Source organism: Euleptes europaea, chromosome 14 (assembly GCF_029931775.1).
Source record: "Euleptes europaea isolate rEulEur1 chromosome 14, rEulEur1.hap1, whole genome shotgun sequence".
Lineage (NCBI taxonomy): Eukaryota > Metazoa > Chordata > Lepidosauria > Squamata > Sphaerodactylidae > Euleptes > Euleptes europaea.
This window is the reverse complement of record NC_079325.1, coordinates 31373305-31517140: the sequence shown is the minus strand read 5'-3', so window position 1 is coordinate 31517140 and position 143836 is coordinate 31373305. Positions and strand designations below refer to the sequence as shown.

Below are 143836 nucleotides of genomic sequence, written 5' to 3'. Positions count from 1 at the left end.
TTCTATATATCTCATTGAGATTTAATCCCCCCCCCCCAAAAAAAATCCATACTGACAAAATCTTTGGGGATGTTTTCCCATATCCACTTCTAATCTTCTTGTATGTCCACTGATGGCGTTTTCCCAGCAAGTTTCCAAAGTTCATTAAACAGCCAGCAGCCTGTCTACTAATTAAGAACTTTTAGCTTAACCAGCTATCCATTTTTATTTTTAATTAATTGATCGGCTGTCAGAATACCACTAGCTGGCAAGTGCAAAGTTCACCCTCCTAAAAGAGCCATTGTGTTTCCACTGGGAGGTTCAGAAGGCATGAGAAAGCTACACCCTTTATAAACATGCCAGCATGGCTGGGTAGAGGTTACTTGTGGTTGTAGGCAGAGATGCAGGAATTTCAACATGAATGGGATGGGCAACTGAACATACATTGATCAAACTTTTAACTTACACATGAGATAAGCTGCCCCATCAGATTGCCTGTATGCTGCTTTCTGACTTCCAGCTTGAACACCACGCCAAGTGGCTTTGCAGCTGTGTAGCAGCTCCCTCTGCTATAGGGTAATGGCTCAGTTGTGCCTTGTTAGATAGGTTTCATTCACTCCTTTGTGGCTGGTAGCTGCTTTTGTGCCTGCACAGTTAGGTCTCTTATGCATAGCTGTTTCACTCGCCATCACCCCTCCGATGACTTTGAGTCTTTGTGTTGACTAAGCATGCCGTTTGCGACCATCAGAGGTCGCCTCGTTCTCCCCTTGCATTTCCCCACATTTTGTCCACATTTTCAGAAACCTGTTTTATCTCAAATTTGAAAATGCAGGCAAAACATGGGGAAAGGCGCAGGGAGAGCGAGGCAAACTCTGACAGTCGGGGAAAGCATGCATAATAAAAAAGAAGCCCCGAAGCAGTTGGTGAGGTGACTGTGGGGAAATAGCCCCGCATAAATGGCCCTAGTCAACTGGATTTTCTCAGTCACCAGAGGATGGCGTGTATTCCCCAAGATCATGATTGAGTAACTAAAATAACCTATTTTTCAAGCACTCACAGTTTGTCTCCTCTTTGAGAACATTTATCCTTGCTCAAGAAAGTTCAGCTGCCTTGCCTTGTAGCCATCAATGCAAGTGGTGTGTGCCAGGAATAAGGATGCAGTGAATTTTGCAGGGAAAATGTTCAACTGTGTCAGTCCCATGAGAGCCAATCACTGGATCTATTCAGCTCAGCAACAAACAACTCAAAAGCCTGTTGAATAGGTTTGCATCAGGTTTTTGCAAAACTGCACACGCGAGAAAATGCCACCAAACCAAACATGTCAGAAGCTATTAACGTCACTAAGGGCTACTTAGGCAAAGAACGAATGGTAGCATTTTTTAACAAAAACACACAGCTTATTTATGGCTGATTTATATGATTTGTGACTAGGGCTGTCAAAAAAAAATTCGGTACAGTTCGGATTCGGCCGAATTTGGCCCTTGTGGGTTCGGTACGTGCCGAAGTCCGAACTCCCCCACTTCGGATCCGTTCAATTCGGCGGGAATTCAAAGTTCGGAAACAAATTCGGCCGAATAAAGCCATTAAAAACACAACCGCGCCTTTCCGCGGCTCTGGGGGGGGCATTTTTGGGCTTAGAGGTCCCAAACTTTTGGCAGAGCTTCAAAGGACGTTTATTGAAAGACTCCCCAAGTTTTGTAAAGATTGGGTCAGGGGGGGCTGAGATATGGGCCCTGAAAGGGGTCCCCCCCACCCTTAATGTTGTGCATCTCTCAGCAGAGCTTGCCGCCCACGCACAAAGCTCCCAGCCCGACAACAGCAGAGAAATTAGCAAAACAACTGCAAACATAACCTTGTTAAACAACACCTTTGCAACACACAACTGAAACCTCCCCCCTCAAACCAGGGAGCGAGAGACTCGAGGGGGAACACACACCCCAGGCAGAACCGACGAAAGCCCCCTTTGGCTTCCCCCCCACCCACAGAAACTGCTCCCTCCCCACACACACACAGACTCTGCTTTCCCCCACACACACACACATACACAGGAGAAAAATTATAGATTAAAGCCCCCAAAGGGGTCTTACTGTGGCTGTCTTCTGTTCCATCAGGACGGGCTGTAATCCAAGATGATTCCAATTAGGCACGGAACGTTTTGCTCTGGAGAGGAGATGCACACAGGATCGGATCGGCTGCCCCATTCATCCCAATAGGGGAAAGGGGAAAGCCCATATCTCGGGACCCCCTGACCCAATGTTCACAAAACTTGGGGGGTTCCTTAAGAAGCTTAATCTAAAGTTCCAGTGAAAGTTTTGTGTCTGCACCCCCAAAAATGCGCCCCCTGCAGCCATGGAAAGAGAAAAGGGGGGAGGCGATATTTCTGCCCCCACTGAACCATCTTTACAAAACTTGGGTAGTATCTTAAGAATAATTCACTGAAGCTATGCTAAAAGATTGGGGGCTATATCCCCAAAAAAGCGCCCCCTGCAGCCACATAAATGGAAAGGGGGGGAGGGAAAAGGGGGAGAGCCCATATCTTGAGACCCCCTGACCCAATGTTTACAAAACTTGGGGGGTATCTTAAGAACACTGGTCTGAAACTCCGCTCAAAGTTTGGGATTTGTACCCCAAAAAATGTGCCCCCTGCAGCCATGGAAAGAAAAAGGGGGGAGCCCATATCTCGGGACCCCCTGACCCAATGTTCACAAAACTTGGGGGGTATCTTAAGAACACTGGTCTGAAACTCTGCTCAAAGTTTGGGATCTGCACCCCCAAAAATGCGCCCCCTGCAGCCATGGAAAGAGAAAAGGGGGGGAGGCGATATTTCTGCCCCCACTGAACCCCATCTTTACAAAACTTGGGTAGTATCTTAAGAATAATTCACTGAAGCTATGCTAAAAGTTTGGGGGCTATATCCCCAAAAAAGCGCCCCCTGCAGCCACATAAATGGAAAAAGGGGGGAGGGAAAAGGGGGAGAGCCCATATCTCGAGACCCCCTGACCCAATGTTTACAAAACTTGGGGGGTATCTTAAGAACACTGGTCTGAAACTCCGCTCAAAGTTTGGGATCTGTACCCCCAAAAATGCGCCCCTGCAGCCATGGAAAGAAAAAGGGGGGAGCCCATATCTCGGTACCCCCTGACCCAATGTTTACAAAACTTGGGGGGTACCTTAAGAAGCTTCATCTGAAGTTCCAGTGAAAGTTTTGTGTGTGCACCCCAAAAAATGCGCCCCCTGCAGCCACAGAAAGGAGCGAATGTGCACAAGCACCCCCCCCACACACACGAGGATTTCGCTCTCTCTCTCTCTCTCTCCCTGGCCGGGCCGCACATCAGCTGATTCCTCCAGTACTCAATCCTGACTGATTAGCCAGAAGAAGACCCAGCTTGCCCACCGATTGGCCGGGGGAGGAGAATGCTGCTTACTGACGGTTATGCTGCTTACTGACGGCCGAATTGGCCGAATTTATTTGCGAACTCCCGAACTCGCTGAATTCGGGCCCCCCGGTTGCCCGCCAGTTTTGAGTTCGGTTCCTCCCGAACTAAAAACCACCGAATCAGGGGAAATTCGGCTGATTTTCAGTTCGGGCCGAACCGAATTGACAGCCCTATTTGTGACTGATTTAACTTCTATTTAAAAAACTGCTTGCTGAGCGGTGTAGCAGTATAGCAAAGCGGAGAGAAGTCAAATATCACTGGGCTGCATCAGAATGTCATTTGCAAAAAGGCTATTGTGTTGTACTGTACTGTTAGGAAAGAATAGTTGAGGCAACCTGTCAGCCACAAATGGGATGATGAATGGTCCAATAAAAATACTGCTCCCCGTTCATAATTGGTGTGCAGAACATAAGCCAAACTAGCCGGTGTTTGAGCATCCCTAGCCAGAAACAATATGTTGCAACAAATCCCAAGTAGTTTTTTAAGTTTCTTTAAATTGTATTTTTTAATTAATTCAGTGGGAAGAGGAAATAAACTACAACTCCCATGAGGCAATGTAAGAGCATGCAAGATGGTTTGGCTGTCATTAACAGACAGCTAGGTGTGCTGTCACAATAAGGCACACTGAGACATCAGAGGAGTAAGTCTCAACACAAAAATATGTCTTTTAAATTGGGATCAGTAGCAATGCGAAACACAGTGGCAGGCAGGGGCAGCTGCAAGAAAGCAGCATGTTATTGTGCATGCACAGTTGTCTTTCTCCTTCTCAGAACATGTTTGAATGCAGACAAACTGTCTATTGAATGTTCAACTGTCATGATTGCTACCTGCAAGCATAGGATTGCCAACCTCCAAGTGGTGGCTGGAGATCCCCTGCTATTACAACTGATCTCCAGCTGATAGAGGTCAGTTCACCTGGAGAAAATGGCCGCTTTGGCAATTGGACTCTATGGCACTGAAGTCCCTCCCCTCCCCAAACCCCACCCTCCTCAGGCTCCGCCCCAAATACCTCCCACCAGTGGCGAAGAGGGACCTGGCAATCCTACTGCAAGCAGGATGCAAGCCAAACCGGTGGATAATAGAGCACCTCAGTAGGACATATCCGTGGATAACAGGGGGCTTGCTACAACTACCTAAGTCTTAATAAGAGCCAGTGCAGCGTAGTGGTAGTAAAGTCAGGTTGGATTATGGCTGGAGAAACACAGGTTAAAATCCCTACCCCACCATGCAGTTCGTGGGATAACTTTGGACCTGTCACCATCTTTCAGTGTAATCTATTTCACAGTATTGTTATTAGGGTAAAATGGGGGAATGGATGTATGCTACTGTAAGTTCCTTGGAAAAAGGATGGGATAAAATGTTAATTGGCTATGGTTCCCCATTACTTTAATAGAATATACATGTTAGCTGTCATCTTTTGGTTCATATCAAGCTGGCAACAGAAAAAAATCTCTTATTTGATTTAAGAGAGCAAAAGTATTATCAACTTGTTGCCTCTTGAAATCAATATACGAGTCACACTTCCAGTATGATTCCATGACCTTTGCTGTTCATTGTTACATGTTCTTTTTTTTTTTAATCTCCCTGGCCCTTCCCTTTAACCTAACAATAGGAATCAGTAGGATCTATGTTTTGTAGTGATTACCGGAAACAGTAATAACTATGTAGACTGTTGGCAAGATAAGCCAGTTCCGGGCTGAGACCTTTTTAGCTGCAGAGAGAAGAAATCAAAATGGCAGGCCTCCTACTAAGTCAGGCTGACCAGGAAGTTCTGTGCTCCTATTTGCTTCAATGGCCTTTGACTAGGGAAAGTACTTGTACAAGTGGAGAGAACCCTAAAGGTCAGTTCTGTTGGGCCTGCAATCCTGAGGACATTTTCCAAGAAGTAAGTCCCATTGAATAAAATTAGACTAATTTATGAGTACACATGCTTAAGATTGTTACCTTGGTCTCCCATTCTGGCCTTTTTAATACCACCCCAAATCTGTTATCTGGGGATAATACCACATTTTGCCTCCTAGTGTAAAAAACAAATAAAATGAGATTTTTGCACCTCCAAAATATGATTGCATTCTTTCAAAACTGCATTTAAGATACTAATCTTAACTGGATGAAGTAAAACCCTACCTCTACAATTACTTCATTGAGAAGCACACACCCAAAAAAGTCATTCTGAGTACAAGAACACTTCATCCACCTGTCTCAAGCCAAACCAAACTGGAGCATGATAATGTCTCTAACAGATTACGATGAACACTCTTTGTAAAGATTCCCAGGCCAAAGCTACTCTATAGCTAGGGTTGCCAGCTCCCTCTTTGCCACCTGCGGGAGGTTTTTGGGGTGGTGCCTGAGGAGGATGGGGTTAGGGGAGGGAAGGGACTTCAATACCATAGACTCCAATTGCCAAATGGCCATTTTCTCCAGGTGAACTGATCTCTATCAGCTGGAGATCAGTTGTAATAACAGAATATCTCCAGCTAGTACCTGGAGGTTGGCAACCCTATCTGTAGCACTGCCTTGAAAACAGAGAACATAGAAAAGAGCAAGAGTCCAGTAGCAGACTGGACTAAAAGACTAAAACATTTCTGCCAGGGTATGAGCTTTCGTGAGTCACAGCTCATTTCTTTCGTGAGTCACAGCTCACTTCTTCAGATATCTATAACTTTACTTTAGACAGCTATAATTTTACAAGGATGACAAGCGGAAGGCCCAGGACAGGAATGGATCTGGGTCCTTCAGCAGCTTCAGTGTACATCCAAATACACATCTGTGTGCTTCAGGAGTGTAAGGGAGTGCTTCTTACTTAGAATCATAAAATCATAGAGTTGAAAGGGACCACCAGGGTCATCTAGTCCAACCCCCTGCACAATGCAGGAATTTCACAACTACCTCCCCCCCACACACCCAGTGACCCCGTCCCCTACTCCATGCCCAGAAGATGGCCAAGATGCCCTCCCAGAAGATGCCCTCCCAGAAGATGGCCAAGATGAGTCAAATGAAATCCTGTCTGCAGTGCTTCTCTCTAGCCTGGAATATAGAAGATGGTGCTGGGGGCAAAATGGGTTTCAAACTGCACTGAGGGGAGGGCCACAGGGACAGAGAAACAAAAATAACAACTAGGACAGGAAAGACGATGAGCGTAGCTTATCTGCAGATTGTCTGTGTACTGGTTGCTCATGGATTTCACTGGCCAGTGGCGAAATACTCTCCAACAAAATGACCACTAGGTGGCAAGTGATTACAACAGGAAAAGAACTGAAAAGTACTACTTCGTGACTTTGGGCAGACCTTTATGAAACGTTGGAGAGGCTCAGGGGCTGAATGCTCATTGGAGGCTCCCCTTCTTTCTCGCTGCATCCTGTGTCAGCGTCATGTTATTCGTGGTTGGATAAAGGACACACACATGATTTTCTTTGAAACTCTACAGCTGCTTCCTTACAGGGGAGATCCCTGCCTTGCTGTTTCTGCCACTGGTGATGCTTTTGCAATGGAGCTTTGCAATGGAGCTTCTATGCAGGGGTTTGCCCATGCTTTGCCCTTGCACACACCCACACACCCCTGCCCACATCAAGTGGGATTTTTGCCTTTAAAAACAGCCGTAGGCTAGGCTTGCCAGCCTCCAGGTGTGGGGTGGAAATATCCTAGAAAACTGGCTCACCTTCAGACAGGAAGAGTCAGCGAGTCTTTCTCTCTCGACACTTCCAGAGCCTTCTGTATCATGACAGCACCAATACTCTCGAACTCCCTCCCAGGGGAGAACCACCCTGAATCCCTTTCTGACTGTCTTTTGGGAGATGGGTGACAAGTTTAAAACTAGCCTTTGAGCTATAAGCAAAATGCCCACCACTTCTCTGAGCTTTGCTATATGGTCTCATTCAAATAAACGCATTGCACATCAAATTGTAAGAGGAAAAACACATTTACAATAATTAATAAAAAGCAAATGGAAACGCGCGATCTCTTATCATTCCAAAACAAAATGAAAACTAGCTAGCAGTCATTAAATTTATCTGAACATTGGAAGTTATTTCTTTGAGTTCTGTGGTAATATGTTAAAATATGGTAATATGTTAAAATCAATGTGTTTTACTATATTTTAACTATGGTTATTTCCATTGTATATCACCATGGTGATATATAATGCAAGGTGACAATTTGTTGTAATTAAAAAATCAAATCAGTATATTAGTGTTCATAACAAAAGCACCAGGGGATACAGGTGCAGCTTTATCCCGTGCAAACGCTGGGGTTTGTCACGTTTTCCTGAGGAATGCTTCGAGGTGTTTGACAGGAACACATCAATGTGATGTCCCTGGGGCATTACAGTGAGAGCTAAGCCAGGCACTCTGCCACCAGCTGGAGATAAGTCCATCCCTTTGACACCAGGGGCCGCGGGGAGGAGGGGAGGCTGTGCCGTGTACTCGACGAGATAAACTGCCTTCCACACCTCATAGAGCACTTGTAACTGCCAAGCGGGTTTGAGAAAAAAGGGTCGAAGCGAGCAGGCAGGAGGAAGCCCCCTGCTCCCTCATCCACTTTGTAGTCAAACTGGGTACTCTGCAAACAGGTAGTACCAACATTCTTAGGGTTGCCACCCTCCAGGTACTGGGGGAGAAAATAGACACCACTGTACTAGCATCGGGAGATTAGGAAATCAGTACAGGAGCGAAAAACACATATAGGTGCAAAGACTGTTTATATGCTACTGTGTCTAATATAATATGCACTCATAAATACACAAAGTGAACCACACATACAAATATATCACGCACAAACATACAGAACCATCTCAAGGATGGTGGTAACCAGGAACACTTCGATTCAAAAGTGCAATGACTCTCAAAGTATACACATCAATCTTCTGTATTCGTCTCATGCAGGTAAGTGAGCGAGTGAGCAAATATGCTGGATACAGGTTGGTTCCCACGAAGGCTACATTTGTGAATGTTACCCTTCGTGGGAACCAACCTGTATCCAGCACTTTGAAATTTATTATTAAGATGTGCAATATAAGAGGAACATGCTTGAAAAACTGATGAAGAATTCAATTGCAAAGAATTTGAAATGGCCATATCCTCCATGAAGTTATTCCTCCTTGAATTAATATCTGTTATATTTGCTCACTTACCTGCATGAGACGAATACAGAAGATTGATGTGTATACTTTGAGAGACATTGCACTTTTGAATTGAACTGTTCCTGGTTACCACCATCCTTGAGATGGTTCTGTATGTCTGTGCATGATATATTTGTATGTGTGGTTCACTTTGTGTATTTATGAGTGTGTATTATATTAGACACAGTAGCATATAAACAGTCTTTGCACCTATATGTGTTTTTCGCTCCTGTACTGATACCCTCCAGGTACTAGCTGGAGATCTCCTGCTGTTACAACTGATCTCCAGCCGATAGAGATCAGTTCACCTGGAGAAAATGGCCGCTTTGGCAATTGAACTCTATGGCCTTGAAGTCCCTCCCCAAACCCTGCCCTCCTCAGGCTCTGCCCCAAAAAAACTCCCACCGGTGGTGAAGAGGGACCTGGCAACCCTAACTCTGTGGTATTGAAGTCACTCCCCTCGCCAAACCCCGCCCTCCTCAGGCTCTGCCCCAAAAACCTCCTGCCAGTGGCGAAGTGGGACCTGGCAACCCTAAACATTCTGCCCCCAGAATCATGCAGGGGGGCATTTGTACAAATGCGCTCAGGTTGGAAGCCACATTGTTTTCAGATAGGAATCTCGTCGCCCCTTTGGGTTCTACTTTTCTGGCTTTATTGGATACACATCGAACTTGTTTGATGAGATGATGCGTTTGTAATCAATGCTGGCAGCCTTGGCCAGGGATGACTTTAACTGGCTGTGGTGGTTTGCCAGCTGCATTGGAAATGAACAGAAGAGACTTGAGCCATTTATGCTTGGTAATTAGCAGCGCATTCCAGGCTGAAGTGCCCCACATATTTTTTTTAGTTTTTCACGCTGAACCATCATTCAGGAAGTGACTATGAAGCCGGCGCATACCTGCTTCGCATTTCTTAAGAACCCCTTTAACACGACCTTTTGTGTTTGCTCCGCCCCTGCCTTGAAGAATCCCCTCAAGGAAGCATGCAAAATTACAGCCACGTGTTAGCTATGCAAACGCGGTTGCTAATGGAAGAAACGAAGGAGCAGGCATTTTAAAGGTTGCATTTTTAAAAAGCGCTTTGAGCGAGCATCAAAATTGACCCTGCATAAATGGCCATAGCCAGAGTTGCTCAGGTCTGAGTGACATCTAGACTAGACTACTATAACATGCTGACATGAGACTGCCTTTCAAGAGTGTTCAGAAACTGCAGCTAGATTGCTGATAGAGTCAAGGTACTGAGAGCACATTACTCCCATTCTTTCATCTACATTGGCTGCCGGTTAGTTCCCAAGCACAATTCAGAGTGCTGGTTGTTACCTTGAACATCTGACACTGCAGTATTCCAAACCTCTGGCAGGTGTCACATTCAGAACAGCAAGCGAGACAGATCTCCAGGACATCTGTGAATAATAGGAACCATAGAGGGAAATGGAGAGGTGTGTCAGATATCAAGATATCTTCATAGGTAAAGAACATACACCAGCAAACAGCAGCAGCAATTTCATGTCTCAGCTGCTTGGCCTGGGCTGCTCCTTTAAAGGTAGATCTACTGGCAGTGAGGGTTCCGGTCTTTAGTGTGTGTCTATACTTCCTCTGTGTCTATATAATGGTGTGTCTATATAATGTGTCTATATTATGTGTCTATATAATGTGTCTATATAATGTGTCTATATTATGTGTCTATATAATGGTGTCTATACTTCCTCTGTGCATGCATGCAAGAGGAAGAGAGAGATCTGTTTCACACAGCTGCAAACTCTCTTTCTTCTGCTAGAAACTGAGCTTTCCATCCCCCTCTAGTAGGTTTTGCGAGGACTGAAGATCTGCCCTTTAGGGAGATGGCTAGAGCCCTCCCAGCCAGGAAATCACATGTTCCATACAATGCCTGTTAGGATAGTATGCAAAATGTCACAGAGGAAGTTTACATCTTTAAGAAGAACGAGCCCACCAACCTGGAGCATCAATCAGCAATTCTAGCAAAGAACACGAGTTGTTGCAGGGATGTAAACAGGCTAGTACCACAGGGCATACTAGTCAGAGAATTCTACATATTGTTCTGAAAACTCTTTCCCCCCCTTGATATTTTTTAGCTATGGCAATTATCATGTTCAGCACAATTTCTCCAGCCTGACTTTTCGTTGCTTGTCAGAATGCTACCAAGAAACATTGACAACTGGAGTCAGCACAATTAAAATATACACCAAAATTCCCCCTCTGCCAAACCAATAACACCCAACAAGTTAACTGTGGAAACAAATCTCCAGCAGAGACAGACTACAAAAAAAAAGATATGCCTTGTTATGAAGACAGAGAAAAATTGCTCCTGGGAATTTTGATGCTGAAGGGTTCATGGAGTTTTGGACGGGAATTCTCATTAAGGGTAAGAATGTGGGTCTTGAAATAGCACCAGAGTAAAGAGAGGCAAGCAATAAGTTGGAAATTTGTTAAAAGAGTTTGCGCTGTTGTCTTGCTTTTGTCAATGTCATGGGAGATGCTCTCTTTGGCTTATCTGACACCCAAATGAATACCAAAGTTACAATGAAATAATGGCTTCACAACGGGAGAATTCCAAAAATGTCCAATGAGAACTTCTTTCCCTTCTAGAGAAAAGAGTTTCTTTGTTGTAGAATCTTCCATTGACCAGATGAGCTTCAAGTAATCTCAAAGAAAAAATAAAACACAGTTCTGTTCCCTCCACAGTAAGGGAGAGATTGGAATGTTAAAAAGGCCCAGCCACAAGCTTAGGGACCTCTGGCCAGCAGCAGAAACAACAATAGATGTAAGTTTGTCCTTGGCCTCCTCTTGCACCAGCACCAATCAGGTCCAAGCTAAGTGGCCTGGCCAGCTGAATCCCATTCAAGTGTTATGATGCATTGGTAGGGTTGCCAACTGCCAGATGGTTATGGCAAATAAGTAATCAGCCTGCTGTAATGTTAGTTGCAAACTTATAAACACAGCAGCATAAGACAACAAAACACATAAATCATACTGTGCAAAGAGTGCTACATTCTATGTGCAGTAGTCAAATACAGTGAATAAATATATACAGTGATGTTAGCTAAACAAATAGAACTATATACAAAAGTTAAACGTTCTTTTTTTAGAACCAGGGTCTTTGGAGTCATTGTCCATAAGTAATCCATTCAAGGTTGCCACATTTGGGTGCCTTGTTGTTGAAGTGCATCACGGAGTTGTATCCGGTTGATTGCACTGATACTACTCCATGATGCACTTTAACAACAAGGCACCCAATGACTCCAAAGACACTGGTTCTAAAAAAGAACATTTAACTTTTGTGTATAGTTCTATTTGTTTAGCTAACATCACTGTATATTGGTTCTTGTAGCTTATCCGGGCTGTGTAACCGTGGTCTTGGTATTTTCTTTCCTGACGTTTCGCCAGCAGCTGTGGCAGGCATCTTCAGAGGAGTAACACTGAAGGACTGTCCTTCAGTGTTACTCCTCTGAAGATGCCTGCCACAGCTGCTGGCGAAATGTCAGGAAAGAAAATACCAAGACCACGGTTACACAGCCTGGATAACCTACAAGAACCAATGAACTCTGACTGTGAAAGCCTTCGACAATATCACTGTATATATTTATTCACTGTATTTGACTACTGCACATAGAATATAGCACTCTTTGCATAGTATGATTTATGTGTTTTGTTGTCTTATGCTGCTGTGTTTATAAGTTTGTAACTGCCAGATGGTGGCTGGAGATCTCTTGCTATTACAACTGATCTCCAGCTGATAGAGATCAGTTCACCTGGAGAAAATGGCTGCTTTGGCAATTGGACTCTATGGCATTGAAGTCCCTCCTCTCCCCAAACTCTGCCCTCCTCAGGCTCCACCCCAAAAACCTCCTGCAGGGTGGCGAAGAGGGATCTGGCAACCCTATGCATTGGGCAAGACCCTGCTGGTGGTGGCTTGGCAGAAGGCAACACTTACCCCTGGCCAGGTCTAAGCTACGCAGCCCCTAAACTAGTATTAGTTCCCTGGGGCTTAGCTCAGCTTGCTGTTGGCTAGCTGCAGCAGGACAGTGGCCCACTAGGAACTTTCCCAGTAAATTAAAGGACAAGTTCGCCTTTTTGGCCATTAATCTTTATGCTGGCTGTGCTTCTTTAGTTGATTCATTATGTAACCATATGTCCTAGGATTCTTCCCGTTTCTCTCATCTCCCTTTCCTCCCCCTGTTGTCTCTTGTGCTGTCAAAATTTAAGACTCGTACAGATGACTATGACAGACTTGGGGAGAATCAATGCATGAAGGAGGGAAATCATGCCTCCTGGTTGTGTGTTCTCACTTCACACGTGGATACATTCTGCGCAGACCCTACATATGTGAATGCTCTCTGCAGAATACCTGACCAATGCATGGAGGTTGGGGGTATGGTCAACAGGTATGATCCCATCCTCCCTCCCCTCCACACATCATTATTTGTCAGTGCAGGGCTATTGTAAATGAAGAGAGAAGACTGAGAGGTGCTATGATAACCATCTTCAAGAACTTGAAGGGCTGTCATATAGAGGAGGGTGCCGAGTTGTTTTCTGTTGCCCCAGAAGGTCGGACCAGAACCAACGGGTTGAAATTAAATCAAAAGGGTTTCCATCTAGACATTAGGAAGAATTTTCTAACAGTGAGAGCGGTTCCTCAGTGGAACAGGAATCTAGATTCCTTGGGAGGTGGTAAGCTCTCCTTCTCTGGGGGTTTTTAAGTAGAGGCTTGATCGCCATTCTGTCAGCAATGCTGATTCTATGACCTTAAGCAGATCATGAGAGAGAGAGGGCATCTTGGCCATCTTCTGGGCATGGAGTAGAGGTCACTGGGGCTGTGGGGGGTAGTTGTGAATTTCTGCATTGTGCAGGGGGTTGGACTTGATGACTCTGGTGGTCCCTTCCAACTCTATGATTCTATGAAATGATTTGGGCCTTTTTGCTTTTCTTATTCTGTAAATCGCCCATGAGCATTAATGCTGCTATCAAAAAGACCTGGATCTTCTTTGCATGTTTTTGTTTGACTAGGGCCATCTTCAACTTTAAGAATTACCTTTATAAAAAGTTAGGAATGGCCCATTTATGGAGACAACAGAGTCTAGCAATGAGGTGCAATATATGGGAAGTCGGTTTTTGAGAGATGCAGAAACGGATACTAATTTTAGTTAGCCGGCCACATGCTCATCACACTGTCTGTGTCATATCCTCTTTTATCTCCCATATCACATCCAGCGGTTACCTCATACATCAGCCAGCTTCTGCTAACATGCAATGGGAGGAATTTCTCCAGTTTCAAGCACATCTTTTGGAAACCTTTGTACCACCTATAGTTCAAGGAACTCAGCATTGCAATGATGGGTCATCTTCAAGAGATTATCCAGAGCAGCACATATATAGAGACAAATAGCATTGCCAACCGAGAGACATATGAATGTTGCACCTTGCCAGCCAATTTGAGAAGGTCAGAATTTGCGTCCCAAACTCGTGATAACTGAGGCCCATTTTTTACAATGGGAGGCACATTTCTCTCTTACACCCCAAACAGGATTACTTTAGAGTGTATAAGAGAAGAGGAGGAGTCCACCTTTGCACTTCCAGCGTGGTGTAGTGGTTAAGAGCGGTGGACTCTATTCTAGAGAACCGAGTTTGATTCCCCATTCCTCCACATGAGCGAAGGACTCTAATCTGATGAACTGGGTTGGTTTCCCCACTCCTACACATGAAGCCAACTGGGTGACCTTGGGTTAGTCACAGTTCTCTGAACTCTCTCAGCCCCACCTACCTCACAAGGTGTCTGTTGTGGGGAGAGGAAAAGAAAGGAAGAGGAAGCCGGTTTGATTCTCCTTAAATGGTAGAGAAAGTTGGCATATAAAAAAACAACTCTTCTTCTTCTTCCACATGAGTCACTATTCTGGGACACTTCCTGGTTGAAAGAAGGCAAGCTCAGAGCCAAAACTAATATGCAGACAGAACAAACAACTTGCTCTGAGAGCAGATGTTTTCTCTGTACCCCTGCACTTGAATTCATTGAGTTATTTGATCACACACCTGATACAAAGATGAGCAGAACTGTTGTTTGAAAAGCAGGTTGGCGCAGTAGCTAAGAGCGCCTTCTATCAGCTGCATCTGGATCACCAACCCTCTCTATTCTTAGACTCAGCCAATCTGGCCACACTGTTCCTGTAACCTCATGGTTGGATTACTATAATGCGCTCTACTTTGCACTGCCCTTGAAGACAACTCGGAAACTACAACTGGTCCAAAATGCAGCAGCTGGACTATTGTCAGGTGCTAGCTGATGAGAACATATGTTGCTCATTTTGAGGAGAAAACAAAAGGCCACACCAGTCACTAACAGAAAATTAAGGCCAAGGCTGATGGTTAGGGTTTCCAACCTCCAGGCGGTGGCTGGACATCTCCTGGGATTACAACTGGTCTCCAAGTGACAGAGATCTGTTTATTTGGAGAAAATGGCTGCTTTGGAAGGTGAACTCTATGGCATTATATATTGTTGAGGTCTCTACCCTCCCAAAACCCTGCCCTCCTCAGGCTCCACCCCCCCAAATTTCCAGGTATTTCCCATCCCGGACCTGGCAACCCTTCTGATGGTGCAAGTAAATTAAAAATTATATTTTATTGCTCAGCTAAAAATTCTCTACATGCTTTACAAATAGGCTTCTTCAGGGGAATCTGTTAGTCCTTCAGTGTTTCTTTGACAAGAGTACAAGATCAGAAGCAATTGCCAATGGAAGACCCATTTGGGTGGCAGCTTGTTTCTGAGTTCAGCTCAAGATGCTGGTTATGACCTTTAAGCCCTCTGTGGACTTGGGCCCATAAAGCTAAAGGACCTCTCCTCCCATATGTCCCTGTGCACCAACTGTGGTCTTTTGGCTGTTCCCCCTCGTAGGATGGCCTCAAGTATTGACCAGAGCCCAGGCCTTTTCCATCATAGTTCCTACCCTGTGGAAAGAGCTCCCTGAAGAGGTGAGGGGAGCTTCTTCACTAGAGATCTTCAGGACGCACCACAAGTCTTGTTTGCTTTATTTGCCAGGGCTTTTGATGGGATATAAACAGCAGGCATCTTTTTTTGGGGGGGGGAGGGAGGTATTTTGGGTTTGCTGTTTTATTTTGGTTTTAACTTGTAATGTTTTAATCATTACTGTAAGCTGCCTTGAGCAAGGCAGGGTATAAATATTTTAATAAATAAATTAATATTTCTGGTCTCCACCATATGACTGAGGCAAGGGCAGAACAGTGAATCATACAGAGAAACAGTAAGCAGCCTCCCCTGGGTTTGCTGCTTTGGGCCATACAGGAGCCCTATAATTACTTGATTAGTTTATTTTTGTGGTTCATTAGCAGGTTTCTTATGGCACACTAGTACCTTGACAGAAAGTTTGGGAATTACTGTTTTCATTCATGTACAGTGTAAAGCTATACTCTGGAACCTCTGATGAATAGGGTTGCCAGGTTCCTCTTTGCTACCAGTGGGAGGTTTTTGGGGTGGAGCCTGAGGAGGGCGGGGTTTGGGGAGGGGAGGGACATAGAGTCCAATGGCCAAAGCGGCCATTTTCTCCAGGGGAACTGATCTCTATCGGCTGGTGATCAGTTGTAATAGCAGGAGATCTCTAGCTAGTACCTGGAGGTTGGCAACCCTACTGATGAACCTACCTCAAATGGATTATGAAAATGGTGAACAATGGATTTTTATCTTGAAAGTCCTGAAAGTGCAAGACACAAAAATCCTGAGCAGAGAGGATGAACAAGGTGATTTTCAGATTTGGGACAGATGGATGAAAGGTTTGTAGAGATCTATGCAATATGAGATGCTTCCCAGGAAGGGTTCCAAGGTTGTTTGCAGAACAGAAACACCACTGAGAATCTGTTCCTGGAAGAGACTATACCTATGGAAATGAAGAACATTCATAGTGGATCTACTATGCAAATCAAGGACACCAAAAGCTGGCAGAAGAATATCCATCTATTATACTACCCAAGTGATTCAAATCCCCACATAGAGAATCTCACCTGATTTATTGTATTATTCTTTTCTCTGCTCAGCTCCTTCCTCTTCCCTTTCCCTTTACGTAATTTTCCATAAAAATGAAGAAAAGTAGTTTCTTCTTCCCAATGTATGTGAGGAAGTGAGCTCTGACTCATGGAAGCTCATACTGAAATAAATTTTGCTAACCTTTAAGGTGCCATTGGATTTTTATTTTGTTTTGCAACAATAGACTAACACATATACCCACAAAGAAGAGTATTCAAACAGCCATGCAATTCCATTGAGGAAAGTAGAAATCAACCCAGAGGAGCAGCTGAATTACCATGCCTGCCATTTAAATACCAAGCCAATCAGCCCCCTAACACTTGGTGGGCAGTTTGGGCACTATTAAGAGTGAAGCATCTGGGAAACGATCCACCACTGAATATAGGGGAGGGGTTGTGGCTCAGTTTGTAGAGCCTCTGCTTGGCATGCAGACAGTCCCAGGTTCAATCCCCGGCATTTCCAGTTAAAGGGGCTAGGCAAGTAGGTGATGTGAAAGACCTCTGCCTGAGACCCTGGAGAGCTGCTGCCAGTCTGAGCAGACAATACTGACTCTGATGGACCAAGGGACTGATTCAGTATAAGGCAGCTTCATGTGTTCAAATACACTGACCACTATGAAAAGCTCCAGTGAGGACAGAACCATGACCTTTGAAATTAAGAATATGTGCATGCAGAGTTGTCTCTTCCCACCACTGTTGAAATTTAGCCAGCTCTTGTGTATCTGGAGTGAGGAAAGGGCTTCTTTCTCAGACTTCCCACTCTCTCCTCAGCAGGAGGTGAGAGAGTGAGACTGCCAAGGCTCCCAGATGAGGACAAGGTGGTTGTCGAAATAGGAGAGTAAAATCACTACCAAACTCATTTGCTCCTTTCCTGGGTGGCTGCTGTGGTGGTGGTAGTTTTACTCTCTCTTGAACACATGAAGCTGCCTTATACTGAATCAGACCCTTGGTCCATCAAAGTCAGTATTGTCTACTCAGGCTGGCAGCAGCTCTCCAGGGTCTCAGGCAGAGGTCTTTCACATCACCTACTTGCCTCATCCCTTTAACTGGGTTTGAACCTGGGACCTTCTGCATGCCAAGCAGATGCTCTACCACTGAGCCACAGCCCCTCCCCTCTTCTCTGCAACCAGTTTGGCTTTCCTTTTAGATGAGAGCACACAGCCTGCAGAGAAAGGCAGGTGATTGTTGGAGTTCTTCTTCCATCCCTGGCACAAGACCAGCAGCTCAGGGAGGCTCACAGCTTACCCACCCTTCATTTTCTTCAGCAGCAGCTGTTTCAAGGGGGGAACCACCTGCAAAGCCACAAGCATTACTGGGCAGTGGCATACCAGACAATTTCCTGGAGCATGGAGTGGGTGCTGCGCTGGAGGAAGTACACAGAAGTACTATGTATGGTTCTCAAACCACAGAGCATTTGATAAATAAAATGGCCACCAGTGGCTGTAATTCATCCTAAACAGGGAATGTTTATTTTGAATGTAGAACTCTTTCCTTTCCAATGTCTCATTTCCATTTTCTGAACATCTTCCACTTATACTTATTTTTTGATGACCTCCCCTTGGAGAAGATGGGCGAACCTGAGCCAAAATGTTTCAAAGGTCTACCAGCTTCCGTTAAATACGTGTTGTTTTTATTTTGCTATCAGAAACTTGTTAACAACATGGAGCATGGAGGTGGTGTTGTACACATATGTAGTTGAAACTGCAACAAAGATTAATGGTTCAAAAATGGTCAGCCAGGCCAAACAAAGCAAGCGGGAAGGGAGGGAGGGGAGAGTCAGGTCTTCTGCAGAAGAAGAAATTTTGCTTTATTTCATACTAGCATCCAAATGTGGAATGTTTACAAAATCCTCATTAAAAGAAAGGATTGTGAGATAGCAACAGAAAGCTGGTGACCAGCTTACCCTAGAGGAGATAAGGGAGAGCTACCATAGAAGACAGAGCAGGCCATATCCAATTACTAAGACCTCGATGAAAGGGGGGGATGACAGAGGGAGGGAGACTGATCACAAGTTTCGAGCAAACAGTTTCCAAACTTGTCAGCTCTCTGTGACACAAGCCGTATATATCCATCGCTGGGGATACAACAGCCACTTAGGCGGCACCAGAGCTAAAACTTGTTGAGTACTGTGGCCAGCTAGAACAAAGGAATGGATTCTGTAGCATTTCAGATCTGGGCAACCCTCTCTTTTCTGGTCCACCTTGCAAGCTCTAGTCCCATCATGAGCCTAGATGTACCTCTTTTGGAGGAAGACATGCCATTTTTTGATGAACAGGACGCGCTGCTTCAAAATTTGCAAAATGCATTGCTGAAGGCACTTAACCTCTCCGACATTCCCACACAAGAAGCAGCCAAGGTGGACCCTCCAGAATATATGTTAGAGCTCTATAACAGGTTTGCCACCGATAAGACATCTATGCCATCTGCCAACATTGTTAGAAGCTTCAAAAATGAAGGTAAGTTCTGAGATCCTCAGAGGATCGAGCGTGTTTTTCAACTATTTTAATCCCCGTTTTTTCCAATAATTACACTATGACTAGATTGATGAAAGAGAACTGTTACCTTAATGAGATCAAGAGGAATGTTTGAGACACAATACCAAAGTGATCCAGCTAATGTAAATTAGTGGGTGTACTTGCTATGTGATGAAATGTGTCTCTGATCTGCCCAGCTTTTTGTCTTTCATACCACAAAGTATTTGAAGCAGGAACTATTTTCTAGATCCTTCGTTGCATGGCCCACTTATGGTTATAACTAATTTTTTAAAAAAGGTTGGATGCTATGATGCTTAGATTTTGGGATCTAAAAAGGGGAAAGTGATCTTACCACATTTGTACCACATTTAAGATGCCTGTACCACATTTAAGATGTCTGCACTACAGAAGTAATTTTTCATCTTTTTCAGCAGGAATAACAGTGGCCAAAACCCACACTGAAGTTCTCCTGCATGAGACCCATAGAAATCATTGGGAGTTCTTTGCAAGACCATTTTTGTCATCTTGCACATCTTCCATTGATTTCAATAGATCTTGGGTGATAAGAACGTCCAAGTGGATTGTGTCCATTGACTGGATATTGCCTTGTGGTCAAACTTGCATCCAATAACTGCATTTGTTTTGCAGGAATTGTATATAGAACAATGTATTAACGGTACCTGTCAATGGTCTTTACATAAATAGGATGATGTCTGACAAAAAAAGTTTTAAAAAAGAGAAAAACCTGTTAGTTAAAAGTCTAGGTAAAAAGAAAGGAAGGTTTCGGAAAGTTTTGTTTAAGGTTTTGTTGCATGGAAACAGAAAAATAAAGAATTCAACATGTAAACAGTTATCAGGATTTCACTTACAAAAATATTTTTAATGCAAGAATGGCATATTTTATATACATTTTTTTGTTTTCATACCTAACAATCATTTTCTATTGAGGTTCTGGAAATAAACACACACCAGTGTCTCAGTTCCGTTAATAGAGGGAAATCTATGCATGCATGTTAGGTGGTGGTGATGCTGTGATAATCTACATGGAAGAATGAATGATGAATAGAATATTTCTGTTTAAATCACCGAAGTCAAGGGAAGTGAACTGGCTTGACATCTAGCATTGTGTTCTAATTGGTTTGTAATGTAGGCTGTTATTTGCAAATGCCAGTCTTTAAGAAAAAAATAAATAACTGTGCATGATGTTAAATGGGCATTGGGGCTCTCTAATATGACTTAACTGCTCGTTTATGCCTAAGCCATAGTCAAAAACAAGATCAATGTATCCCTCTTTAGGTATGTGCTTCTGGTGGAGGGCAATACAAGTTTTTTTAAACAAGGCCAAACCAGACATGATGTTCACAGATCTGTGAACAGAACCCTTTTTTAAAAGTGGAAATAGCACCTGGGGGTATGTCTGAGGAAAGGGCAAAGGAGGCTTTAACTCTGTGCCATTTTCTCAGCTTTAGTCGATCCCTATCAATGGCTCTTTGCCCTGTGAGAGCCAGCATGGTGTAGTGGTTAAGAGCGGTGGAGTCTGATCTGGAGAACCGGGTTCGATTCCCCACTCCTCCACATGAGCAGCAGAGGCCAGCTGGGTGACCTTGGGCTAGTCACAGCTCTCTTAGAGCTCTCTCAGCCCCACCTACCTCACAGGGTGTCTGTTGTGGGGAGGGGAAGGCGATTGTAAGCCGGTTTGAGTCTTCCTTAAGCGGTAGAGAAAGTCGGCATATAAAAACCAACTCTTCATCTTCTTCTGTGGGTATCTCTAAAGCCACCCCTTGTGGGGCAAACAGAAGTTCCAGGGAACCAACCGCAGGACAGTTAAACCCCTTCCCCTGTGCCATATTCCCTGTCTGATTCCCATACCAGGGACTGCTCTTTCCACTTAAATAAAATGGAAAGTCCATTAGCAGCTTTCTCGACATCACATCTAAGTTGGTGCTTACTGAGATCTTTATAACTGTCCAGTCCATCCACCAACTAAAACTTACTCAATGTGTCACCATGAATTTGCTTATATCAAAATATTCCACCTTAAGTGTCTTGTAGATCAGATTGTTAATTGCCCATTTCTGCAAAACACACATGCATATTACAAAATTATAATGGAATATATTATGACATAATTATTGAAGAAAGCAGATCACTCATAATGCACTACTGCACCTAGATTTCTCCCCTGCAGTTTTTTAAATACACCCTTCTCAACAAACCAGCCCTGTCAAATAGCTTTCACTTTATTAGGTAATTTCTACAGTGATTATATCAAATGCTGGTTCTCCACTCATCATATTATATATATTTCCCATTTGTGACTTCATTTATTTTTCCTAGAAAAACTTTTTTTAACCAATTGTACATTGTTCCAACTCTCTTGTAGAGATTTCCATTGTAAGTTATCAATGCAATTTTGATATACAGTTAGTGGAAATTGCTTAAAAAGCTCCCTTTCCTTTTGCATTAACTTTATCCCCCTTTTCCTATGGCCACCAAGAGAATCATATAAAACAAAATTTCAGAGTACAGAAAAGCAGAATAAAAATAATAGGTCTAAGAATTGATCCTCGGCTCTCTTGCTAAACTACTATGCCCAAGATTCTTGAATGATAATCAAGCGGGATTCAATTTAGTTTAAATTTGTAGTGTAGACACACCCTAAGCACACAGCCTCCTTATTGGGTGTGCTCATGCATTCACAAGGCAGAAGTGTAACAAATATTTATTTTTAATCCCCAGAGCAGATTTTGTATCCTGCCCACTTTAATGGAATACGGAGATACCCTCTTCTTTTTAACATCTCTGTCCCTCACCATGAGAAGATAACCATGGCTGAACTGAGGCTCTACACCTTGGTGGAAAACGAGAGAGTGCTTTACGGTGGTATGAACAGGAAGGTCACCATTTTTGAAGTGCTGGAGAATGAACATGGAGAAGGGAAAAAGAAAGGAGAGAATAAAAGGAAAGTGCTGGCATCCAGACACATCCACAGCACTGACAATGAATGGAAAACATTTGAGGTCACAGAGGCCATCAGGAAATGGCATCACTCAGACTCAACCACTCATCGGCTAGAGGTGCAGATTGAGAACAGAGGGAGAGAGGAGCCTAACGGACAAGGGAAAGTAGATATAGATATCAATGCAGGGGCCAAACACGAGCCTTTGCTCATTGTATTTTCAGACGACCAAGGCCACGCCAAGAAAGAGGAGAGGCTTGAATTGAATGAGATGATAGAGCATGAGCAGATGCAAGATTTGCAGGACCTGGACGTGAATGATTTCTATACCAGACCTAGCGAAGAGAAGCTTCTTCAGATAAGGTCCAACATTATCTACGACTCAACCTCCCGCATCAGAAGGAATGCCGGGAGCAGCTGCAAAAGGACTTCGCTCCTTGTAGACTTCAAGGAGATTGGCTGGGATTCCTGGATCATTGCTCCACAATCCTATGAAGCATACCAGTGCAAGGGAGCATGCTCTTACCCTTTGGATGATCAACTCACAACCACCTATGCCATGGCCCGGACTTTGGTTCACTTGAATGATCCCCAGAAAGCTTCTCCAGCCTGTTGTGTACCCACCAAGCTAGCTCCCATCTCTTTGCTTTACTTAGATAAAGGTGTGGTTACCTACAAGCTAAACTATGATGACATGTCAGTATTGGAATGTGGCTGCCGATAGTAGCAGGGCACCCCCTTGCATGGCGCCTTTGAGTATTTAATTGTCCCATCTGTAAATTTGTACATTTTTTATTTGTACATATTTAAATGAGCCTATTTAAATGAGGCATGTGTAGATAACTTGAAGCAGAGGGAACAGGCAGCAGATGAGAGGGGGTGTATATTTGGGCTAATTCACACGATACTAAGTTTAGGACGCAAAGGACTTTGTATCGAGTGAATTGACCCTTTGCTACCTTCTTGGCTTGGGTGATCAGAGTTGTGCTTTATGCTATTTTATACAATACCAGTGACAAATGTGTTATTTTAAAAAGTGTTCAACGTAAGACAGTAAATGGGGATACTGTCTGCATGTCCCCCTACAAAATAAAACTTCCCCAGAATGTAGAAAATGGGCTCAGTGAAGTCTAATCCCGCCCCACTCTGGCCAGGAAGCATTCTAATATGCTACGCCTCCTGTATAGAGCGGCATAGTCGGGAAAAGGGGTTACCATTGGATTCTGCTAATTGTATAAACTAAACCCCAAAGTTTGAGATGCTGAGAGTTATTTCCCACTTTTTGCTCATTTTAACACATGCATCAAAAGAATGATTAGCAGGTTCTCATGAACCTGAAGGATGTCATAAGTATTGTCTCAATGGAACAACAGTGAATTTGGGGGAGGACATCATGATTTTTTAAGCAGGCATGCAGATGAGATGTCTGTGTTATTTCACTTTGTGTTTGTGTGCAAAATGTTGATAAAGCTCCTATGCATTTCTTTCCTATTTATTGGTCAACCTCAGGGCCAAACTAGTATTTTAACTGGTGAACAGCAGCTATGATGTGTGTGATTTTAACAGAAAATGTGCGTGGGGGGGGGGTGCAGAGGTAGAGGTTTAAACCACACATGAAGCTGCTTGATGTTAAATCAGACCATTGGTCTGCCCAGGTCACTATTGTTTCTTTTGAGTGGCAACAGCTGTCCAGGATCACAGGCAGAAATCTTTCACATCACCTATTACCTGATCCTATTATGTGGAGATGATGTGGATTGAACCTGGAACCTTTTGCATTCAAAGGAGATAAGCCACAACCCTACCCCTTCCTTCCATTTTCAAAATCTCAGTTCCTTCTTCCCTCAAAGCTCTTATTTGCCCCACTATATAAAGCATGCAAGCACCCTGCACAACAAAATTAAATATTTGGGAGGGATGTTAGTTTGTAAACTGCTCGTGGTTCATACTGCCTTACAAACAAGTATCCACTACTGTTTAAGTCAGAGGCTGCAGGAACAAACCCTTTAGCTGAGATTGCCCCTTCATAGGTCCAGGTTCCACTGAACTGCAATCTCCTCTTTCAGGCATGCCTCACATCTCTATGATGTTCAGAGACAGAATACCACTGAATACCACCTGCTAGAAGTCAAACAACAAGAGGAGATTACCTTGATGCCTAATTTATGAGATTTGCAAAGGTGTCTGGCTACCCACTGTTGAAAACAGAATTCTGCAATAAATGATCCTTTGGTCACATTCAGGACCATTCTTGGGTCACAGCTCATGTTCTCAATACAGTTTTTACCAGGGGTATATACATTAGGCTAACGAGTAGCAGCAACTAGGAATGTGTGGCTCTCAAATAACTAATCTTTGCGTCTTATGTTTCGAAAAGGGAAGAATCATACAGAGCATAGTCATCTATTGGCTAAATCTGAATGAAACCCCTCTAGAGACAATGAAGGGGACTTTTCTTTATGAGGACGTTAAAGCTAGAAATTCACAAGGCCATTCTTTCCCCCTTGCTCCACTTCAACCATATACAGTAGAGTCACATGTCATGTTTCCGCCACTCTTCTCCAACAAATCACTGCGATAAGAAGGTGTTGGAGCTGAGAAGCAATAGACCTGATGCTTTATTTATACTAAGCTGGAAATTTGTCAGATTCCTTGCAAAGTGTAATTGATGCTGACTCTCTGCCCTTTACTACAGCCAACTGTACTGTCCCCTGCCTCCATTTTACACTTTTAAGGCAAAGCTATCTTCTCAGAATGAGATAAGGGACTTGTCTTTGAGAGAACGGACTATGACTCTTCATGGGAATCAACACCAACGATGCCACCAAGGACTAACTCAAACCAGTTTAACCTACATCCGCACAGCCATTATTTATTGATCTATTTATTGACTGCTGTCCTTGTAATATACTGTAGAATACAAAATGTTTTATTTTTGTGCTTGTATGAAGAAAAAAAACACTTGGAAAATCTTATGTATCGAACCATAAGGGAGCTGGATGCTAATTGCTGCAATGAATGCATAGGTTTTCTTGGTTGTTTTCTTTGTAAATATATCATTGTCATTTTTTTCTAATTTCTTCATGTAATACAAACTATAGTGACATCCAGTATATAGTAGCTTTTTTTTCTGGCTAGCATTAGGCACTTGGGTACCTCAGGCAGGGAACTTAATCCATGTACATTCCCCGTCCCATATCCCACATATTTATGAAGACTGGTAAACTGATGCCACCCGCAGACTCTAAACCTGCCTGAAAATTTTGTCAAATTGTTGTAAGCCAGGTCCATCCAAACACTTTCAACTTGACCTGGAAGTGGTTGGTGGATACATGTTTTAGTTGCTAAGCAATCACAATGCCTTTCACCTAGCAAAAAGAACTAGTCAGTAATTAATGGTGGAAGGAGGAGGAGAAACATGCTAAATAATCACAAGCAACCTGAACTGACTTATTTCTCCTAAGCACAACCAATTGAATGCAATGTTCAGGTTTACTAATGAAGGAGTATACTGCATCATAGTCTAGTCTCAATTGGGAAAGGTGAGGAGGAACAAGATCCTTCTATCTAATGTGTCACTGAACAGCAATTCAGCAGAGCAGAGAGAACTGGGTGGAAGTCTGAAGGCAAGTGACTTATTGTACAGCAGGGGTGGGGAATGTCAGGCCCGGGGGCCGTATAAGGCCCACGAAATCATTTGGTCTGGCCCTTCATGGGTCCTGGCAAATCTCTAGCTCAGAAGGATGCTGCCCTGCCTGAATCTCTTGGGCCCAGCTGGGGCAGCAGAGCTCAAAAGCGAGTCGCTCTATGTGGCAGACACTCGGAGCTGTCTCCGGTCATGCCTCTTGGCGAAATGTTTGACCAAATATAGCAGGCTAATTTTTAAGCTGATAATTTTGTATGGCCCGTGAATGATGTTATAAATATCCAAATGGCCCTTGGCAGAAAAAAGGTTACCCACCCCTGTTGTACAGGAACTGCTACATCATATACCTTGTCTTAGAGAATCTCATATTAGTCTCCATAATTGTCCCAGTACAAACCCTATGGATGAATGCCCTGTCACCTTAGATATAAAATATTCAGTTAAGCAAGTCAATTACAGCTTTTTATCAGTTAAGCATGCAATACAGTCTTGGGATACATGATCAACACGTGTTGGTGGCTGGACATTTTAATTTTTAAAATTATTTTGACTTTTAAATTGTTCAAAACATGTTTGCTATCAGTTATAGGGCTAAATAGATCAAGGCTTCTTAACCATTATGATAGGTGAAGCTCCAAAAAACGTGACAAACAACAATTGGCCATCCTTAATTTATGTTGACTTTTTGCCCATGGTTAAGGATGGTTGTTTGCGATTTCACCAATGGGGAACTAATGGTATGGAGACAGATAGCCTATTCTAGACAAAAATGTTAGCAGAATCAAGAGTTCTACATTGGGGCAGGGGGAGGTAGCAGCTTTTCCATCAGAATTTATAGCACTGAGATTTGGGCAACTGGCTTGAAAGTAGACCTATGATAAGCACCATTTGCTTTACAGACTATCAATGCAATCCTAAAAAGAGTTACTCCAGTCTAAGCCCCTTGAAATGAATGAGCTTAGACTGGAGTAACTCACTTACAATTGCATTGTAAGGCTGTCTGCCTAGGGTACTATCTTTGTGATATCTGCTTATAAATATATACACTGAGCTCCTTTATATTCAATGTGTATACCAAGGTCCCATAAATCTGCAGCATTTTTGCTCATCACACTAATTGTGCAAAGAAGATCTGTTTAAATCACCCCTAGAACATCTGAGCCCCGTGGCGGAAAGTAGTAAGCTGCAGTAATGCAGTCCAAGCTCTGCTCACGACCTGAGTTCGATCCCAGCGGAAGTTGGTTTCAGGTAGTCGGCTCAAGGTTGACTCAGCCTTCCATCCTTCCAAGGTCGGTAAAATGAGTACCCAGCTTGCTGGGGGTAAAGGGAAGATGACTGGGGAAGGCACTGGCAAACCACCCCGTAAACAAAGTTTGCCTAGAAAATGTCGGGATGTGACATCACCCCATGGGTCAAGAATGACCCAGTGCTTGCACAGGGGACCTTTACCTTTAGAACTTCTGAAGCTTGCCAAGCAAACCTTTTAATAGGAAAAAAATAATAGGGAAAAAATACAATTTCTAACAAAGCAGACATTTGGACACATTATTTCTGATCCTATATGCTGTGTATATTTGTAACTTTAGTGATCAGTCACTGGGTTAAAAACTACACCACACGATGACATCACAGAGAACAGCTTGATGCAACCATTTGGCAAAATAGGTTCTACTCCACTAAAGCTTTATGCTGCAGCAAATGTATTGGGTGCTATGAGGCCCTTTGCTACAGCAACATGTGGTTTCCATGAAATACTGAAGAGTTCAAAAATATCTCAGAGAAGTTCCACAGATTAAACATCTTCTTGGCTTGAAATACTGCAGTTGTGGGCTAATAACAATTTCCTTATAAGAACACAAAAACATAAGAAAGGCCCTGCTGGATCAGACCAAGGCCCATCAAGTCCAGCAGTCTGTTCACACAGTGGCCAACCAGGTGCCTTTAGGAAGCCACTAACAAGACGAGTGCAGCAGCACCATCCTGCCTGTGTTCGACCGCACCCAAAATAATAGGCATGCTCCTCTGATACTAGAGAGAATAGGTATGCAGCATGACTAGTATCCATTCTAACTAACAGCCATGAATACCCCTCTCTTCCATGAATATGTCCACTCCCCTCTTAAAGCCCTCCAAGCTGGCAGCCATCACCACATCCTGGGGCAGGGAGTTCCACAATTTAACTATGCGTTGTGTGAAAAAATACTTCCTTTTATCTGTTTTGAGTCTTTCACCCTCCAGCTTTAGCAGATGACCCCGTGTTCTAGTATTATGGGAGAGGGAGAAAAACTTCTCCCTGTCCACTCTCTCCAAACCATGCATAATTTTATAGACCTCTATCATGTCTCCCCTCAGCCGCCTTCTTTCCAAGCTAAACAGCCCTAAGCATCTTAACCGCTCTCCATAGGACAGTTGCTCTAGTCCCCTAATCATTTTGGTTGCTCTTTTCTGCACCTTCTCAATCTCTGTAATATCTTTTAGGTGTGGTGACCAGAACTGTACACAGTATTCCAAGTGTGGTCTCACCATAGATTTATACAAGGGCAGTATGATATCAGCAGTTTTATTCTCTATTCCTCGTCTAATTATGGCCAGCATGGAATTTGCCTTTTTTACAGCAGCCGCACACTGGGTTGACATCTTCATTGAGCTATCCACTACCACCCCAAGATCCCTTTCTTGGTCTGTTGCTGCCAGCACAGATCCCATCAGTGTATATGTGAAGTTGGGATTTTTTGTCCCAATATGCATCACTTTACACTTACTCACATTGAATCTCATTTGCCATTTTAATGCCCATTCTTATAGGACTCAGTTTAACACTTTGTGGTCCTGACCTGTATGGCCCAGGCTAGCCTGATCTTGACAGGTCTCAGAAGCTAACCAGGGTCAGCCCTGGTTAGTACAGAGATGAGAGACCACCAAGGAATACCAGGGTTGCTATGCAAAGGAACCATCTATGCTAATAACCATCATTATGTCCTCTGGTGGTAAATTCCACAATTTAATTACTCATTGAATGAAGAAATATTTCCTTTCTTCTGTCTTGAATCTATTGCCCAGCTGCGACTGAGTGCCCCTGAGTTCTAATATGGGAGAGGAAGAAAATGTGACCACTTCCCACTTTCTCCAAGTCAAACATACTCCTCACTCAGCCTGCTGAGAATTTTACTTAATGACAGAAGACTCTTAGGCTGGAAGGAAAGGTTTGTTTCCCAGTGCATAATTTTTTCAACTCACATGATTCCTCCAGCACTGAAATTTACCCTACCAGGAAAAACAAAGACACTATACAGTAGGGTTGCCAGGTCCCTCTTCGCCACCAGTGGGAGGTTTTTGGGGTGGAGCCTGAAGAGGGCGGGGTTTGGGGAGGGGAGGGACTTCAATGCCATAGAGTCCAATTGCCAAAGTGGCCATTTTCTCCAGGTGAACTCATCTCTATCAGCTGGAGATCAGTTGAAATAGCAGGAGATCTCCTGCTACTACCTGGCAATTGGCAACCCTACTATACAGGCAAGAAGTTATAATCCAAGCAGGAGTAGAGTTGTGGTTCTCCAGGTGAGACCTGGAGTCCTTCTCAAATTACAACTGATCTTTAACATTTCAGGAGACAGCATTTGCATTTTAGCTCTTTATGAAGTCACTATGCATAAAGCTCAGTGATCTTGACCAGCCTTTATGCACTGAAATGGGGATCGTACGTGAAAATTTCCTAGTGGGTTTTATCCTGGATCAATAGAAGGGAGTGCCATTGGGATTTTCCTTCTCTGGCAACAAAATGTCTCAGAGACACCCTGGCCAAAATGTATGCAGCCTTTAATATACCCGAAATCTCATGGCAGCTTGCGCTACAAATGTCACTGGTGCTTGTGCCAATGAGGTTAAGCAGGGCATGAGCTGAAGATTCTGTTGAAAAGTTCTGTGTCGAGTTAAATTAGGAGGTTTAAGTGCAGGGTGGTCTCCGCAAGCACCAGCCGCGGTAGCTAATGAACATTCCCAGCATCCACTGCTTTCAAGTTTATGTTGTCTTTTGCTGTAGCAACTCCTTATCTTTGCAGAGATTAGAGTATTTCAGATCACTTGTTGCAAAGATTTATTGTGGGATCCATTTCCTAAACTGTCACCACTAGCTAAAACAAAGTCAAAACCTGAAGCGAGATAAACTACACTAGTATAATTACAATTGCACTGTTACAGCCAGTTTTCTGGACTAAATTACAGACAGAACACATATCTTCCTCCCCTGCCAACATGACAGGAGGTATAACCATTATTTGCCAAAACTCACTGTAGCTTGTTTACTGGGAAGTAAAGGCCCTATTGAACTCAGGGGGCCTTACTTCCCAGGAAACATGCACAGGATCCGGCTGCATGTCTGTTTTCTAAAAAGAGCAGTTCCAGGGACAGTTGTAGGAGCACAAAAGGAAAAAGATGCAAGGATTTTGTAGAATTTCTTTCATCAAATTTTCCTTCATGTGGATAAGGCTTTCCCCAACAGAATATTTCCCTCCAGACTGAAATTAAGTTTATCAAAATAAGTTTTCATCAACTTAAAATGCATAAAGATGACCAGGGAAAGCCTTACGACAGGTCAGGAGCTAAAAGAAATGTCACAAGCCCTCTTCCTATGACATTAGGGCATATCTGATTTTCCACAGCAAAAAGCCCCATCCTACATATGCTCACTAGACTGTACGCCCAGAGCCTATATACATTCTATGTGTGCATAGTGTTTGTCCAAGGGATCAATAAAGCTGGAGAATCAGTCACCCCAATTATAGACAAGCCTGTAGATATGAACAAGTGTCTCTTCTAAATATGCAATTTTGGCACTCCAACAGCACAAAATGAGAGCAAGAACTATGCACATATATAATTTTGTGTGAATAAGGTAATGCATGTAGTACATCTTCAGCATGCACAAATGAGTTGCCTCAAAACTCCAGGGTGCTGTTTGCATGTACCAGAGTTATATGCACATTCACACAAAATGGTTACTGTATGTATTGGGAAGTCTGCGCATACCAAACAATCCTATTATGCATGGTTTGAGTGCCAAAATCAAACACTCAGGCTAAGAAAGGAACGAGGACCAGGCTGGGATTTGCCACCACAATCTAGGGTTGCCAGCTCTGGGCTGGGAAAGGCCTGGAGATTTTAGGGTGGAGCCTCAGGAGGCCAGGGTTTAGGGAGGGGAGGGACTTCAATGGTGTATAATGCCATAGAGTCCACCTTCCGAAGCTGCCATTTTCTCCAGGAAAAATTATCTCTGTCACCTGAAGACCAGTTGTAATAGCAGGAGTCCAGGGCCAGATTTTGGGGGCGTTTGGTGGGGACAATTGCCCTGGGTGCAAGGAGAGGGAGGGTGCCAGCATGAGCATGGGGAGGAGTACAGCTGCCTGCCCGCCGCTTGTACCGGCCACTGCTCTCCCTCTCTTTTTTTCTGCCGGGGTGGCCACCACATGCCCTGCTCGGCACATTTCTCTCTGCCCCTGGGGCCACCAGTGCCTGGCTCCAGTGCGTGTGGCACACCCCATCTCTCCCTGCCCTAGGCGCTCCTTCCCCCAGCTCCGTGCCTACGGGAGATCTCCAGCCACCACCTGGAGGCTGGCAACCCTACCACAATCCCGTTTCCTTTCCTCCCCTGTGCATGTTCACTGAAAATGCTTAATTAGGGTTACCAACTTCCAGGTGCTAGCTAGAGATCTCCTGCTATTACAACTGATCTCTAGCCGATAGAGATTAGTTCACCTGGAGAAAATGGCCGCTTTGGCAATTGGACTGTATGGCATTGATGTCCTTCCCCTCCCCAAACCCCACCCTCCTCAGGCTCCACCTCAAAAACCTCCCACTGTTGGCGAAGAGGGACTTGGCAACCCTATGCTTAATGTCACCAGAATAGGACTAGAATCAGAGGCAAGCAGTGCCTAGGCACACTTATTAACATGAGAAAGGGGGGAAAGGATGCATAGTGCATGATCTTAATAACCATGGAGGGAAGAGTTTTGTATCAGAACGCAACCTGAAGCCATTATATGTAGAGACAATAAGGACGCGTAGCTTTCTTAAGATGACACTACACAGCTACTTGCTCATTGCTTCCTGCAAATTTAGCCTTTTGTAGAACTTCTTTTGGAGCCAGTTTGGAAAGTCAGCTGATCGACTTGCAGTTTTGGAGAGAGATATGAGATCTGTGATGTAGCAGAAGGCAGCAACAAGTGATCATTTGTGGCGTTGAGGAAGGAGCTCAGGGATAGGGACAGCACTCTTACGGTGACTGACTTTGGGGCATAAAGCTTGGTGGTTCCTTGGTCAATGTTAATGGCATAAATTGTATCTTTTTTTAGTGACTTGATTTCTACCTCGCCTTTTGATCCAGAAGGATCCCAAAGACATCTTAAAGAAAAATAAATATAATTTATTTGGGGATGCTATTCAGACATAGCAACTTCCCATGGTGGCATCCCAAATGAACCCCAATTTTTATTAAGCCCTTCTGGCTGTTCCCAACCCCTTTCATCCAGTCTCACTCCCCTGATTGCTGACAAGTGAATGTTCAGTTGCCAAACTCTTGACTCCTTCCCCAAGAACTGTTAATTTTTCTGCTGCCTCAACACAAAGTAGGAGAAGTGAGGAAGATCAGCCTTTCTTCAGCTGAGCTGCTAAGCAATGGCAATGGTCAGTTGCCAAGCTGTATGCTTTGTGCTCTCTTGTTAACAGCTGGGATTCAGGAACCAGAGTGCTTTGCGTTATTATTGCATAGGCTTTCCCCAGGATTTCTGTGGCCACCCTCAAGTTCCGCTTAGGTCACCTTACCTTGAACCTTTTGTGTAAACTAGGTTGTCACTGGCATAAAAAGGACTTGAAGTTGCAAGCTTTTATCTACCAGTCTTTGGAAAGCAGCAGAGCATTGAAGTGACATCTTCCACCTGCCTTCTAGAGTGGTACAGTCCATTCTACTGCCTCAGAACTTGACCACTTCACTTTGCTGCATGAGTAGCGCAAGCACAATATGCCTGACACGCAGCAGAGCGAGATGGTAAGGGTACATTATACCACTTTACACGGCACATGGTCAATACCATTGTTGAGTGTTCCCCTGTTGTGGTTTTTCTAAACACCTCCAAACAGAAATCTTGTCTAGCCAGAAGCATTCTGGGGCAGAATCTCTGTCCTTGATCTAGATTTATATTTGGTGGGATTTTAAAAAAATGTGCCCGAAGCAATTTAATCCCCATTATCAGCTCAGCAGTCCACTACCTGTGTGTATAGATTGCACCTGCCTTGATAAATGTTCTTTGGTCCTAAAGGTCAGCCCAAAAATTTAGGAGCTAGATACATAGTTGAGCCTTCAAGGTTTTGTATTTTTTTTATTACTACTGTTAAACCTAATCCTTACCTCTTTCTTCTGAAGACAACATGGATACAGGTCACCTCACCAGCCATATAATGTGAACAACACCTCCTTTTTGGCAGACAGGCAGCCAGCCAGAACTGGGGGCTCACTGAGGTTCTGATGGACACCATACTTGGTCAGTGGACTTTTCAAACGTAATTGACCACATTGTGCAGGATTATCTTTCTTCGCTTCCTTATCAAATTAGCACCTCCTTGTTTATTACATCAAGATCCTTGAAACGCCTGCGTTTTTTGGCCTCTCTCTGTGCCTCTCTTTTTAAAAGTAAAAACGTGAGCAACAGCAAAGGGATCACCTGATATTATTTCCCACCACCACCACATTGGTGCAGCATTCTTGACTTAGTGCCAAGGTCCCTGCAACCACTTCACTGGAAGCATCTTGTTTTGTCCCCCCCCCCCTCATGTTTCCAAACCTTTATATTTCCAGATGTACTGAAGGGTGTTGCTTACCTCAGTATAACGACAGCACTTGGTTCTAGTGGATGAGAAACAGCCTAATACTCAGCCTTATCTCATTTCCACTAGGCCTGCCATTCTCAAAGCATGAAGAAGGTCTCTCTAAGAAGGGGTTAGTAGTTGCTAAGAGACTTCCAAACGCCTCACTGATCCCTCCCAGGCCACCATGTATGGATACTTGAGACTGATTCACTCACTCACTTGTGGAGCATCACAATACTTAGGGAAACCTTACCCACAAGCTATAAACTAAAAATCTGGTACATGTCCTTGTTTGCTAGGTAAAGCAGAACATTTTTATGTCTCCTTTGGGACATGAACAGAGTTGCCAACCTCCAAGTGGCGGCTGGAGACCGCCTGCTATTACAGCTGACTTCCAGGCAATAGAAATCAGTTCCTCCGGAGAAAATGGCTGCTTTGCCAGTTGGACTCTATGGCATTGAAGTCCCTCCCCTCCCCAAACCCCACCCTCCTCAGGCTCCACCCCAAAAATCTCCAAGTATTTCCCAACCTGGAGCTGGCAACCCTAGACACGAAGCACATCTTCAAATGTTCAAATTAGGCAGCTGAAGCCTCACAATAACTGACTTCAGGAGTAGGCCAAATAGATTTCTTTTCCAAAGAGCAGCTCAACATCCTGGCCATTAAATGGAAAAGAGGGATCAGTAGGAATTTTGGAATTGAGGAAGAGTAAAAGAAAGAGTAAAAGAAAGACCCTAGAAGCTAAAATGACTAAACTGAGGCTATCGTATTTTGGTCATGTCATGAGACGACAAGGGTCACTGGAAAAGACAGTCATGCTAGGAAAAGTTGAGGGCAGCAGGAAAAGAGGAAGACCCAACAAGAGATGGATTGACTCAATAAAGGAAGCCACAGCCTTCAATTTGCAAGATCTGAACAAGGCTGCCAAACACAGGACATTTTGGAGGACTTTCATTCATAGGGTCGCCAAGAGTCGGAAGCGACTTGACGGCACTTAACACACACACACAAAAGAAAGGCTGGTGAAAGAAGAATGGGAAGGAGGAGAGGGGAGAACTAACAGTGGAGTAGAAATGGAAAGGGGGGGAAAACAATAGAGAAAAATGGACACATGGAAGAATTCCTTTCAAAAAACAACAAAGATATATAATAGTGTGCCTGAAGGAGAAAAATTAGCAGCTCACATGCTCAGCAAAGGAGACGCCAAATTTCCTCCCATATTCTTTTTAAAAATATAAGCAATATAAGCAACCCATCCCCCCTCACTCCTGCTCCAGCTGTTTTTACACACGGCCTTGAGAAATTCTCTTGTTCGAAAATAGCTCTTTGGCTGCAGCAACATCAAGCCAGCAGAAGTGATTAAGCCATGTTCCCTTGTCCCCAGCTCCCATTATCGGTACATTGTGTCAAGAGGGCCTAAATATCGCATCATGTTTTTACGCATGATAAGTCAAATTTGCACAAGCTCTGTCAGCTGCAGCAGATGATATTGCTGGGCACAAGACAGCAGCCTGGTGTTCCTAATGTGCAGAGAGACAGAGGGCCTATTTGTATGCTCATCCAAATAAAGTGGCCTTTTCTAGGAATGTACCACTTCAGGGTTCAAGGGAGTGGGGTTGCAAAATTTGAATGCCTCACCCTAGGGAGCTCCCTACACATAGAATTTTCTTTGCCCACCATGTTGGGCAGACACCTTCTCTTTTTTAAAAAATTCTGTACCATGTACATTGATGCAATGGTACAAAATAATAATCAAATGTGCTTCACAGCTTAAAATAAGCTGATGCTAACATATGAACATACAAACTAAAACCCAAGTCCAGCTAGAATCCAGCATTCTGCCTCAGGAGGAAAAGAACCATTTCCTGTGTTTATCGCTAACATCTAGTCAGGGGTAAAAGTAAGCACAGACAGACTGGTACCAAGTCCTAGTAAAAAATGTGGCATCTTGTGCTACAAACCCCTTCCCCAAGAGTGACAGTACCAATAAGAAATGTTAATGACTTTCACCTTGTATCTAGCTACCTAAAGCAGCTGCCCAATAATGGAAACTCTATTTTGGCTTAGCAGGTGAGATGGCTTAGAACGTCATTGCCCAGGGAACAAGTTTGCCATCCAATTTCAAAAGGATATTGGCAAATGAGCCATTCAAGGGGAGGGGCTGTGGCTCAGTGGTAGAGCATCTGCTTGGCATGCAGAAGGTCCCAGGTTCAATCCCTGTCATCTCCAGTTAAAGGGACTAGGCAGGAAGGTGACGTGAAAGACCTCGGCCTGAGACCCTGGAGAGCCGCTGCCGGTCTGAGTAGACAATACTGACTTTGATGGATCAAGGGTCTGATTCAGTATAAGGCAGCTTCATGTGTTCAATATAGGCATAATGCAAATAAAAATAGCAATTGCCAATCAATGAGGACTACACTGTTACACGAACACAGCTATCTTTGCACATACTTCTGGGTCTAAGACAGGACTGTCGAACACAGTTTCTACAAGGACAGTTATGACATAAATCACTTGGTCGGGCCAAGCCTCGTCAGCCAAGATCTAGAATGGGGGGGGGGGGTTGCCTCAGCTGGCTCTCAGGTTGAATAAGAGCTCTCAAGGGGCCAGATCTGACCCCTGGCCCTATGTTTGACACCCCAGGTCTAAGACCTTTTCAAGACAGTATGCAAAATGTCCAGGGTCCTTTTAACTGAATCTAGCCCCCCAAAATTAATTGCATACTTTTAAATTTCCAAAAATATATCAGCAAAGTTATTTGATGATGTAGGAAAGAAAGCTGGCCAAATAGGTTTGGAAGATATGCTACTAAAATATATACATTTGATCCATACCAAGAGTGGTTACAAGAAATCAGGCAAAATACATACACAATTCATAGTATTGGAGGGTATGTCTTCATCTGCCAGATGCTGTGGTGGATGTTTAAATAAGGCCAATGACCCCAAGCAATCGCCTCTCTATAAATATAACCATTAGCGGCTCAATCGGCAGATGGCCTGACCATCAGTCTCTAAAGCAAACTTTTTACATAGGATTTTTATAAACACTGTGAATTTTGAGAGGCACAGAAATAATTCAGAGAGGTTAACACTGTTCTTCACAAACAGATATGGTCTGACGCAGGCCTATCTGTAAAGGAAATGGTGGAATTTGTAGTTTATACTAAGTAGACACCAACTTGGCCTGATCTCAGAGACCTTTCTTGCCCAGCCAAGCGCTCTCACGTAATGAAGATGCATCATTGGACTATTAAGGAATGCATTTAAAAACATGAACAAAACCATTTGTTTCAGTCCACCAGAGATGGTGAGGGTTCTTCCAAAGCTTTAAGCGATGAAGCTGAGTCACTTGTATAAATACAGTGGAAGATTTGAGTAAGGTTCCAAGTGGACACATTGCATTACCTCCTGATCCCAAGATATGGCAGTGGCTACTGGTTGAGACGGCTTTAGAAAAGGACTAAGATTAAACAGATTGATAGAATTAGGCCCATCCTTCTAACAGCCAAGGGTTGGCTCTAGGGTTGCCAACTTCCAGGTGGTGGCTGGAGATCTCCCGCTATTACAACTGATCTCCAGCCAATAGAGATCATGGAGAAAATGACCACTTTGGCAATTGGACTCTATGGCACTGAAGTCCCTCCCTTCCCCAAACCCTGCCCTCCTCAGGTTCCGCCCCAAAAACCTCCCACCGGTGGCAGAGGGACCTGGCAACCCTAGTTCCCCGCCACACTGGGAAACAGTGCTCAGAAGAGCCACCCGTGGCCTGTCAAAGAGCTACTTGTGGCTCCCAAGCCACTGAGGGTCCATGATCTGTGTGTGTGTATATGTATAAAATGCCATCAAATCATAGCCAGTTTACGGTGACCCCACAGGGTTTTCAAGGCAAGAGGCTGACATGGTTTGCCATTGCCTTCCTAGTCTGCACAGCGACGCTGGAATTCCTTGATAGAGTTTGGTTATTAGCATACTAGACTGCAATCTAGTTGCAGTTCCATGCAATGCTCCGTAGGTGGCAGCATTTGTGAACTCTGGCAACTTAAATGGCTGTCACAAAACCTTGATAATTACGTACGGTGATTTTATGCCAATAAAAGACGATACGACTATGAACTATGATAACATGCCAGGTGCCCAGCAGCATAAATCTTCTTGAGTCTGTTCACTTCAGCAGATATGTTCGCTATTAAAGGGCCAATATCTCCTTCTGGGTATAAGAGGAACAGCATTAAAGTTTAATTAAGAGTCCTTCATCGAATATCTGTCAGGTTTACACAGAACTAGAACCATTTCTTTGAATCTAGAGACACAGACAGCTGGTCAGTATGAAAGTCATCTACACAATCTTTACAATAATATTTAGCAATTTAAAGGTTGTCCATTTGGATGTAGATCAAGTAGCAGATGCATCCTCTGGTCGTTTTTTTATGCATAACTTTGGCTTGGTATCCATGAGCACATGTTGACAGGATCCTGTAGTCTGGATTCCCTGCTGTCCTTGGTTGATAATATTTAGCAGAGGTAAGGTAAGAATCCCTTTAAGAAATATTTTTTCAGCCTCAATCAGCCTCTCCAAGTCAAACACCGAAGAGGTTGCTCCCCCACCCACATGAAGATAACTAAGATCCCTTTGCATGGATTCTTTTTCTGGTTGACACTGCTCTGATTTTAGGAGGACGCCCAACTTCTCCGCAGGGTATATATCACATGGCTAGACCAAAATGTAGCCATAGATGGCAGGCTCACAGTGTAATCCTAAACAGAAGTATACCATTCTAAGCTCGTTGACTCAGAAGGGTACAACTCTGCTTAGGATTGCAGAGCCAACCACTTAAGTTGCAATTTCCCCTAAGGAAGGAGGGTGGGAGATTGACTAGATCCAGCACAATGCCCTCCTAAGCCATGTCCCCCCATGCTTAACTACATTTAAACACCAATCAGGTCCCTCCTCTGATTTCCTTTAAAAGGTGTGATGTTTGGGCCTGGACAAAAAATAAAGAACAGCATTCACTGCCCTACTTGCTAAGACTATTGATTTGATAGGATGGAAGGTTTCTATATCACAGATTTCACACACACGCACCCCCCCCAAAAAAAAATACATACACATAGTTTAGAGTCACTGAAGGAAGTGTCCAACTGGGGAACTTTTGGGAGCTGAGCTGGAGCCTTGCCCCTCCAGCTCCGACTTTTCTCTTGGAATCTGTAGACCTTCCGGACCAGCCCTCTATTATTTTGCTCTACCCCCTTCCCTAGCTGATTGACTGGTCTCTGATCCCAAGAAAGGACCAAAGAGTCAAGTGAGTTTTAAAAGGAAGGTTGGGCAATGAACAGACAATATAAATACCATATAAATACCATACCATATGGCCCTGGAGGTCCCTTCCAACTCTATGCAGAGAAGAAGAATGCTTGGATATAGATTGTACTTCTGGGCACAATCCTACTTTTAATCATTGAGAGCCAGGAAGGAACTTACTCTGTAGCTGGGCAATTGCAAATCTGCTTTTTGTAGAGCTTGCAGTTCTCCAAGATCTTGTGTTCTGGTCACAATAATACCTTCCCAGTATCCTCCAGGCCTTCCATAAGACCTTGTCAGGCATCTCTTCGAAGAAGGAGCAGCCACTGTACACTTGTACTTGCCAATGTGTCCTTCCTCTGCACGGAGCGTGCATTTTTGCACACAAATAGAAATTCTTTTCTCTATTCACTTTCTGTTCCTTGCTGGTTCATGGATTTTATGGAGTCCAGGATCTCCTGTTCTAGAAGTTTGTTCTTGTTCTCAATATCATCTCGAGAACACTCGATAGCCTGAAGCTTACGCTCCAGATCTGCAGATTTATCCTTTTCTTTTTCAATCTCTCTGTTTAGCCGTACCACTTTGGCCCAAACCTCATAGTTTTCCTTCTCGAGGCTGCAAGAGAAAAAGGGTGAGACATGAGCTGATGTCTTCAAGGGATGTGTCCATCTATCAGTGAACAGAGGAAAATGATCTAAAACTTTCTCCCCTCACCCTTGTTAGGAGTTCTGCAATGGACCTACCATGAGGCAAGGGGAAATGACCATGGCAAATAGCAGATTTTGGACACCATTAAGAACAACTTAGTGGGGAGCCAATAGGCCTGACCCATAGGGTACAATTCTGCAGGGAAGTCTCCTGTGTAAGCCCCACTGACAAGACCTCTTGGTATGTGGTGTAACCTCTGGATTCGTCACACTACCTTCCTTCTATCTTTAAAGGGGCAGATTTCTGAACATAAGAAATTATAATGAATTACACTTTTGGTCAATGAAGGCCTAGTGGCATTTACTTAAACAGAGACAGTGGTTTTTAAAGATCTTTCTCCCAGCCTTAATGAGTGCTGTGGCATCTTAAAGACTGATTAATTTATTGTGGCAGGCACTTTTGTGAACCAGAGCCTATTTCATTACATGCAGTCCTATTATCCAAAGTCCTCTGTCAAAGTATTCAGGGAGCAGTGCTTCTATCTCTATTCTATCAACATCATGGCTTCCACTCATGTACCTGTATTCACAATGTGCCCACTGCCCCCCCGCCAAACCCGAGAACTCCATAATACACTACTACATGATCCTTGCAGTATATTCTGGAGACTGAAGAATAACTTTATGGGAAAGTAAGAAAAACTGATATACATTTAACTTATCTGCAAAACATTTTTTGAAGGGGGGCAGAATCTGGATTGTTTTTCACGCATGGGGTCAAATAGACCCGGCTGTAATAACCACAGAAAGGAATAAGATCAGCAGGTGTTTCCATTACCTGTTAATTCGCTCCTCATAATCTTTTTTCTGTACCTCCATCTCCCGTTTCAGCTCCACAATCATTTTCCTCAGGGGCTCGAGGGCCTCCTCAGGAAGGGAGTTCTCACCCTCAGCACTGGGTTTTGGAACTGTGTCCCCGTTTTGCCCAGGATCAGTTAGCAGACCCTTTTGTGAAGTATCAGCAGATACGGCCAAAGAGCTCTCTTGAGTCTGCTTTTCAGATGCCTCCAGGGAACCACAGGAGTTGTCAGAGTTCAAGATTTTTGGAAGAGTGAGGAGCTTAGAAAGCCCATCTGACAAGGTCCTTTTATGACCTCCTGTTGAAGAAACAGGACTGGACTGGACCTCTGAAGAAGGGGACCCAAAGTAACTACTAAAAAGTTCACTTTGCTTCCCTTTGTTGGAAAGAACATTCACAAAATACTTCCTATTTGGAAGGGTCTGAGTTCTTTTCCGAGACTGCGTCGCGCACATTCCCAGAAGCTGCAGCTCCCCATTATCTTCTGCTGATGGATCCGAACTACAATTTAATTCAGAGCTGGAAGCGTCTACGTCATCTTTCTGAAAAGCAAGAGCAAAGAAATTTAACATTAGCGAGTGAATAAATTTAATTAGGGTCAAAGTAGAGGTGTTTGCTGTTCATGTCCCCATGTAGAGTGTGGATGGAGGCTCCAGTTTACCACCAAAAGGTCAAACAAATTGAGGCCAGATGAACTCTCTGCCTTCCACCCGCACCATGCTGTGTCATTTGTACTCCTTTCCCCCCAGCTTGACTTTGACACTAGAAGCAAGCGAACCCCAGCTTATTTTAGCAACCTATCTGTCCCTTGTTACCGCAGAGCTTTTATGCTAGCTCATTTGAACACCGCTCCTACGGTGGTGTTAAATGGAAGATACCATAACTTTCCTTATTCAGATAAACTTTGTCCATCTGATCTGAAGAGAGTTGACACACTACTTCATATGATGTTGGGATGTCCCCAATGCAAATCTTATCGCAATCAATGGATTATCTTAATCAAATTACCTGCTACCGTAACAAAAGATAAAATAGTCCCCTTTTTGCTGGTGGATAGAGATCCAAGAACAACATTGGCAGTGGCCAAGTATCTCTCCACCATATTTTCCTTAAAGAAATAAAGGCTCCCCATTTATTGCTCAAGACCTTTGGGTCATGGGAGCTTGAAAAAGGAAAAGGAAAGGACTGGAAGCAAGCTGGGGGGTTAGAAAAAGTGTCTGAAGTGACAGAACTCAGGGAGTTAAGGTAGGGAGAGTTTAGCTCTGCTTGCCAGCACCCCCCTGTGAAGCTAAAATCAGGTCCCCAAGCTACTTTATACAGGAACAGGGAACACTCAGGAATAAATTGATGTGTCTGCCCCAGTTGTACCCAGTTCACCTCTAAGACCGATTGAGAGCAATACCTAGTCAATTCACAGTGCCACCTGAGGCCACTTACTAACACCTCGGCCTTGCTTCTCTGCCACATCCACCTAAGAGCCAGAGTAGCTAATCCTTGGTGCCCTCTCTCCCAGACCTCTTTTAAAATAACACAGACCTCCCTCCAGCAGGGAAATTGATCTCTGTAGTTAGGAGATAAGCTGTAATTCCAGGGGATCCCTAGTTCCCACCTGGAGGATGGAATCCCTAGATAGGGAGGAAGTAAGGAAGACTAGATACTCCAGCTCCCGTGCGGAAGGGCAAAGTAACATCATATGTACTATGCAAAGATCCACCAAGGATTGGTATGATATGACACTATAGTAATCCATAAACACATAAAATATGTCTCTCCGATACATACACTTCCAATTTGTATCTGATGAAGGGAGCTTTGACTATTGAAAGTTTATACCCCCCCACCCCAAATCTTGTTGATCTCTAAGATGCTGCTGGACTTGACTCTAGCAGGTTCACATATGCATATTTTGTTGTGTAAGTGGAACTATCAATAGAAGAAGTTACAGAGCCGACTGTAATCCACTCACTGCTTGCCACTGGGTTCTGTTCTCTCCTCTGGGTGACAGAGGCCTTTCTACAGCACCCCAGCCTACTGAACTGCGAGGCACTGGGGCCTTCTGGGAATCACTCTTCTGGAGGGGTGGAGAAGGAACCACATCTTTAGACACCGGAAATAGTGTCATGTGGTCACTGATCATCACAGTCATCACTTTCTGGATATGGTGAGTGCCTGCAGGGAAAGCAATAAGAAAGCACACAAGAGCCTTGGGATAATATAAATTATTTATAATGTACATAATATATTTGTAATTTTCTATTGAGTTGTTCTTTGTATCAGCACAACAACTTCGTGAAGCAGGGCAGGCTGGATATGGTAACTTTGCAAATGGGACGTGACTTTTTGCATAAATGGAGCACCTGTTTAAATACGTAAACACAAACTGTTTAAACAGCACCCCCCGTTGCACCTCTCATGATAGTTGCTGGATCCTCCATCTTTGGTCTGATGAGGTTCACGCCAAACACTGTTGCCAGATTCTCCACACTCATCTTGTTGGTACTGGCATTCTGCTGGATTTCATACAGGAATCTGCCAGGATCCAATGGCAAAACAAGGAAGTGATGGACAGCAGCCATGTTCAAACTTTCTACTCTAGTGCTGTGCAGATGTTCAATATGAACCTGGGGGAAGGGAGCTCCACAGCACAACTTTGCCCTAGCCTCCACCTGTATGAGGTCCTGTATTTATTTGTTTTCTTTATTGGTACCTCACCTTTCTCCCCAATGGTGACCCAAATTGGCTTGTGTTTCTCCTCCCTTTCATTTTATCCTCATGACGACCCTGTAAGGTAGGTTAGGCTGGAAGCGAGTGGCTGGTCCAAGGGCATCCAGCAAGCTTCCATGGTAGAACAGGGATTCAAATCTGGGTCTCCTTGATCCTAGTCCAATACTCTAACCACCACAGAAGGGACTGGTATGCATACGTCCACACTCATAGCTACACTAATCATGCAATCTGGACCTCCCTCCATTTCCACAGGCACCCACTCCTCATTAATGCAGTGGATTTGCATGTTGGGAGGCAGTGCTTTAAAAAATCCAGTTTTCAAACACAATAAATGAGCAGGTGTTACCCATCTTATGCAATTATTAAGGGTGCAGATACATCCCCCGAGGCATGCAGAAGTCTTCATCTTTCATTCACCCCAGATGCCAAGGAAGCCACACTGACAGAAGTAGACACCGCTTCATTCTCTGAACATGAAGACTACACTGTAATCAGTGAGAAGTGCGCCTTCTCTTTCTCTCTAACTACACTTGCATACGTTGCAACCACAGAAGATAGAAGAAGAGGAGTTGGGTTTTATATGCCGACTTTCTCTACCACTTAAGGAAGAATCAAACCGGCTTACAATGACCTTCCTTTCCCCTCCCCACAACAGACACTCTGTAAGGAAGGTGGGGCTGAGAGAGTGTGATTTGCCCAAGGTCACCCAGCTGGCTTCATGTGGAGGAGTGGGGAATCAAACCTGGTTCTCCAAATCAGAGTCCACCACTCCAAACCACCGCTCTGAACCACTACACCACACTGGCTCTCTGGTGTTTGTTTCAGTCTTTATAGATTTGTTTCTTTCATTCTTCATAGCATGCCATGCAATTACTTGCAAAGGGGCTCTCGGAAGCAGCTGAGAAGTCCTCATCTTTAACTCAACCTGACCCACGAGCTGATATGTGCAACAGAGAAAAATATCCAGGCATTAATGGTGCCTGATAAACCAGGCCTGGCACCTGAAGCAGGTTGTGTAGTTGCATGCATGACTTGCTGCCATCTCTTCTGCAACCAGCAGCCACTCGCTTGAAGAAGGGCTCCTAAGTCAGAGGCTGTGATTCTGTTCTTAGTGAAGCACAACCTGGAACAGAAGCGGAAGGAAGAAAGAGACAGGCTCTTTCCTCTTTCTGGCACACTAGGGTATCCTCTCTGCCTACTCAGATGGCTGGTTTCTAGATTGGTAGCCCTTGATGTATGCCTGCTCAGACCATTGAAAGTCCTGAGGAAATCTGGAAACCTGCTTAATCAACTCTTTTTGCTTATGGCTGCTTTGCAGAACCAGGAAGATTAGGATTTCTACCATTAGCCTGCAGAACCCAAATATAGGACCCCAGGATTGCAACTGAGCCTTACGCTATGTTGGTGATGTAAAACTGATTATCTGGCCAGATGTTCCTTTGCATATAGCTATTTCCACTTTCTCCAGTTTAAAATACTGAACTACAAAAGCATCAAGGAAGAAAAGAGAACCTACCGGCAAATATAACTGAGAAGGTTGTAATTGTCTCGTGGTAAGAGAGGCAACTGCTTCATTAGCTGCTGACGCCCCTGGAAGAATACAAAAGGGATTTTTCAGCAGACACAAGCATTTATAGTGAGCATTTAACACCAGCATTATTTGCACTGTGGCTACTGCTGCCATTTTGATCAAACAGACAATTAAAGAAAAAAAGAGGAAACCAAAAGTTTTGGAAGGGTTGAAAGAGCACGGCATGGTGTATTGCTGACTTCCCACTAAAGCTGTCAGACCCTGCCCAAGTCAATTCCCAAGGAAGCCTCCCCCACCCCCAAAGCTTTCCAAGGGGGCTGGGAAGGCTTTGGGTCATTGCAAAGTCAAGCACCACAAGAACAGAAACTAGCCGGTCACAAGTGGAACTTAGGGGTGCCTGAAGGGATAGGAGCAGAACCTGCTATGCACTGCTATGATTTTCAACTGTCATCTGCCAGAGTCTGCAAAATCTAGAGGTTACTTTTTATTGCAGACAATTTTAATATTTTCTGCAAAAATGTTTTTATGATATATTGGTTTTATTGCTGTTAGCTGCCTTGAGTCCAAGGTGTGTGTGTGTGTGTATGACAGCAAGAGACTGGAAGGTTTATAAATACTTTAAGAATATAAAACAATTCCTGACACCCTCCATGCAGTTTTGCAGCTAGGACCAGAGGTGTATTATTTACCGGTAATACCTTTGTCTCATCTGCAGTTGAAAGCTGGCCACACAAGAGGAAGTCCTCATACTGGGTCCATGGTATGACTGGCTCAGGAAGCTCCCTTAGGTAGAGCTTAAACAAGGACGCCACCGTGTGTACATCTGTATCGCTGTAAGACAAGAATGAGTTAGGCTCATACACCATCAAAATGAATTCTTAAAGTCATTACCTCTTGATCCAATTCATCATAATGTGTGATGTTTAATAGTTACGAATTGTATTTGTTTGTTTGTGCGAGATAAAAAATAAAAAACTACAAATTTAAAAAAAATGAATTAAGGGGTCAAAATGGTACCAGGAAGCAGAGCCATTTTCCTTATGATTAAATCAGTTTACAGCTGGGGAATGGTGACAAGTAGAATCCAGACAATGGTGGATTCTGTTTCAAGGAAATTCCAAAAATATGCTGAAATATATAAATAGGATTAAGTAAATATTAGCACAAATTTACATTATAACTCCTCTCGTAACCTTTCAGCTGATCAGTTCTAAATATGGCTGGGGGGGATCCTTGCAGTGATTATTTCAAATCTGATATTAAAAATCACAACACTCAGAAACCGGGGGGTGGGGGGGGGTCTTCCATTGCTGACATGAGCTGCACTTCTCTGACACAAACTTCAAAGGAAGATTACAACATGAGATTGCTGAACTAGAATTCATTAACAAATTCAGGTCAATGGACCCCCCCTCCCGCATGGCCTGAATAGGGATATAGGATTCTTATCCCATTATAAATGCTAATTTTTGGCATTTCCCACACTCATGCACGTCTCCTAGTTCCAATCAAGCTGATTACATTTTGTTCTGTCACTGCATCCTGCACTGCCGCCTTTTTCAACACCCTTCCCACTTTCTAACCTAAATATAAGGGCTGATGGATCTTTGTTTCCATTTGTATCTGATGAAGTGAGCATCAATTCAAGAAATCTTACACCCTGGATAATTTTTATTGGTCTTTAAGGTGTTACTGGACTCCCATTTTTCTACTACCACAGACTAACACAGCTACCACTTGAAACTACCTATCTTAGCTTTGTTTGCCTTCTTTGACATCAGCACATAGCATCATGACATCATCGTGTTCAAGACATAATTCCTGATTGGTTGGCAGAGAAGAAGGCAACCTAACCAAAGGAAAAAGGTGATAAAGAAGCTGCAGATCATAAAAAAGCCAACCTCTTATTAGTGTTAAGTGGTGGTTTGGAGAATTTTCATCCTAAAAAGCATAATGGCCAAAATTTGGCCTGGCCCTGATTTGAAGTCTTTTATGGTTTTGGATTAAATTGAGAGAACTCTTAGATCATTAAGCATTAACCATAATGGGCTGGTCTGACCACTTTTGAAATGGCTAAACCACATCATCTTATTTGTTTAAAAATGTATAGGAAGCTTTTCCATTAAAGTCTGTAAAACAGTGGACAATGAGATCAGGTTTTGACAAAACAGACCTAACAAGAAATAAAGTAAAACAGAAGCCCCAGAGGCAGCAAAATAAAAATGATCATACACAGACATCAGATCAAAACAGCAGACGCCATTCAGCCTTTAAAAGCTTTGAAAAATGAGAGGGTCTTAACTTGGCATGCAGATGAAAATTATGTCGGTGCGTCACTAATCTGTCCGGGGAGGGTATTCCATTGGTGGGGTGGGTTATATCAAGGTTAGGTCTAAGTGCCTGTTTAGTCTTCCTGGCTTCAGCGGCTCATCCAGCTTGATGGCAAAGTCTCTGGCTTCACTTAATTATAGAGCGTCTCAAAACAAAAGCCAATTAAAGTTCATGTTCTCTCTGGTACATGAGCTACAGAATTTCACCAAATATCTCCCCCAAAAAGAGAAGCCTTATAGCAAGCTAACCCCATAGTTCATCTGTCCCAGTATAGTGGCTAGTTGAACCTGCAACCTCAGGTACACTTGAGGAATACATACACCCCTACCGGTCAAACGATGGCCTCTCTCCAGCATCAAACGCATCCCTCAGTTGTTTCACTAGGTTGTCTTGGCCAGGAAGTCGGAAGATGCCCTCTTCATTGAGACCATGCTTCCTTATGAACTCAGCGCATTTCTCAACCAGAATGGGAACCTGATGCTGCCCAAACCTCTGTTCATACACCATGGTCTCCACCAGCTGTTGACCAAAAACCACTGCATGAAAAAAGAAGAAACATGATGAAGAGAAAGAAAAGGGGCTTCTCAGAGCACCCCAAGATGGGTAGAATCCAGAACCATCCTATAAACTTACATTCGATTGGTAAACAAAGACTAATTCTAGCAATAAAATACTTCCCCAATATACAGATCTTGAGAGTGTGCAAATTCCTGGGAGTCCTTGCAACACCCTGAAAGGTAGTTTAGTATTATCATCCCCATATTGCAGATGAATTGACTCAGACTTCCCTGATCCATTTCTTGGCCACTCGACTAAAATCTATGCCACTGTGTTTGAAAGACTTTTAAATGACTCTCTTTGCTTGGCAAGTAAAGTACTGTGGCTTGGTACAGCAAGAGCTTTTGATGGACTTGTTTGCACCCTTTGTCTATAGACAGCAGTTCCACATGTTAGGACTGTGCCTGGGAGGAACAGTTACACGAATATCAGACCAAATGAAACTCATGCTGAGCAACTTATGCCGTGCCTATAATCGGCAATATTTAAGCGGCAGCAGTACCTTTCCTTTGGAAAGCAGGCTTCCTCTTCCTGACCTCCCAGCAAAAAAGCATCTCCAGAACTGGACAGAAAGGAATTTAGCACCCAGCCCTTCATCCAATACCCAGTCAGTGAGATGACAGCAGAGAAAATCCTAGTTCTAACCAGCTCCAGAAACACTGAAGAAGGATCCTTGACCGTGCTGCAGTGTTTTTTTTGTTTTTTTTAGCAGCTTCTCCAGATCCTGGGGAAAATCTTGGAGTCTCTCTTCTTTCCAAGCCAGCATAATATTTGTGCTCCTTTCCTTCCAGGAGCCTTGGAGGGGCCAGTCAGTGACTGCCATTCAGAGGTCTGTTAAGGGTTTTTTTGTTTTTCTGTGGTGGTGGCGGGGAGGATTTTCAATGCATTTACAGAGAGCTCTTTGCCTTTCAAGGAATCATCATAAACCTGTCATTGTACATAGTAAATGGATTCTTTTTTTCCTGATTGCTTCAGTATACAACTTCTTTTAATACTATGAAAGTTGATGTGGGGGGAGCTTCTCTCTTCATGAGATTTCTGCCTTTCTCTTGGTGCCCGACAAATTACAGGTGAAGTCAAAATGTTACCACAAACCAGTATGGTTCAGCCTGGGATCACACCACACCTTCTGCCATGAAAAACAATGCACAGATTTAGAAAAAGGACTATTTTAACCTATCTCACACAGCTGCAGAAAGCACTTGGCAACATTAACGTGCCGTGCGGAGAACAAGCCAGGCACCCAGAGCCTCTGTAAAAGGACACAGCGTTGCCCATCATTACTCTCTGCTTATTTTAAAACCAGGAGTCTGAGGCCTGCCAATTTATCAAGGGCCACAACAGTGGGTAGCTGGAAGATCCTCTCTGAATGGACTTTTCATAAAGTGGTCCAGGCCGGCACACACAGCCATCTGCCTGTGGTAACCACGAGCGTCGTCATATCAAAGCCCTCTTGTATTCGCCACTCAGATGGTCCCTTTGTCGCCAAGACCATGTTCGTCTACAATCAGTCTTGACGTTTGCTTTTTATACTGCTCTGGAGTCAACGTGTTGGAAAGGTGGCATACAAACAGCACGCACCAATAAAGAGCGGCAAGGTAGGAACAGGCAGCAGAGGAGCTGAATCCAGCCCCGTGGAGGCCTATTGCAATCATTCAATCTTCACCACACTTTGGGGTTCATGCAAGGAGAGTCCCTTGAAGCTACCTTGAAAATTTGGGAACTTGACCTCCAAAAATGCCTCCCCCAGAGCTCATTTAAAAAATTCCCATAGGGAAAAGCCTGGGGAAAACCGAAGCAAAAACAAACAAACAACCCAAATACCTTGGTTCTTGTGGGTTATCCGGGCTGTGTAACCGTGGTCTTGGTATTTTCTTTCCTGACGTTTCACCAGCAGCTGTGGCAGGCATCCTCTGAAGATGCCTGCCACAGCTGCTGGGGAAAGTCAGGAAAGAAAATACCAAGACCACGTTTATACAGCCCGGATAACCCACAAGAACCAATGAACTCTGACCGTGAAAGCCTTCGACAACCCAAATACCTTTTCAGCTGATTCAGCAATCAGCTATCAGGCTTTGGCTTTATTTCCAGGTTTTGGTATTCGGTAAAATCAAAACGCGAATATTGCAGAAACTGCTAATTTCGGGTTTATTTTCGGTTTGGGTTTATCAATATGCACAACCCTACACAGGACCAGCCCTGACCTGGATGGCCCAGGCTAGCCTGATCTCGTCAGATCTCAGAAGCTAAGCAGGGTCAGCCCTGGTTAGTATTTGGATGGGAGACCACCAAGGAAGTCCAGGGTTGCTGTGCAGAGGAAGGCACTGGCAAACCAACTCTGTTAGTCTCTTGCCATGAAAACCCCAAAAAAGGGGTCGCCATAAGTCGGCTGGACTTGACGGCACTTTACATACACACACAGGACCACCTCTCCAGCTATTCCTCCCACCAGATACCAGCAACAGGCTCTACCCCTCCACAGACACAGCAATAGAGACGGCCACAGCTTCTCCTTTATACACCTCAGAGTCGATTTTCATGAGGAGCTGAGTTCACAGGGTGAGGACCATGAACCCAACCTGTGAACAGTTTCAGGGTCATATGGGGTCTTCTGCAACGAGCCAAATAATTCCTTCCCTGAATTGTTTCAGTTCTGGGCGGGGGTGGGGGAGAAAGGTTAAAGCTCCTGCTGTATCCATGCCACCATCCATCTTGTGTACTTTGCCTCGCAGAAATCAGCCCTCAGCTCTGGCCCTCCGTGCTCACAGGTCAATGAGGACAAGCAGCATACGAGAATTCTTGTGTACCATCTATGCTATATTTCTGAGAATATGCCAATAAAGGTCATTTGATTTGATTTGATTTGACAAGCAGCATGCAAGCACATCTGAGAGAACCCTGACAGAAAGAGGGTAACAGGGATCTTCATTACCAGTACTGGAGGAGGAGAGGTACCTACAGGGGGACCCTTCTACTGCTGCTCACAGCTTCAACCTGAGCAGGAGGAAGTTGATTTTTATATGCTGACTTTCTCTACCACTTAAGGAAGAATCAAACCGGCTTACAATCACCTTCCCTTCCCCACAACAGACACCCTGTGAGGTTGGTGGGGCTTTGAGAGTGTGACTAGCCAAAGGTCACCCAGCTGGCTTCATGTGTAGGAGCTTGGAAACAAACCCGGTTCTCCAGATTAGCATCCACTGCTCATGTGGAGGAGTAGGGAATTGAACCCGGTTCTCCAGATCAGAGTCCACTGCTCCAAACCACCACTATTAACCACTACACCACGCTGGCTCTCGATTGTAGCCATTGATTGCTTCAGATGGGACTCCAGCCCTCCCTGGTTTTAGTGCCGGTGCCAGAAACTGGAAGAGCCAGTGTCCAGCTTAGCCCTCACAAACAAACACAGACCCATATATGGTTTCCCTTCTCTCTATCTGCTGATCTTAAAGTGTTGCCACTCTTTACCTCCCAGAGGGGACCCTGCCACTCTTCGGAGCAATTTCACCCAGTCTTCCATTTCTGACTGAGAACTGGCCATCAGTAGATAAGAGTCTTGCCCTGTTCGATTCTGGTCTCTAGAGATCCCTGCAGGAAAATAATAATAATAAATGCAAAATTACTCACGGGGAGAAGGGGAAAGTGTTATGTACTGCTTTTTCTGACTATTGAGTGATATATTTTCTCTGAATCCTCTCCATTTGTAGCAAAACACAGCAGTGTGTAGCAATGTCATACCTAGAGGAAACTAAGGCTGTTTATGCATGGGAGGTTTTGCCTTGGATTTGCTGCTCTCTAGATGTACATTTTTCCCATCCAAATTCTCAAAACTCTGCGTGGGGGCTTATTGTTGAGTTTGGAGAATTTGGATGGGGAAAATGTGCATCTAGAGAGTGGCAAATCCAAGGCAAAACCTCCCGTGCATAATTGACCATACTTTCACCTACTTGCCACTGTTTAATGAGAATGTATCCTTTTTCATTTTTAAAGGTTTTATCACCAATTTTCACAACCTCCCTGCAAGGTAAGCTGTTAAAAGGATTATACAGAGGATATGTTTTCAGAAACGAAAGCTCTTTCACTTTCCCCTCACTGTAACAACACAAACTTTTTTCCCCCTGTGGCCAATTGGTTTTTCAGGGGTTTGAAGCAACTCAGGAGGTATCTGCTATTGTCTGAACCCACCTGCATGGTGTAATGGGAATGGAAGAGAGGTGCATGGACAATTATTTTGTGATGCCATCGGTCTGCAGGAAGTACTGCCTGTGACATCACACAACAAAACCGACCACTACTTTTATCCCTAGTTTTAGATTTCTTTTTAATTGCTAAAGGTGAATATTTACCTGCTTTACTATGCAAGTCCTCAACTTAAGGGCCAATTAAAATAGCCCAGGACCAAGCAGTCTATGATGATATGTGTCACGGTTGCCTGCTCCCATGTTATGGCCAGTTGGAGCTGAGTCCCCCTCTCCCCCATATTGCTGCCAACGCCACTCAGGCTTAGGAGGCCACACTTCGCACATTACAAAACCCCTTTGATCGTTGGTGGACACATGAAGGCTTTGCATCACATTTCAGTTGGAGCATTATGCTTCCCAGATAGAGTTGCCAGGTCCCTCTTCACCATCGGCGGGAGGTTTTTGGGGCAGAAATGGAGGAGGGTGGGGTTTGGGGAGGGGAGGGACTTCAAAGCCATAGAGGCCAGTTGCCAAAGTGGCCATTTTCTCCAGGTGAACTGATCTCTATCAGCTGAAGATCAGTTGAAATAGCAGGAGATCTCCAGCTAGTACCTGGTGGTTGGCTAGGATTGCCAGGTCTCTCTTTGCCACCAGTGGGAGATTTTTGGGGTGGAGCCTGAGGAGGGCGGGGTTTTGGGAGGGGAGGGACTTCAATGTCTACAGTCCAATGGTTAAAGCGGCCATTTTCTCCAGGGGAACTGATTGCTATCAGCTGGAGATCAATTGTAATAGCAGGAGATCTCCAGCTAGTACCTGGATGTTGGCAACCCTACTGTTAGCAACCCTATTCCCAGACTCACATGTGCCCTTTTCTGCTTGTAACTGTAGCATGCAGTCAGAAGTGGCTTAAGCTCCCCCCGCCCCCCGCCCCCACACACACTCCATTTTCATATGCTCAAATTGTTACTGGTTCTGTTGCAAAACTTATGTGCAATCATATATGTAATGTAATTTTGCAAAAGGAGCCAATAGCAGCTCCATGGGGTAGTTTGAGGAATCAAAAAACGTACAGTGGAGGAAGACTGAAGCTGCTTCTGCCTGTACGCTGTAACTGGAAGCAGAAAAGCTTGCATGTTCATCTGGGAGACACAAAACTCCCACTGAATATCTAGTGCAAATGCCTTGTCATCCACCACCAAAAAGGTGGACTTGGTAACATTTGAAGTGGCTTGCGGCTTGGCTTGCTCCTGGCAGACAGCAGCCCACGAAGACAGTAACCCACCAGAACTTTTTCTGGTAGGTTCAAGTGCCAATCCACTCCTTAGCTCAAACAGTGCTTTCAAAATATTGTCGAAGGCTTTCACGGTCAGAGTTCATTGGTTCTTGTAGGTTATCCGGGCTGTGTAACCGTGGTCTTGGAATTTTCTTTCCTGACGTTTCGCCAGCAACTGTGGCAGGCATCTTCAGAGTAGTAACACTGAAGGACAGTGTCTCTCAGTGTCAAGGGTGTAGAAAGAGTAATATATAGTCAGAAAGGGGTTGGGTTTGAGCTGAGTATTGTCCTGCAAAAGTATTGTCCTGTAAGTATCAAGATAATGTGCTAATGAGGATATGGTATGTTAATATGGAACCATTGTATCCTGAAGTGATCTGTTAATGTGTGTAATCCAAAACTAATCTGTATGGCTATTGTTGAATGTTGTCTTTGTCTGGAGGCTTGGCTTCCTGCCCTGAAAAACCTCCAGACAAAGACAACATTCAACAATAGCCATACAGATTAGTTTTGGATTACACACATTAACAGATCACTTCAGGATACAATGGTTCCATATTAACATACCATATCCTCATTAGCACATTATCTTGATACTTACAGGACAATACTTTTGCAGGACAATACTCAGCTCAAACCCAACCCCTTTCTGACTATATATTACTCTTTCTACACCCTTGACACTGAGAGACACTGTCCTTCAGTGTTACTACTCTGAAGATGCCTGCCACAGTTGCTGGCGAAACGTCAGGAAAGAAAATTCCAAGACCACGGTTACACAGCCCGGATAACCTACAAGAACCAGTGCTTTCAAACTTTAAAAAAAGGAAGACTACCCATTCCCTACAGCCATCATTTGACTTTAAGATACTTTAAAAATCATTTGCCTCCTCCTGTAGTGGTAGCTATGTTATCAATAACCTTGTCTCACTGAGTTTGCAAGCTAACTGAGAGTTCAAGCATTTTTCAACTGTCAGTGAACTTTGTTTGCTTAGAGTTCCTTTCATCTTGGTCAGTTAACTGAAGCAGTTCCAACAAATTCATATTAATTGCTTTTTAATAGAGGTTAGGAGTTGAGATTGGCGTTCCTATCTTGTTGAATCAAATGCAACTCATACGTGCATGCTGATTAGTTTATTTGCACTTATGTTGATTATTTCTTATTTAGTTATGAACCAAACAGGCATCTAGATAGTAATCACATGATTTTGATAGAAAAGATTTAGAAAAACATAAAATTGGTATTTTTCTATAAATATGCACTATTATGACAAGCAAATCAGATTTGTCTGGATAGAAGTGTCAGAAGAAGACTAGGTGAGATTTAATGGTTACTTGGGCTTTTTGATAATCCCCAAAAGCAGTGGGACAAAAAGCTGAAATCTGGTTGGCTTTTTAAATGATTACTCGTTATAATATGATCAAGCAATGCGAGGAACTTTGATTATTTTTAGCATTCATCTTCACAGTAATTGTAGGGTTAATTTTCATTTGCTTGTATTTTCTTCTGTCTTGTTTAATAGAGAAAACAATTTCTTTTCTCAATAAAAAATAAAAGTCTGTACAGGTTTTCTGTCTGGTTTGCTGTACAAAGTTCAAAGAACCAAACTCACCCCCATTACTCTTTTGTATTATCAGAATTAAAGGTTGATAATCATACTTTAATAGATAGATCCCAGAGAACACCTCAACTAAACATTTTACAGAGGCAAAAAGCCTTTGGAAAATGTTCAGTTCAGAGCCTCTAACTGGATGCGGGAGGGAATCTCTTGTTACACCCCCCACAATAAGTATATTCACATGGGATATTTTAATCAGTTTCAAACCCAATGAAGAGTCATGATTTCATCCAGGGAATTTTTCTCAAAGACTACAAGAACTCAAGCACTTTTCAAGAGGGATAATTAAACTAGCACAGGTCTGGAGCATAGCCAAGCAAGCGCAATCAATGGTCAATTAATTGATGCTCACCTGGGATTATCTCAAAGATAAATCTCCCTCCCTCGTCAGAGGTGCCGGCAACCTCCTTGATTGTACTGCCATGAAGACGGATCACACCCTACAACCAAAGAGAGTAACCATCTTGAAATGGCCACTAAAACAGAAGCCCATCTAGATGCTCTCTTCTGAAAAAAGGACAATTGCCTCCCAATCAGGCCTTAGAATCAGCTTTGCCTACCTGGTTTAAGTTTCACTGAGGGCAGAGAAATAACCACATCCCCAGAGACTAAAAGTGCTGAAAGCAACACAATCCGAAGTGGGTCTGCTTCGGGGATGTTCCAGTTGCACAAGCAAACAAAGCAACCACCGGCTTTTAAACAGGGCCACGGCTTAGTGGTAGAGCATCTGTTTGTGTGCAGCAGGCCCCTGGTTCAATCCATGCTATCTCCAATTAAAAGGATCAGGTAGCAAGTGATGTGAAAGACCTTTAACCTGAGATCCTGGAGAGCCGCAGCCAGTCAGAGTGGATCACACTGACCTTGATAGATCAGTGATGGGACCCATCCAGGTTTAAATCTCTATTCTGCCATGGAGGCTTGCTGGGTGACCTTGGACCAGTTGTCCTCTCCCAGCCTAACTTTTCGGGGGTGGCAGGACTACCTCACACTCACCTGCTCCTAGGGTTGCCAGGTCTCCCCTGGCCACTGGCAGGGGAATGGAGGAGTTGGGTTGCCAGATCCAGGTTAGGAAACACCTGGAGTTTTCGGAATGGAGTCTGGGGAAGACAGGGACCACAGTAGGGTACAATGCCATAGAGTCTACCCTCCAAAGCATTCATTTTCTCCAGGTGAACTGATCTCTGAAGTCTAGAGATGAGCTGTAATTCCAGGGGATTCCCAGATCCCACCTGGAAGCTGGCATCCCTACCTGCTCCACAAGAGATGCTGGCAGGTGGTGGCCTTGCTCAGGCACAACTGGGGCAGGCAGCTCAGCTATAGGCTGTAGGTAAGGGAGCAATGGTGAGGCCACACTAGGGTTGCCAGCTCTAGGTTGGAAAATACCTGGAGATTTTTGGGGTGGCGCCTAAGGAGGACAGGAACTGGGGAGGGGAGGGACTTCAATGGCGGTATATTGCCATAGATTCCACCTTCTAAAGTAGCCATTTTATCCAGGTGAACTGATCTCTGTCGCTTGGAGATCAGTTCTATTAGCAGAAGATCTCCAGCCACCACATGGAGGTTGACAACCCTAGGCCACACCCAGAAAGGCCCTAACAACAGCATCAGGCCTGGTGGGCTCAGGCAGTAGGCAGCACTTGGGAACAGGCCAGAGTAGGATTGCCAACCTCCAGGTACTACTGGAGATCTCCTGCTATTACAACTGATCTCCAGCCGATAGAGATCAGTTCACCTGGAGAAAATGGCCGCTCTGGCAATTGGACTCTGTGGCATTGAAGTCCCTCCCCTCTATAAACCCCGTCGTCTTCAGGCTCTGCCCCAAAAACTTCCCGCCGGTGTTTTGAAGGAATTTAACAAACCGTAGTTAGTGAAGCGGACGGTGTTCTGATGACACTTGCCATAGTTGGTTTAATTAAACCACAGTTCCACATGATGTGTGAGCTGAGCCAGGAGTTTTAACCTTACTTCTCCTAATATGCTTCAAATTACTATACGAGAGAATCAAGGGCTCTATTCTAAATAAATAAGGCTCTGGAAGGGGAAAAGCAGCCATAAATTCCCATCACTTTAGGATGGCTGCAGGTTCTGATGGCATTAAGGTTGCCAACCTCCAGGTGGTGGTGGAGATCTACAGCTATTACAACCGATCTCCAGGAGACAGAGATCGGTTCACCTGGAGAAAATGGCCGCAATGGAAAGTAGACTCTATGGCATTATACCCCACTGAAGTCCCCTCCCCTCCCCAAACCCTCCCCTCCTCAGGCTCCATCCCCAAACTTGGAGCTGGAAACCCTAGATGGCATGCAAACAAAGTGGGTTTGTAGTCATAAAACGTACTTTGCTCAATTAAACAGTTGGTCTGCGCTGCAATCTTGAACTGGTCTAAACAGTCACTCCAAACCCTGCATTTGTCGGAAGGAGAGCTGTGGGTCTCCAGTGACTTCTTAAACAACTCTCAAGCTTTCTTGGAAGGAAGCCACAACTATTTTAAACAAGTGGTATCAAGCTGAGGTCAGTTTGTGGTGGAGTCAGATCACTACAGGCACCGATGCAGCCTGGCCGAAAGAGATGCTTGTGAGCAAAGCAGGCACAAGCTCTCCTTATGCCCACAGAGAAGCCAGCCTGGTCTCAACATGATGCCATGACTCAGGCCAGTCATGAGGACAGCTCACATGACTTGGCCCACAGGGGTAACAAGAGAACAGCCGCAAGTCTTTGATGGCTGTCTGGGGGCACTCTACTTTCCAAAGGCTCACTGGAACTGAGTATGATAAATTGCGGGCATAACAACGTAGGCATGGCAGAACTGGAGGGAAGGACTGTGTGTGTGGGGCGGGGAATGGTTTCTGCCACAGGAAATGGTGTGGCAAAAATCTTAAAGTCTCAAGGAGATAAAAGTGGGCATCGAGGGTGAGGAGCCTGTGAGAAAGTGAGAAGTCAAATTGGGAGACAGGAACTGTGGGAGTGGATGGGCTCATAAACCTTAAGGGCTAGGAACTTAAAACAGATTTGTAAAGCAACCGGGAGCAAGTGAACGTTTTCCGTCAGCAGGATCCTGCTCCTGTGCCTTTAAACAGCAACTTGATCTCCATACTATGTAAAGTTCCTCCCACCCCCATATGATGCAGACTGGGTCACTACACTTGATCTTAGCCGACAGGCCGAGAAGACTGGGCAATTTCCCCCCCCTTCCCCCCCCCCTTCAAGCGTACAGCATCTGGAACAGGGTGTGACTTGTTGCTATTTATTCATTTACTTCATTTAAATTATGCCTCAATGGGGGAACCCAAGAGCAGCTTACATCCTCTCCTCCGTTTTATCTTCACAATCCCCCTGAGGTAGGTTAGACTGAGAGAGTGTGACTGGCCCAGGGTCACCCGGTGAGCTTCCATGGCAGAGTTGGGATTCTAACCTGGGTCTCCCAGATTCTAGTTTCATAGAATCATAGAGTTGGAAGGGACCACCAGGGTCATCTAGTCCAACCCCCTGCACAATGCAGAAAATTTACAACTGCCTTTCCCCCACACCCCCAGTGACCCCTACTCCATGCCCAGAAGATGGCCAAGATGCCCTCCCTCTCATGAACTGCCTAAGGTCATAGAATCAGCATTGCTGACAGATGGCCATCTAGCCTCTGCTTAAAAACCTCCAGGGGAGGAGAGCTTACCACCTCCCGAGTTTGAAACTCTAACCAGGACGCCACACTGGCTTTCAAGGACATCTTCAATGCATGCTGGCATTTAGAGAGACTATTTGGAGATGGGGCCAAAAAATCCCCCAAAGCCTTGAAAACTAGGATCTTGGAATCAGGGTAAATTGTATAATAATATTCAAAATGCTGAGTTTATTTGATTGGAATACCAAGAATACCTCAGTGTACAATTTATTCTGTTTAGAGTTTCATTTATTTAGAAGAATGGTCCGAAGGTGCCTGGCAAGAACCTTGACTGGACACTGACTGAACAGCTGAGGCCAAAATCAGTTACAGATGACCCTCAGATCTTAGTGTCTACAAGGTATCCAATCCCCAACTCCTGCAGTTACCTGGAGTTTGCCATCGTCCTCATCCTTGTAGTAAGACAGGTGTTGCCCTTTCAACACGAAGTACCTCTGCTGCCAGTTCTTGACGATGGAGCGCTGTTTCTTCAACCAGCCCGTTTTCAGAGGCCGCTCCGGAGGGTTGAGAGAATAGGACCAGTTGCAGGAACCCTTCGGGTCGACAGCCATCATGCTCTGGGAGCGAACTGAAGAGAGGAGGGAAACAGAATGTGGGGCAAATGCAGAAGGTGAAGCTCCTGGAAAAAAGCAGCTGAAAATCCAAGACAGCTTCTGGTCAGAAACCGCATCTAGCTTTTAGAAGAGGAAAACGCACTGTGATTTTCACAGAGTCTATCCTAAATTGAGCAAAACAGTTGACAACTAAAGAGATGTCTGTCTGCTGGGCCCATGTCTTGTGGGGAGCAGCTTTTAAAAAGGAAACTACCACAGCTACTTGTCAGTGGACTTCCTTTTTCCTGTGTAGGCGATATTGTTCTTTACAAAAATGAGAAAAGAAACAAAAATAGCTTCCAAAGGGCACTGTGCTATTGTGTGCGGAGGAACTTAGGGGGTGTGGATTGCCCCTTGCCTTGCAAACAGCTGCTGTAGAAAATAGGAAGGACAGATTAGTGCAACCCACTGAAAGCGCCCAAGCTGTTTCAAAACTCCTTTGCAAGGTCCATGTCTTTTAGGGTGAGGGGCTGATTTCCACTCGTGAACATTAGCAAAATCAATCCACTAGCTAGAGCTTTGAAAAGAATGGGAGCTGAACAAGATGTACTGAACGTTTTACAATTTGCATTTCATTTAGTTTCAAGATGGGTATCTATTACATATTTATTCTGCACTTTCTCAACCCTGCAAGGTCAGTTAGGCTAAAAGAGTAATTGACCTACCTTCATTGGCTGAGGGCTCAATATTTCATCCTGTCTATGAAACACAAATGTCAGGCTTGTGTAACCTCAAGTTTGCCTTGGGGCTGTGCAGGGAAGGAAGAGGGGCGTAACTCTTTAACCTCCGTTTGGTTTCCGCTATTCAAAACCAGATATGCTATTAGCATTTGGAAGGAGAAACTACATGATATTGTCGAAGGCTTTCACGGTCAGAGTTCGTTGGTTCTTGTAGGTTATCCGGGCTGTGTAACCGTGGTCTTGGTATTTTCTTTCCTGACGTTTCACTAGCAGCTGTGGCAGGCATCTTCAGAGGAGTCTGAAGATGCCTTCAGAGGAGTCTGAAGATCTCCTCTGAAGATGCCTGCCACAGCTGCTGGCGAAACGTCAGGAAAGAAAATACCAAGACCATGGTTACACAGCCCAGATAACCTACAAGAACCAAGAAACTACATGGTTTTCTAAAGGATTCTTCTTTTTCTGTTAAAATGCTAACAGCAGCACAGGGGAACCTGTTTTGAATACTAACTAAGTGGAGGTTGAACGATTAAATCCTTTCCCAGCATGGAGTAGAGGCAAAATAAGGCTATATAAGCCTGCAGTTTTGCATTTTTATGGAGATGCTTGCCTGTTTGACCACTGAGTGGGGTGTTGAACCTGTCTTCCAAGTTCTAGTCTGACAGGTTAAGCACTACACCATACTGACTGTTCAGTGATGAAAAGCAGCATGAATGGCTGATGGGTTTCAGACTACATCACAGACACCACACTAAGGGGAAGTTCACCTGGGGGGTCTTGCCTTCCTCTGGACCAAAGGCTTTTCATTGAAATCTGATCCTAGGGTTGTTATGCAGACACTCCTGTATTTTTCCACAGAGAATTTTGACCAGTGGAGCCTGTCCTATGGAGTGGAGAAGATGCATATGCCAGAGTCCTTTTGTCTACACATCTGTCCTGCTTCAAATTAGGTCTACTTGACTTACTGTTCTGATCAGATTTTCCTGCAAAGAAGGATTCTGAGATGTGACCGTGAACTTGCTGCAGTCCAGCCCAAGGCAAACATGCGACTGGGTTTGTTTAGGCAGAAAAGACCCCAACAGCTGAACCAGAAACAGAGCAAAAGGGCCCTGATCAGATTCGTCGTAAAAGAGCAACATTGTTCATTAGCGTGCAGGGTTTCCTGGAATGGCTACCTTGTATAGGTAACCTCAGCTTAGTGCAAAACACTCTGAAGAGAAAAAAGAAAGAAAGGTTACCTCCTTCTCTTGCGTCTCACTTGTTAAAGAGCTGGAAGTCTCAGCAGAAACCGGGTGCTGGCCTGACACATCCTAGGCGTTCCCCAGCACACCAGAACTCTGCTGCACATGCCCAGAGGCCTCTGATGTTGTGAGAAGGTGGTGGTAACATTGCTAATCATCCTGAAGGCCTTTTTGTGCTAAGATGCCTAGCCGTGTTAGTCTGCCTGCTGCATGCCCAGAGAACACTGTGGAATCCAGTGTAGATTTCATAATCTGCTCTAGTGAGGCGTGGTAGAGCTAGGGTTGCAAACCTCCAAGGAGATCTGCTTTAACAACTGATCTCCAGACTGCAGAGATCTGTTCCCCTGGAGAAGAGGTCTGCTTTGGAGGGTGGATACTATGGCATTGTACCCTGATGAGGTCCCTTCCCTCCCCAACCCTGCCTTTTCCAGGCTCTACCCCCAAAATCTCCAGGTGTTTCCCAACCCAGAGCTGGCAACCCTAGTTAAAGCAGAATGCAGGCCTGGAAAATTTTTCTGGAACAGGATCAAGATGCCATACTCATTCCTAATATTTTTACAGCAACGTATCTAGTAACTAAGGATGGAAAAGCATTTTTAAGGCATGGTATTAGTGATTTTTCACCATGTGGGTTACTCTTACAGAACTATGGCATGCCACAAACACTAAAAATAATCTAGAGGTTACTCCTGCTTTAGAGAGCACTGGGAATTTCAGCCTTTGCTTATTTTCGACATCTAACCGATATACAACATCCATTTAATTGACTAGCAAAACAGTCAAGATCTTCCCCAGACTGTAACCTACAAACACTCAGCTCTATAGCGAAAGTACCTCCCCAGCCCTTCTACCCAAAATCTTTTAACAGAAAGTGCTGGGATCCAAAGCAGGGCTCAGTACTTTCTGTACTCATAAGTTGAAGCTCCACCCCTACATTTTCTACTGCTAATTCAAGCTGTTCAGCTCTTTGCTTTATAGGGGTTTTTTTGGGAAGGGAGGGGGGGACGGACACCACAGTGATGCAACAGGATGTAACAGTGGAAATGAAACTGATTGGAAGTGGCTGAGCTACAATTCAGGAAGTCCCCTGGTTTGCTTCTCCTGCCACTAACTCACTAGAGCAAGCAGCTTTCTCCAGGAGCCTGCGTAAGCAGTCACACTCATTGACATTTGGCCCTGGCAAGAAACATGTCCAAGGACTGCCCTGGGGGCAGGCAGAGAAAGCTGGAGGGGATTGTGGAGTTGCTTGGCCACCTTCTCCTCTGCCTACGGTTAACACTGGCGGGAGATTTTTGGGGGTGGAGTCTGAGGAGGGTGGGATTTGGGGAGGGGAGGGACTTCAATGCCATAGAATCCAATTGCCAAAGCGGCCATTTTCTCCAGGTGAACTGATCTCTATCGGCTGGAGATCCATTGTAATAGCAGGAGATCTCCAGCTACTACCTGGAGGTTGCAATCAAACAAAACAGTAGCAGGCTAAAGAAGTAAACAACAAGCAATAGAATGCACACAGTCAGAGACTGTAAATGTATTGTAACTTAGACAGAACTAAAGTCACAAACCAGGCTAAGCAACATGGGTTACAAAGCAACAAGTAAACAACTGAACGTTGTACAAAGACAAAAGAAACAAACAGCCAAAGTGCTAATTTTTAATGATAGAAAAGTTTGAGTAATAAGCTTGGCTTGTTTCAGGTCAATTTCATTTTCTTTTTCAGGCGGAGGAGATGGTAACGGGGCTCCGGACGTTCTCCAGCGTTTTCGCTACAAAAGTAGCTTCATCAGCCACAAAGGCTTATAATTCAATTCCTAGGACAAATGTGGAGCTCCCTGGTACGGGCTGCTACATTAAAGCTTCATGCGTTGCCAGCCTCCAGGAAGGGCCTGAACATCTTTGGGAATTACAACTGATCTTCAGACAACATACCTGTTTCCCTGGAGAAAATGGGTGCTTTGGAGAGTGGATTCTATGCCATTATACACCCGCTGAGGTCCTTCCGCAAACTCTGCCCTCCCAAGGCTCCTCCCCCAATTCTCCAGGAATTTCTCAACCTGGAGTTCGCAACCCTAGAACCCACCTCAAGCTGGGGCATAGACAGGCCTGCCAACCTCCAGGTACTAGCTGGAGATCGCCTGCTATTACAACTGATCTCCAGCTGATAGAGATCAGTTCGCCTGGAGAAAATGGTCACTTTGGCAATTGGACTCTATGCCATTGGAGTCCCTCCCCTCCCCAAACCCTGCCCTCCACAGGCTCCGCCCCAAAAGCCTCCCTCCGGTGGCAAAAAGGGACCTGGCAACCCTAGGCCTAGAGTTCTAGAATTAACAAATGATCTCCAGATAGCAAAGAGGAGTTTCTCCTGTGCCATCTCCTATTTCCCCTCCAGCCTGAGTCTTCTGATTTCCCGGCAGAGCATCTGCACCTCGCTGGAGTGGTCGGGCAAGGGCTTCACTGTGACTCCGCCATAATCAACAACTTGAGTTATTGGCCTGCTGAGTTTCCAGCAGCTGTATGCTTTAGCTAAGAGTCAATGTTTTGCACAGAAAGCCACCCAAGCTTCCTCTATGTACTTGCTCATTAGGACAATTGTGTATTACAAGTAGTTTGGAACAGAAGCCGGAGTATGTGGTGGTAAATATACACAGTCAATCCCCATAAACTGCAGACACGCTTTCCTACCCACGGAGCCGGCTGCATGTTTAGGAGAGGAAGAGCAAGGGACAGACTCATCGACCCCAGCCTAGACAAATAAAGCCAATGCAAACATTGGCCTTTTATGTACGGGTTGTTTCTGTGGCAATCACCACCCCCAGGCTACTTTGGGGCTTCGTTTTCATTATGCACATCTTTTCCGACCTTCAGAAGTCACTTCGCTCTCTCCCCACATTCTCCCTGCATTTTCTGGATGCTGCGGGGAAAATGCAGGGAGAGAGTGAAGTGACTTCTAAAGGTCGGAAAAGACGTGCATAATGAAAACGAAGCTCCGAAGTAGTGGGGTGTGTGTGTGTGATTGCCACGAAAACGACCCGTGCATAAAAGACCATTATTTATCCTACGTGGGGGTTCACTGGGAAAACCTCCACGCCTAATCAGCTGCCACCAGGAGAAGAAGAGTCGGGATCGGTTCCAGCCAAGCAAGCTGATCGACTCGCATCAAACCCAACACAAAGACTTCCCGAAGGACAGAGCGTTAAGCACCGAGAAATGTTATCCGCTCCGCTGCCTCAAGTAGGCTCAGTATTACTTGCAATAGCTCTCACAATGTGCTGAAACTGGGAGTATTTGAGCATTTTCAAGTACGAGAGAGAAATGTTGCATAACAAGAAAACTTGCGTTCAGCAGCAGAGCACTCACGCTTTACCCAGGCCCCAGATTCAAGCCCTGGGACCTTTAGAGTTAACACCGTCTCCAGTCTCAGAAAGATTTTGGTGTGCGGCTTTGATGTTGGTCCACATAGACAACACGCAGCAAGGTTGACCAATTACTCAATATAAAGCAGTTTCATATGTACATGTAGTTATTAATCATTGTATCTGGGTATGTAACTAGATCTTCTAAGCAGGCTAAAGGCTGGTTTAGAAATGGGTCTCACACACACTGTTGACTTCCCAAGCTCAGCATTGCGGCAGAAGGATGGGAGAGGAAGAAAACACAAAACTCTTTCCCTGACCTCAGGTGCCTGGCTTATGTGCTATCCAGAGCTCCATTGTGTATTATGCAGGAGGAGGAAGGAAAGGCAGTGAGCCTCTTTCCTTTGATATCTGACAAAGGAAGCTTTGACTCTCGAAAGCAATAAATCTAAAAATTTAAAAGATGGCGGCCTCAATATTCCTCAACAACGGAGAACAAGCAGGAGCAATAATCAATTTCAGTAACTCAACAGGGCACAGAGCAGAACCCAACCAACAGGGGAGCACAATTCCTGGAAGGGCCCAGCAGGGAGGCCAACGAATATGCAGTTGTCACTGACCTCAACCATAGGCCTGGTGGAACACCTGTCTTACAGGCCCTGCGGACCCGTCAAGTCCTGCAGGGCCCTGGGCAGGTCTCACTCGATAGCAAGTTCCACCAGGCTGGTGCCAGGGCTGAAAAAGCCCTGGCTCTGGTTGAGGATAGCTGGACATGTCCCTATTGCTTCAGGCCCCCTTTGAGGCATGCTTCTCTGCCTATTTTTCGGAATATGAAAGGAAAAGTAAGAGAAGTGGATGCCAATCAATACATTTGAAATACACTCAGATATAAATCTGAGATGTACAAAAGCTAAACCTTTTTCTCCAAGCGACGTGCAAAATGTTCACTTGGATATTTATATCCCACTTTTCTCCCTAATGTAGCCTCAAAGCAGTTTACAATGTTGTTCCCTCTGCCTCCATTTTACCTTGTGTGGTTGGTTGAGCTAAGAGAGTGACACAGTAGGGATTCGAAACTGGGTCTCCCAAATCCCAGTCAAGCACTCTAACCACTACACTAATGTTCATACTTAAGGGGCTAACTACACATTACATACAAAGATGTAACTGAACTTTAATGAGCCGACCTTTTAAAAAAAATGAAAACCCTAAAAGCAGCTTATAGTGTTCCAGTGGAAACAGCAAGTATTCGACATCTAAGAGAATAACAGTGTCTAATGGCCGATAGTTCAGTGGAACACCCATCTGAAAAGTCAATATACCCAAGTGAATCCCAAACGCTGCGGAAAAAGAACAGGATAAGGATGTTGCCTTTGTGACTTGCTAGTGAGCTTTCTGAGGCATCTTGGTTAATTGTGTCCTAGGTGTGAAAGCACACTAAATTGGCCAAAGAACCAATAAATCTTAAGAACTTTACCAACAGACACTAACGTGAACCCCATAGGCAGAAGCAGCAAGACAGAAAGGAGTCCTTATGACATCAGCTTGGCAGGATTATCTGGCTCACACTCCCGCTATGGCTCATTCAAGTGACAGACGATAGCAAGAGCTTGTGACAGATGCAATCTTTTGGCTTAACCCCATCGTGCCGCTATGTTCCGGCTGGTCAAAATATGGAACTTGAAAAGTTTCTGGCCGTATTACTTTGTGTATCTTGGCAGCCTTCTTCCCCCTCTTCCAGACCCATATCAACTAAAGTAATCCCATATGCATGAGAAACCAGGGGCTGAGCAGTCTCCATGAAGCTGCCGGTAACACTGGGGCTCAGCCTGCTCCCTGCAACCAGTGGGTCTCCAAGGCCACTGGTCCATTGGGAAATTTTCTGGTAAGGGCCAATCTGCCCCTGTAAGAAGTTATCCAGATCAACCTCTTACCAGGAAGCTCTGGATTTACCTGTTGTCTAGGCAGAAGTTCTCAAGAAACAAGAAACCCAGTAAAGAGCTTACAGCCCAGATATCTAATGGTTGTACTCCAAATTAAAGAGCTATACCAATAGATATTTTGCTCAGATACAATCTCCCATGCTTCAGTATGTAGCTAGTATTGGAAGACCTTTGTGAACAACAGTCACCCAGATCTGATGGAATCGGCCAGAAATATAGGTGCTCTTGGTGAGTAGATTAATGTAGTTGGACATAGGGTCATGGGGTATACATTTCTCTCCCCACCATGGGGAACCCAGAGGAGGAGATTAAGAGGTGTGGGGAGAGGGAATAAGATTAAGACCATAAACTGGGCAGAGCAGCCATTCACAGCACAGAAGTGACACCACCTGAATGTAGCTTGACTAAAAAAAGTGTCTCCTCACCCTTAAAAAAAAAAAAAAAGCTTAAACATCTAAAATTTTCGTGGAAGAAATTAAGGAGTCTTTATAAAAGAAAAAGAGAACACAAACTTTTTTTCCACATAGTACACCTCATCTGAACCTGGGCCTAAACTGGCTATGCAAAGTTTGTGTCGGCAATTCTAATTTGCCTACTGGTAGAAGGGAGTTTCACTTTTGAGGAGAAATTACTTCTACGTACTACAGTAAATCTGGATACCCACAGGAGGCCAAGGAGTATATGAGGGAAACGATAACAGTACCTATTTTGGACATATCCACTTTCAGGTTGAAATCCCAGTTCCGTGGCAGCTTGAGAGACATCCTGGCCGCACGAAGGCCTGTGTAGCTGGCCGGCTGGTCTTATTTGCCTCTACAGAACTTGTGCTTTAAAAAATAAAATAAAAAAATCTTCCTGCGTTTGCTTGAGAAAAAAAACACCCAGTCTCACTCTCAACTGAAGTTGGTTTGCCAACAACTTCCTCCTCCTCCTCCCAGTCTGATCCTCTGTGAGAAAACCCACAGAAGCATTTCCCTCCTACTTGCTTTTTATTTTTCAGATGCAATGCAAATCTCTGCTTGCAGCACTCCCACCCAAGAACTTTGGAGAGCCCCTCAGTTCTCAGGAGCTCTTCTAGCTGCATTGCGCTCCATTCCAGGATGCAACAATTTTTAAAAAAATCTTTCTGGCTGCCATAGCCTGTGGCTTTAGTTATTGAGCTGCACGGGCGCTGCTGTCTCTTCGTTCATTTGAGGAAGTGGGCCTCTTGGTTTTGCTGCTGATGCGCTCGGGGGGGAAAAACACCCTGTATTGTGTCTGTGGTTGGCACAGCGCAGCCCGGCGTTTGGGAAAATAACTAATACAGAGCATGGGCAAAACTTCGGCCACTTGTCTTCAGGTTTCGGACAAAGGAAGCAGATTGTAGGGTCTCTCTACCACCCGGAGGTGGGTAACAGAGCCCATAACGCAGTCTCCAGACCTGATTCTATGGTCTTCTATGAGGGAAAGAACCAGAAAGATCCAGGGTCCATTGATACCTTCTGGGTAGCCCACTGCTCTGTGTTCCAGTGCTGCAGGTGTGCTCGGGACCGGAATGCTTGAGGGGCACTGCTCAAAGTTTCTTTCCTTGTGCTGGGGGTGGCCACAAAGACTTCTTAGCCACTAAACACAGAACCTGATCGGCAATGCAGGAATATTTATTATTCCTGTGCAAGGATGTTTATTATCTTGTGCATCCAGTCTGCAACAAAACAATTCTTGAGAGGGGGGGAAAACAGGTCTCTGGAAGAAAAAAATGTTATGTGGAAAACCCTTGTGAAAAGCTCCCTGGGTAAAAATACAAATATTCAATGTTCGACCATGTAATATGAAAGCATCTTTTTTATATATATAAAAAGACAGAAATACAGAATGTTTTTTAACAGCAGCTTTCTGAATTTCCTTGTTCTCCACTTTAGCCGTTCAGCATTATCTCTATACTGCAGATTTACATTACAGTAATTACTCCCTCCCCCAGGGTACTGTTCTGGGCAGCTATACCAGTATAACACTCAGGCCATTATCTGGTTAAAGAATCTTAGTCAACATATGTGTTCTAATCAATTTTTCGCAGATGAATAAAAGCAGTTCTGAAGGGAAAAACGTTCTAGCTTTAGATTTTGTGGTGGGCATCGTAGAAGCAGCATTCCCCCTTATGCCAGAGAGATGGTATATTTATGAATTTATGATATGTTTGAATTTTGCTGTTAAAGGGAGAATTTTTAAATGGATAGGATGCTTAATAGATTACTCTAACATTGCTACTCTATAGAAAACCAACACAGGTTTGTAGGTTAGCCATACCCATGTAACAAAAAGTCTTACGGCACTTAAAAGACCACTCAGTCAGATGAGAAGAAGAAGAGTTGGTTTTTATATACCAACTTTCTCTACCACTTAAGGGGGAATCAAACTGGCTTACAATCACCTTCCCTTCCCTTCCCCACAACACACACCCTGTGAGGTAGGTGGGGCTGAGAGTGTGTGACTAGCCCAAGGTCACCCAGCTGGTTTCATGTGTAGGAGTGGGGAAACAAAACCAGTTCACCAGAATAGCATCCATGGCTCACGTGGAGGAGTGGGGAATCAAACTTGGTTCTCCAGATCAGACTCCACCACTCCAAACCACCGCTCTTAACCACTACACCATGCTGGTTCTATATATGAGCCCGTATATTCCATCTCCCAGCCACATCTGATGTTTTATGAACCTAAGTCATATCACAGAGAGAGTGTGAGAGAGAGAGAAATGAAAACATTTTGTGTTTGAATCCCAGAACCTTCCCAACTTTCAGTCAGTGGGGTTTCAACTATCCAAGCCATTTACGACTTCAGCTTCCAATGCTAAAGAAACAACACTCAAGCAATTAAGTTAGATACATTTTTATTTAACAGTAACATACAGTATATAAATAGGGGTAAAATACCTTTATACAATATTTCACATTCTGACAGTCAAAAAAAAAGCAAGTCTAAGTGTGTCTGCAAAATTGACATTAACCCTCCCCCCAATAGAAGACAGTGCACAGAGAAATAAGCAAGTAGTATGGATAGAATAAATACATCTGATCTAAAGAGCATAACCAAGGGGAAGGAGAGCCACAGAAGTACAGAGTGTAGCGCCCAAGAGGAGTACAGGCATCACGAGTTCCTATGGACACAGACACACTGACAAGTAACTAGTCAGCTTCAGATGTTGAGTCCACGTGGTTTCTACAAAGCTAAGTCACCCTCCAAATGTATCAAAAGATACGGCCTGGGTGGGGTGGGGGACTCTTGCCAACATGATATTTGGGGGCCCAAAAAATGGAACGTGGCTCGGAGACCGCTTTGAGTCACCAGAAGCCTATCATCATTCAGGGAATGTAGAAGTATTTCCAAACCAGTTTTTGGCCTTTGGGGTCAGGTTCAGTTTGGCAACAGCTGCTTCCATTACCATGAGGGGGCAAAGACTCACTCGGAAACAAAAAGGCTAGATTCCAAAGTACTAGATTTCAACCCCTGCCCTTCAGTAGTACATAAACCATCAAAATGCCAACATCTTAGGCCTCACACTTTCACACACTAAACAAGTAACACGAATCTGCAATCCACACTCCAAGCAGATGGGTGTGTGTGTTTGAAGAAACTTGAATCTGCAATCCACATTCCAGTTCCCAGGTTCTTCTAGGCCCCAACTTCATTCAGTGGACTCTGCAAATTCTACTAGAATGTCACTGCTGGTTCTCACATCTCCAATATATCCCAGTCCATTGCTCTCTTGCAGCTGTTTTAACCCTAACTGGGCTTAAAGAAATATGAAATACAGTTGCAGGCCTGGCTCCAAAAGGAATGTTACGTCTCTCCTCCCCAGACAACACTGGCAACACACAGTCTCTCTCTTAAGTGGTCTCCAGACTCCAGGTCCACCTCAATAAAGTGAGCCCTGAACACTGTGCAGATTCCCCTGTTACTGACCAAACTAGCAACGGGTAGATGCCTAAAAGCCACCCAGCTCAGGCTCCAAAGAGATGAGAGACTGGGAGAGCCTGCCCGGATCTTTCCAGCATCTTCTAAAGCTTAATTACAGCTGTGTTGTGCCCCAAAACTGTATTGGGGTTGAGCAGGAATGGGAGCTGGGGGTGGGGGGTTAAAACCTTTCAAACTCCGGGGGCCAGCCTGTCCAGGAAATTAGCCATGTCTGGTCTGGATGGGGCATTCCAGTCCTGAAACATGAATACCGGTGTTAGACTTCCAATATTTTGTTGGTGGGGGAATAATAATTCACTCATTTGCGATCTAGGCAAACTGAAGGAATTCACCAGCAAATACAGCTTGGGTGATGATCAGTTCCACTGCTTTCTGACAACTAACAGCCTTTTGCTACCTACCATTCTCTTGCCAGTTCATGGAACCAACTAAGTTTGCACACAAACGTCAATGAGAACCACACCTTTCCGTTTGGGTAGGAAAGACATCTTCTCTCGAGTGCTCTTCTGAGAAACCACCACTCCCCTCCAGTGGTTACAGTTAGCACTGCAGTACTAAACACCTTCCAAAGTTAAACTAAAACAGCCTAAAAATGTTGCCTGATCACTCAATCCTCTTAGAAGTGCCACAAATTAGGAACTAAAAAGCCTTTTTCTTTTTTTAAATTGCCACCTTTTATTTATTTTATTAAATTTCCAACCCGCCTCCCCATCAAACCTGACCACGTGAACAAGTAATACTGGCTGTGCATTCAGATGCAGTGACCTAGAAAGGATTCCAAGACTTTACTCTCTCCTGTGCCTCTGCTAACATTTTCTATGAACAATGCACATGACTGACTCTCTGCAAGATCCATGAACTTCAGGGTTCCAGAACCTAGGCAGCAGTTCCCAACTCTGCCCCATTATTCGTATCACATATGTGCACTCTTCATGCACACATATGCATGCATGTACAGACAGGGTAATATTCCAGGGTCTGAAAAGCAGCTGAAACAGCTGAAAAACTACACTGTAGTAAAATGGTACAGCTATTAGGCAGTGAAGTCCAAAAACTACCATTTTACCAACATGGTAACTTCATAGCTAGAGGATCAACAAGACTCTCCATCTGTTGGCTGACCACCAACTCAATGCAACCACGAGCAGGGCTACCAGTGCCCCCACAAGTGGTGTAAGTCACTACATAGACCTGAAACAGCCGCAAGTGTGGGGCTGTTTGTTACTACAGCTATTGTTACCTGTGAATTTCCTATGCTTTAAGAGCTGGCAAAAGAATGAACTGGTAGGTCTTCCCTTCCATGGGTGGCAGCACGTTGGCATGGCTAGGGCATGGGTGGGCAGAGCTTCTCCTCTCGTCTGCAGCTCTATGGAACCAATCCTGCTAGCTCGGCTGTGACTTTTCCCCAAAAGGCTGCATTCAATCAGAAACCGAAAAATGCCAATCAAATTTTACTCTCCTCCTTGAATTGGCCCCTCTGAGCTTTGCGCAATATGGTGTCCAGCGACTACCCTGAAGCCATCGCCAGCAGCAAGTGACTGGAGCCAAAAACACTCTGCTGGGCCAGGGTCACTGCTGTCACATGCCTCGTTGGAGGCAACTTGCTAGCTTCTAGGGGAGTACACAGCTCATTGGTGGTCCACACCTACCACATGCTCGTTTCTGGATTATAAAACAGCTCCTAGATGAGGGCCAGTTTAAAGAACCCAAACACTTCTTTGTACCGCAATTTTCCCTCAGTATTTGTGACTCTCATGACTTCACAAGGAGGATGCCTCCAACTGGAGCCATTCCAACCACAGATCATCTCCCATCGGCCTCAACATCTCCGGATCATTTGGTCTTTGATCAACAGTCCTTGATTACTCAGCCCCATTGGCTTGTTTTGCTTCTAGTGGCTCCAGTACCGGGAGTGGACGCTTAGGACAGTCCTTGCAAACTGTGGCATGTAGCAGTTGGCATGTGAAAGCAACCATGTCAAGAGACCACCACATACAGTGGACATCAATTTTTATTCAACTTCAGTGACAAAACCAGCTAGCATTGGGTAAAATGTCATGTGCATAGTCTGGATTGGATGGGAGGCTTTGGTTCCTTTTCTCCATTACTCAGTCCAGAGGGGAAATTCTCCACCACTAATGTGTTTGAGAGCCAGTTGAGGCAATCAGCAAAATCAAAAAGTAAAGCACTTCCTGGACTTTACCACTTATGACAGCAAGGACTTTTTTTTAACCCACATATATTTGGATGCTTCTCTATGAATTAACAGTAACACCAAAAAAGTAGGGCTTCAGGGAGAAGGTTAGGCTAGACCTAAAACACCCTGTTTTTGTGCAAAGTTTTTAGCTCATAAAGGAGCATTCAAGCATGCAAGATCCACCCAGCAATCTCAAATGGTACACATTCGGAAAAATGCTTCAGACTATGTGGACTGCATGAACTCGCTGTCAAACATATAAATGATGGTGCACAAAGAATAATTGTGCAAACTTGGCACTTTTGTGTACAGTCCTGACTGCTTCAGATCCAAAAGTTCTACAACGCAAAACAAACTCTCAGTTTAAACCACAGATTTTGTTTGAAATCTCAGAGGTTATTTTTTTTAATGGCATGTTCAAAGAGATTTGGCTATTCAAAACTAAGTATTCAAAAATGAATACTTATAAAACAAATCCAGGTGTTTCTAAAAGCCATTGCAATATACAGAAGGCAAAGCAGCATATGGAAGAAGAGGAGGAAAATCAGCACTCCCGCCAAGTTTAAAAGCAGCACGGTTTGAAGCTGAACGTTGCTTGCTAGGTTAAGTCACTCTTGAGAGTTACTCCCTGTCTGAAAATAGATAACATAATGCTCCACAGTTCACTGCTTTTGCACTGTAGCTAAATTCAAGTTGCAATACCACATTTGCTCAGATTTGCAGAAAGGGAGGGCGACGACTCAAATACTCCAGCACTCTTCAAGCCAAAAGCTGAGAAGCGACCCCGGTGCAAGTGCCTGACACCTGTCAAGATCACAATTGTAGTTGCAGACTGTACAAGAACACACAGGGAAAGAGATTGTTTGTGCGCACAACACCCAAGGTATACAACTGCATATAAACTGCCTGCGATATTACCTCTATCTTTGATGGAGGATTGGGAACACAAGATGAAGTTGGGATGGGAGTGGCTCGACTCTTTGTCTACCTGTTCCACCCTATAAATCACCCCTCCCCAAGTGGATTTCCCCACTCTTGTATAGTGAGGGGAAAAGGGAAGTGGTGACAGAACAAGCAGGAACAGGCAAAGTACTGAAGGTGCAGACAGAAAGAAAAACCTTAGCCAACTGAGCACTGACTGCATGCACCACACACACTCCTGTAATGAAATGCTGTCATGTGCAATATTGCCCATTGGGCCTGTTTGGCTTAAATATTTGCTGTGCACACACAGGCCTGGAGAATGTGACATAACCTGGCAAGACAGGTTCCCTGCTTCAAGGATTTCAGATGCACCTGGCTTCAGATCCAAAAAACCACCAAAGCAATGCCAGTCAAGATGATCACCGGCTGCAGCCGTTGGAGGCGGAGTTTCCATGCAGTGACAGCCAATCTGAAGGGCCCTTTTCCTACCAGACAAAGGCCTGGTTTAAACATGCTGCCGGCAGAGGCAAAACAACTCACCCATGGGACTTGGTACGTGCAGAGTGTAAACGGGGCTGTTACCCATGCAAAGCAGTCACACAACATGCCAGTGTGAATGCAAAGTCCCATGGATATCTTCTTTTACCTCAAGAGCACCATGTTTCAATCATGCTTTAGATAGTGTGTGACCTGGCATACAGCAGGGGTGATCAGAGCCCCAGGGCCATAGAATGCTACCCAAGTGGCTTGTCAATATTGATGGTCATGCGTGGCGACCTGGGCTGGCTGGACCCACAGCTACGGAGAATGTCTTTTTTTAGACCAGCTGCAAGCTTCCATGTAACCTGGTCTCGTGCTTGCTTCAGAATTAATATAACTTTATACTCTGTATTCTTCTTTCCCAATTCCACTAAAATGAAAAGTCTTTAAAATTACTGAGTAGGATTTATGAATTAAAAACAAATGCTTCCCCCTTCCCTTGCCCCAAAGAAAATACTAATTTTGGTTTTGTTTCAGCTGCCTTCCAGAGCAATTTGTTCACTCTGGATTCAGAAAGGTAAAGATCTGCTAAGTTCTCTCTCCAATCTGGAGGATTTCTGTAAAAAAAAATGGCACTGCAGCAATTGGGTTTTAACTTCTTGCTGGCAACAGAATTTCACTAATGCAAGAAATGGAGCAAAGCCACCGTGACTGCAGAAAACTCCCATGCTTTCCCCATTTGCGTTTTGGTAATATGCAGTTGGATCACAAGCAGGGAGCCACTCTCCCATCTGACTGGGACTTGGCTGCCGGACTGTGGCAACGAGCCCCGCTTTTTCTTCTCTTGCTACAAGGACAGCTCCGCTCAGGCCTTCCAGTTACCAAGCTACATCCATGTATGGGGGGAAAAACACATTCATGCGCCCACGGGGGGGGGGGGGGACCACCAGCACCACGAATGCATGCCAAAGAGGATCGATGGCCCCTCCACCATACACTCAAGGATGCAAAGGAAAAGAAATGCTCACTTCATCACAAGCTGGACACTAATCAAGGCTCCGAAGGTCCTCTTGAAACCTCTGTATCAACTGCAGCGTGCGCTGGATTTGCCACACAGTAAGTGAAATGTGAATGTGGGACACTGGCCCATGATCTACCTGCATTACAGAGACTCCACTCAGCAAGCCTCCCCCCTTGCTCACCCTGCTTCCTGCCCCATAGCCATTCCACACATCCCCAAAGGGGGTGGGGGGAATGTCAGCTTCTTGTAACTTTCAACCCACATGCCTGGAAGGTGGGGGAAAAACCAACCCTGCAAATACTATGAGGATACTTTCCAGAAGACACGGTCAAGTTTCTCCTTCAATGCCAGAGTTCCTTCTCAGCGAAAAGTTTCAATTTGTTTGTTTGAAACCATATAAATACATTTTAAAAAAAGTTACAGAAATGCAAACCTTTTATATGGGGGAAAAAACGAGAAAATGAGAGACGTGAAGCCTGGTTATTGTCCTAAATCAGGCAAGCCAAGAGGGGATTTCCTTGGGTGGGGGGGAACTTGCCCACTTTCAGTCATATCCTGATGGCACAGCTGCCTACGCATCTTCAGAACCAGCCAACATGCCCTTATCGACGAGATGTCCCTTTAGTGTGTTGAAGATGTGTAGCTGTTGATCTGGCCGCAGAGTCAGGAGCTGCTGGATCAGTTTGCTCGGATTAGGACCCCTTAAATGAGGAAAAACAAGTGTTTGGGTCACATTTCCAATTTTCCCCGAGGAGGCTCCCAGTTCTGGAACGAGCCCGGGCTCCATTCCAGGCTGCAACTTGAGCTAATGATATGGCGAAGATAGTACCTTCCTGACCTGGATGGCACAAGCTAGCCTGATCTCGTCAGAACTCATCAGACAAGCAGGGTCAGCCCTTTGGTTCTTGTAGGTTATCCGGGCTGTGTAACCGTGGTCTTGGAATTTTCTTTCCTGACGTTTCGCCAGCAACTGTGGCAGGCATCTTCAGAGTAGTAACACTGAAGGACAGTGTCTCTCAGTGTTACTACTCTGAAGATGCCTGCCACAGTTGCTGGCGAAACGTCAGGAAAGAAAATTCCAAGACCACGGTTACACAGCCCGGATAACCTACAAGAACCAATGAACTCTGACCGTGAAAGCCTTCGACAATATTTAGGGTCAGCCCTAGTTAGAATTTGGATGGGAGACCACCAAGGAAGTCCAGGGTCACTACACAGAGGCCTTGAAAACCCTATGGGGGTTGCCATGAGTTGATTGTGACTTAACAGCACTCAACACACACGCAAGACTGTACCACCTGATCTGGTCCTTTGAACCAGCCCCCGGCAGTCTTGAGCAGGTTGTCCATGAGGAAGGAACCACTAATGCTGGCTCCCATTTCTTTCCCCTCCAGCACTTCCAGGCACAAGCTCCGGTGGCGCAAAAATCAAACTGTGGGTATGAAATTCCCTCCCATACTGGAACTGTTTCTTGTGGATTTGTCTCCCCGCCCCCCTTGTTGTTCTGTTGCTGGCCTTATGTTAAATTCCACTTCAGTTTTATAGCAGCATTTTAAGTTAATGGATGTTAATGCTATTTTATTGATGATATCATAAGCTGAAAACAGCAAAAGCATTGATAAAAAAAGTTACCTGATAAAACTTGCAATATACACATTTACGAAAGTGGCCATGAGGTATTGACAGTCAAACCGGTCCATGATGCCGCCATGCCCTGGAATTGTGTTGGCAAAGTCCTGTGCGATTAAAAAAAAACAACCCACCACTTTAGAAAGGTTACTTTTTGTGCTTTTGCAGAAACAATATTCACTTCTACATCATGCCTAATTTCTTTGAGTGAGTTTGTAAGGAAAGTCTGGCAGATACTTATTCATTGACCACCCAAAATCTCCCTGTGGTCCCATCACCTCACAGTTTCTATCAGTTTCTGCTGGGTTGGAAAGCTACGGGCTCTTCTTATGTAGGCTTCTGCAGTTAAAATGCTGGTGGATTTCTGACCTAGAATCATAGAGTTGGAAGGGACCTCCAGGGTCATCTAGTCCAACCCCCTACACAAGGCAGGAAATTCACAACTATCTCCCCCCCACACCCCCAGTGACCCTTACTCCATGCCTAGAAGATGGCAGAAAAAAGGGCATGTAAGATAGGGCCACGAGAGCTCTACCATATCTACACCAGCAACAGCAAGCAGAAGGAAGACTCATCAACAACAACACATGCCCCCTCTTTTGCTGGCACACACACCAGTGGGAGACAGGGGATACTTGGCAGGTTTTGCCTGTTTTTGATATTTTATTAATCTAATTCTTTTTGTTACCTCCCCCACACCTTAGGAGAGGTGGCGGCTAGAAATGAGCCAGTTGTACATTAAGCTCTCCTGATTATTGATTATCTGATTATTTGGAATGCAGGGAAATTAAAAACCCTCTCCCCATGTTGTGTACTTCAGGAGTTGCAAATACAGAACAGGCTTGATTAGAACAGAAGGCGGCTAAATTATCTGACACTGAACTTTACCTTGATTTTGAAAGCTCTTTTAAATCCACTGGCAAAAAATCCTCCAAAGGGACCAATCAAGGAAGCAAAAGTGGAGAGTGCAATGCTATGTATCTGGAAGGGATACATCCGGACAGTTTTCTGGAGAAAGGGAAGAAGAAAGATCATGAGCTTCAACAGCACAGCGTATCACTTCAGGGAGCACAAGAGCAGGAAAATGTCAATGCTAATAATTTCTGCTAGGGTACACATAAATAAAAGTTGTTCAGAGATGGATCATACTTTTAAAAAAAGCAGTTGGATTCTTTAATGTAGGAAGTATTGTTTCAAATTTTCAAGCCCCCCCCCCGCCCCCATCAATCAGTATTCAATTCTCCAGGATTGCAGCTGTCAGAGGAAGCCTCCCTCCCAACTTTCAGGCAAGTTGAAGAAGGCATCTTGGTTCAACACACAACTACATTCTCACCTGTACAGCAGATATCGGCCCATGTTTGAGCTGTTCCATCCTTTCTTGAGATCCTCAAGTGGAGGGGAAGAGGTTTGGTTCCCAAGCCACTGAGAGGGTTGTACTTGATGGAAACAGGAAACACAGCCAAAAAATGCCAGTCCTGATCCCAGATTCTCCATCAAGCACGCGTCTTTCCTTCCGCATCACCATAACCTTTAGAAAGGAAGGCTTCGGCGTGCTCTCAAATGTCACTAATGATTTTCATTTGATTCTGAACACTTCCAGCCATTCTAAATAGGTTAGGTTAGACTGTAGTTAGCAAAGTTTCCTAGTTTTTATTGCAGTTCTCCCTGGGCTGGTTTCTATATTCCATGTAAGAAGAAGAAGAGTTGGTTTTTATATGCCGATTTTCTCTACCTTTTAAGGATAATCAAACCGGCTTATAATCTTCTTCCCTTCCTCTCCCCACAACAGACACGTTGTGAGGTAGGTGAGGCTGAGAGAGCTCTAAGAGAACTATGACTAGCCCAAGGTCACCCAGCTGCCTTCATGTGGACGAGTGGGGAAACCAACCTGGTTCACAAGATTAGAGTCTGCCGCTCACATGGAGGAGTGGGGAATCAAATCCGGTTCTCCTAGAGTCCACTGCTCCTAACCACAATACCACGCTGGCTCAAGCACGAATCAAGTGGTTTTACTTTCTTCTCTCTGGGCTATATATATTTCTTAGACCTTTGAGTGGTAAAATCTCTCTATAAAATGTGCCCCCCACCCTTTCTTTCACATATCAAAACATATTCTCTTTTGCAACCCCTCTCTCACAGAGGTACAGTCAAGGAAGAGCTTTACCCCTTGATTCTAACGGACATAGGAACTGATCATTATTTAGCTTTATATTTGCTCTCTGAGAGACGATGTCTAAGGCCATCCAGTAAACTTTATTACTCTGTGAGGATTTCACACATCTTCATCAGGAGCCCTGCCCACTTTCACGTTGGCCCAGCCACCCCACGCAGATGAGTGCTGAGGTGTTAAGCAGCTGAACCTCAAGATACTTTCACTATTAGAGAGGGATTTCATTTATTTATTAAAACATTTATACCCCGCCTTTCCTCGTGGTTCAAAGCGGTTTACAATAATAGTTAAAAAAATGTTCAGGCTAAAAGCAAAAATAAAATAGCAAACCCCAAATCTCTCCCGCCCACCTCCCTTTTAAAAATGCCTGCCAATTCAGACTCCCTCAAAAGCCCCGATAAACAAGGCAGGCCTTGCAGCACTTCCTGAAGATCTCCAGGGAGGACCTCTCCCTCACCTCTACAGGGAGCCCATTCCACAGACCCAAAGCCACAATGGAAAAGGCCCGAGCTCTGGACAATGCTGAATGGGCCCACCCTAGGTGGTGAGACTGTCAACAGATGGCTGCCTGACGACAGTAGTTGGCACACAGGGACATATGAAAGGAATGTATCATGAAGCTGTTTACTCCATTCTTCTGTTTGGCCACTGCAATACCATACTTAAAGTGGAGGAGGAGGAGGAAGAGGAGGAGGAGGAGGAAGAAGAGGAGGAGGAAGAGGAGTTGGTTTTTATATGCCGACTTTCTCAACCACTTACGGGAGACTCAAACCGGCTTACAATCACCTTCCCTTCCCCATAACAGACACCCTGTGAGGTAGGCGAGGCTAAGAGAGCTCTAAGAGAGCTGTGACTAGCCCAAGGTCACCCAACTGGCTTCGTGTGTAGGAGTGGGGAAACAAATCCAGTTCACTAGATTAGCCTCTGCTGCTCATGTGGAGGAGTGGGGGAATCAAACCCGGTTCTCCAGATCAGAGTCCACTGCTCCAAACCACTACACCACACTGGCTCTGTTATTCGCAGACAGAAAGCAACTGAGAGTTATCATACACATCCGCTTTTGCAAATCAAAGTTATCCGAAGCTGAAAGCCAAGATTGGGGTGCCTACCCAGCCGATGACAGACTGAAGCACCACAGGAATGTTGTACTTGTGTAACTGGAACAGCTCGGAAGGCTCACAGTCCACGGTAAAGCTGTTGGTGTCATTGTTGAACTCCACAGGACACACAAAGCATCTGTATCCAGACATCACGTAGGAAAGCTTGGTTTGGGAAGAGAAGTGGGAGAGAGAGACAAAGGTTAACTACTTCCATGGAACTTCTACACACATACATCGAATTGGACACCATCAGGTAGTTTTGATACTTGGGGACAGAACAACAATTCTATCACCTATTTCTCAAGGTTGCACCTATCTTTACCGCGATGGGTGATTTTCCCTCATCTCTCTAGCCCGAACGAAAGAGTGCTGTTGTACATTTAGCGCATGCATTCCAGTTCTGTATTTTCCAGCTCTTTCCTTGCATCAGTAAATTGAGTTCACAGGGTCAACTTGCCACCGTCTTGTGGTGGAGCTTGCACATAAGGGTTTCCCTGTGGACTGCAGGTCCACCACACAGGGTATGCCTCCCATATTGCCACAGTTAATGGCACCTCATACCTGCCCCTGGCCACAGCTTACTGGCCTAGAGATCATGTCTGTTCATTTGCACTCTCCCCCCGCACCAGATCTTGCAGAAAAGTCAGTTAGACACTTACTAGCAGGCCAAAAACAACAGTAGCAAAGAAGCCTCCAATAAAACCTTCCCAGGTCTTCTTTGGGGAAAGCTGCAGATAAAAACACAGGCAAGATGTTTAATAGAAGACTGAAGCAGACAGGCTGTTATAGGTTTCATAAAACTCTTGGATATGATAAAAATTAGGGTTCACAACATTGCCTTGGCAAATGCCTGAAGATTCTCGGATGGTGCCTGGGGGAGGGTGGAGTTTGGGGAGGATGTGATGTCACTTCTGGGTGACACTCTAGGATGCCTCCCCTAGTTTCTACAGTCTTTACAACAGAGGCTGGGGAAATTCCTAGAGCGTCACTATGTGGAGGCCACTTTTTGTCTTCCACTCATTTTCCTGGGGGGTGGTAAAGTGCGACTGGTAATTCCCTGCCCTGGGTGGGTAAATGGGAGGCCGAAGTAGGAGTCCCAAAACTAACAATATAAATAAAATAAGAACCACCTAACACACTCTGACCATCTGCTAGGGTGCTTTGCAAGGCCAGCCTCCATTGAGTAGAATTTTTCAAAGGCTTCAACAGCCTCCCTTAATGCCAAAGTCTGCTTATTCATAATCTGTACAACTTATCTTTTTAAATCTCCGGATCTCAACGAACCTTAATCAGTGGAGTGCGCCCAAAGAAGAACCCAAACATGTAGGCCATGATGTCATTGCAGATGACACATGAAATTGGCACAATAAACCTGGAGAGCAATAGGAAGAGAGACAAGAAAGCTGTTGAAAGGAGCCATTTGGATTTAACAGAAATGAGTCAGTATTCTGCAGCTCTTCATCAGAGATCTGTTACCAGAGTTCAGTGGTCACTGAATGTTTAAAGAGAGTCTGGCGAACCTATCCTTTGATCAGGTGAACATATATGGAACAGACTCCATTTAGGCTGGTGTCAGTGAGACAAATGGGCCTTCCTTATTAATTTAAAGGTTTGTACCCCATAAATATGTTCTAATCTCAAAGAGTATAAAGTGGCTTACAAAACAGTGACCAATTAAGATGATTAACACTGAATAAATAAAAATAACAACAGAACAATCCATTGTCACTTCCTACAGTGGCTAGTACCATGAAAATAGCAACTGCCAACCGCCCGCCCCCCCCCCCCCATCTACAGCAGCATGGATCTGGAGTTTGGGCAAAGCTCAAGGCACCAGGCCAGAGGTGAGAAATATGGCTAAAATCAGATTGAGGGTCAGGAGTCCAAGTAAATGGTTAAAGATGCAAGGGCCACAGGCAAGAAGCAAGATCAGACCAATGGTTATGATTCTGAGAGAGCCATTCAAACAGCAAGAGCCAAGAATTGTACTCCAAGACACACAGGATCAAGTCCCAAGAGTGCAGGCTCACTTAGGCAAGGCACCGGAACTGGACAGCTAACTTCAGTCTGGGAAAAGTCCTTACTAGATGGCAAGTTGTCAATACTGAGGAGGCAGCAAGGACAGGCTTTACTGGCCTGAGATCTTTTGATGGGCCACTGGAGATGTGCTGGAACCCAGTCAGTTGATCTGAGACCAGAAGAGAAACTACAGCTCAGGGGATGCTGCTAAATTCAGGCTGTTCCCACTAGCCCTGTGGTATAGATTGTATGGTGGGTAGGCTTACAGTGATAGGGGTCTTGGTGTGTACCACCCCTTACGAGCATTAGAAATCCTGGATGAAAAGGAAGGGTTTTCCTGGTGCCTAAGAACTAGAAAGGCACCAGGGAAGCAGCTGTGGAGAGAAAGCTCCATAAACGAAGGCCCACTGCAGAAGAGATGCACAAAACCTCTGCAGACCATCTTAACCAGCAGACAGGTTGATGTGGCAGTGAGGGTCTCTTTAAATATCCTGATCCTAAACGGTTAATAACCAGCAGTGTGGTCAGCCCACACTTATCAAGTTTGCAGCTGACTTGCTAACTAAAACTGGGCAAAGTAGGGAGCAGCTGAGGAAATCTTCACTTCCATCTGCAAGTACAAACCTAGTAGTACTTCTTCAGAAGCGGGACCCCACCTAGAACAGGATGACTCTTTAAATCCTGCATCGCAACACTGTTGACCAGCAGGACTCTGCTCTTGCCTAGAGGGAACTTCAATATGTGGGCCCTGAGCTCGTTAGCGGCTCCGAGCACCAGTTCAGAATAAGAGATAGCATGGTGCAGTGGTTGGAGTGTTGGGCCAGGATCTGGGAGACCCAGGTTCCAATCCCAACTCTGCCATGGAAGCTTGCTGGGTGACCTTGGTCTGATTTGCAAAAATAAATTAATAAATTTTAATAAAATGTTTTGTTTGCAAATGAAAACTGGGAAGGTACTACAAGAAGCTGATTTTGCAAACCAACCCCAAAAGTATTGTGACAACCATCCATCACAGACACTAATGCTATCTGGATCAAATCATACTCGCTGTAAACACGTAAGCCAACTGTCAGTTGTATAACCTTGACATTTTAGCATTTTGTGCTGGCATGTTGTTATTACTTATTAATTATAAAGATGGGCAGGCACAAATCAGTATCTGCCAACGCTGGATGCCATGCACTGTAGTGGTTATGAGGACAGGGCATTGGACGGATGTATTCTGGGGGATTTCCCCCAGCAAGGCTGAATGACTGAGTCCTGGTGCAGAGCAGCTGACGCCTACTTAGATCTGCCTTATCCCAGCCAACAAAGCTCCATGCAAGTGGGCTTGTCCTCGCTAGTTTTCGTTGTTGTACGCTTTGAGACCCAACGTCTCTCTCAGCTTTCAGAGTTACTTGCAGGGTTTTTTTTTTTTTTACATCATCACCTATGATTGTAGTTTACAACTACTTTACACATTTGGGAAGGAGTGTAAATAAACCACACCCTGACTCTGTAAGCCTGGATTCTATCATGTCTAAGGGCATATTCCTATGAAAGGAATTTCCATTAACATGGAGCCTGTTGTCCATGCTGAAGATAAGCAGAAGGGACAGTAGTTTGTAATGCAACCAAGCATGTAGGCTCGTGCAAGACTTGCCTTGTCATTAGAAACCCAACTAACGCAAGCGCTTGGCTTTAGATTTCATGTTGTTTTGTTGAACATGGAACAGCTATTGGGCTTAGTGGGCAAGCTATTTTCCAAAGTCAAGGTGCCCTGAGTAGCTCTCTTATATTTAACAGGGACCACTAGTATTCAGCTTGCTGGAGATAAAGGGAAGATGACTGGGGAAGGCACTGGCAAACCACCCCGCAAACAAAGTCTGCCTTGGAAACGTCGGGATGTGACGTCACCCCATGGGTCAGGAATGACCCAGTGCTTGCATAGGGGACCTTTACCTTTACCTTACTAGTATTCAGACGTTGCCTAGAGCAAGCCTGTGTTTCACTTGCTTTTCCAAAACAGGAATATCATCATGCACATCCTAGGGGACACACTACCCTAAGTCCAACCACGGAGCAGTGGGAGAAGGATTTGAGGGTGTGGCCCATCTATATCTTTTTGTACTCCCGGTAAGTTGGTTATGTTGCAGTGGCATGCAAGAGGGCCCCTCCCCATGCTGGGCTTTCCTCATAGTGACTCAAGTGACCCATTCCACACAGCACATGCCTAGAGAGATCTGTACGCAGTACTGACTCACCAGATCATTCCTTCAAACAGGTTGTGAATGATGAGGTGCGACTGGGTCACAACAATTAGCAAAGTCACATGGGTCCAACCAAACTGGAAAGAGAGAACAGCATGCAGTCCCAGTTTGCCAAAAAAAAATCCCAACATTTCTTCAAAAACAAGCCAAGATGCTGATTAAGAATATTACAAAAGCAGACACAGCACAAAAGCACCCAGACCCTTCAGAGAATTTGGCACCTAACATTCTAGCATGACAACGCTACACTAGCCAAAAAAGAAAGAAGTTGAACCTCACCAAACATACCCTTTCCAGTGCTATCCTGTAATTTATCCTGTACCCACTGGGTAAGGCCTCTCTTGCGAGAGTAATCTTAACAGGCTGAAGCACCCAACTCCCAGAACAGGCCAGGTTTAGAAGCTTCGGACCCTTTCGAACTGCTCAAGGTTCTGGTCAACACCACATTTTTAACAGGCTTCATGTTGGGGAGGGGCTGTGGCTCAGTAGGAGAGCATCTGCTCGGCATGCAGAAGGTCCCAGGTTCAACCCCCGGCATCTCCAGTTGAAGGGACTAGGCAGATAGGTGATGCGAAAGACCCCTGCCTGAGACCCTGGAGAGCCGCTGCCGGTCTGAGTAGACAATACTGACTTTGATGAACCAAAGGTCTGACTCAGTAAAAGGCAGCTTCATGTGTGTTCATGTGTTTTGAACGGCGCAAGGGCTGAGAAGCTGGCAACACGGACTCTGCCCACTGACACACAACCTATGACCCGGGAGGGGGGCTGTTCAGTCCACTTCTTCTGGGGTGGGGGGAGAACAGCACTTCAGCTGCTCACGGCAATCTCCCTGTGTCTTGGGCGAGTGCATGAAAACGAGCCCTTGGGTATTCTGAGTGGGGAGCTCCGCTAATTGCTTTGCAGGTTTGCACACTGGCAGGCGGCTCATGTTTCACCTTGGGAGAAAACAGATTGTTATGTATAGGGCAGTGTGGGGAAGGGGCAGTATTCCTTGGAATCATGAGCTATGTTGGGGGCCAGATGGCTTTTAAGTATCCTGTGCAACAGCAGTTTAAGATGCACCAGCCCCCACATGAACACATGAAGCTGCCTTATACTGAATCAGACCCTTGGTCCCTCAAAGTCAGTATTGTCTACTCAGACCGGCAGCGGCTCTGCAGGGTCTCAGGCAGGGGTCTTTGACATCACATACCTGCCTAGTCCCTTTATCTGGAGATGCCGGGGACTGAACCTGGGACCTTTTGCATGCCAAGCAGATGCTCTACTACTGAGCCATGGCCCCTCCACTTCCCATTAGCCAGTTAAAGCTATTATCGACACTAACCACCAGGTCTAGCTGATGCCACTATTTGTTAAGGTATTTGCCAATTTCAACACTACTATTTTGGTGACAGGAATGTCAACCTTTACCTTAACCCTTGTTCGTTTTACACCTGGTAATTGTGCAGTATATTAAGTGCCTTCCAGTAAAGAGTCAGAAGATGTTGCAAAGTCAGCTTTTCAAAGCCTCTTGCAGTTTTTATCACCATGCCACACCATATCCTCTCTTCTAACACCTTAGTCCAATGGAAGGAAGGTGGCGTAAGTGGCAGCCACTCCTGCCTTCCTTCATAGTGGACAAATTCTTGCCATATGAGAAACCACACTAGACTTTCTGCCCTGCCGAGATGGACTACATCTTCCTCACATGAGAGGCCAGGCCTATGCCCTCAGCTGTCTAGAGTAAGGGGACCTTATGTGGAAGAGAAACCACTGGGATAAACAGCATTGAAAACTGCTACTGTACTAGTGTTGGGGTGTGGCCCCATCACCAGAATGGGTAGCTGGCAGCTGATCCTCTGCACCCTTGTGCTGGCTTGGAGTGTTGTGCCAGAAGCCTTCATTGGCATTATTATGGCCACCAGACATTTTTATCGAGCAAGATGGAAGGGGAGAAAAAAGCAAGTGTCTTTACTTGAAACATCATTTGGGCACTGGGGTGTTCGGCTCTAATGCTTTTTGAAATTCATTGTTTAATGGATGCAGTATTAAAGGGGAAAAACATACTACTACATCTCAAATTAGCATGAAATGCAGGATGTCTAAAGGAAAAAAAATCAGGCAGTGCAATTAGATGTTTGCAATATTCAGGCTGCCAGGAATTGCCATTCTCCCCTCTCCTAAGCTCTGCCTTAACACAAAGAAAATACAAGAATGTCCTTAAAGTCTGCATGGTTATAAACCAAGTACATGAACAGCCTGTTAGTTTCCAGCACTCTCTCTCTTTCTGCCCCCATAAGCTATTAACTCTGAATCTGGAAAAGCCATTTTACTTAATCTTACCATGTAGAACTGGAGTCGATAATGTTTCTTGACCAGACTCAAGACAAACATGCAGAAGCCTAGAGACAGGGAAAAAATAGAATGAGAGCTTAGCATTTCACAGGATCTTTTCACAAGTCTCTACACACCCAGAAGTGCAAATTTTCATAACGTCCAAGCATGTCCCTGGACTCTGAGTCCCCATCAAAACAAAAATAACAGCAGGAAGGCCAGAATCAAGAGAAGGGTTCCAAATATCAGTCAGAATGATATGTCTTTATCTAGTATCTACTGAACATTAATACAATACAACCTTATATCTACTATCACATATAAACTACACAGAGCTGAAATGTACCCCTCTGACAACATGCACAGCAGTTATAAAACATTGTCCATTGACATTGTCCATATAATTATGGACCGACATAAATGGCAAGAATTGCCAAATATAGCTGCTCCCAGTGTTGTTGTGCTCAATTCTGATAAGGCATGCCTCAAATAAAAGTTTGTTTCTTGTGCCGTAGCTTGAAGGTTAATAACAATCTGCCACTGTGAGCAATTAGTTGAGCTGGCTCATCCTCCTCCGAGTCCCCATCAACATAAGCCTGACCCTACTGAGAGCTAACCAGACCTATGGAGGACTCTGCCATGCGTCCCTCCTCTCAAGGTCTTCGCGTATACCCCTTGGGTCTCCAGCCATGGCACTGTGCACTGCCCAGCCTCTTGCCATCACTGGCTCTAAAATACAGGGACATCACACTTGTGCACTGCTTATCTAGAACAGGGCTTCTTAAACCTTTTTCACTCGCGACCCCTTTCCGCCTGAGAAACTTTTACGCGACCCCGGGTATACAGGTATATAAAATAGGTATACAAATCAAACATTTACTGATAATAAATCATAAAGAAACCTTTTACTGTTGCCAATTTTTTCATGACCCCCACATTCAGTTACATGACCCCATATGGTTGTGTATGGGGCCAGGACCCACAGTTTAAGAAGCTTAAGAAGACCAGACAAAATATGGGGTCGTGACCCACAGTTTAAGAAGCTTTGATCTAGAAGTTACAACAGAAAGGGAAGGATGAAAGAGAGAGTGGAGAACTTGCTGTATCTTGCTGAGTGGCTGGCAGACTTACATCGGTCAGGCAGTGGAGAGAACCGAGTAGCCCAGCCCAGCTTCAGAGGACCCTTCTCCCTCACAGCAGGATGGGAGGTTACCCAACACATGAATTTCCCTTTCCTTCCTCTGTAGTATGGGTGTGTTCTTACATTGCCTTTCTGCTCCACCACTGGGAGGCTGGAGAAAGGGGCAGGAAAACGCACAAAGTAACAATGCCACCATTCTCACTTTTCTTGCAGCAAAGAGGGGGAGCTCAAGCCAGGAATGTAGCTTTCAACACGAGCCCTGTGTTTCCCCTTCACCCATACTTCTGCTTGGTGCTGGCGGTCAGACCCTTCCCTGCTTCTTTAACCATCTTCATTTGTGCCACTGGCTTTATGCCTGCAGCAATCAGCCTTCCTTCAGAGATACCCTGCCAATCGGAAGGCAGAATTAAACTCACTGAGAACAGCACCCCTGTAGGGGAGTTTCACCTTGCCTTCTGGCATACAGTTGGTGAGCTGCATTTCTACAGTGCTCTGTAGAAATGCCCCAAACAAGTACCCTCAGAAACAGAGGGGGAGAGACATAGTTCCACGCACCTGTTAAGTAGAGGGCAAAGGAAATGAAGCGATGATATTTGCTGAGAATCCTCAAGGGCTCCTCCCTCTGGACCAGAGTGAAAAAGTAATCTGTGACTGTCTCGCCATAGAAGAAGTAATTCACGCAGAGCAGAAAATACCTGAAGAGAGGAGGAAAGAGAGACCCAGCCTTTCAATACAGAAGCCTAAGGCCTCTTTCTCCAGCAATCCTGCTGCCAAGGCTCCAACATCCTCAGTGAGCTGCAGGTGAAAAGTAACAGTTGCCTTTGCACTGATAGCACGTAGACAGCAATATTCACTCCTGAATAAGTGAGCTGTGGCTCACAAAATTTTGGTAGACTTTAAGGTGCTAGTGGACTCTTGCTCTTTTCTACTGCTACAGACAGACTAACACGGCTACCCATTGTGATCAATATTCATTCCTGTTGCTAAGAACTCCACATTCAGAGCTTCAGCCTCTATGCTGTTGTTGGACCTCCTGAGAAACTGGTTGGCCACTGTGTGAGATAGGATGCTGGACTAGATGGGCCACTAGATGGGCCACTGATCCAGCAGGGCTTTTCTTATGTTCTAAGTCAGCCCAGATAAATGTATGCAAAGCAGTGTCAAGAACTAACACCATTTTACTGGCTCTGTCCATCCAATCCAAGACTCAACTTCCCTCTTTGGGTTTAGGAACCACATTTGAGATGAACACAAAGGAGTCTTACCGCACCTTAAAGACAAACACTTTTTTGGAGAATAAACTTTTGTGAACTACGACCCACTTCCTCACAAGCATGAGGTAAATAGAAAGCAGAAAGAAAGGGGGAAAGTTGTGAAGGCCATGAAATGCAACAGATATACCCTGTGACATTTCTAGGCAAAACTCACAATAGACAAGCAGCGTGACCATTCATAACTGATAATAGTTATATTATGTTAAGCAATTTAATACCTGTAGTGATTAAGAAAGGATGAACACATGAGAAGTTGCCTTGCACTGCTGGTCTATCAAGGTCAGTACTGTCTACTCTGGCTGTTGGCAGCTCTCCAGAGTCTCAGGCAGAGGTCTTCCACATCCTTTTAACTGGAGATGTCAAGGACTGAAACTGGGACCTTCTGCATGCAAAGCAGATGCCTGAACACTGAGCGATCATAAGGATAGGGTAAGGATGGTCCAGCATTGCCCACCTTCGGGGCACCAGGCACCTCTGGCTCACACACTACTTTTGACACAGTGTGGTACCAGGACAGGAGACCAGGGGTCTCTGTGTTTGGACTGGCAAGCTCTGGTTGTTCATGTAAACACAGTCCACTCATACCTCCCAGAAACTGCTCCAGGAAAAAGTAACAAGACTGTTGGTGAAGCCATCAGAACAGAATAAAATGCAGCTCCACTTACCAGCTGAGCGTTCTGAACCAAGGCAGCTCATATGAGTGATAGACGTTGTAGCCAATTGTGATGATCTCTTGGAAGCACTTGATCTGTACACACATCACCTGCAAGAAACGCAAATCGGAGGTGTAAACGCATAAACACATGAAGCTGCCTTCTACTGACTCAGACACTTGGTCCATCAGTCAGTATTGTCTACTCAGACCAGCAGCAGCTCTCCAGGGTCTCAGGCGGAGGTCTTTCACATCACCTATTTGCCTGGTCCCTTTAGCTGGAGATGCCGGGGATTGAACCTGGGACCTTCTGCATGCCAAGCAGATGCTCTACCACTGAACCACAGCCCAACTTCTAGCTTAGCAGGGCTAGTTGCTAAAATAAACTTTAAAATAAAGTGTTCCATGGCTGAAGTTTGGCAAGTAAGCTAGAAATGTTTTAAATAAAATTAGCCAAAAATGTACCAAAGAGGCCATAATTTTTAGATGTAATTTTTGCCTACTCTATAACAGACCAATTCCACCACACAGGAAATGAAGAACATGCAATAGCACGGTCTCCCCTTATTTTCTGATGCAGGGAATCAATAGAAAACTTTAAGTTAGTCTTTAAGGTGCTACTGGACTCTTGCCCTTTTCTACTAGAAGACAACTTCATTTTCACACAATGATGAATCTTTCTGCCGAATGATTCCCTCATGTGGCAAAATCTGGTATTTACTACATCTTGGAGACCAGCCAGAAAAGCAGAGCCCACACATCATGCAATCATCACGAAATCTCATTACATGGGAGACAAAGAAAAAAGAGTCATCCTTCAGAATTACAGGGAAAGCTGGTGTGGAGAGCAAATGGGGGAATCCACCTCCAAGAACAAGAGGAGTTCTAGTTGCCACTGGGCGACACTAGTCACCACGAGGTAAAAAAGCATTGCAGTCCATGTCCAGGGAATTTATTATTATAACTATTATTAACTTGATTTATAGCCTGTCTTTCTCACTGAGACTCAAGGCAGATTACAAAATATGAAAAGCAAGCCCATCAGGCAGCAAAGACCTCCAATAAACAATGCAGTGGAACAAGGATTATGAAAGTCAGGAAAATGCAAACAGAAACTGCCTGAGACGTGACACATTACAATGAAAAAGGAGCTACACAGGTGGAGGAAGGGAGTTTCGCCAACGTGCATTTCTGTTCTTATGAGGCTGGAGGGCCATCTCCCCCTTTGGGACAGTGCCTTCTCCAGAAGGAGGCAGGGCCATCTTCCCTGAACATGCATGGGCAGGAGCCTCCCATCTCCAGCTGCACTCCACAAAGGAGCCCCACATGGCAACTTCGGCAGGTTGGCCTATGTGATCTTTAACATGATAGAAGTTGGAGAGGCAGAGAGGTCTCTTGGTGAAACACCACCCATCTGCCTTACATGGCGCCCACGAGCGTAACAAAGGCATTCTCTGGTATCTACTGAATGCAGGACTTTACATGATGTCAAAATTTCCCTTTCTCCTTTAGAAGGAGAGAGAAGAGATTTCGCCTCATCCCCAAAAGTGGGGTATGAACTGTTGAGAGCTGCACCCCAGGACACCAGCACTCTTGGAAGCTCTTCCCTCCCAAATCAAATGCTATTGCCACAAGAGGATCTCCTGCTAATGTAGAAGATTGGCCCCCAAAGGCTGCTGGTGTAGCTGCCTCCCCACCAACAGGCTTAGCAGTGGAATCTGATCTGGGCAGTGAGGCTTAGCAGTGGAATCTTATCTAGCACCTGGCAAGCTTCCTGTCTTGCACCAGAAAATGGTGGTGATTTCCTGAGGGTGAAGATTGGTCTCCCCAAGGAGAAAAGGAAAACATTACAGAGAAAGAGAGAGAGAGGGTGTACACAAACTTACAATCACCATCAACACCATCGGCCCCAAGTAGATTATGATGAAGAAAAAGACTATCATTGCCAAAGTCAGGATGCCTCTCACCCACCAATTCTTCCATCTGCAGGGGAAAGAAGAGAGAGTGAAAAGATGGACAAGCAATTACACAGACTGCAAATTTTCATCATCACTGAAAGTAGCAAAATGGGAGAGAGACCACAAAATGGGAGGCAGACCGTGTACCCACTAAGTACAATTAACCAGGGGGAAAACATGCTTTTTTATTTTCAAACCTCAGTATTGCCAGGGAAAGGATCTTGGGCTGCAGAAATAAGGAAGATGTCTGCCTAAGATCTCTGAGCCCTGGCTTATGGAAATGAATGAGGTGCACGGCAGTGCATCACAGAGGAGTGGTACTGCAAAATCTGTGCTCCTGTTTGCTTCAGCGAGCATTGGGCAATACATGAATCATGAATCATGCCACACACTCATTAATGAGAAGAGGGAGGATTTGCTGCCTCAAGCAGCCAAAATGTCTTGGGTGCTGGGGATGGATTAGCTTCTGAGTAACATTTATTTGGGGATGGGGCACCCTCTAAGCACAAAGAGGCGAGACATGCTGCCCAAACTGAGGCCAAACCTGTACACGACACCTTGCTAAATAAAATTGTCAACCATCAGCATTCCACTGCCCTTTTGGCTCTCTACAGAACTGAACTACAATGAAAGCTAGATGGCCCTCTGACAGCAATGCTGATTCTGTGAACTCAGGCAGATCACGGAGGGCAGGAAGGGCTGCGTCAGTGTTTGGCCCTCGTGGCCCTTTCTTACATGGCCAGGGCAATGCTGATTGCCACTTTGGGGTTAGGAAGCAATTTTCCTCCAGGCCAGATTGGCCAGGGATTCTGGAGGATTTTTGTTGGGCATGGAGTAGGTGGTCACTGGGCTGTGTGTGGGGGAAGCAGTTGTGAATTTTTTGCACTGTGCAGAGGGTTGGACAAGATGACCCTGGCGGTTCCTTCCAACTCTATGATTACATGAAGTGCACCTTTACGGTTCATGGAAAGACAAGCAACTTCATACAAAAAGCCCAAGAAACTGATTTTTTTTTGGCGCTACCTTGATGACAGGTTAGACAGTGCCCTATTAAGAACTTCCGGAGTATCATCAACTGGAGCCGCTGGGGCGACTTCTGACTTGCACTCACTGTCGGATGCCGTTTCTCCATCCAGCTTATTTTCCAACTCTGATTCCTGCACAGTAAGAGACAAGGCTTTACTGAAACCGGGCAACAGATTCAACATTTACTTTTAAAAAATTCACATAGAAACCACAATGAGGTCTGTTAGATCAGGGCTACAGATAAACTATTTTTTTTTTTACTTTTAAAAATATCAAATTCTAAACCAGTACCACACACACACACACACACACACACAATGTGATCTTATTTTTAGATTTCTAGCCCGTTTTTTACCTGAGTCCACTAAATCCTCCAAAGAAACAGACTCAATGTCAGTGAGGGCATGCAATCGGACCCTGGATAGCGGGGTGACTTTTGTTTCACCTCTCCTTCCCGTGGGAAAGAGAAAGGAAGGAAGAGGCAACAGCCAAAAGCTCGAGAGATCTCCATTTCAAAGTGATTTCCTGATTGTAATCCTGCTCTGATCTTAAGGTGTGAATTCTCTCTCTTGGTGTCGGGGAACCTCTGATGTTTTGCATTTCAAAGCTTTTACTTGTAAACATTCTAGCTTGTGTACTCTATAAGAATGCCCTCCAAATGATTTTGCGCCATTGTAACGTTGTGTTTCATGGATTACTGTACCCTTCCTTTCAAATAAATTCTACTTTAACTCTCTGCTAACGTCTGGAGTGAAGCTGATGATTCCTGAGAGGCAACGGAGTCTTAGAATCTGACAGTACGTTACAATCTCAACCTTTTTTGTTTTCGGGTTAGAAACAGTATTAGGATGTCGGTACCACCCTCGGTGCCGCTCAACGCGGGAGAGGAGCTTCGGCAGACTCCCGCTGATATTGAGGTTGGCCAAGGAGAAGCGACCCCGGAGCAGCAGCGCCCACCCGGGCCTACCGATGTCCCTGGGAGGCTGACGTGGACCCCCCGACTCTCGGGGGCCGGGCAGCGACAGAGAGCAGCGTCAGAACCAGGAGGCGACTTCTACCGGGGACCGCTGGCCGCTTGGTATGGAGAAGGGGAAGGGTGGAAGGACCCCACGCTCGCTCACACCCCTACCCTCACTGCAGAAGCGGCCACTCTGATACGCGGACAGAATCAGATGCTCGTTCTGCAGAATCGGGACCTGCAGACTCAGCTAGACACCTTGCAGCGGGACCTGGCAGCTGTTCTAGGGGCAGTGAGGGGGCTTGGACAGCCAGTGCAACCACCCCAAACGGATTCGCGGCCGACTACAGGGCCGCTCGTTGTTGGGGAGACTCCCATGCCCAGACGCCCTACGGCCAGAGACCTGAAGGTATCTTTCAACGGATCCAGCTCACAGTTGCCTCACTTCTTACTCCAAATCTCCGGCTTCATGAAGGACCAGGGGGAGACCTTTGCCTCGGAAGAAGCTCGAGTCAGGTATGTGATCAGCCTGCTGGAGAAAGAGGCCGTGGAATGGGCAGTGACAGCGGCAGAAACTATGCCTAGGGTTTTGGCCTCCCTGGATGAGTTCTTGTCCGCTCTGCGACGCCGGTTCGAAGACCCCCACCGGGGGGAAAAGGCAAAGATTGCCATGCGTCGTTTGAAGCAGGGAACCCGCTCAGTGAGTGAGTATGCACAGGACTTTTTATCTTTGTCATGCAAGATACGGGAGTGGAGCGAGGCCACCAAGGTCCAGCATTTCCGCGAAGGGTTGCGGTGGGAAGTGCTGGATGGCTGTTTGACTTTGGGAGATCCAGAGTCGGTAGAGGGGTGGGTAAGTTTGGTGGCCCTGGTGGAGAATCGCAAGCTTACCCTCCAGTTCTCCAAGGATCGTCCTTCGAAGACGATCCCTATCCCGCCCGCAAGAGGGGACAACGCAGCAGGCTCCCGGCGAGAGGGAAGACATCGAGGAGTCTACAGTCTCGACAGGGCACGTCGGTTCAGGGAGGGAGCTTGTCTTCAGTGTGGGAAGATGGGCCATTTTGCAGCAAAATGTACCAACACGCCGTCAGAAGGGACGAGCAACAGGGCGACACAAGAGCGGGAGGCGACACCACCTCGGAATCTGGAGCACAGGAGAGCGGAGGGGACGAACGGTCGCCGTGGGGCGGCGGCCCTGCAAGCTGAAACCTCATCGGATTTCCACAACCATTGTACCCGAGATAGTTTCCGAAGCCCCTCACCGGCAAAAAACGAGGACGGCCTTCTGTGAGGGAACCGGCACAGAGGGCACCCTCGGAAGAAACCAAACCGGCTCCATGTAGGGTGAGTGATCAGGGAGAGACATTGTTGATACCTGTGGTGTTACGAAACCCCCAAGGGGGGGAACCGGTGGCCGTTGTGGCTATCGTGGACTCCGGGTGCTCCCGGACCCTAATTGATCAGGCGGTGGTAGAACGCCTGAAAATTGGGACTCGAGAACTGGACCAGCCTTTACATTTCCACCAAATGGATGGGAGTGACCTGCGGGGAGGGCCGGTTCATTTGCACACTCGCAAGATGTGGCTGGGGGTGGGAAACCACTGGGAACAGATCCACTTCACGGTAGTTCCTAAGATTTCCTACCCGGTGGTTCTCGGCATCAATTGGTTGGCGGGGCATAACCCGAGCATTGACTGGGAACAAAGGCGGGTGGTGTTTGGAGCTTCCCAGTGCGAAAAACACAGCCGGGATGACTTACCCGGAGGGGGAAGCGCAGCTGCCTTGGAGGAACCCACGTTGCCCCCAGAATATAGTGATTTCGCAGATGTATTTGAGGGGACGGACTGTGACTTATTGCCTCCTCATCGCACTACGGATTGTGCCATCGAACTGATTAAGGACGTTAAACCGTCCAAGGCCCGAGTTTATTCCATGAGTCCCCAAGAGAAAGCAGTGCTGCGAGAATTTCTGGACAAGAACTTGAAGCGGGGTTTCATACGGCCGTCCAAGGCTGCATTTTCTTCTCCCTGCTTCTTTGTGAAGAAGAAAGGTACATCTGATCTCAGACTGTGTGTAGACTATAGGGGGCTTAACGCGATTACTGAAACTAATGCCTACCCCCTTCCCTTAATCCCGGACCTCCTGAGCGCGTTACAGGAGGGTTGTGTTTTCTCGAAAATTGACCTGGCGGAAGCCTACTACAGGGTCCGGATCAAGGAGGGGGATGAAGCTAAGACAGCCTTTTCTTGTTGTTATGGTTTGTTCGAATTTTTAGTCATGCCATTCGGTCTGTCGGGGGGGCCCTCGTGCTTCATGCAATTAATTAATGAGATTCAACACGATCTCCTATTTCAAGGTGTAATAGTCTTTCTCGACGATTTACTGATTTACTCCAAGGATCCCGCAGAGCACAGAGAATTGGTGCGGGAGGTGTTGCGTCGTCTAAGAGACAATCATTTGTATGCTAAGTTATCAAAATGTGCATTCAACCAGGACAAATTGTCATTTTTGGGTTATGTGATATCTCCCCAAGGGTTGAGCATGGATCCGGAGAAAGTGCAGGCAGTGTTAGAATGGGAACCTCCCAGAACTCGCAAACAGGTTCAGCAGTTTTTGGGGTTTGCGAACTTTTATAGAAGTTTTATTCAGGATTTCGCTCAAATAGCTTTGCCTATTACTGATTTGCTTAAAACCAAGGGGAAGGGGCAAGAGGCCACCTTTGCACAATACCAGGTACCTTGGACCGCCAGGTGTCAGGCGGCTTTTGAAACTCTTAAGGAGCGCTTTACCTCTGAACCCATTCTGGCGCACCCAGATTGCTCCAGGCCATTCACCTTACAGATAGATGCCTCGGACAAGGCGATGGGAGGCACACTCCTTCAGAGGGATGATCAAGGGAGACTTAGACCCTGCGCATATTTTTCTAAGAAGTTCTCTGGCCCTGAACTCAACTGGCCGATTGGGGAAAAGGAGGCCATGGCAATTAAACATGCCCTCACGGTTTGGCGACAGTTCCTGGAGGGAGCGGCCGAGCCCTTTGTGGTCTGTACAGATCACCGTAACCTCGAATCGATTTTGGGTCAGCGGAAGCTGTCCGCCAAACAAGTGCGTTGGTCAACCTTTTTCTCTAAGTTTCATTTTACCATCAAACACATGCCTGGGAAAGAAAACTGCTTAGCAGACGGACTGTCTCGCATGCCGCAATATGAGTGTCAGGTTGAGCGGCCGGTGGGTTCTCTTTTCACACGGGAACACCTGGGTTTGACTCCAGAGGGGAATAGTGCAGGAGTTCTGACCAGAGCACAAAGCCGCGCGGCGGCACAAGACTCGAGTTCGAGTCCTCCTCGAGAAGTGGTCGCTCCCACCTCCTCATCCCCAGCAGTCCCCGGGGAACCTTCGACCACAACCGCTGGGGAGGGGGGGGGAAATTTCCCAAATAGAGCGAAGGGACCAGGCTGAAGGGCCAGTACCCACCTCCTTGCCGGGGTCGGATGCTGCCATTCCCCGCCTCTGGGCAGTTCCTGAAAGCCTCCCGGAGGTAGTCAAGACAAGGTGGGGGGAGGCTCTTCAGCGAGAGCGGGAAGCAGAATCTATCCCATCCCAGGTGAAGGACAAAAACGGTCTCTGTAAGAACAAACATTACGTGCCCAGGGAACTGAGGCGAGAAGTATTGGAACTGAGCCACAGTTCAACTATAGGGGGACATTTTGAGTTTGTTAAATCCTTGCACCTAATAAGAAGACAGTTTTGGTGGCCTGGGATGCGCCAAGACATCGAGGTATTTATCAAATCCTGCCCTGTGTGCGCAACTAGTAAACGTTTGATGGGAAAACCCCCGGGATTACTAAAGCCCCTAGAAACTCCCGAGGCACCCTGGCAAGTGATTGGGATGGACTTTATAACAGACCTCCCGTCCAGTCAGGGGAAGACTGTCCTGTGGGTAATCACGGATCTTTTCTCTAAGCAAGTTCATCTCGTGCCGTGCGAAGGGATGCCATCTGCACACAAATTGGCTCATTTATTCATACATTCCATATTTAAACTACACGGATTTCCGAAGAAGATAATTTCGGACAGAGCCTCGGTGTTTGTGTCTAAGTTCTGGAAAGCGTTCTTAGGAATTGTAGGTGTGCAGTTGGGTGTGTCATCTGCCTATCACCCCCAGACGGATGGGCAGACCGAAAGGGTCAATGCGGTGATAGAATGTTATTTGCGTTGTTTTGTTAATTATCACCAAGACAATTGGGTTGATCTGCTGCCACTGGCAGAGTATGCCTACAATAACTCGGTACACTCTGCAACCGGGATGAGCCCATTCAAAGCAGTTTATGGGATGGATTTTGGACCATTAGGGGCTGTACCTACCCCACCAGAAGGCGATCCCCCCGAGGTGTCTAAATGGGCTCACACAGTGAGGAACACTTGGCCCTGGCTTGTAAAAAACCTGGAACAGGCTAAAGACAGGTACAAAGTACAAGCAGACAAACACAGAGCACCTCAGTGGGAATTGAGGGTCGGAGGGAAGGTGTATCTTTCCACTAAGAACCTCAGGTCTTTACGCCCGTGTAAAAAATTGGGTCAACGATTTGTGGGTCCGTTTCCTATCTCCCGAGTTATCAATGAGGTTACGGTGGAGTTGGAACTACCCAAATCCTTACAAGGGGTACACCCAGTGTTTCACGTGAGTCTGCTAAAACCCTTTCTACAAGCACCAGAATGGCACCCCGAACCCGAAGCGGCAACTCCCATCATGGTGCAGGGCGAACAGCACTTTGAAATCTCCAGGGTGCTCGATTCTCGGAGGCGCAGGGGCCGACTGGAATATCTTGTGCGTTGGAAACATTTAAATTCCAGTCACGATGAGTGGGTGTCCGCTGTTCACGTAAAGGCTCCAACCCTTGTAGCGGCTTTCCATCGCCATTACCCTGACAAACCAGGAGATCTGGGGGGGGGGGCCTTTGGGGAGGCGGAGTGTCAGTGAGGGCATGCAATCGGACCCTGGATAGCGGGGTGACTTTTGTTTCACCTCTCCTTCCCGTGGGAAAGAGAAAGGAAGGAAGAGGCAACAGCCAAAAGCTCGAGAGATCTCCATTTCAAAGTGATTTCCTGATTGTAATCCTGCTCTGATCTTAAGGTGTGAATTCTCTCTCTTGGTGTCGGGGAACCTCTGATGTTTTGCATTTCAAAGCTTTTACTTGTAAACATTCTAGCTTGTGTACTCTATAAGAATGCCCTCCAAATGATTTTGCGCCATTGTAACGTTGTGTTTCATGGATTACTGTACCCTTCCTTTCAAATAAATTCTACTTTAACTCTCTGCTAACGTCTGGAGTGAAGTTGATGATTCCTGAGAGGCAACGGAGTCTTAGAATCTGACACTCAAGGAAAAACTGTGAGGGTAGGAAGGGAGGAAAGGGTAAATGGGTTGAAGAGCAGAAGTATAAACACTGAACCAGAAAAACCCACAAATAGGTACAATATATGTCTCTTTGGCACAATTTATTCTACAAGCAAGAAATGGGTGTTCAAAGGTTTTGGATTTTTGGAAACGAGGAAAGGAAGCGTGTGAAGACACGATACGGGGAAGAGAGACAGAGAGATAGCTGTAAGCTCAACAGCTTGGGAACTAGAGTTGCCAGGCCACTGGTAGGGGATGGAGGGTAGGGTTGCAGATCCAGGTTGGGAAACTCCTGAAGATTAGGGGATGGAGCCTGGGGAGGTCAGGGACCTCAGTAGGGTACAGTGTCATACAGTCCACCATCTAAAGCATCCCTTTTCTCCTGCGGAACTGATCTCTGTAGTCTGGAGATGAAGTGTAATTCCAGGGGATCCCCAGGCAGCAAGAAACTGCAGCCATGTGGTTGCGAATGCTGTAGCTTTGATTTCCTGCACTGGACAGGACTAGATAGCCTTTAAGCCTCATTCCAATCCTAGGATTCTAAAACCACAACCAAAAGATTGGGAAGTTACGCATGTACTATGCTGTAAGTAAAACAGAAGAAATCAACAGCTGCTTCTTTTTCTTCAGGCTTTTCCTTTTCTAGGACTTAAATGCACTCGTATTGTGACGCTCTGCCAAGGAGATTATTTGTACCACCAATGGAAAATTAAATTAACCTACAGATGACACTAGTATACATTTACTTTTTGCTTAATAGGAGTCACAGCATTCCTTGGAATGAGCCAAAAAGTGATGCTCCAGTTAATATACTGGTGGAAGTAAGAGAAGAGAGACATAAAAGCCTCCAATAAAAGCCTAAGGGGGGAAAAGGACTATTTTCCATTTGATGGCAGCAAATGTTATCAATATCAGGGAATACCAGATTTGGGACACTGCCATACAAAAGACCTTATTGAAGAACAGTACCCTCCTTCTATCTGAGATGGTCGTCCTCTTCCACCGAGCGCGCTTTGGGAGGGATGCACACGGAGCAGTGAGGGAGGTAGGGGACACCCACCTAGCCAGCCAGATCACCCTCACATCCTAGAAGACCTTATCTCTGTTGGCTTCCCTCCTTATTTCAGACGGTAGAGGCACAAAGAGAAGTGTTTTCTCCTGAACATTAAGGGGTAGACAAGCACAATGGAATAGGATGGGCCTTTAAATATCCTGACCTCAGATCACTAATGGCTTTATAGGCAAACAGAATCCCCCTGAGTCCAGACGTAAACAGGTAGCCACTGGTGAAGTAAGTTAATTATGGCCAGTGCCAGATAGCAATCGCACGGCTACATTTTGCACCCACTTCCGTGGCAGCCTTCACCTGGGAGGGGGCTTTCTGAGGAAACTTTATTTGGCGTGGTCAGTGTAGGCTTTTATAAAGAGGGCAATTGCTTCTCTCCACTAGAGCTTATATGAGTCCCTAAGTAGGATTGTTAGGTACCCATCTTCCATCACTCAATTTTATAGCCTTTTCATTACAACTTTGTTGTATTTTAATTGGATGGGTTATGTAAACTGCTCTGGAGAGCCGGCTGGCTGAAAAATGGGATTGAAACAGGATTAACTGCATAAATAAAATATCCCTCCCCACCTCCTATTACCAAACTTCAGCGAAATTTGTCAGCACAACACAGCTGGCAGGATCTTGGCCCGGGGTGTTCCAGGTTCAGCTCACAGACAAAGCTTGCCAGCTGGCCCTGGCCGGGTCACCATCTCTCAGCCAACACTACTTGAGTGTTCTTGAGAGGACTCAATATCTACCCTCAATCTGAGATCAGAGGAAAGGGGGGGGGTACAAAGAAAACAGCAGGAGATAAAAATGGTGGTGGAAAGTGCCATCAAGTCACAGCTGACTTATGGCAAACCTGTAGAGTTTTCAAGGCAAGAGATGTTCAGAGGTGGTTGGCCATTGCCTGCTTCCACGTCATGACCCTGGTATTCCCTGGAGGCCTCCCATGCAAGAGCCAACCCTTCGTTACTTCTGAGATCTGACAAAATCAGGCTAGCCCAAACGATCCAGATCAGGATAAAAATACACACCGTTATATTCTAATGTTAAGAAGCCTTTGTACGCCGCCATGCCTGCATCAGGGCTAACCTGCCCCAAGTTCATGCAGGTGGCTCTATGAACATGAGTGGCCGGGTAAAAGGAGGCAAGGTAAGTGAAGGCCACAGGCCCCATTTAGATGAAAGGGGGAAAGTTTCTCCAGCATTGATTTCTGGAAGAGAGTTATCAACTATACACTGTTCTTAATATAGAATGGGGGGGAGGAGAGAAGAGAGGAAGCAGGACGACGCATTAATTGGCACCATCTTTACATCTCCAGTGCAAATCACAAGCGACGCCCTTCCAACCAGCGGCTTCTGAAAGCCAAATGAGCTGCTTTACTGATGTGCTGAACTGTAGTCCACCCGGGAGGTTTCTATGGCAACCCCCTCTTGCTCGCTCTGCCTCTCTTGCAAGTACACATTGTGATCCGCTTCCCTTGTTACTGACAATCTGCGTACAAAATTGTGGTAACCCACATATGCGAAGTGTTATAACCTGACGGTCTGCATATGCTAGACACATACAGCCAGTGATCATTCTAAGAATTTAAACAAGACAAGTGCTTAAAAGCAGAATTATAATTAAAAATAATAATCAGTGTTTTCACAAGCTATCTCTGAAGACATTAAAATAGATCCTCACTATCTGTGGATTCGCGACTCACAGTTTCACTTATTTGTAGTCTGCAAATTTGATCACATCACATGTTCTCCAGCCTGTTTTCACTCCCGCTGCACTAGCATCATCATAATTATATCTTTAAATTTTGTAGGAAACGTGTGGGTTCTTTTTAACTATTGGAAAGCAGCAGAGCCCTGCCTCTTAGTATTTGTCGATTTCACCATTCACAGTGATCCTGGGAATGGATGTTTTAAGTGTTCCCCTACAAGTGCACTGGATGAAGACAATAAACATGTTTCCAAATGAGTACACCATACCACACACTAATGAGCATGACAACCTCAAATTCTTCTTTGGCTTGGACAGCCTATTTGTCCTAATAACGAACTTGCAAGCCTTCTCCGTCTTCCTTTACTTTTTGTCCATGCCAAGTACCCTGAGGACTACATTTCCAAAGGTCCCCTGGGTACACCTAGAAACTGCCAAACAACCCCAAGTTGAAGGGTGAAGGAAGGCAGGCCAGCTGACCAGGAATAGTAACATAACATATCCAGAAATTGTGCAGTCATGGGGGGGGGGGGGGAGAGATATGTTTTTCTTGGAAAGGGCAAAGAGAAATGGAAATTTAGAGGGAACGGGAACTACTGTAATTAAATATATGAGGGCCCGGAGAAAAAAAGTTGCCACTCAGGGACTTTTTCAATTTTTCTGATGAAAAAATTAGCGGAACACTGAAAAGAAACTCCTATGAAATATTTTCTCTTTAAGAATGAGTAAAATGGTAGGCAAGGCAAGGCTTTTCACAATCAAAATGTGTATATAGCATGAAGAAGTCTCAGGAGTTTTTCAACTTTTCCAAAGGAAAAATTGGGTAATTCGGGGTAGCACTGGAGAAAACCCATGAAAGATTGTCTCTTTTTTTGAGGGGGGGGGGGGGACTTGTCCTGAGAAGCATTTCACTCATTCCAAATGTACAGCATGATAAAATGTGAGGACAGGCGCTGCAAAAAAACTATTATAGTGTAGACACAAACAATACTTACGATCTGTTAAGTTTAAATGTAAATAATTTTACAATATCCAAACACGCTGCCAGTCTTACCTATAATGACTACGAGGGAGTTTCTGTCCCAATAATAAACTGTCTTTTGTTTACTGCAGAATTTTACCTTGTGTTTTGCCCACATTTTTCAGATTCTGGCTCAGATTTTGGAAAACCCAGGCAAAATGTACAGGGAGAGTGAGGCAACCTCTGATGGGCAGAAAAGGCATGCATATTCAAAAGGAAGCCCCGAAGCAGTCGGTGGGAGTGATCGCAGGGAAATGTCCCCGCATAAAAGGCCTCAGCGCATAAAACGGAAGTAATTCTGCCCAACATACATCACAGTTTGCTGCTGTCCAGCTTTCATGCTACTGAACTCTTCCCTCGGTTTCCACCTGTAAACATTTATTTCAGGCAAGCAGTTTTTATGCGCTTCTTGGAAATGCAGAACAGAGATGGACATGAGATGCTCCATTTTACTAACAGCAGTCCAGAGACTGGTAGCACATTCACACATCCTGAATAATGCACTTTCAATGCACTTTAATGATGGTTTGCAAGTGGATTTTGCCATTTCACACAGTAAAATCCAGCTGCAAAGTGCATTGAAAGTGGATTGAAACTGCATTATTCGGTATGTGTGAAAGCGCCCCTGGGAGCATATTTTACATTACAAATGGCTTCTCAGAGGTGAGCAAGTTCTCTAATAGGACTGACGTCATGTAGCAGGAAGGGCTTCTGTGATCTGGAACATGCAGGCTCAAGAACAGTGGAAATATTACATACAAAATCCAGAGAGATGCAACATTAAATGGGTGGAATATTTTTGCTTTTCCTTACAGTGGAAATGGGCAAACGTAAAAAAGAAAAGAAAAACCTCACAATTTGATTAAAACTAGATGCAGCCACCAGCGGTCAGATAAAATTGCTTGGAAGTGGCGTGGGCTGTGTTTCAGCTATTCCTGACTGACCGCTACTGTGTTAATCTCAGAGAACAGATAACCACAAAGTAAGTTAAAATGAGCCCAATAAGAGCTAATTATGTTAGAGGAAAGATGCTGGAGTACAAGCATCTGAACTGGTAAAAATATGGTACTTTCCCCATACGGTATGGTATAAAGAACAGATAACGCAAAAAGCGACTCAGCAACACAATTTAGGTCAACAAGGTGAGTAACAAAAATCCATCCTTTCTCTCATGAAGGTGCAGACTTGATAATCGTACAGTATTTCTGCATTCATATCCAATACCACGCATGGCCCAAGCAGAAGGAGAGTACAGCTTCCAGCTGCAAAAATGCAACACAGGTCACATTTTTGTGAGGTGGAAACCCTGAGCCTGGGGTGTTCCAACTCAGACTGCAGGTGAGATTCACACAACTATATTCTCTTCTATAGAGAAGATTCCCTGCCCATAGTTAGGGAGAGGGTTAGACAAGAGCTTTTCTTTTTGACACATCATTTTTCCAATAGAGAGAACTAAAGTGGTGCAGTTGTTAAGCGTGTTGGACTAGTACCTGGAAGACCCAGGTTCAAATCCTCACTTGCTGGGTGACCTTGGGCCAGAATCACACACTCAGCCTACCCTACCTCCCAAGGTTGTCGTGAGAATAAAATGGAGGAGAGGAGAACGATGTAAGTCACTTTGGGGCCCAGTTAAGGAAAAAGATGGGGTATAAATTAATTAAACAAATTTCTATTTTTGTGGCCTGGAGGAGCATTCGGTCACGTGTGTCCCACCTGCTTTCTGAAATGATCCAGCAGAGTTAAAGGTTAACAACCTAAGCAAGAATGAAGATGCAGCTGTGTCCCAGAACACAGGGAGGGCTTTGGAAGCCTCTTCCACAATGAGATGCATCACGCCTGCACAGGCAGGGCCTGCCTCCAGACCTGCTCCACTTCTGCCAGTCTGTCGACAATGCTCAATTGCTGTGGAAACAACAAAGCAAGCCACAACCCACTGCTGGATATAAAAAGATGGCTAAAGGCAGAGAACAATCATGGGGTGAAAAGACAAGACAGTGGGGGATCACATTATACCCTCTAGACCAGTGGTTCTCAATCTGGGGCCACATGCCCCCCAGGGGGCCCCAGGATATTCCAAGGGGGCCACAGGTGAAAATTGCTGTGTGCATTTTGTGTGGCTGTTTATGCTTCTTTGTTCCTTGCCTATTTACAAACAAAACATTTAAATAGCTACCTTTCTACTGGTAGAACAGGGGGGCCACAGGAAGGAAACAAGGTCGGAAGGGGGCCACGGTTGGAAAAAGGTTGAGAACCACTGCTCTAGACTACAACACCTGTGCCAAAACAGAGTAGTTTTCAAGGTGCCACAGGAATCTTTGTTTTGCTGCAATTACAGCTACAGAGCCATCCCTCCACAGTTTGTTATACTGCAACTGCCTGTAGCATGGCAGGAGCTGGGCTACAATTCATAGCCATTAGGATGCCTGTCTTGTTTATCAGCACTCTCTCCTGGCACCTCCAGAAAAGCAGCTGCTGACGACTTTTTTCTAAGCGTTAAAGAATAAACTAGAAACAAACAAAAAAGAGACTGCTACCACGCCTACTCTGCAACCATTTCCTCCAGCAATTTCACAATTTCACTAAAATCAGACTGCATATAAACCCTCGAGCAAAACTCCAGACAGCAGAATGAACCCATTTCCTTTTATAGTATTCTTTTCTCTGCTGTACCTTGAGAAACCCCTGACCTGGATGGCCCAGGCTAGCCTGATCGCGTCAGATCTCAGAAGCTAAGCAGGGTCAGCCCTGGTTAGCATTTGGATGGGAGACCACCAAGGAAGTCCAGGGTTGCTGTGCAGAGGAAGGCACTGGCAAACCACCTCTGGTAGTCTCTTGCCATGAAAACCCCAAAAGGAGTCGCCATAAGTCGGCTGCGACTTGACCGCACTTTACACACACACACACACCTTGAGAAAAGAGTTTGTCCTCATGTCTCATCAGACACTCATAATTTAGCATTAAAACAATCACTGTTTAGAGAGCAAGGGAGAGTTTTTTGCACAATGTATTAGCCAATCAGAACAAGAGCTCATCTCCTACTCTTCTCCATATGCTGGACTTTTGCCCCAAACCTGCTCCTGGAACTGCCTGCAGAACCCTAGTGAGAAGACAGCCTTTGTGCTGGTCACGTGTAGGCTTGCCAGGTCCCTCTTTGCAACCAATGGGAGGTTTTTGGGGGGAGCCTGAGGAGTACAGGGTTTGGGGAGGGACTTCAACACCATAGAGTCCAATTGCCAAAGCAGCCATTTTCTCCAGGGGAAATTATCTCTGTCACCTGGAGATCAGTTGTAATAGCAGGAGATCTCCAGCTAGTACGTGGAGGTTGGCAACCCTAGTCATGTGGGGTACTCCCCAAAGTGTAGGGGAAGAGTAACACTCATCGCTGACAAACATATTAGTGGATTCATGGAACCAAATCTTGTCACACTTATTTATTGTTATTTATTTAAAACATTTCTATGCTGCCTTTCTGCTTTGTTTAATATGAGATGGGGCACTATGGCACAATCATGTGAACATTTTTTCTGTGTTTGTTTTGTAGTGCTGTGTAACAGTTGTCTACCTGCATATACTGGCTTGCCTCCTACCACTCTGCTCAGAAAAGTTTGACGCCTTCTTCCAGCCTGAGGAATCGCCCCCTAATGGAAAGAAGAGCCACTTTCTTTGGAGGAGGTCTCCTTAGGGTTGGAGGAAGACCTCCATTGTTGCTAAGCCAAGTGGTAGGGTTCAACATGAGTCCACAAGTGTCCAGGGGTCTCCAGACCTGTTGAGACCTTAGTCACTTTGGGGAGTCTGAGAACGGGTAGTGGCACAAATTGTCTGCCCTGGCAGCTAAGGCAAATCAAGTAATGTTCTGATTTCAAGCCCAGCATCTTCCTGTGATGGAGGCAGCTGTTTCTGAATGAATACTCCGTGCAGAATATTCCCTTGTTAACAGACAACAACTATGCTATTTTTGAGTAGCCATTTTGTGAAGAGTCTCCATTAGCCTGTTTATACCATAACAGTAAATATAGACCAGACAAGGCCAATAATTATTTTGTCACCGTGGAAAAAATCCTAATCACTAGAATTATAATGGGGGGGGGGGCTTCTAAATTATCCTTTCTGTGGAGGGAGTCATAGCACCCAAATACAGGCTAGGAAGGGAAGTATTTCTTTCCCAAATAATTTGCAGGGATAGTATTGTCTTATTTCCCTATTATTTTCAAGTTATCTCCATTTTTCTTGCTTTTTCTCTGTCATTCTTGCTCTACCATTGTCCCAACCTTCCTGTTTGCCGCCTCCGCTCTATTAGTTTGCAATTTCCCTTTCTGATTCTCTTTCATTACAAGCAGTTTGGAGGTAGGTAATATTCCAGCTGCTTGTGCAGTAGCACAAGAGAATAAGGCATACTTATTTATTCTTTTAGGCAATTTTGATTCTGCAGTGTTAGAACAATATGGGAAATTATTATTCAAGGCGGACTTTCCCCTTTATTACAAAAAGGCATCCTCACTGAGGTTTTGATCATATGCAAACACAAATTCACTTAAACTGAATCAACTGGTTAAAATGCAGATGATGAATCTGCTATAGGTTCTTTCACTGGCTAATATGCTTTAACAATCAGGTTGTTTCTGGACTGCCCTCTAAGAGACAACACCGTTTCTTACCCTGGAAAGAATACAGGCAACTCTCAGATGAAAAATAAATTATCAGAGGGATGTGTATAACAAGCTGAAAGCCAGCCTCTTAGACCTTTGACTGTTGTTACCCAACCTTGGACACGCTGGAAACTCCAGCGCAAACAAGAAACCTTTCAGACACAACACCCAAGTATCACTGTGTCCACTATTTACAATCAAAATTTTTATCAGGCATGGCCATGATCCAAGGATACCCCAGCTGCGGTATCTATCATTTCACACCCAAAAGAAGCAACACTGCCAAGACTGATACTGAATGCAGACAGAGAGACACCATTCACGCATACCAAAACAGGAACCAAACAACATCAGACTTCCTGCTGATCTCAGAAATATGTTTCGCAAGTCTAATATGCATGGGATGAGATCTAATTGTTTCAATACAGTATTAAGCAGATATTTCTGTCTTATTTGACTGGGGAAAGGGAAATCCACAAGAGGGAAAGTGAAATAGCAGTAGGTCCTTTCAGTCAACAATCGCCATCTGGATCTTTTCTGACAGCCTAGGTCAAACGTGGGCAAATCGGGGGGGGGGGGGGAGAACAACATAATCTGGCCTATGAAAGCTATTACTCTGGTCCTCAACCTGCTCAGTTGTTGGCAGCAGTGGCCCACCAGACTGCAGCATCAGCTCATGGGCCAATGGCTCCCCGAAAATTGTTAAGCAGCATCTCAAAGAGCCAACGATCATACCTGGTGCCCACCCATACCTGGTGCCCATCAGCACTGGAAAGAAGACAAGCCTGTGTCCAACTCTCCCCAAAGCTGGCAGAAGCTCAGTTGTGGCCTTCAGATTAGAAGATTTTGCTCCCCCCACCCTCGCCTACTTCCATTAAATTCCCATCACTCGGTAGCGGACAAATTGTAAGTTGGAAAGAGAGACTGGGTGCATGCATAAAGCAGCTTGCTAAGACAGATCCACCAGTTCAGCTGGTGAACAGAAGAATGGTCCTGAGTCTGGAATGGGACAGAAAACAGAGCAAGTTTAGAAAAGGGGCCTCTGTGCACAAAATATGAAAAAAACTACTGTGAAGACAACATTCTGAGCTAGGCGATACAGCTGCCAGTTATGCAAGAGACAGAAAGGCTGATCGTGATGAAGGCAGCCCAGGCAAAAGAGGTCAGGCATCCTGCTCCAGAAGAACGACCCCTATTACAACATGCTTAGACAGAGCAACACGTTTGATGCAAGTGTCAGACACATCCAAGCATTTACGAGGGACAGAGGAGGCAGAGCAGAAAGGGGGATTCCTGCACTGGCGTATATACCATTTCTTGACATGCTTGCCCCACATACTTTTCTTATTTGCAGAAAACCAGCTCCAAACAAGCCTTTCAGGAGAAAACAGCCAGAATCCTCCACCAATCCATTCCACATCTTCAGCCAGAGCTAAATATTTATTTCCCCATGTCTCTCCCCGTTGTTGTTAGGCATTTCCAGCAAAGGGGGGGAAAGCTAGGGTTCAGCACTTTCATTTGTGCCACATCATGGCTGATTTAATTCTGCAAAAAAGCTCATTGTCATTTGAGCCCATATTGCTTTGAGACGACGGACAGCCTGGCTTAATTTTCTCACACAGTCATGATCCGGAGTAGTCAGCACAACACCCTAAAAGGAAAACTGTCCCTTAGAATGCAGAGTTGGAAACTTATGTGACCTGACCCTAAAGGCATGAACAACACAGAGAAATGCAGGCAGCAAAGGAAGAGAAGCGAGCACTGCAAAGACGGGAGAAAAGAGCAGGGAAAACAGTCTGCCAGCGCCCTCTCCGCAGTAGCCAAGATATTAGTAACAATACACATAACTTTTTCACAAGCAAGAAGTTTTACAAAAACTGTGCAAAAATGTGCTTCATCAGCTTGATAAGGGCATATCCAGCATCCTCCTCCCCAACTAAAATAGCACCTCAGCACCTGTCACTGCATTTACTCATACACATCCCTTATTAACCTTGTCTCTCCTTACTATCTACATTTCAACTGCAAGCTCCTTGGTTGTTTTGTGGTTTTGTTTTGCTTACGGCACTCTACTGACACTATCAATACTAATTTAATATTCCGGGCAACAACAGAAGAAAGCTATTTATCTGGAAAGGCCATTAAGCCATTTCTACATGGTGAAGTGCAAGGCTGATTTTCAACTTTTACCTTGTTTGCAGGGGGATGATAACCAGTCTCATGGACATAAAGGAAAGCCAAAACAACAGCAATGAAAAAAATGCTGTCTCCCTAGGGGAATTCTTCTCGCCAGTCAGTTCTGCACAACATCCTGCCAACACACAAAGACGTTTCCTGAGGCCCAGAGAAAGAAGCAGCAAACTCAAGAGAGCTTCAGTGAGGGAGACTCCAAGTAGCAACAACAGGCCATGAAAAGTCACTCCCCTCTCGCTGCAGCATGGAACTCCACCTCTGGAGTGGAAGTGGGGCTCTCTTTGCAGGCCAAAGCTCAGGCAAGCCCAACCGAAACCACGATATGCCAGAAAAGGCTCATAGATCTTGAACAGTCCCCATGTAGACTGCATTAGAATAATAGAATCATAGAGTTGGAAGGGACCACCAGGGTCATCAAGTCCAACCCCCTGCACAATGCAGGAAATTCACAACTACCTCCCCCCTCACACCCCCAGTGACCAGAAGATGGCCAAGATGCCCTCCCTCTCATCATCTGCCGAAGGTCATAGAATCAGCATTGCAGACAGATGGCCATCTAGCCTCTTCTTAAAAACCTCCATGGAAGGAGAGCTTACCACCTCCCAAGGAAGCCTGTTCCACTGAGGAACCACTCTGTTAGAAAATTCTTCCTAATGTCTAGGAAGAGTTCTCACTTGGCAGATATTTATACACAGCCACACATGCGGGAAAAGAGAAAAAGAACAAAAGACAGTAGGGTCAATAAACTGCAATTTTGTCTACACAGTCCTCAAAGGGCTTCACTGGTTCAAAGCCCTTTGGCGTAAAGAGGACTAGCAGCATAACATCCTACATAAAGCTTACCTTAAACCAGCACTGAAGATCTGCTCCATCCCAAAACTTTGGATAGAAGCCTTGTTACATGAGCATTTGCCTTCAGGTTTGAGGCAGGATTCTTATTTCAGTTTTTAAAACTGAGCTAATTTTAGTTGATCTCAAAGCAGATTATAACAGCAGAACTACAGTAAGCCAATTTTAAAACAATACAAGATTGTTAAATCCTGCACAAATAACACAAGACTAGTGCAACGCTACACATGGACAGGCTTACAAAACAGCTTCTCATTGCAAAAAAGCTGATATGCAATTACTGACCTACAAATATCCATGTTCTACTCAAATTCACTTTAGGCATGCTCTACAAGCACGCAAACTGGGTTGCTGAAGAGGATGTTGAGACAGGCCAGATAAATGAATGTGAGAACAAACCATGGAATGTGTTATTTATGCCTTTCTACAAAATACAACAGAAGGCAGCTAACTGAACATAAAAGCAGTAAACACAGGAACAGAGCAAAATTAACAACCAAACAAAACCACCTTAAAATTTCAGTCTCTAAACCAAGCCACTAAGAAAGCAACAACAGAAACATAAGTATTAATACAAGTAATACTTCCAAATGCTCTTTGAATAAAAAGTCTAGAGACAACATTGAGAAGTAAGGAGCAAAGAGACAAGGTGAACCTTTAGGGGAGAGAATTTTCCCCAGGCCATATTCTGCATACCTAACCTGTCTGAATAGCCCAGGCTAGCCAGCTTGGAAGGTAAAGAGGGTTGGCCATGGTTAGTATTTGGATGGGAGACCACCAAAGAACACCTGAGTTGCTATGCAGAGGATGGCAAGCCACCTCTGCTCATCTCTTGCCTTGAAAACTCCATGGTCCTGGATCACCATCAGTTGGTTGCAACTTGACAGCACTTTATTGTTACTATTAACTGTCTATCAGTGCTGCGGAACAGGACCTCAGCAGAAGACCTTCAATACTGTACAGCAGAGGGTTTCAAACTATGCCCCCAGGAACCCTGAGGCTCCTCTGAAGGTTCTCAGAGGTCCCTCAGTGAGAAGGATCATGAATAGCAAACCAGTTTCCCTGAAAGACATCACTGATCTTCCCCTGCAGCATCCTTGTCCAGCAGCCACAGAAGAGTCCTGGGTATGTTTTAAGTCCGGACAAGCTCTGAATTTACATGGGAAAATGAAGAGGCCCAACAGATCTGGGCAGTGCCTTGAAGGAACTGAGTATGCCCAACAAAGTATGCCCCAGAATCATCTGCAATCACCTGCTTGGATTCCACAGAATCAATACAGAGAAGGGGTCCAAGGTACCAAGTCTGAAACCAACTGTTGTACAGGACTGAGAAGCTGCCGTGTCCAGCAACAAAGAGGCTCAAAGCAGATCAGCCATGAGCAAGGTTATTCCTTGCCTTCTGCTTTGTTTATTTAAAGTTATTTTGGGGAAAGCAGAGTTCTATATCGGCCAGATCTTTCTAACAGGAAGCAGGATCTCAGGCTCCAGCGGAATTAACAGAGGTCCCAGTGGAGAAAAAAACTGAGAAATTAAATGCTATTTTTAAAAAAGCCCTTGAGCCTTCTTGGCCAAAAACATACTGCAGATTGCAAAGGCACTGCCAGCTCATGTAGCTGCATCTGTGAGGCTTAAGTCCCCACCAATACTCAGCAGCAATGATTGTTTGCTAGAGGATTCTAACTCCTACCAATACAGCCCTTTAAATTCCAGCCACGGGGGGGGGGGGGGTATCCTAACAGAGAGCCCCTTTCACATTCTCTTTTATTGCCGTTAACAGAATAGTGACCCTGTAACAACCTCCCGTATGTCTGCAAACACTGAGTCATCACTGAAGTCTGCACATGCTGCAAGGAATCAAAGTTAGTTTTAGTACTTCCTTTGCAAAAAGAAAAAAGAGGTCAGTTTTACTTAATTACTAGAGCAAGCACTCTTGCAACAGCTAGGCTATTGAAGAAAACGGACCACGGAACTCAATGAGACTTGCTTCAACATAAACATGCATGGGACTGAACAATAAAGGGAACTGAAATCAAAATTTTCGATTACTGGAGTCTCCCTCTCAGAGCCAAGGTTTGTGAAGTTTGAAACACAAGCACATGAGTTCATATATGTCCTCTGCAGTGACATCAGGCTGACCTGGGAAACTGCATGCCAGAAGGCCCTCTCCCACATCAAACATCTAGGTTGATACCTTAAAATTAAGCGGCAAAGTTTGGGCTGTACCACTCTCAGGGAGAGCTGCAAAAGGGAAAGGTGAAATTCCCCAAACACAGAAAGCTAGAATGGCAAGCAGAATGGTTTGTTCCATCCTTCCCTCTGGTTATCTAAAGGGAAGTAATATTTTCCTACCTACCCTACTCCCAAAGTGGTAACTCAGCGTTCACAGCTAGCCAGTCCAAGATATTTTTCTACTCCAAGTTAGCTGCACGATACAACCCAACAGATGTGCCCCAAGTAGCCTTTTAGTGGTGCCAGAGATGATGGGACACAACCCCCACTCGCCACTCTCAACCACCCGCAGCAGAGGCCCAGACCGCAGCATCAAGAGCTGTGCTCCGGCATCCTTCGGAACAACACAAGAGATCCCAGGCACACCTCCCTCAATGCCCCATAGCTCCTTGAGAGCCCTTGTGGTGTAGTGGTAGGGTGTCAGACGAGGATCTGGGAGAGCCAGGTTCATGTCCCCACTGTGGTATGGAGTTTGTTAGGTGACCTTGGGCCAGTCACTCTGTGGCTGCCTAACCTACCTCACAGGGTAGGGACTAAACACAGAAGGGGAGAGAGATGGACACCACGTTGAGCTCCTTGATGAAAGTGCAAGATAAAAATGTACTAAGTAAATAATAATACCTATTTACCCCTCCCAAAAGCCACCTTAGATAACATGCACACTCGAGCTGGCCCAGAAAAGAGTGGCTGTGAAACTCTTAAGAGGCCACTCTAGCAATGCTGAAAGTCTTCTGGGAAGGGCCCGGGGTTGTTCTGAGCTTCACCTTGAAAAATAAGTATGAGAAGCAGATGGAGCAGCGAAAGAGCCATCCAGTTCACTGAATCAGATGTCAGACAGCACCTTGCGCTGCTGGAGAGCCAGCGTGGTGTAGTGGTTAAGAGTGGTGGTTTGGAGCAGTGGACTCTGATCTGGAGAACCAGGTTTGATTCCCCACTCCTCCACATGAGCGGCGGAGGCTAATCTGGTGAACTGGATTTGTTTCCCCACTCCTACACATGAAAGCCAGCTGGGTGACCTTGGGCAAGTTACAGCTCTGTTAGAGCTCTCTCAGCCTCACCTACCTCACAGGGTGTCTGTTGTGGGGAGGGGAAGATGATTGTAAGCCGGTTTGAGTCTCCCTTAAGTGGTAGAGAATGTCAGCATATTTCTTCTTCATACAATGACAGTGTTTGTTGTAAAAACAAGCAAACCCAAAAGCAAAACACAACCTCACATCAATATTTTAATTCAACTTTTTCCAATTCCAAACCTGTTTGGCAATTTTTGCGTACATCCTGGATGTGCAAATGGTTGCTGAAAGCTGACTTTTCATTTATTAGGCATTGTTTTTAAAGGCATAGCCTTCCCATCCCAGAGGTTCAAGGCAGGGAACGTACACATTCCTCTGCACCTAAACTCTGTTATTAACTACAGGGAACAAGAAGACTAGACAAGCTGTGACTTGGTCGAGGCACCCTAGTAGGCCCACCGCCCTTGAGGGATTGAAAGTCACATATTGCATAAATGGTCTCTGAAAAGATTTTCAGTACAGCAAAATAATAATACTTTGCCCTTTATATAGTACATTAGAATGTACAAAGAGCTTCACAGACATTATCTCACTAATCAGCCCAACAACCCTGTAAAGCAGGCCAATAGTGTTACCTCCACACTACCGATGGGAGCTGAAAATATGGTCAGCTAGTCAAGCACATGGCAAAGGCAAGATTCAAACTGGAGAAGCCTACAGACCTGTGGATAGGGAGAAGGTGGGATTTCCAAACATGGCATTATTGACTGGATAATAGCCATAATTTTTTCCACATACCTCTTGCACTATTCCATTTACACTCACTTGGGTTCAGGCAAACTTCAAACGCACTTATATAGTTGCAATGGGTTCACTGTATGGTTTCAAGGGGCGGAACTATCTGCACCAGTAAGCACTGGCAGCCAAGAGCATAACCATCAGACTGAGGAGAACTGAGTTTCAAGTTGTGCATGCTTACTCAGAAGTAAGTCCCATTGTATTTAACGAAGCCTAGTCTTGCAGAGTGGTAAGCTGCAGTCCTGCAGTCAAAAGCTCTGCTCACGACCTGAGTTCAATCCTGACAGGAGTCGGTTTCAGGTAGCCGGCTCAAGGTTGACTCAGCCTTCCATCCTTCCAAGGTCAGTAAATACAACGGGACTTACTTCTGAGTAAGCATGCCCAACTTGAAACTTGGAAGGGAAGATGACTGGAGAAGGCACTGGCAAACCACCCCGTAAATAAAGTCTGCCTAGGAAACGTCGGGATGTGACGTCACCCCAAGGGTCAGGAATGACCCGGTGCTTGCACAGGGGACCTTTACCTTTTTAGTCTCAAGTAAGCAAACATAGTTCAGAGCATGGAGATGGCAGTTTTGCCGTTTAGAGAAAAACGCAAGCGGAATTTAGAGTTGTTTATTTAAGGTGATTTTCGAGAAGCATTTAAGGCAAGGCCACTTTAGAAAACAGACTTGCAGAGCCTGTGTTGAGCAAACCTCTGTAGATAAGTGCGTACTACTTAGAAAGGTAGATTTCTCAGCGCATTGCTGAATGTTCAACTACAGACACGAGCCTTCTTGGCTGTTGACTCAGAAAAAAAAACCCCACTGCAGCTCTAGCCCTCATGAGTCACAAGCCAAGTCTTGAAAAACATAGATATAGAGTGATTTGATTTTTCAAGAAACGTTTAATACTTTCATTTAAGATTCAGGGGAGCCGCCGTGTTATCATGTTGCAGCAATTTTTAATTCCGTTTCAAGCGGTCTTAGTTGCACGTTGCGTTCGCAGGCTTAAAGACGATGGGACAATTGACAGGCTTCGCGTGGATCCATTTGGACGAGCCAGGGAGGCGCGCTCGTTTGCACACCGCCTCCCTGAGACACAGCTGTTTTGGAAACCGCTGGCGGAGCCCTGAAAGCCCAGCATCCGTTACAAGAAGTATTTCCCGGGCGAAAGGATGGTGGAGGGAAGTCTGCTCGGGGCAAGATCAGCAACGCGAAGCCCTCCCCGCTCCATTCCCGGGCCTTCTCTCCGCGTGGAAACGCCAGTTTCCCGCAAGACATCCCCGTCCCGTGCAAAACTCTGCGAGGCGCTCCAAAACAACCCCGCGCAGCCGTTTCCCACCACGCATTCGGACTCGCGACCTTTCCCCGTGGGCAACCCTCCCGCCTGCCTGCCAGCCAGCCTGCCTGCCTGCCTGCCTGCCTCGCTACCTTTTCCTCCGAGTCCAGCTGCCCGTCAGCATCCCGGCCAAGCCTCTGCCGCAGCTCAGTCATTTCTGCAAAGCCCAGCAACAGGAGCCGATGCTGCTGCCGCCACAGCCGCGCCTTCAGCTCCTCGCCGCGAAGCAACGACCCCAGCAGCAACGGCGCGCGCCGCCCAACCAGCTCGCCGGGCCCGGGAATCGAGGCGGGCCCCGAAGGCGCCGGACCAATAGGAGCCTAGAAACCGCGGCGTGGGCGGGGCTCCCACCCTTGCGCTCTCCGACCTCCGCTCTCAGCTATTGCGAGGTTCTCCGAGCACCGCTTCCCCCGTAGGTTGCCCGGATGCGGGTCACCCTCTGTTTGCTGATTGGCTTGGGTTCATGCACTGGCTGCTACGTGTTAAGCATCACCTCCCCGGGGAAGCCGAGCTCGGTTGGGAGATGAGCGGCTGACCCCCTCCCCTTTTTTTTTTTTTTTTTGCAAAACGCTAGGAAAGGTAGCTGGACAGGGAAGAAAGCTGATAGGAAGAAAATAGGTTCCTTTGAAATGCGGCGTTGGAGGAGAGGGTTACGGATGCCGGGGATTGCCAAGAAGACAAACCAGTGGGTTGTAGATCAAATCAAGCCTGAACTGACCCTAGAAGCTCAAATGACTAAACTGAGGCTGTCGTATTTTGGTCACGTCATGAGACGACAAGAGTCACTGGAAAAGACAGTCATGCTAGGAAGAGTGGAGGGCAGCAGGAAAAGAGGAAGACCCAACAAGAGATGGACGGACTCCATAAAGGAAGCCACAGCCTTCAATTTGCAAGATCTGAGCAAGGCTGTCGAAGATAGGACATTTTGGAGGACTTTCATAGGGTCACCATGAGTCGGAAGCGACTTGACGGCACTTAACACAGAGAGAAAAGGTAGTCTCTTGCCATGAAAACCCCAAAAGGTGTCGCCGTAAGTCGGCTGCGACTTGATGGCACTTTACACGCACGCACACACACACAGAAAAGGCAGAGCCCTGTGGCGCAGAGTGGTAAACTGCAGTATTGCAGTCAAAAGCTCTGCTCCCGACAAGAGACAGTTTCAGGTAGGCGGCTCAAGGTTGACTCAGCCTTCCATCCTTCCGAGGTTAGTAAAATGAGTACCCAGCTTGCTGGGGGTAAAGGGAAGATGACTGGGGAAGGCACTGGCAAACCACCCTGTAAAACAAAAGTCTGCCTAGTAAACGCTGGGATGTGACATCACCCCATGGGTCAGGAATGACCCGGTGCTTTACTTTTAGAAAGGGCAACACTCAGACCTTGCAGAGCGGGGGGAGCATTTCAACTTCCTACAACGGTTTTAGTAGCAGATCTGAAGATAGCGCTCAAGAGACTGGGATTCGCCTGCAGATCTCACACTGCGAACTTGGCCTCGGTAGCCCTTAAGAGTGGGGTGCTTCGGTCCAAAAAGCAGTGCTTGCTTTTTGGGCGATTCTTTATTATACCACTCTTGCAATACTGACCTGGATGGCCCAGGCTAGCCTGATCTCGTCAGATCTCAGAAGCTAAGCAGGGTCGGCTGCGACTTGACGGCACTTCACACACACACAGTTGCAATACTGACGAAGACCACACTGACCTGTATATATCTATATGCTCTGCATAGGCCCAGGTCACATTTGAGGAAAAATCATGGTTCTTTGCTGTGCACACTGGGGTATGGGTTTTGTGGCTGCATTCCTTATACTTTTTCTGAGAGTAAATGTTTGAAAAAAATTGGGCTTCTCAGTGGTCCGGCTTAGGATTGTTCCACATGTGTACATGAACACACACAAGCTACGCCAAGATGGTTGTTTTTATGTACACACACAAAGATAATCACTATGTGTATTGTATCACAATAAAATGCATCATTATTTAGGATGCCAGAACATTTAATTGTCCACCTCTCTCTAACATGATTGGAACTGATGCTGTCAGTCATGTCTAAATTTTCACAGAATCAAGTTCTAGGCACACTTTCTTAGGAGTAATATTCAGTGAACACCATAGAACTTAGATCACAATGAGTAGCAGTGTCTGTCAATAGCAATAGAAGAAAGCAAGAGTCAAGTAGCACCTTAAAGACTAACAAAATTTCTGGCAGGGTATGAGCTTTTGTGAGCCGCAGCGCTCATACCCTGCCAGAAATTTTGTTAGTCTTTAAGGTGCTACTTAACTCTTGCTCTTTTCTACCATGGAACTTACTTTGTGAGGAAATATGCATAAGGAATGAACTGTAGCATGAGTTTCTTGTTTATTATTTCACTGGTTTATAATAAGCACTATATATAGCCCCATTGAGAATTTAATGTACCATTGCTTTTTTTCACATAACAATGTGTTCCCTTACTACCCTTCTTACTGCTTTAAAAAAAAAAACTTGAGCAGGGTATAGGTGGCAAGGCATTTCACACCCACCATGTTTTGTCCTTACAGCAAACAAACAAGGGACCACTGCAATAGGGGGACGCCTGGCAGATCTTGTCAGATCTCAGATGCTAAACGGGGTCGGCCCTGGTTAGTATTTCAATTTGAGACCACCAAGGAAGTTCAGGGTCACAATACAGAGGCAGGCAATAGCAAACCACCTCTGAACATCTCTTGCCTTGAAAACCCATTGGGGTCACCAAAGGTAGGCTGCAACTTGATGTCATTTTCCACCACCACCAATACCAGATACCCTTGCTGTAGTTCAGGCCTGCACAATTTGAGATCCTCCAAGGCAAACAGCGCACCAATCATGCAGGACAGACTCAGACCACAAGCAGGGTTTTCGGAAAGGCTCTGGCAGGTCACAAACATGAACTTGTGTTCTATGGTCAGCTTTTGGCTTGGTAGATCACAATAAGATGCTTGCCACAACTATAGCAAGGACTCAGTGAGAGCTGCTTCCAGCTTTCTAAGTTTTCAACCCTGAGACCTAGGAAGTAGCGGCTGTATACTCAAGGTTGGCATTCATTAGAATAAGAGGCACAGCCTGACAGCGCTTAGCAATTAAAAATAGATATCTCAAGGAACTACTGGGTTGCAGTGCACAACAAATAGTTTTTCCTTTATTTTCACATTCATTTTTAGAATATATTGTGCTTGAACATATGAAGCTGCCTTATACTGAATCAGGTCCGTCAAAGTCAGTATTTACTCAGACTAGCAGCAGCAGCTCTCCAGGGTCTCAGGCAGAAGACTTTCACATCACCCACTACCTAGTCATTTAACTGGAGATGCCAGGGAGTGAACTGTTTGTATTACTATCTGCACCTCAGTCTCCTTTCAATAGACAGGAGAGAAAGACACATTGGAAACACATCCTAGAAAGGACTGGTTTTGTGAGACAAATCTGGGGGCATGGAATATTTGGAAAACAACTTGCTACTTTCTCTGCACCTCCGAGTTAACCCCTTCATCTGGAGAACAACTTGGGTGAGTCTTTGTTTTGAAGCTTGCCTGTGTCATGCACACACTAAGCATCAGCTCCTACCACATCTGTTGTACAGCGATTGTAGTAATAATTTGTAGGGCTGCTGTAAGGATTACAAGATAATATACACGAAATGCTTAGAACACTCTAAAACGCTACACAAGTGATACCATTTATGCATGGGCAATTTTGATGCTTACTCAAAACTCTTTTTTAAAATGCGACTTTAAAAATGTCTATTCACCGTCCTGACCCAAAAGGAGAAATTTCACCCCCCATTCGCCTGCTCCTTTGTTCCTGTTTGCATAGCTATTAGTATGCGCATAGCTAATAAAGGTAAAGATCCCCTGTGCAAACACCGGGTCATTCCTGACCCATGGGGTGACGCCACATCCCGACGTTTCCTAGGCAGACGTTGTTTGTGGGGTGGTTTGCCAGTGCCTTCCCCAGTCATCTTCCCTTTACCCCCAGCAAGCTGGGTACTCATTTCACCGACCTTGGAAGGATGGAAGGCTGCGTCAACCTTGAGCCGGCTACCTGAAACCAACTTCCGTTGGGATCAAACTCAGGTCGTGAGCAGAGCTTTTGACTACAGTACTGCAGCTTAACACTCTGCTCTACGGGGCTCCTGCATGGCTAATACGCCGCTGTTATTTTGCATGGTTCCCTGAGGGGGATTCTTTGCGGCAAACACCAAAGGTCACATTAAATGGGCTCTTTAGTAATGCGAAGCAGGTAAGTGGCTTCGCAGTCACTTCTGGAATGATGGTTCAGCGTGTAAATCTTTTTTAGAAAATGTGCAGGGCAATTCAGCCTGGAACGCGCTGCTAATGACCTTGCAAAAATAGCCTAAAACCCGGAAAGAATGAATCAGCTCCTGAGATCTAGTAGATCTAAAACCTGTCTCAAGGCTGGTCGCTGTGAGAAAGGACATGCCATGAAGGATGCAGTTACATAACCTAAATCGTTGTAGAAACCTCCACGAAACGCACTTTCCCAAGCCCGCCTATGAGCTACGCAACAGACAGGGCATGCCCAGACAAGCTCAGAGGCACCTAGCAAAGAGTCCAGTAGCACCTTAAAGCTCATACCCTGCCAGAAAATATTTTGTTAGTCTTTAAGGTGCTACTGGATTCTTGCTCTTTTCTACTACTGCAGACAGACTAACACGGCCACCCACTGTGAATTAACTAGCCAAGAATACACTCTTCCAGGGTTTGCAGCACGTGTCCTGCTTCTTCATTAACAGCGCTTTCTACCATTCGCTCACCAGACCTTCTCCTGCCAGGGGAGGGGCAGACAGGCTGGACTTGCCTTCATCATAGACCCGGAAGCAATTGCAGCGAGCGCCGATTGGTTCGCTCGATCCCGACGTCATACAGGAGAGGCGTTTAGCTCGTTCTAAGGCTTTTTACCGGAGAAACCTCAAACACGAACTTGTGGGCGGGACTTCGGACGGCGGCCGCTGAAACCCCTCCCCCTTCATGGACGCCAACGATAGGTTCATGAAGCAGCGGTGGGTGGAGCTAAGCGAGACGGGGGGCGGAGATCTGGCGCGAGGGCGGATATAACCGCCGGTTTTCGCGCGCAGACGCCACTTTCCCAGCCAGAGTTGATGGTGTGTGCTTTTTGAGGCATTCGTGCCACCCTTTTTTTGTTTGTTTTGCAGTGTTCCTCTGTCCTTTTGCTCGCGGAAATGTTCGAGGCGAGGCTCGTCCAAGGCTCGGTCCTGAAGAAGGTGCTGGAGGCCCTCAAAGACCTCATCACCGAAGCCTGCTGGGACTTGGGTTCGAGCGGCATCAGCCTGCAGAGCATGGACTCCTCGCACGTCTCGCTGGTGCAGCTGACGCTGCGCTCCGAGGGCTTCGACACCTACCGCTGCGATCGGAACATCGCCATGGGGGTCAACCTCGTCAGGTAGTGCGGGGAGGGGGCGGCGGGACGGGGCGCTGAGGCTTGTTTCGGTTAAAGGAGGGAAGCAAAGGGACGTTCTGTGCGAGGCGGTTGTCATGGCACCAAGGCGGGAATTCTCTTCTCCGGCGGCCGAGCCGAAAACGATCGCGCGCCGGTCGCCTTTGTGACGCCTGTAAAAGCGTCCGGCTCTTTATGACGCTTTGGCGGGAAAAAGAACGTAGGAAGGGGCGTGGCGAAGTCCCTTCGCCTGTCAAGGCCCTTGGCGCGCGCTCCCTGTGCGGCAAGCTGATTGGCTAGCCTGTTTCCCTCCTCGTCCTCCGTCCAATTCTATTGGCTGACACTGGCCCTTGCGCGTGCAGCTTGTCTCAAGAATGGAAGGCTGGGTTACTTGCAATGTAAAAAAAACCCCGAAAGAAATAGTCTCCGTGCAATGAAAAGGCAATTAAGGCAAAGCATTAAAATATTTTAAGCCGCATATCAGCTTTCTGTTGCTTAAGTGGCACTCATCAGAAATTTAGCAGGCAGAGAAGCAAGTGGGATCAGTGGACCATTTCCTCTGCTTTAGGCCTGCAGTAGAAGAGAGCACCATTAGGCTCAGAAAAGAAAACGTGACATGTGGCAAGCCTGCTGCCATCATGATGTAGAACTCGCGTTGGGGGTGGGGTGGGGGGCTTGCTTTGCAAGTAACCCAGCGAACGTGCAAAGGGAGTTACAATAATTACTCTGGAGAAAACCTTGTTAGTGTTGTCAATTGTTATGAATGATATAGTTTACAGTAAAAGCTAATTAAGCTGGCAAGTTAATAACTTTGCAGGTGCCTTTTCATTGTACGGTGACTGTTTATTTCATTTTTATGTGGTATTTCAAATGGTCCACTGATACCACTTGCTTCCGTGCCTGCTAAATTTCTGATGAGTGTCATTTAAGCAACAGAAAACCGTAGAAAGCTGATTTGTTTTTGCTGCAATTGGTGGCTTATTATATTTCAGTGATTTGTCATAATTACTGATGGGGAAACTGTGGCCAAGACAATAACCTGCGATTGATGTAGATTTCCCTGTTGGGCTGGCTGTTCTATGCTGAGTAGCAGTTACATCACTAAAGTGTTTGTGTCAGGTGCTGCTTCTCGCATCATGTAGTCATTTTCAGTCGTTATCAACTTTCCCTCTCCTAGAAAAATAAATAATTGTTGCTCATTTTCCCATCATTTGCAGTCTGTTATATACCGTACACCTCAACCCAAAGGTTCTCAAAGTCATTTATAACATAATCTAATCCAGATTGCAAGATCAGTGGAACAAATAATACTGTGAAAACAGAAAGCATCATTATCCAGAAGCACCAAGAAAACAATTAACTTGGGCAACAAAATCAAAACATTTACAAGACAGCACTGCTAATGGACAACAAAAGCAGAATAAATAGAGCGACATAGATATATATGGGTGGCACATATAGATATGAAACCAGTCAGCCATATTTATAAGAGAGGGACAAAACAAACAGTTAGTATGCATATCTTCACGTTGCACTGAAAAGGCAATGGATTTGGTGCCGGGGAAGTTGCTGAGATGAAGGGTATTTCACATTTTGGGTGTTACCATTAAGGAAATACTGCTTCTGATCCTGCTGTTTTACCTTTATGAATTAATAATGGTGGAGCAGGACATGCATATATTCACTAAATGTTAATTCTGTCATTGTACCAGTAAATGCACATAATCTTATAATATAATAGCATATCTGATTAAATAAGCCTAACATTTCTCCTTTTCTTTCCTAGTATGTCCAAAATACTGAAGTGTGCAGGTAATGATGACCTAATCACTCTGCGAGCAGAAGACAATGCAGATACACTAGTTCTGGTTTTTGAGACACCAAGTAAGTAGAACTTGAAATGTCTTTTGTGCAGCTGTTTTGCTGATGCCAAAATTATTAGTCTTTGTCCAGGGATAATCAGCTTATTTTGGGCTAACTGTTGAGAGGCAAGCTTGGAACCCAAACCCCACCCCACAATCACTAGAGTTGCCAACTCACTTCTTGTGCCTTTTTCATAAGGCAAAAAATTATTTTGCAGAAATGGACCTTGGGACAAAGTGCCTCTGTGCATTCCTTGTGAGCAGTTGCTCAAATTGAAGTCTAGTGATACTCTAATGATAACCCAGCATGTATCCACAGTAAAAATGCAGCCAGTGTACATAAATAACTTTGAATGCTGAAACTGTTGCATAAGTACTAAGGATTGTATTTTCTGTACATATGTATGTACTGTAACAGTTCACGCATTGGCCAGTGAAAATATCTGGGCTGGAAATGTTTATCTTCTTTAATTCTGAAACTTGGTGCTTGGCTGGGAAATCCGTCATGTAATATATTTGATTGACTTGTTCATGTTGCTTCTTTAGATCAGGAGAAAGTTTCAGACTACGAAATGAAATTAATGGATTTGGATGTAGAACAACTTGGAATTCCTGTAAGTGTTTCATTTTCAAAATACTGTGATTAACTGAGTTAAATATGTTTAAAGTTTAAGATTGTAGACATAAAGGGATTGTGAAGCTGAATTAGAGGATTGTTAGCAATATTGAGACAAAAAGAAAGTTTTCCCAAAAGCGCAAAAAAATAAAAAAGTGGTATGTCTCAACTATCCATAGGAATTCATGCATTCATTTGGTTAACAAATCAGATATATGGAGAAATGCTTCACTTATCCTGTGGAGTTCTTGAAGCAAAATACATTCCATGATTAATCAAATAGTAAAATTAAGTGAAAAACACTACTTGGTTATATAAAGGATGCTAATGCTCTGTTTGCTTGTTACAGGAACAAGAATACAGCTGTGTGGTGAAAATGCCCTCTGCTGAATTTGCACGTATCTGCAGAGATCTTAGTCACATTGGTGACGCTGTCATAATCTCTTGTGCAAAGGGTGGTGTTAAATTCTCTGCTACCGGAGAGTTAGGAAGTGGAAACATCAAACTGTCACAGACTAGTGATGTGGATAAAGAGGAGGAAGCTGTAAGTTATCAAGTTAGACGGGGTATTTCTATACTTTGTAGACAAACATTGATATGGCAATCTTCACTTGTGGAATAACTTAACTCTCTTGTGGTAAATCATAACCAAAAGGGTGTAGGAATTGCATTGTATCTTATGCAAATGCTTGCTTTGGGCTTTTAGAATAGCATGCTGCACAATATTTAATTTTACTCTAATTTGTTGTAGGTTACAATAGAGATGAATGAGCCAGTCCAGTTGACTTTTGCTTTGAGGTACTTGAATTTCTTCACCAAAGCCACACCGCTGTCTCCTACCGTAACACTCAGTATGTCTGCAGATGTTCCACTAGGTAAGTGGTCTCCTTCAGTAAGTTCTGAGTGTAAACTGCTGACTGTCTTGGTTTTAAAATCTAGGCTTTACATTAATTGGATTTACTTGTCTTCTGCAGTTGTGGAGTACAAGATAGCAGACATGGGACACTTGAAATACTATTTAGCTCCAAAGATTGAAGACCAAGAAGAATCTTAAAACTTTGGAAAACAAGAACTTGTGAGAAGGGATCTGCGCTGGAAGCCAGCAGCCATTCTGTTTTTCAGTCTTGGTGCATTGAGCTATCAGATATGTGTATCTTAGGCACCATTGTAGATATTTCTGTGTAAATATTTCTTTCACTTGTTATGCAAATGCCATTTCTAAAATATCCCCCCTTTTTTCTACCTAGCTTCTATCCAAGTTTTTTTAGATCCTGTTTTTAATACTAAACTTTTACTCAGTTTCACAGGAATGGTGATGCAATATTTAAAACTCGAATGGAAGTCTCTTTAAAGTGAGATGTTGATAACTCCCAAAATAATGTTAGGAGAAATCTGCTTTTAATGGTTTGTTTTGAAGCTGGAACTCTGACAAATGAACACACGTCAATAAAGAATAAATATTCAATTTCTTACCTTGCCTCAGCATTGGTTGCGATTCTGTGAGCCTTTGCTGCTCAAATAACAAAGATAATATACTCAGTCTTTAACAGGAGAATTTTTATTAAATATTTACATTGTTAGAGGTCTTACTTTATGCTTTGTAGCCACAAATATATAGAACTGAGAAGGTGGGACCCTTAGGAATCTTCACTAAAAGTAGCTGTTGGTAACAAAAGGTCCTTTCCCACTGCAAGATAAAATATAGACTTCTGCATGTTTGCTGAACAGAGTCAACCTGGCAAATTACACAATGCAAAACGTATTCTAATTTATTTTGAAAAAAACCAAGCAGTGAGTAGTAGCTGTAACATGAACCTGAGCTATTCACATTCAGTTGGATCACAAGAGTAAATGGAAGGAATATATGTTTTCATGCATTGCAACTGGACTGAAGACTGGTTGTAGTAAAAGATTTGAACTTCAAAGAAATCTGGACACTTCTGAGAAGCCAAAATAAAACTTGCAAAGCAAAGCCTTAGACCGTAAATGTGCAACCTGAGGCAATCTGTTTCAGTATGATCAATTGGGTATTGATCAGTTGAATGGTACAGTGTTAGGCCAGAGTGCTGCCTAGCCTTCTGTCCACTCTGGCTTGGTCATACCTAGCAAAGGAAAAGTGACTAGCAGCACATCTTGAAGTTTCAGGAGACATTCTCAAGAATTTTGGCAGCCAACCATATGACCCCTGAAGATCACAAGCAGGGAACGGAGCCCAAAACTTTCTGCCCTCACAGTATTGGGTATTTGCAGAATTACTGTTATTACTGTTTCTAAGCAGATCAGTCAAAAGGGTAGCTAATATCCTGTTACAATAAAACTAAGTGGATCCAGTGGCACCTTAAATGAATGTGTTGTGCTTGCTATGCCTCTACAATTTCCATTAAGCTAGTGTGGCTAACAGTCATTGATGGGCTATCCTAATCCCCTTTTGGAATAAACCAGTGACCATCATTCTATTTGTAGTGGCAATTTCCACATTTTTAGTGAAGTTTGTCCTTTTGTCCGGAGTCTAGTGCCTATCAATTCTGTTGGGTGCTCATGAGCTATCGAAACACTTTCTTCACCCAATGTGTATTACACAATTTTATATTATAGTACACCTTTCACTATTTCCTCTTTAAAAAGCACCAAACTCCTTAGTCTTACAGGGAAGGGGTGTGTGCTCTGGTCCTTAGTTATAGCTGCCCTTTCATAGTGCTGTACTGAGGGATGGCAGGCAAGCAGAACTGTTCACAATTCAAAATGTGGCTGCATCATAGTTCTATAGAAGTGCTTTCAAGGCATTTTCTAACGATTCTTAGCACAATCTTCACTGCTATAATGTATTGAGTCAACCTGAGAGGAAAGTAGTTGTATGTGTGAGTGGATAGCCCCAGTACATCTCATAGAGGCTAGAAGGCAGTATGAGATTTAACAAAGAAAGAATCTGTTGTTAAACCAATAAAGACTGAAAGCAGCTCTATTTGGTCATTCTGTCCGCCCCCCCCCCCAAAAAAACCTTCAGTAATCAGGCTTGCCAGCTCCAGGTTTAGAAATACCTGGAGATTTTGTGGGTGGAGCCTAATGAAGGGAGGGACTTCAGTGAGTTATAATACCATATTCTCCAGGAGATCAGTTGTAATTCCAGGAGGTCAACTTAGCAGTAGGCAATTAGGACCAGCTAAAATATCACAAATGGGTGCAAGTTTTTAGATTCTGTAGTCTTAAAATGGGATGTAGTGTAGCTAAACTGGATTAGAACCTTCGGCCCATGGGTTGGGGCCCCTCCCTACCCTATTGCGCTGCTTTTGGGAGAGCTTCCTACTAGTGCACATTAAGTGTGCAGAGGGTGAAGTAAGTTCACTAAACAGTGGGGAGAATTCCTTTTTAGTACAGGCAGGTTCAAAATCTTGGCTCCCCACAGAATCTCTCCATAGCCTGGTTTAAACTCCCCCCATCACTTCTCTAATGCTCTGTACCTACTTGTGGCATGACAGGCTCCTCCTCTTCTGTCATGTGCTTGTATCTCAGTGGATTGTGTGCTGCCACCTGGGTGCTAGAGCCTTTCTGGAAAAGCTGGAGACCAGTGGGTTAGGTGATAATTATAATTACTCAAACCTTCAACAACCAGGTAAAACTCGGATATGATCAAAACTAAAATAGCAAAAGTAAAGGCAAACCAGCTGCTGTAATAAAAACCAAAGTAAACAAGGTTTTCAATTCAACAATTGAGTTTCAGAGGGTAATTGTGTTGGTCCGCACTAGAGCAGCTAGATTCAAGTCCAGTAGCGCCATTAAGATTATCTGGGTATAAACTTTCCAGTCAAAGCTCTTTTTGCCAGGAATCTGATGGAGCTTTAACTGAATGCTTATACCCCAAAAATCTTGTATGTCTAAGGTGCTATTGGACTCGAGTCTAGCTGTTCTATCTAGGTGATGGGGAAGCCTAAATATAGCTTAAAGGCAGAACGTGTGACTTGCCTGCACATGATCCCAATTCCACCTTTTCCAAATTCGGGAAAGTTTATCCTGGGAAAAATTATCTGAGTGTCTCATAGTTTGTTTCATATGATGATCTGGAGGGTTGTGCTTGCCCTAGAGCCGTGTTGGCGAACCTATGGCACGCGTGCCCGACCTGGCACGAGTAGCCCTCTGCCGGCACGAGGGTAAGTGGCTCGGGACGGGACCGAAAGTCCAGACGGGCGAGGCAGCGACGGATGGAAGAGGTGGAGAGAGAGCCAGCCCGCTTCCCGAGGGACGGGGCGAGGAACCGGCAAGCCGACAGAAGACGGAGCGCAGAGATGCGGCGGCGCGCTGCCGCACCCCAGCTGTAGCCCCGCCGCCCGGTCGCGCCTGCGCCAGTCAGAGGACTTGGCTGGGGGCGTGGGGAGGAGGGCAGGATGTTTCAGCCCTCCCTCTAGTCCTGCCCCCAAGTTCTATTAGGGCTGAAACATCTCTCTCCACCTCTTCCATCCGTCGCTGCCTCGCCCGTCTGGACTTTCGGTCCCGTCCTGAGCCACTTACCCGCGTGCCGGCAGAGGAGGCTCCACCCCCACCAAAAGTCGACCACGAAGCCTCTCCTCACCGCCCCATTTCTGGTTTATTCCCCCACACACACACACACACACAAGGGAGGTGGTGTGTGAGGTAAAGCGCCACCCTCCCCCTCCCCTCACAGCGCGGCCGGGTTTTGAATGCGTGCTCGAGGGCCGGCAGCGCCAAGGCGGGCGGCGAGGAGGAGGTCGGGGCTCGGGGGTGGGGTGGGGAAAGCAATGTTTGATTCAAAACTCTGCACGGGGGGTTATTGGCATTTATGAATGGGAGGTTTTGCATTGGATTTGCCATTCAGAAGCACATTTTCCCCATCCAGATCCTCAGAACTCAACAATAAGCCCCCGCAGAGTTTTTTTTCAGACGGAACCCTCTGAATATAGAGCAGGTTTTGCTTCATATATTTGCCTTAGGGTTGCCAGGTGTCTCTCCCCCAATCATTTACCTCTTTTCCTGATGGTTCAGTTACAAATATCAAGTTTCACTTTGAAGAAGAGTTGGTTTTTATATGCCGACTTTCTCTACCACTTAAGGAAGAATCAAACCGGCTTTAAATCACCTTCCCCTCCCCACAACAGTTACCCTGGCCATTTATGCATGGTCAGTTTTGATGTTCGCTAAAAGCTCTTTTTTAAAATGTGAATTTAAAACTGCCTATTCACGGTCTCAAAGCAAAAGGAGAAATTCCACCCCTCCCACTCGCCTGCTCCTTTGTTCCTGTTTGCATAGCCATTAGCATGTGCATAGCTAACCCGCCGCTGTTATTTTGCATGGTTCCTTCAGGGGGATTCTTCAGGTTAAATTGCCGTGTTGGCACTTTGCGATATATAAGAGGGTTTTGGGTTGCAGTTTGGGCACTCAGTCTCTAAAAGGTTCGCCATCACTGCCCTAGAGGGCAGCAGCAATTCACATTTGATTGAGAGTGTTGCCAACCTCCAGGTGGGACCTGGAGCTCTCCAGACTACTGAGGTCAGTTCCCATGGAGAAAATGGCTGCTTTGGAGGGCGGACGCTGGCATTTTACCCCGCTGAGGACCGTCCCCATGCCACACCCTCCAAATTTCCAGGTATTTCCCCTCTGAGAGCTGGCAACCATCCCTCTCTGATTTTACATTTGGTGAGATGTCCTGAGCAGAACAACGGAGCTTTGCTAAAGCGGATTTAACAAGACCGCCAGCCTGACCATGCATGGGATGTTTTGCCTTGGGTTTGCAGCTCTCTCTGCGTGTTAAGTGCCATCAAGTCGCTTCCGACTCATGGGCGACCCTATGAATCAATGTCCTCCAAAATGTCCTATCTTTGACAGCCTTGCTCAGGTCTTGCAAATTGAGGGCTGTGGCTTCCTTTTTTGAGTCAATCCATCTCTGGTTGAGTCTTCCTCTTTTCCTGCTGCTGTAAGCTCTAGTCCTGCGGCAAACCCATAAACAGAATCCAGCAGACAGCAAGTCCACGAAAGCAGTTTTATTGATTAAGCACGACAGGTTACAGAAGTCAAATTCAAGATGTTACTAGTGAGGGGCTAAGGGAAAGCATTTGGCATATATACAAAGCAATAAGAGACAACCAGTAACCCTGGCAACCCCCCTCCCAGTGGCGGGAAGGAATACTTGGCAATTCCCACACTAAAGGAATCTATGAAGTCTAAACACGGGGCACGGAGTGGTGATCTAATCTGGCCTTGGAGAGAACTGCAGAACAACACCTGGGAGCGCAACCATGAACTGTCTTCATGGCCTGCTCCTGACAGCTGCCCTCAACTTTTCCTAGCAGGACTGCCTTTTCTAGCGACTCTTGCCTTCTCATAACGCGACCAAAGCTCTCTCTATGCACATTTCCCCCATCCAAATCCTCAAAACTCTGCATGGGGGCTTATTCTGGGAATTTGGATGGGGGAAAATGTGCATACAGAGAGCGGCAAATCCTCCAGTGCGTCAATGGCCCATTGCAACGCGACCTGCGCAGTCGGGTCTTGCTGAGCCTGAAGGACGGCTGGGGTTGTGTGCATGATAAAGCGGATTTCCACGGCGCTGCAAACCAAAGCACGGCCGACCTCGCCGGCTCTCCGCCCCGAAGCCTTGCAAAGCCGTGAAAGGGCGCCCTCTGCCGGTGGCATCCCGGATCAGCCGGGCCACCGAATCCGGCTTGCTTCGGCTTCTAAACGCCAATCCAGTCGAAGGGGAAGTGAGCGCCGAAGAGCCGCCGTGCCCTGGAAGGGGAAGGAGCTTGCAAAGACCGCCCGCTTCCTGGTGGCGTTTGTTTTTGCTGCAGGATGGGAGGGAGCGAGCCTGCCAGGCGGCGAGGTGCTTGATCTTCGGGTAGACTGCTTCGAGCCAAAGGGAGCCCATTTTTGAGGCACGTTTGCAAGGTCGAGAAGCCTTTTTCAGGTGGGTACGAGGCAAGCCTGCGCTTGAGATTGGCGCAAGGTTCCTTGGACGTGTTTTCATTTATCTGCGTTTATTCTTGAGCTTAGCAAAAAGAAGCACCGAAAACTAACCAGTGCAAATAAATAGTAACCGGCTCTTGCAATATATGCAAATTAGTGATGTTGTTATTTACATGTGCAAAAACATACAAGGTTACAACAAGCGGTACAATAGTGTACTTATAGTAGCTGGTTGCCACTCAAAGGAAGTCAATTTCGGTTGACAACAACTTTACAAGGTAAGTACAAAAACTTATTGTTTTATAGAGTCTTTTAAAAGTCTGTTAAAAGACTTATAAAACTGTAAGTACACTATTGTACTGCTTGTTGTAACCTTGTATGTTTTTGCACATGTAAATAATAACATCACTAATTTGCATTTATTGCAAGAGCCGGTTACTATTTATTTGCACAGCTTATTCTTGAGCTAGCTTTTCAAGTTTTCTGAAGGGACACCGCTTATTGAAGCCAGCGCGCAGGATCCAAGCTTATTTTAAAAGCAACAGGGTACCCATGAGTGGTAGCTCATGGGAGGCTTGCCACTAGGGATGCCAGCCTCCAGGTGGGACCTGGGGATCCCTTGGAATTACAGCTCATCTCCAGGCTACAGAGATCAGTTCCCCTGGAGAAAATGGATGCTATAGAGCACTGGTTCCCAACCAGGGGTCCATGGACCCCCAGGGGTCCACGAGAACTAAATTAAGGTCCGCGAAACAAAGTTATAAACCCATAATAAATTAATATTTTCAATTAAAAGTTCTCTATTATAAAATATATATATTCAAATATAATTCTAAGTTTAATGTTTAACAGTTATGATTAAAGTTTATTTTCAAATTGTTGGAATTTTTATTTTGAACCTTGGGGTCCCTGCACCGAACAAAAAAGTCCTAGTGGTCCCTGGTAAAAAAAAGGTTGGGAACCACTGCTTTAGAGGGTGGACCACTGAGGTCCCTGCACTCCCCAGGATCTACACCCAAACCTGGAGCTGGCATCCCTACCCCCCATCCCACACGGGTAGCCTAGAGGGACCTGGCAACCCTACCTGCCAATGTGGTGTTCTAGAATGAATGCAGGTTTTAAAAGTGAAATAAAGCATTATTCTCCTCCACCGCAATGAGGTTATAGTTTCAGTTAAGAGAGACCATTCAGCTCTGCAAGGATAATGATTGCCAGGCGGTTTACTTGGAGACAGCAATATGAATTGGCTGCTTTTTAAAATCTTGCATAGCTTGCAAACTCATCTAATTTGATTGTGCTACTGGCTTTACTGTGTACCTCAGTGGGAAGGGGAGATTTGATTAGCTTTTTAAAAATAATATACTGAGTTCTTTTTAATTGTTGACTTATTATCACAACCCCCCTGCAAAGTAGGTCATCACTTTTCCCATTTCACAGGGGTTTTGACTTTCAGCTGTGTGCATTCTGAGCTTGGGCAGTTACATAAAGGTCTGTTTGGATGTGGCCTATTATGAGAGCTGTCCCCCCCATGATAAGCTAGCTTGCCCCCTTAGATATTATGGAGTTTATTTCTTGCCCTGCATTGTATCCTCACTTCCCAAGAGTTCCCTGCAGTTTCTAGCAATTGGAAAAATGATGTCGATTAAGGTGGTGTACGCATACTTTGAGGCCCTTTTGTTCTCTGACAAATCCTAGCTTTTTAAAAAGATCTGTATTTAGCTTTTATGGATATAGAGGTGAGAGCTAGTGTGGTGCAGTGGTTAAGAGTATTGAACTAGGTTCTGGAAGACCCAGGTTTGAATCGCCATTCATGCCATGGAACCTCACTGGATGACCTTGGGCCAGTCACGCGCTCTCAGCCTAACCTACATCACAGGGTTGTTGTGAGGATAAAATGGAGGAGAGGAGAATGATGTAAACCACTTTGGGTTCCCATTGGGGAGAAAGGTGGGGTATAAATGAATTAAATAAACAAACAAATTTGCAATATTAGGAAATGTGATAACCGTACGCATTAGAAGTTCCGGAAACAAGGAGCAAGAATAATTTCCTCTGTGATGAGCCATTCCAGAATGAAGTAGGTTATGCTGTTGGGTGCGCTTTCTTGCAGTTCATCTGTGGTGTGATGGAAAATATGAGTTGCCATTTTGAATTATACCGTGGTGGGGCTTCAGAACCAGCAATGTTGGCTCTGCCCACTGATAGGCTCTGGGGCCAGGCAAAGCATCAGCCCTTTTCCCCTTAGCGGAGTTCTGCCCTGATGCATCTCTACTATTCATTTCCATTTCCCAATCTTGTGCACTTCAGGAGTCAACAGCTGAGTGGCATAAGCAGAGAAGTCTTTGGCTTTGCAGTGCAGTATTATGTATCCATGCCAAGTGCATGAAGCCTTAAGGATGAAGCCTCTGTTCAAGGAAGGCCCGTCTGGGGAAGGCTTATACTACTATGAGCCCAGCTGATGTGGGATCATTCTTACATCACAGCATATCTCTGCCAAGGCTGCTGAGGTGTACAACTTAACTAATCAGTAATGTTATTTCTTTTCAGGTATTCGTTTCAGGTACGTACACACCTGAGTTCAATAATCTTTATGGCAGACACCTCTGTATTCTCCCTCCCCAATATTGCAGGGAGAGGCCAAGTGTGAGATTTGCTTAATGCTTCCTGGTGAGTTCACAGCTACGAGGAGGTCTGACTTCTTGCTTAGCTTATTGGTCTCTGATATATTCTGTACCAGCTCTTCCCAGTACACCTCCTTGGATCCCTCCGTTAGCTCTCGTGACTTTCGGCTGTCCAATTGCAGTTATGCAGTGGATAAATGTTTTATTAATTGTGAGCACCTCTGCTGTGAGGTCACCTTTCCCCCTTTCTGCCACTGTATCCTCTGCATTGGAGCTCCTTAGGCCTCAGAATTGGGGAAGGTAGGATGCTGGCTGAGCACCATGGGTCCCGTCTTTCCTCCCTGGGAACTGTGCTCTGCCTTCCTCTCCAGCGCTGTGCTGCTTCCTTTCTCCCTGGCCTGTCTGTGAAGCCTGCCTTTTATTTCCCTCTCTGGTCTTATTCCCACCTCCTCCGTCCTTGAGGAGCCAATCATCCACCCCTCCCCATTCACCCAACAGCCCCTGGCCCTGCCTTGCCTGTTTCCCTGGTCCGGGTGTCCCTCTTCAGTCATCTGCTGGCTGGCTCCTGCAGCTTTTCTTTTCTGCCTTAGGAAAGCAGCCTGTTCCCTGGCACCCTTTCTTCCCTGTGATGGCCAGAGAGAAGGTAAGTATCCTGACTGTAGGGCATTGGTGAAGGGGGGGATTGAGTCCAGGTATAGGCTCACGCCCGGACATGAATGAAAATGTTTATATGTCACCTTTCTCTTATGGCTCAAGGCAGCTTACAGTCCCAAGATTAAAAACACACAAGCAGGAACCTGCAAGGACTTGTGGGAGGCATCTCATTTTTACCTCCCCCACTGTTTCTTCCTTCTGTTTTCTGAAAGCCCCTTTTCCTGCTTCTTTCTCTCCTTCTCACCCAACAGCCAACCTACATTTATCTGCCCTTATGTCTTCAGAATTCCCTCTCCCCCATTCACTGGCCTCTACCTAGGAAAATTATGGTCCAGTGGCATGGTGCTGGCCACTGGGCCAGGCCCACCTGCATGGTACAGAACCCTCAAGGACTTGTGGGGAGTACCTCACTTTCTCCTGTATTCCCCTACCTGCACTAGTTCCTCTTTCCCTCCTCCTGGCAACCTCCATATCTTCTCCCATTTCTCTTCCTCCTTCTCTCCTTCTCAGCCATTCAGCAACATCCCATATTCAGATATGTTTATTATTTATTTACTTAATTTATACCCCGCCTTTCTTCACAGTGGGGGCCAAGGCAGCTTACATTATTCTCCTCCTTTTTATCCTCACAACAACCCAGTGAGTTAGGTTAGGCGAAAGTATGTGACTGGCCCCAAATCACCCCGTAAGCTTCCACAGCTGGAGAACTGGGTTTGATTCCCTGCTCCTCCACACGAGTGGTGGACTCTAATCTAGAGAACCGGATTAGATTCCCCACATGCAGCCTGCTGGGTGACCTTGGGCTAGTCACCGTTTTCTCAGAACTCTCTCAGCTCCACCTACCTTACAAGGTGCCTGTTGTGGGGGGAGGGGGAAGGAAGGTGATTGTAAGCCGCTTTGAGACTCCTTTTGGTAGATAAAAAAGGTAAAGGTCCCCTGTGCAAGCACTGGGTCATTCCTGACCCATGGGGTGATGTCACATCCCGATGTTTCCTAGGCAGACTTTGTTTACGGGGTGGTTTGCCAGTGCCTTCCCCAGTCTTCCCTTTACCCCCAGCAAGCCGGGTCCTCATTTTACCGACCTTGGAAGGATGGACGGCTGAGTCAACCTTGAGCCGGCTACCTGAAACCAACAGGGTAGATAAAAGCAGGGTATAAAAAACAACTCTTCTTCATCTACAGCAAGAGGAGGATTCAAACCTGGGTCTCCCAGATCCTACTCTGAAGCTCTAAATGCTGCACCACATTGACTTTCATAGGGTGGCTGCTGTTGTACAGTAGTAAGAAGCCAAGCCTAGTTGAGGCATGCAAGTTGCGTGGTATCGTCATCCAGTGGTTGCTGCCAGGCCCATACCTGGCCCCGATAAGTCCTCTCTCAAAGGCCAAAGCAGCCCTGGAAAGAACCCCCTGCCCCCTCACCCTGCCTTTTAGTCACAGAAACCAAGCTTGGAATGCTGTGGGTACATGGCAGTGGCTGCTGAGGGAATCCAGTTATTAAAGCTACAGGGGTTCCTTTTATCATTTTGGGATTTTTAACTCTCCATTGTTTGTTTGGGATTTTTTTTAAGTTCCAGATTTTTTTGCAAACCTAGGGTGTTTTTCAGGTTTATAGAAAGATCTGTCTTGCCTGTTCACAGCTGTAATCTCTGGATTTAAGTATCCGTGGATTTGGCCATCTTGGCTTTTAGAATGTACAAGTGGGACCCCAAAGAAACTTGCAGGGGGGCCATCCTGTTCCCCCCACTTTGATTCCTTTCCTCTTCTTTCACTTCTCCCTGTGTCTCTCTCTTTCTCCTCCTACCCCCTCTTTGACTTCTAGTCTCTCTCCTCCGAGACTACTGTCACTCCTTCTCTTTCTTCTTCCCCCACTCCATCACTCCCTCCCCTCTCCCACCGCATCACTCCCTCTCACCTTCTGCCCCCTCTCTGCATTAGTGGCTTGCCTGGCCCCCCAGCGCCTTTACTCCTGTGGTGATGGTGGTGGCTTGCGCTCCCCCCACCCACTAGCTTTGCCACCTTGGCAAGTTCGTCTGGCCGCTCGCTTGGCCTCTTCACTGCTGCGGTGGTTGTGGCTCACTTGCCCCTGCCAGCTTCGCCACTTCAGCATCTCCTTGCATGGCCTCTTCTCCACCTGGCTGGCTTGTCTGGCCACTCACCCAGCCACTTCACTGTCATGGTGGGTGCAGCTCGTTCCCCCCCCCCTTAAGCTTCACTGCTAGGGTTGCCAAGTCCCTCTTTGTCACCAGTGGGAGGTTTTTGGGGTGGAACCTGAGGAGGGCGTGGTTTGGGGAGGGACTTCAGTCCCATGGAGTCCAGTTGCCAAAGTGGCCATTTTCTCCAGGTGAACTGATATCTATCGGCTGGAGATCAGTTGTAACAGCAAGAGATCTCCAGCTAGTTCCTGGAGGCTGGCAACCCTATTCACCGCCTCAAGTTTGCAGGAAAATCTGTTTAGTGTCTGAGTGGTTCCTGATCAGCAGATTTAGATACCCGCAGATGGGGACTACATGTTGGTATTAGATATATAGATGATAAAATACAGTTAGACCCTATCCCCCCCCAAGACAACGCTCACAGCTTAAATCTCCCCTCACAAATACAATGGCCTTTGATTTCCCCTCTCGCCACCTCAGGGAGCCTATTCCACAAGGTGGGAGCCGCTGTATGGAAAGGAGAGGGCTTTGTTAGGTGGCCAAACTAGCCACCTTAAGGAGGGGAAGAGCATAGCACACCTAGAGGAGAGTACTGTGTTCAGTTTTTGGGCACCGCAATTTAAGAAAGATGTTGACAAGCTGGAACATGTCCAGAGGAGGGCAACAAAGATGGTGAGGGGTCTGGAGACCAAGTCCTAGGAGGAAAGGTTGAAGGAGCTGGGTATGTTTAGCCTGAAGAGGAGAAGACTGAGAGGGGATATGATAACCATCTTCAAGAACTAACAGAGCGGTTCTTCAGTGGAACAGGCTTCCTTAGGAGGTGGTAAGCTCTCCTTCCCTGGAGGTTTTTGAGAAGGGGCTAGATGGCCATCTGTCAGCAATGCTGACTCTGTGATCTTAGGCAGATCATGAGAGGGAGGGCATCTTGGCCATCTGGGCATGGAGTAGGGATCACTGAGGGTGTGTGAGGGGGAGATAGTTGTGAATGTCCTGCATTGTGCAAGGGGTTGGACTGGAGGACCCTGGTGGTCCAATTCTATGATTCTATGAGTTGGGTGAGTTCCTCATTCAGGCAGGAGGCCTTCTGTGAGCAGCCTTTTGATCCTTGCCTTTGTGTTCCTAAAACAGGGATGGGGAACCTCAGGCCCGGGGGCCGTATGTGGCCCCCGAGGACATTTTTTGTGGCCCTCGGGAGCTCTGGGGCCCTGCTGCGGAGGCGGGGCACAGGGCGGCCCTCCCTGAGGGTGTTCCTGGGGCCGCGGCTTACAGGGGCGCTGCGGCACCCTTTGGACCTCCTCTCACCAACTGTCGGCTGTTGATCGGCGAGAGGAGAGGGGAGGGATGCTTCCCCCAAGGCTGCCCCCTACAGACGCTGCGTGCAGGAATGCCGCGGCACATTGTAAGCCCCTCTCGCTGCCTGTCGGCTTTTGAGCAGTGAGAGGAAGGCGGGGAAAGAGGCCGGCGGCTCCCGGAGCATGCATGTGGGAGCCGATCGGGCTTTGAGAGGGGGGCTTTTGTGGACTCTGTGGGGGGGAGAGCATGGAGACTGGGGTCTGGTCGCGTGGGGCTCTGTGCGCCGCCATGTGTGTGTGTGTGTGTGTGTGGGCGGCGGAAGTGGGGAGACTGGGGCCCAGTGGTGCGGGGCCAGCGTGTGTGTGTGTGTGTGTGTGTGTGTGTGAGGGAAGGCTTTTCTCTCTTTTCTTCCTCTTTTTCTGTCACTTTCTCCTTTCTCTCCCTCTCTTTCTCCCTCTTTTTCTGTCTCTTTCTTTGTCTCCCTCCGTCCTTTTCTTTCTTTCCCTCCCTCCTTTTCTTTCTTTCTCCCCCTCCATTTCTTTCTCCCTTTCTCTTCTCTTTCTTCCTCTTTTTCTGTTTTCCTTCCTCCCTTGCCAATCGACTGTGGTCTGCGCCCCCCTGGTGCCTCGTTTGCTCGGGCCCACCGCTGGCTGCCCTCCCGCCTGGAGGGGGGAGCAGGGGCGCCCTGCAGGCCTTCTCTGTGTGGCCTCCCCTGGGGTTGCCAACCTCCAGGTGGTGGCTGGAGACCTGGCAACCCTAGCCTCTCCCCCCCACCCCCACCAGGAGATTTACACCTGGTATGGCCCCTGAATTATGTTATAAATGTGCAAATGGCCCTTGGCAGGAAAAAGGTTCCCCACCTCTGTCCTAAAAGCAGAAGTCAGCTAAGTTACCCTTTGCCCAGTAGTGGGGTGGCTGATCCTCCTCCAGGAATGCCACGTTCTGCAGCCCTGTCCGCTAGCACAAGGCCACAGGCTTTGACTCACAGCAGGATGACAGCAGAGCTGCCAAGGCAACGGGGCTAAATAAAGCCTCCGATCGAACGGCCGCTGCCTTTGTCATTTTCATATAGCAGAGCTGATGGAGAACAAGACTCTTTCCCCTTAGGCATTTCCTCAGCCACCTTAGTGGCCCCTTGCTGGCTTCCAAAGGCACACCCCCTTGGAAACAACCTGATTTTAAGCAGGAATGAATGTTCTGTGGTCTCTCTGTGCACCCCCTAAAAATGAATGGGGAATTTTAATAAAGGGTGTCTTTGTAGATATTTTCCTCTTTAAATTTTCTTTCCTGACGTTTCGCCAGCAACTGTGGCAGGCATCTTCAATCTTCAGTTGCTGGCGAAACGTCAGGAAAGAAAATTCCAAGACCACGGTTACACAGCCCGGATAACCTACAAGAACCAATGAACTCTGACCGTGAAAGCCTTCGACAATATTTCCTCTTTAAACTTTGACTGGGGTTGCACTCATTTTGCAAGTCATCGTGGAAGAACTGGGTGTAAAGAAACTAGCTTTGTTTGACCAAAGAGAATTGGGGGAAGTTGGGTCTCCTAAGAAAATCAGAGATGTGCTAGTACAGAGATCCAGGTATTATGGATTATGGTTGCACCAGGGGCCTGTCAGGGAGAAAGAACATTCCTGGATCTTGTTAGAACTAATCTTGAGGAGTACTTGCAAAGAGGGCAGTTTGGTTCAACTTGATTGGCGCCTGAAGTCTGCCTTGTTGCTGGAAAGTGGGGCATAAAAACATGTAGGAAGGAGAGGGCCAGTCTTGGGGTTAGACTCTGGCTATGATGTAACCTGATAGGAAGAAAGTAGATTCCTTTGAAATGTGGTGTTGGAGGAGAGTGTTATGGATATCATGGACTGCCAAAAAAAACACAAATCAGTTATAGTGGGTTATAGATCAAATCAAGTCTGAACTGACCCTAGAAGCTAAAATGACTAAACTGAGGCTATACTTTGTTCACGTTATGAGAAGACAATAGTCACTGGAAAAGACAATCATGTTAGGAAAAGTTGAAAAAGAGGAAGACCCAACAAGAGATGGATTGACTCTATAAAGGAAGCCACGGCCCTCAGTTTGCAAGACCCGAGCAAGGCTGTTAAGGATAGGACGTTTTTGAGGACATTGATTCATAGGAAGCGACTTGACAGCACTTAACACACACATGATGTAACCCGTGGCTCGTTGTTGTTGAGATTTGACAGCATAGAATGCTAAGGTAATATCTGGTCTGGAGGCACAGAAGTCTGCCAAGCATGTTTAGGAACTTTAGTTAGCTAAGTTTTCTTGTTTTCTTATTCTGTCTTGCACACCTTTTTAAATTGTATTTTAGAGCGCTAGTTTAATAAATCTTATAACCTTTATTTGTGTGGTGTTTGCTTGGATTTGGGCTTTGATCTTGGCCAGATTTGGCACAGCTACTGTATTGGCTAGAACTCAGCAGGCAAGTGCACCTTGTAGGACTGACTTTCAGGGTTAACACCTGGATAAGACGGGAAACTTGGTTCCTTGGTCTCACAGCTTAGGATGCGTTACGAGGAACTGGTGGCAGCCCTACCTGGGGTTCAAGGCAGCCTGACCTCCAGAGCGTGTTTTGATTACCATCCTAAAGGTCCTCTGGATTGGGACCCCTTGTCACTGGGTATTTCACATTCTTTGGAAAGAACTCCCACTAAAAATAAAGGTTAAATGTTCATTTGCCTTGAGTATGTCTGACCCTGGATGGGATTTGGGAAGGATGTAGATTTTGAGCAAGAGATTTTTCAGCTGCTCTGTCAGAGAGGGAGTGATAGAGATCTGGGTTGGCCTTCTGACTGGTTAAAAAGGAATGGGTCAATCAGCCATTCAAATGCTGGTCAAGTATTTTCAAAGTCTCAATTTTATTAAAACAACAACAGGACAAACACATGTTAATTCTTGAAGCAAATCAGTGAACGGTTGTTGGGAAACAATGAAATTATCTACTAATAATTCACTTTTAATTCTTTAACTAAAAATGTTAGCAGTGTTAGGTATTCTTCTCTTTGGCTTTTATCCTGGAACATCAACATTAGCATATTATACTTTCAATTACTTTCAAATACTGAATCTGTTACGTCAAATAGAGGGGTCTCCTTTTATTGGGGGAAATTAGCTGGGAGACTGGTAGAGCTTTGTGAGAGGTTGGCGTGGGGATCGTTGAACCAAATTTTAAGCGGATGAGCGCATCAGTGGAAAAGGTTCCCAATAAAGCAGAAGTTTTAAGGGTTTTATTTTAAAAAAATCAAATTTATATACACATTCACAGGAAAACAAACAAATCCAAATACACACAGAACTAGGAAAGCAAAGGTATGAGGGGGTGGACACAAGGATTAGAGGTTCCCAGGGGAAGTATATTTACCGATCCAGGGAGTGAGGTCCAGATAGCCCCCTTCCACTATTTTTTGACTGGCGAATTAGTGATCAGCTTGCCAACCCTAATATGGATTGTTAATAGAAAGTAACTTCTGTCATTTGGAGCCTAGTTCTCTCTGAGCTAGTAGACTGTTTTCTAACCTTCAGACTGTACTTGAGGGGGCTCATGTAAACAACTGCTCTCCAAAACAACTATGCATGAAAAACCAGGAGGTCATCAAAGAGATAACTAGGCTAAAACACTTGTTTCTTTTCTGTGTACAGGGTTTTTGTTGTTGTTGTTGTTTGTTTAAATGTAAGAATTTTCCACGTTGGGAGCTTCTGCCTGCAAATGCAGTAGCCTAGAAATAGGTTTGTCATATCAGTAAGAATAAGACCTGACACTTCCTTTGTTTCCCTTGTGTGACTTATATATGACTTACAATGTGACCTCTTTGGGGCAGACACCTGCTTATGTGGCTGCAAGCCTACTCAAGTGACACATTCTGGATTACTAACAGGGTCTTTGTGCTTGACTAATCTGGCTCCTCTTCTGTTTGAAAAAGTTGCTTATGCTTGGCCTTTGGCTCCCATCCTAAAGAGAGGTGTTGTATCTTTGTTCCAGGTTCCACCTGCTGCTGACCCTTCTTCTTGCTAAAGATGCCGTCCCGAACAAATCTTGCTGCATCAATCCCTAGTAGCAAGGTGAAATATTCCAAGCTCGCCAGTACTGACGAAGGCTACATTGACCTGCAGGTAGAGAGGGAAGCTGGGCTGCAATTGTCTTGTTTGTGGGCTTCCAAGAGGTACCTGGTTGGCCACTGTGTGAACAGACTGCTGGACTTGATGGGCTTTGATCTGATCCAGCATGGCTTCTCTTGTCTTCTTATGTTCTTAACATCCTCTTTGTCTTAGGGAAGCACTGACATCTGTGTCCTGCATCTCCATCCTCCCTTGCATTCCTGGCTTCTTGCAGGGCTTCCTTTAGCTTCGGGCAGATATGCATGGCTGTTTGCTAGAACTGTCTGATGAAGACTTCAGGGTAATGCAAAGGCGTTTATACAGTTAGGGCTTGTTTACTCAGTCAAGAGGCACACTGCCCTAGGTTAAGAACCCCTATGCCCACAACAAAGGGATTCCTGCGGCTTCTAGCTTCTGGATGACTACTTTATTATGCTACTTTGGTGGAACTGTGAACTTGGCCCAGCTAGGGAGGATTTATGCATGAGTGATTTATCTCTTACATTTCTGATCCTGTCCTTAATTCTCTTGTTATTCTACCTGACATGGTTCTCCCCTCTTCTCTTTTATTCTAGCTACAACCTAGTGAGGTATGTGAGGCTGAGAAAGGTTGAGCTTCTTTGGCTGCGTAGGGATTTGAACCCAGGCTTTCCCCTGTCCCCTAGCATGACAAGCTTAATGCTATATCACATTGACTCTTCATCACTTGATGGCTTGCCTGTGCAATTAGGCCATCAGGGATGTCCTCTGATGACGTTACTTCACAATGCAGTGCTGTTCGGTGGAGCTGGTTCATGCATTCAGCCATATTTTATCCTTTTCTGGGGAGTTCAAGTGATGAACGTGCATGTGTTAACTATGGATGGCGCCTTTTACTTTTTATAAAGCATTCTTTATGTGATCAAAGAGAAGTCTTTCAGAGGCCCTTCTTTTTAAAATGTGCTATCAACTCTTTCTCAGTCACTGATTCACCCTTTGGATGTGTCTGCAGATCTGAATTTGATGAGTATCCTTCCCCAGTTAATTCATCTTCTGTAGTGTGTAGGGTGTCAGACTAGGATCTGGGAGACCCAGGTTCGGATCACTACTCTGTCACGGAAGCTTGCTGGGTGACCTTGGGCCAGTCATACACACTAAGCCTAATCTAGCTCATAAGGTTGTTGTGAGGATAAAATGTAGGAAAGCAGAACAATGTAAGCTGCTTTGGGTCTTCATTGGGGAGAAAGGTGGGGGTATAAATGAAGAAAATAAATAAATGGGTTATCCTCATACTGCCTAAGGTTGGCCCTATAAAATATGTCAAGCTACCAAGTTTGTTTCTTGAGTGTGTCCTATTTCAGGCAAACCATTTTGCCTTTTGATTCATACTGAGACAGTAGAACCTTTTGTTTAATTTGACTTTATTGTACCGCTGTCACTCAAGGGCACACTCCACTGGGGAAATTCTCCAGTGGCCCCATTAGAACAAAGGGGAGCTGTGCAACAAGACGGTTTGCTACCCGAGAGTAAGGACTTCCATTGTCCCAGATAAATGCTCTGCTAGTGTGTCTATACTTACTTCTATTCTTGGTACTTTCTAGCCTACTGATTCCCCCATAAATGTTAGGCATCTTACAATAAGAGCCAGCATGGTGTAGTGGTTAGAGTGTCAGTCTAGGATCTGGGAGATCAGGTTTGAATCCCCACTCTGCCACTGAAGCTTGACTTTGGGCCACTCAAAAACTTTCACCTAAGCTACCTCACTGGGTTGTTGTGAGGTCAAAATGAAAAAGGAGAGAATATTGTAAGCCACTTTAGGACTTAGTTGGAGAAAAAAGTGTGGAATAAATGCAGTAAATAAATAAAAGGAAGCTAAAAAATAAGCCATTATTGTTATATATATCCCTTATTCTCCAGTGTCTTTTGCTCTTTGGGTTGCTGCCGCCTTAAAATTAGGGATTGGTGAGAGTAAATATTCCACTAACTGCTTTGCTCTTCTTCCTACCAGCTGTCCTACTTTTGAATCTGAAAAAAAGTCAGTATAAAAACAGCTACAATATTAAAATGTGTTAAGTTTGGACAAGTCTACTTTTGTTTATCAAAACAGCAGAACCAATATGGGCTCCCTTACCTACTGATTCGCAGATTAAATCTCAGGGTTTTGATACTGCTTTGTTTCTTCACCAGTGGCGGTTCTTTAGGGGATTATCTTTAAATTGGAGTCGGGACTTTAATATGTAACACTAGTATTAATGGAAGATTTGTCATCACCCACAACCAGGTGAACACTGCCATGCGTGCAAGAGATAATTGGAATATGTGTCATAATGATCTTCTCCTTGCTTTTGGGAGGGGGAGGGTGTTAGAAGGTCTGCCTGTGAAAGATATGTTCTGGAATCTTTTGGTTAGGGAATAAGAACATGCTCCATTTCTGGCTTGGTCCCCTCTTGCCTCCTTCCCCAAAGATTTGGATGGTAGAGGAAATATTAGTATATGTTAGTGAGACCAGGGTGAATAGAAAACAGGTGGTGGTCTGCTGTGCAGACCTCGGATATCCTTGGTGGAATTAACATTTTTGCAAATCATGTGTCTTTGTTACTGCGCTGCTTCTGTCTCAGTTGTTAAAGATGTTAACTCGAGATAGTATATTAGTCTGATTAGTTTTAACATCCCTCTAATGAGGCTATTAAAACATCCTATACTAATAATCCAATTGAGTAGTAGTAAAGATTTAAAATATTCAAAACCTATCAAAAACAGCTTTCGTATAATACTTCAGAGTATCCACAGGCCTGTTCACCAGGGGCGAGGGCGCTGTCCCTCTGGCGAGCAGGACTCCAACAGCATACAGGTCCTCCTCCCCAAAGCTCTCTGTTGTGCTGTGGTTCAAGGC

General features: G+C 45.4%; 5 protein-coding genes across 5 annotated transcripts in view; 3 read left to right on the top strand and 2 right to left on the bottom strand.

Moving 5' to 3' along the window:
* Positions 1-18687: 18687 nt before the first annotated feature.
* BMP10 (bone morphogenetic protein 10) lies at positions 18688-22734 on the top strand. Its single transcript, XM_056860753.1, has 2 exons — positions 18688-19033; positions 21791-22734. Exons 1-2 carry the CDS (start codon positions 18727-18729, stop codon positions 22732-22734), a joined length of 1251 nt encoding a protein of 416 aa, XP_056716731.1. The 5' UTR covers positions 18688-18726.
* Positions 22735-39215: 16481 nt separating this feature from the next.
* Positions 39216-66781, bottom strand: ARHGAP25 (Rho GTPase activating protein 25). The gene is made up of 11 exons (XM_056860687.1): positions 66721-66781; positions 58582-58781; positions 54890-54977; positions 50933-51052; positions 47235-47442; positions 45274-45406; positions 44561-44634; positions 42725-42846; positions 42277-42486; positions 40297-40864; positions 39216-39426 (listed from the first exon to the last, which is right to left on the bottom strand). The coding sequence occupies exons 1-11, from the start codon at positions 66779-66781 to the stop codon at positions 39216-39218; spliced, it is 1995 nt and encodes a 664-aa protein (XP_056716665.1).
* Positions 66782-75001: 8220 nt separating this feature from the next.
* CDS2 (CDP-diacylglycerol synthase 2) lies at positions 75002-115458 on the bottom strand. The gene is made up of 13 exons (XM_056860531.1): positions 115396-115458; positions 92116-92249; positions 91021-91117; positions 89148-89245; positions 87764-87903; positions 86077-86135; positions 83749-83831; positions 80771-80858; positions 80146-80214; positions 79496-79648; positions 77105-77224; positions 76220-76323; positions 75002-75288 (listed from the first exon to the last, which is right to left on the bottom strand). The coding sequence occupies exons 1-13, from the start codon at positions 115456-115458 to the stop codon at positions 75159-75161; spliced, it is 1338 nt and encodes a 445-aa protein (XP_056716509.1). The 3' UTR covers positions 75002-75158.
* Positions 115459-120505: 5047 nt separating this feature from the next.
* Positions 120506-124681, top strand: PCNA (proliferating cell nuclear antigen). The gene is made up of 6 exons (XM_056860363.1): positions 120506-120737; positions 122518-122615; positions 123140-123207; positions 123559-123753; positions 123961-124084; positions 124184-124681. Exons 1-6 carry the CDS (start codon positions 120517-120519, stop codon positions 124261-124263), a joined length of 786 nt encoding a protein of 261 aa, XP_056716341.1. The 5' UTR covers positions 120506-120516; the 3' UTR covers positions 124264-124681.
* A 16161-nt stretch (positions 124682-140842) lies between these two features.
* TMEM230 (transmembrane protein 230) overlaps positions 140843-143836 on the top strand; it is a 6655-nt gene continuing 3661 nt past the window's right edge. The window contains exon 1 of the mRNA XM_056860740.1: positions 140843-140979. Coding sequence (XP_056716718.1) covers positions 140884-140979 — 96 coding nt within the window. The 5' untranslated portion in view covers positions 140843-140883. The remainder of the gene's footprint in view (positions 140980-143836) is intronic.

Coding starts and splice junctions, on each gene's coding strand:
- CDS2 (XM_056860531.1), bottom strand. CDS start 115,458: ATGACTGAGCTGCGGCAGAGGCTTGGCCGGGATGCTGACGGGCAGCTG. Junction 80,215..80,770: donor GGCGCACTCCACTGATTAAG/GTTCGTTGAGAT, acceptor TTTTATCTGCAG/CTTTCCCCAAAGAAGACCTG. Junction 75,289..76,219: donor TATATTGCAAGTTTTATCAG/GTAACTTTTTTT, acceptor TCCTCATTTAAG/GGGTCCTAATCCGAGCAAAC.
- PCNA (XM_056860363.1), top strand. CDS start 120,517: ATGTTCGAGGCGAGGCTCGTCCAAGGCTCGGTCCTGAAGAAGGTGCTG. Junction 123,208..123,558: donor TAGAACAACTTGGAATTCCT/GTAAGTGTTTCA, acceptor TGCTTGTTACAG/GAACAAGAATACAGCTGTGT. Junction 124,085..124,183: donor GTCTGCAGATGTTCCACTAG/GTAAGTGGTCTC, acceptor TGTCTTCTGCAG/TTGTGGAGTACAAGATAGCA.
- ARHGAP25 (XM_056860687.1), bottom strand. CDS start 66,781: ATGTCTCTCAAGCTGCCACGGAACTGGGATTTCAACCTGAAAGTGGAT. Junction 51,053..54,889: donor TATCTTTGAGATAATCCCAG/GTGAGCATCAAT, acceptor ATTTTCCTGCAG/GGATCTCTAGAGACCAGAAT. Junction 45,407..47,234: donor GAGAGGCCATCGTTTGACCG/GTAGGGGTGTAT, acceptor CTTGTCTTACAG/CGATACAGATGTACACACGG.
- BMP10 (XM_056860753.1), top strand. CDS start 18,727: ATGGATTCTGTAGCATTTCAGATCTGGGCAACCCTCTCTTTTCTGGTC. Junction 19,034..21,790: donor TAGAAGCTTCAAAAATGAAG/GTAAGTTCTGAG, acceptor TTTAATCCCCAG/AGCAGATTTTGTATCCTGCC.